Raw genomic sequence first — 144,179 nt, forward strand, 5'->3', positions numbered from 1 at the left:
ATCAGCAACTGTCCCCTTATTGCTTTAGGTGGTTCGGTCAATAAAGGCCAGGTGGGAGATGCAGATGTTAAATGGCTGGAGGTAATATATCGACTTCATTCTGTCCTGAAATGGCATTTTGATGGCACACAGCCACGCCATGGTCCCAGGATGGGAAACGTTGGGAAACACACACACACACACACATTCAGACATACCCAAAGAAAGGTTTTTGGGCCCCATTTCCAGCAGTGAAACTTCTTGTCTGCCAATCCCAGTAGTCCTATGTCAGTAGCTTATTAAAGGGGGGTGACCAGCCCTGTGGGCACAAGAATATATGAATAAATTTATTACACTAATGCAATGACCTTAAAACTGCAAGAGACATTCACACTCTCAACCATCTATTGATGTAATAGTTATAAGTTGAAGAAAACGAAAGAAAAAGAAAATCATTCCAGTAAAAATGCATAGCCTCATAATCACCTGGAGAAACTGTACACCACATTTCTTTCTATCCTACAAAAGATTGGGGGATGTTCTGCGTTAAAATGCAGGAACAAAGAGAGTCATACAATGAGAGTGAACATAAAGGAGAGAGACTGCAAATTACAGTTTGCAACCATTGTTTCTTTTGCATTTATGCTGGAATGTGAAAAACGCTAAACACTATAATTCAGATTTCATTAGAAGATGTTCTATTCTAATAAAATAAGTGTGTGTAATAAAGTGAATAGTTTAATTTGTCACAATTTTTGTAGTTTCCAGCTAAAGCTTATACTTGGTTAGTGTTTTTTTTTAAACCCTATAATCTTAATCGTAATTTTAAACCCCATGTCAATTGTATCATTCTAAACAAATTTCCGGTATTTTTTGTCATCTCCTTACAATTAAATATACAATATCAAACAATACAGAAACACTATCGTTAACATTAGTTTGGGGTTGGTAAGTTTTTTATGTTTATGAAGTTCCTTATGTTTACCAAGGCTCCATTTGGGTCAATGACATGACACATATTTTTTGTGTGCAAATTCATTATTTTCCTAAAAAAATAAAAATAAATACATGTCACAAATCAAATTGATCTACAATATTTCCTTCATAAGATACTCTTTACATTTTTTTGAAATTCAATTGACTTTTTGAGTTGTGGTGTTTCAAAGACTTAAAATGTCAGGTGGTGCGACCTGCAAATTTACATTTAAAAGTATCAAAACCCACTGCAATTGCAAAATGAAGTAAGAAATATAAATGCAAACCATAATGTATACAAATAAAAAAACAAAAAACATAAAAACTCCTTATGTAAAATTGTGTTCTGAACACAGAAAAGTGTCCGTTTATATGAATTGGACTAAAAGGGCAATACATAGAAAAGGGAAAGGGAATTTATCATGTGATATGCATTTTACAATGATTCATATGTATATTGTATATGTATATTATTTTAAATGAATATATGGTCGCACCACCTGACACTTTCTGGGTGGTAAAATCAGAAATCTTGTTTAATAATGAATTAATGCTGTCTTAAAAGCTGTAAAACCAATATGAATCAACACCATACATTTTTTGGACATAAAAAAAAACATTTTAAAACTCTTTTGCTTAAAATTATTATTTTTTTTTTCTTATTTGTCATTGACCCATTTACTTGAACAAAAACACAAAACAGTAAAACTGTGAATCTGTTAAAAACTTCTCAATTATAATAATTTTCTATTTTAATATGTTGTGCTGCTTAATATTTGTGTAAATTGTGATGACTGTATGAAGTTAAATAGCATTTATTTAAAAACTGAAATCTTTTGTAACATTATAAATGTCTTTATTGTCACTTTTGATCAATTTAATGCTGAATAAAAGTATTAATTTCTTACCAAAAAAAAACAACAACAATTCAGATCAACCTGGGATTACCCAAAACGCCCCAGCATGAAGGCGACCCATTTTGCATGGATAAACACAGTAACACCGCTCACATTTTGTTCAGAAAGTATAAAATTCAATCACATCTTAATGCTGATAATGTGATCACCATTACTGAGAACGAGTACTGGTGAAATCAGAAAGAATAATGGACAATGAACTAATGGAACGGCGGGGATTCCTTACCTATCACACACGCACAGACTGAAATGCATCAGCGGCCGATAATGTGCTCAATAGACTGTCTAATACCTATGAATGTTTTTACCATTAAACTCACAGCTACACACACACACACACGGATATGAACCACACAGTCCACTCGATCCGCTCATTAGGGCTTTGCTGAGCCTCCGGCCTTTAAGAATGGCTAGTAGAGTCTCATCAGACAGCAAATTAGACTCATCCATTCGTCTGTGCAAGAGAGACTTCCTGCGGGGACACAAGTCAATTGTCCCATTGCCGTGCGCACACACAACCAAAATGTTCCTGCTCTCTGAATTATTGATGGACGTCAGTCAGTGTGTCTGACCACATTTAAGTGTTTCCACGGGGGGTCCAAAAGCAATCAAAACACACATGCACACACACAAGCACAGCTGGTCGTTTCGCTATCTTCAGTCGTCTTTTGTTATGACCCCACGCCACTCGTTGCTATTGATGTTCGCTAGTAGAAAATTAAACTTGTATTTGACATGTGTTTAAGTATGCCATCTTAATCTAATAAGATAATAATGCATGCGCACATACAGAATCTCTCTGGCTATGAATGGAATCTTTATAGTGCATATTAGTACCTCAAAGGTACTTGGTACCAAAAGTGTACTAGTACCTAGGAAATGATACATTTTAGAACCTTTTGAAGGGGTACCATCCCAGTGACAGATTTTGTACCTTTTTTTCTCAGAGTACATCTAGATCTTGATTTCCAACAGAAAATGTGCACTTTGCTTAGTAGTCAGAGTAGTAGCGTTATGCTATTACGTACTATTTCCAGGGGTTCTCAACTGTCTCTTGAGGTCCACTTTCCTTCCTCATACCCTAATTAAACGCACCTGAACAAGCTAATCTAGTGTTTATATGACAACGATGTACCAAAAACAGATGACAACATTGTCAAAGCAATCCCCCCAAAATGACTAAAAAAGGCTGTAGTATGCATTCCAGGCCAGTAGTTGGCGATGTTACTTCATCAAGAAACACTCCAAAAAAACACTTAATATGCATGCGAGAACCAAGCAGCAACCTCCCGCAGTTTCTCTTGAAGCCAATACGGAAGTGACATATACTGCAATTCATCGACTGGCCACTAGGGACAGGCTCCAGAAGGGAGCAGAATCTCATTGAGCCCCATGTTAAAATGCCCAACTTTACAGCAGAATAAAACATGTTTACAGCCTGGTACAAATTGTGGTTTTGGTCTATACGGCTAATTTTGCCCTTCATGACAACTGTGAGGGGGGTGAAGTTTTTTATAACTCATTAATTTACATTATATAAAGCATTCAAGTTCTGCATAATTAAGGGCGTGGCCACTTCGAGTGACAGGTGGATAGCCATTTATCTGCTATCTGTTAGTCATCACGTCACTTCAGCTCCGCTGACGTCCCGCCTTTTTGCCCATTTTCTGTTATCCGGGAGTGACGCGCGATGACGCGCTTCCAAGATGGCAACGGCCAGCTCGTCCCTACTTTACACTATAAAACAGCTCTTCAGAATCCTATGGGTGACGTCACGGACACTACGTCCATATTTTTTTACAGACTATGGCGAGAACATGTACTACACATGCGCATGAAGTCATTGCTTTCACGTATTCACTTTTTTGTTGTTTACATGGAGACGATAAAGGCATAGTATTCAAAACCTTTGTTGTTTGTAGTTTTCAAAACCTGTTTTCAGGCTACCAAAATGGCGGTCATGTAAATGAACGGCCAAAATGCCTTAACAAGTTTTTGTGTAAACGTACCCTCAGCTCCCTAGGTCATGAACCAGCATTATGTACATGAATTCAGCAAGGACAGAAAGGACCGTCACTCACGACACATTGGGACACTGATGACATGACAATGTCCTCATTGTACATGTCACTACTACAACCCCAAAACAGAAAAAGTTGGGACAGTATGGAAAACGCAAATAAAAAACAAAATAAGTGATTTCTAAATTTACTTTGACTTGTATTCCATTGCAGACAATATGAAGACAAAATATTTCATGTTTTGTCTGGTCAACTTCATGTCATTTGTAAATATGCATCCTTTCCTGACATTCAGACCTGCAACACATTTAAAAAAAAGTTGGGACAGGAGCAATTTAGGGCTAGTAATGAGGTAAAATGGTTAAATAATGATGTGATTTGAAACAGATGATGTCAACAGGTGATTGTATGGCTGTATTTTGAAACCGAAAGTTGAGGTTATCTGTTTCAACGTACCCATGAATGGCACATAACCTGCTTTCTGGAATACCTCCCTTATATTTTTGACATTTTTTTATTTTGTTATTGTTGTTATTTACAGTACATTACGATAAACAAACTTTGTTACATATACCTGCAACATTTCAGCCATAAATGAATCATAATCAATAGCTAAATTATGTTCAGGACCTGTCTACCGATGTATATTTATGATGAAACATCATTAAATAACGATTTGTTTTTTTCAACACGTCTATCACGGCATTATGTTTGGTGAGTTGGCTCGCTTAGTTTGTGTTTCGTGCTTGAGAACTTCTGTTAAGTGAACATACAATAATGAGCATCGATGCTCCCTGGAACAGTAACATCCACCCATTCTTAAACTTTGTTTTCCAAACCCTCTTTTTTTCTTTGTCCATCAGTCCCCACATTCTTACATACCGTGCCATATGTTTATATTTCCTTTCGTCTCTTATGTCTTGAACTAAAACCAACACCACCATATAAAGGACAGTTGCATGATCCAGCATGCTGCCTCCTGCAATAGTTACCTCATCCGCCTCAGTGAGATCCTGCACAGGTAATGTACACTGTTACCTGTCAATCTGTTTGGCCAAATGGTCCTCAATAGCCCCAAATACATGGATTATGAAAGACATTTGATATTTTTATATAAGTAAGAGATGTTTAATCTGGTTGGCAAAAGGACCTGGTGTAGATTTTATCCTCTGGAAGGAAGCACGTAACACATTCTGGGACAGCCAAATCTAAGGAAACACCTGTGAGGGTGTCGAATGTCACATTGAGAAGGAAGTTCCTTTACTTCAAAGTGTGATTCACAACAAACACAAACTTCTAGTGGAATTTCAAAGACATTTAGAGAACATAATCATTTTACTCAATTCTGCAGATTTTGTGCTCACACCCAAAGTTTGTGCACATAAAGCCGCCTCTCAGTAGTCAGTACTAAATTGAGTTCTTTTTCATTTGTTATTGCACTTAAACCGGCCAACGTACATTTAAATCGTACGTATTTGTCTATACTGCAGTGATGGGTAGGTTTAGGGGCGAGGTTTGAGGTTAGGGCATTCGTGCGAAATTATAAGAATTGAGCAACTCGTCAAATACGTACAATTTAGCAAAAATCATACCAATTTGTACGAGTGAGGTTGTACAAATTTGTACGAATTAGCCACCTTGTAAAATATGTACGGATTGCCATTCGATCGCGTTGAACAGTCAAATACGCACAAAATAATGTTGAAATGCTGGTCTTGGCGAGTATTCACGTAAACACAGTCAGTTATGTTTTAAGTGAATGTAAACAGTTGAGAAAGAAAATTCATGTGTAACAAAAACGGATCCAAGCGTCAGGTCTTAAAGTGACAGCAGCCTAATATACCTGCTGCCAAAAGATAATATAAAAAATATCTATATATGGCAGTTTTCCCCATGGTATCAATGTCAAAATTGTGGCCAGTGAAAATGCTGAGTGGTTAGTAACTTTGGAAAGCCACTAGCCACAGTGGCTGGTGAGCAAAAAAGTTAATGTCAAGCCCTGGTTGTAAACGAATTTACAATAAATCTAGCTACGTTGCATGTACAAAATTTAACAGCATTGCATAATTCAGTAGAATATATAACGATTTAGGACCATGGTTTACATAGATTGTAAACCATGCACCATGGATTGGATTAAAACATTAAAAAAAATATGCCTTATGCACATTCTTTATTTCTTAGTGTATTTGTTATAAAAAGGTGAGTAAACACTTCTGCTCTGCCACCGCGTGCAGTGTGAAACCGGCGTTACAGAGCGAACAAAGCAGTTTTATTCGGCTTCTGTTTAAAGTACTCCCACAGTTTTGAATGTCGCGGTCTGGCTTTATATGATAAATGATCATTTTCACTATGCCCGGGAGCAGAAGCCACCATTATTCTAAATCTTCTGTTCTATTCTAGAACGTAAATGATGTGATGGCGATGCGTCAACGCATTTCACGCATGTCAACGTATTTTCGTAGTCGCGTCGTTGCAGCCCTAGTTCGAACCAATCAAATTGTTAGGGCGGGCTTTATACAATGATGGACAGATGAACAGTAACGTAATCCTAAACGGAAAACTTGTTCATATATGCATTCACCTTTACCATTTATCTCAAAAATGATGATCGTGTTGGTTAGTAGGTATCCTTAAATTGTTTTACAACACTGGCAAAGATCGTCTACACTCATCTTCTTCTTCTACTTCTTCCAGCGTGTGTGCAGTCGAGGTCTGTTGACAACTATGCGTCGCTCCATTGCTCTGATTGTTTGTATGTCTATCTAATTGAGTGCAGAGGCATTTTCTTTCCTGGTTTGGTTGAAACAAGCCTCATAATCACAGCCCAATGGAGCAGTATCAAACTGATATTCTGACTAGAATCTAAGTATGACGACGTCAGGCTAGCACAACCCTGCTGTGAACGGACCTTCTGCTCTATCCATGTGCTGTCATCATGGAAAATTTACAGCCAGTTCTCTTTCGTCCATCCTTGACACATGGGTAATAAAATAAAGACAAAGTCAGTTACATTCCCAGCCATAACTTGCCACTCTTATAACATAAAATGTCATGAAAGCGCAAGTGCTTCTGCTGTCCACTACGTACATACCACTCTTTAATCGAAAGCAGCATGATGTAGTTCATGAATTAATGCGGTATCAAGAGGGCTGAGCGGGCTGAATTATTGATTCCTCCTCCATATTTTCCTCTGTGGTGGACCTTCAACAATAGTTTTAGACTGAAGCCAGCCAGATCAAATTTGCTTCAAAGCAAACACAGATATTAAGGGGGGTCTATAAATGAGGCATAGGGGCTTCGCGTGTCAAGAAAGGGCCAGGTGTTTGCACCCATCCAAACCTCGAAAACAACGGCAGTCATACCCACAACAGCCCCGCGGCTGCTGTGACGACAGCAAGTCATCGGTTAAGAGTAAAGCAGCAATTACAGATACCATTCAGTGCCCAAAGCTTAACAGCAGCAGCAGCATAAACACTTCCTCTGAAGGTGTGCTGGCTCTGAGCCCTCATGTCTTAAAGGAAGAGGCCTAATCAGGATCATCATTTATCCGTGTGGGTCATGCCAACAGAATGAGGTTTTGGAGGCAGGCCAGTAAAGTTGGAATGGTGTAAACAGACTAACCGGAATGAAGTCTACACTTCGGCTTACAATGAGCAATTATCAAGTCTCAGACATGCCGGTGTTGTCTGTTATCTTGATGAAAGGAAAACAATTATGGAACAACGCAGAAAAATGGAAAACCGAGACATGTTTTGCTCTTCACGAGGCTAAGTTCATTCCCTCATGGCGTCGTTTTAGGCTCTCTATAAGAGCGAATGTCAATTAGCTAAATACGTGACAAGTTCTAACAGGAATGATTCGAGTTAAATATTCCAAATCATTCCACCTAGCAATTACCGTAACAATAAATGTGTGAGCGGGTTCAGGATTAAATTACAATTGTCGTGGATGCACAAAAACAACATGGAAGTGCTGTCTTGTGGGCCACAGACTCCCTGTTGTTTACAGTAGAGCATATGGCTTTTGTCCTCGTCTCCGTTCCCTAGAATGCTTCGCTCCCGGGAGGACGGAGGAGTCACCCAAGGCTTTGCTCTATTCCAGCCAAGGATCTCTAAGATCGAGTAACACCTCAGCCCCATAGGGGGTCCCCGGGGCCAGCTGTGTTTTCAGTTCATGTCAACCCTACAGAGTGTCAGCCGGGCCTTAGAGTGGAAAAAGAGCTGGAAACACAGACGTTGACAACGGTCACTATGGGAATGGAGTAGTCTTTGATAAAACTAAATAGTTGTTATTTGTTAAAAAAAAAAAGGTCTGTAAACAATTTTAAAATGATTTTTAAAACAAATTATAGCTGTCTCGAAAAGCATTTGGGTATCATAAACTGGGTTTCCATCCACATATTTTTATGCAATTTTTGAGATATCAACAACAAAAAATGATTACTTTGACCTTTATCATCAGAGATGCTATATAAACTATTGAAAATTGCCTAAGATGGAACAATACAGTGAAACTTTTTTTTTTAATTATTGCATATTTTTATTTTAATGGAATCACCAAGACACTAATAAAACGGCCAAAATGCATATAACAAACTATATGCTTGATATGCATAATGCATATGCTAATAGAATATAAGGAAACCCAATTAAAGGGGTTTATTTTGATTTTTTTGACATATAAAAGGTCTTTGTACCGTTAAAACATCCTGAAGTTTTCAGAGCTTAAAACTCCTTATTCAATCGCTTATTCAAAACAAAGATGAAGCCTGGATTTCACTGAGCTTTTATTACGCCTCAAACAAGCGCTTCCGGTCATGTGTATGTGGGTCTATGATGTGGGGTAACGCAGTGCTGTTTTATAATATCAGATACATTATTTGAGTGTGTTGAAAGTTGTGTCATAATGCTATTCTGTTAGTTCGCTCGGTGGCTACTATGAGACACTTGTTGCACACTGCAGTAAGCTAGATCGATCTTAGGCATGGTAAAACGCGGTACTTGCGGTAAATCAAGAAAACAAGATTTAAACTAATTTTGTTAAGCTGTATAACAATGATAACACGGGTATGCTGTCATTGATAGGCGACGCGCAGACACGGTCCATGTCCTGGTTAAAATTGCTTAATTCTCTGGATTTAAAAATTCTTGGAAACGTTTTGGGATAATTTAAGCACACAAGTCAACAAAATATATAACATTGTTCTAGTGTTTTCTGGAATTTTAATCCAAAAATTTTACATGTTGTGCCTTTAATTAACATTATAAGTGAACCTCAAGGAACATTAAAATAATAATTTAAAAGAAAGAAAAAAAATCCTTGTCATGACCACTGATACCTTTCAAAGATATGCATCAAAGATGTAAATGCTGCTTAATTCACAAATTAAATATTCAACTTGGGTGGAAGCGTAGCTTTTGATGGCAAGAGCAGGCCAGTAATATATCCAATAAGGTTTCCCACTGAACTTTTCAATCTGCCTATATAGCACATAAGTTTCCAGGACAAACTTTATTTGGGAAATAAAGTAGTTTGAGGCAACCTGCGCCACCAGCATAACACAAAAGATCCTTCATACATCCTTAGGTGAGGTGACCCATATAGGGCTTTGCAAGGTTTTAGTGTCCATGGCAGATGCTGCTCCACCACACTTCTAACCCAGGTGCAAATCACCTGTCCCCAGAGACTGCATTGCCCGAAAAAGAAAAACTGCAGTCTTGTTTGATAGCCTGGTGGCTCTAACCAGCAATAAACACACAGTGTGCTGGTGGATCTCCACACAGGTACATGGACAGAGATCTCCTTTCATTAGAGGGTCAGTGGGTGGGCAACAGGAATGTATCCACTGACTGTCGTCTCTATTTATGAGGCAATATGGAGAAAGGAGCTGTGCTGCTGAACTAAGATGCTGCCCAAATCCTTCTCTGAATCATTTGGAATGAAAATACAAAAACATACAGGTCCTTTTTAAGTGCAACAGCCTGCTAAAAACAACTTCCCGAGCTTCTTGTTCTTATTAAGAGGTGTGTATTTACGTATTTACATTAACTACATATTAGAAAAACAGAAACAATACTGTATAATATAGTAATAGTCTTGGTTAGATGGATGGATAAATAAATAAATAAATACATAATTCATAGTAATTGATTAGGAAAAATATACAGTTCACGTAGTAGCCTATTAAATGTTTTATAAAACATTTAAGCGACAAAACGAAGTCAAACAATTGATCACAAATCAAGCCATAAAGGAAAAACGGCCTTCAGCGTAAATTAATCTTCAGTGTCACGGTGTAAGAAATCATATCTTACCTGCATTTTGAATGTGAATTCATTCTCTATTGAATGTGGTGCAAAACAATACATATCTTATACCACAAAATAATGGCAAGAAATGAATATTGATTGAGTTTTCCTCGCGGATTAACACAAGAAAAACAAAAACAACACGAGTAGTCAGATTCACGAACACTTATCAGTGAATCAAAAACATTGAGCGACCAGTGTCTGAATCTCAAATGACTCTTAAGAGCCGGTTCTGTTTAGTGAATAAAAAATATAGGGATTGGCCATAGGGGATTGACCCGTGTTGATCGATTCACAAACGCCTGACTCTTATGAGCTGTTTTTTATAAAGACGAGTTACCGGTTTGAATCTTCTAATGAATCTTTTACTGGATTGAATCAGAACGGGTGCTGAATCAATATTTGACTCACTTTCTGAACATATAATTATTTTGATCTATGACAGAATCGAAATGAAGTAATCTAGCCTATGTTTACATAGACCTATATTTATTTTAAATTAGCCTATTTGGATGGGAGCTCAAAAGGATCATAAGGTGACCTCATATGACTTTTCAGTTTTTTTCCCCATAAATATTTGTTGCAATTATACAAGTATGCTATTTACATGTGGTATATAATTATATATATATATAAACATATATATAATTATTTTTTTTAAATAGTCAATAAACCATGTAAATAGCATACTTGTATAATGGCAACATATATGAAGTTTGACTTCATGAAGTTTGAAAAAAAAAAAAACCTCAGTCGTGCCTAAAACAGCTTTTCTTCTTTTTAAAATCATTTTGTTGAGGTTAGAATATCGAACAACGTTGTAAAAAGCTTATCAAAATTTTACAAAATTTGCCTGTCCTTCGATTTTTTTTGTCATCATTGCTATCAATGTTAGAAAAAAAACAGTATTTTGAAAATACAAAAAAGTGCGGTAAAGAGCTTTTAAGGTCAACATGAAGAAGAGGCTATTAACACATGAACATGAGGGTATGCTCACATATGGTTCATTTAAACATGCCATTGGTCATGTGAAATATTCATTTGAAAAAAAAAAAAGACTTTTGAGATGGTATTTACACCATTTTACATATTTGTAAAATGTAAATGTTTTTATGGGAGAGAAAAAAAATAACTGACCAAATTCAAAACTTATTCTTGACTATTCTCATTTATAGTCAATAATTATTTTTCTATCATGTCTCACACGCACCACAACAAGCCATTTATATCCGAGTCAAGACAGAGTCAATTAGTTTGGTAAAATATATATTTTATTTTATTCTTCATACAAAGCAAAAGTATGAATGTTCAGTATTTAATTATCTAGAAACATCTGTTCCATTTTTCTCTTTCATGGTGTAAAATTAATTTTTGATACCACAAAATACTTGGTTTACATGTCTTCCTCATCATTTGTACATAAAGCTCATTTCTAATCTATTTATTTGTGTTATACTCAGAGTAAGACAAACATTTCTAACATCTGGATTTCTCTATGAGGTTGAATAAAACTCAACCGTTAAACAGATGCATCAGCACACACTGCCTGACCATGAGCGAAGATATGAAACTTTGCTCATAACAACTTTTGACAGATCAGAATTCATATGCAGTTCACATGTAATCAGTGACGAACTGTACCCAGGAAATGCCTGAGCAATAAAGCTCCTCTTTGACATCCCGGGTTGTCAGTTGTTTCTGAAACCAATAAAAATAAAAATAACAATTGCACTGGTAAAAATCACAGGAGGCCCCATGCATGGGTGAGCATTTGATGACAATTTGCTTGACCCTATTTCACTTCCATCATCCAACTGATTTGCTTTAAATGCAATGTGAATGCAAGAAACAAGCTTTGATGATTGGATTACTGTTGGAGGAGAGATTTCACATTGTTTCTCTTTTGCCTCCTCAGAACATTTGATTACTTGATGAATTGAATAAAGTAGGGACTATGCCCTGGGAAATTTCCCTGGGCTTCCACCGCTCGATTCAGACTCACAAGGCCAACAAGAATCGTATGGCTGTGCTCTCACAGCTGATAAATATTACAATCTCCTCTCTAAACGAGAGGAAGTTGGCTTAGCATATAGCACAGGACTGGTTCGAGGCACAGCATGTTGTAAAACAAAACAAAAATCAGTGAGCTGATACAGAACGCTTTCATTTTGTTTGTTTTCTTTTCAAATGCATCCATCCAAAAACAAACAATTGTCCCTCTGCATTTCGTTTTCCAGTATATTAAACAGGGGTGAAAAAGGCGAAGTTTCAGTACATTCGTAATGCTATATTCTGCCTTAAAACCTCCCGGTGACCTCACCCCTAGAATCCTGGTCCAGGTACAGCATTTCAGCCTGATGTTAAAGCCGAGGCGTAAAAAGTGAAATGTTGGCTCCATGCACCCTTCAAACCCTACACCTTACCCTGACATCGAGAGCTGATCCCGAATCAGGTGCTCTGAATGAACAGTAACCAGAGCTGCACTAAAGCCCGGTCATTCATCTTGCCTTCGAGACAGCCGCCGTCTCAGCGGTCACGGGATGAATTTCACAGATAGATAGCGACCGACTGTTTCTCCTCCGCTTTCAAGCAGAAAGACAAACAAAAGCACATGAAGGCTTGCATGAGAAAAAGATGAACAATGAGGCATCTCAATGCAAGCTTGTTCAAATTTGGCAAGAAGAGGAGAACTGAGATGTAGTGGAGAACACGGTTCGATGGGATGAATGAGAAACGTTACCCATCACTTTCTTTTTTAGCATGAGTCACATTTAGGTAAAGCTTCTTAATAAAAATACGGGCCTGCCATCTACGAGGCGCATGACATGTCATTTGGCTCTTGCTTTTGAAACAAATCCAGTTCCTTTCAATGCTATCTTGACCTTTGAACCTTTCAGACAGGGCAGCAAGCCATTTCTGAGGCTGGAGGAACCCAATCGATCAGTTCAGATATGTTACGCGATTAACATAATGTCGACATGCTGCTTTGCTGTCGACCAAGATACGATTTAGCCATCGATGGATTGGTCATTCATTACCGGAACCTGCGAGTGAAAGGCCAGCGGTCGACTCTAAACATGAGTGACACTGTAAGTAGCAATTAGGGCTATTGATCGCCATGTTATTGAGTAAAGGGACACATCGAATCAGCTCTCTTGCTTATCAGCCAAACGTAGTAGGACTCGGGCCAATATGGAGTGTAATGTAACACACGAAATGCGGTCAGAGAGTGAAATATAACCCTCTGTCGCAAAGGTATACATGGACATTCAGAATTGAATGAATCGCAAATGTCACTGTTGGTTTGTAAATGCACGATACCCGTAACAAACTGCTTTTTTTGTTTGTCGAACCATTTTCAAATTCGGAAGCACCATTAAATTCATTGTGAATGGAAACACGCACAGCAAATCAAAAACGTGGAATGTCGGTGGTGAGACTAGAGTTGGGCCGGACGTTATGTACAATATGGTTAGGCAGCTTAGTGAATTAATTGCTTAGAAATTAAAAATAAATTATTATAAAATAGATTTCTGTACATTTTACATATATATAGCAATCATCTCAATGTCTTTTTGCCATTTCAAATACACAGAAAACGAAAGAAAACAACGGTCCTCCATTCACGGTTAATCCCAACCAAAGTTATGCCCAGTCATCTGGTAGAACTTCATGTTGAACGGCCTGTAGAAGTCTCGAAGTCTCTGCACGACCTCAGGGTCAATGTTTGGGTGGGTCCGCCCTTTGGTTTTACCCAGGCAATGGGGCTTGCTGCTGCCCTCTGCCTTTTTGAGACAAGGGAAGCCCTTGGTCTGGTTGAAGTAGAAGTGTTTGTCTGTGATGATCCTCTTGAGCCCTAAGAAGTCCTGCACGCGGCCCAGCTCTCCGGCCGGGTCGCTGATCAGCCGCTCTCCGCTCACGAACAGGATCTGGCTCATGGGGAAGAACTGCAGCCAGTTGTCCAGGTGTTTGGCGTAGATGCCGATCTGAATGGCGCTCCACGAGGTGTCGATCAACCCTGTAGTCCTGTTTTTGAACGTCAGGCTCTCAAAAGTAGGAATGTCAGGCTTCTTGGACAGTGTCTGTGTGTAGTCAGAGATGGCTCGTGTGACGGGGTCCCGGACCACCACGATCAGCTTTGTGTCGCGGGACAAGGCGTAGATCCGGGCCGGAGCCTCGCGGGTCACAAAGTAGCTTGGTGTTTTCTCCATGGTGATCTGGCCCTCCAGGGTTTTAGGCATCAGGTCCCTATGGAGAGAGAGAGAGAGAGAGAGAGGGTTAAGATTGAGGTCTAATGAAAACTAAACTTTGCATAACGCGATCAAACAGATGGAGCATGTGCCGCTTCTCAATCAATGAGCCAATTCAAGGCCATGATTCTGGGGCAAATGTGATTAGCATCGGCTGCTAAACAAAACATGCATTCAAACGTCACAGATGCACAAACCATGTTAAATGGCATGGCTCCTTAATAAGCGAAGGCTGCAAGACAAAATCTTTCAGAAGCTTTGGAAAAATGTTATTCAGCAGAATCGTGCATAAAAATTAGTCAAAGCTCCTCATCATGCCTACAGCTATAGATTGCATTTTTAAAACCAATATTGATACAGACTACTACAATAAAAAACAACAACAACAACAACACATCATGTTTGGATTATCCATTAAATCTGTATATCCATTAAAATGCTTTTTCCAACATCATGTTAACTAGTAAGGCACACAAAATCAAGGCTACAGATTGGTACAAATTGGTTAATCCACTCAGTACATTGCCAGCTGTGCTTTAAAGCCCATTCTGAATCTGATTCAGAACAGTGTTCCAATGTATGACCTCAGCGATGGTACTATACTGTTGACCACCCTGATCTAAACAATGATTTTTACTTCAAAGGGGCTAACACAGATGACCATACACTTAGCAAAGTAAAAAGATTCCACATGAAAGTTCTTCAGCCTCATTTAAAGAGAGAAAGCAGCTTTTAAGGCAGTTACAGGGTGAAATGGATAGGGTTCACGCAATCAAGGGACGTTTTTAAATGAAAAGTGAACATGCATGTTAACGCCAAACAGGCTTGGGTTTCACAACCCTACCCGATCAGGAAGAGTGGATTATACTGGAAGAGGTGATAACAGAGGACTTTGATAGACACATGGGGGAATGGATCCTATTTCATTGGCGCACGCTCTCAGAAACGCTGATGTGTTAAAATGTATGGAAACTGAGGAAAGTTTAGCTTCCGCTGACTGAAAATTTCAAGGCATAAAAGATATGTGATGAGAAACAAACCAAAGAAAATAACAGAGCAACAATCTTAATGGGTGGCGATAACTAAGGATAACAAAGTGTGAATTTCAGCCATAATTAGATGTCAACAGACCCAGAATGAGCCTCTTTAGGGTATCAGTGTGCACACAGATAAAGCTCTTGTTGGCCTGTTGTCTCTGGAGTATCGAGCCCTGTTGTTAGCACCAGGGCTAATTTACTGCTGTATTGTGAAGTGCGCTGTCAGCGTCTAGTGTAATCCTGCTTTGCGTGTTTACACCCTGCGGAAACGAGGCTACGGGCGATTCAAGAGTCTGCAAACAATTTGTTGAGGGATATCACACCCACTACAGTGGATCACAGTTTATTCTATCTCTAGGCAGTATTCAGTAAAAGCCTATTTTTAACACTGGTGTTCACTAGTTAGAGGTGAGAACCCCTAAGCACCAGAGCAGAGAGAGGTGTTATGATAAACAAAACCCACGGAGAGCGTTTTAATGCGGACATACATTTCCAAACTATGTGTATGTACCAGGTACTGCTATAGACCTAGATTTTTGCTGCATTCTGCTGTTTTGCACCTGCAAAGCACCAACTCTCTGTACTAAAGGATTTTTCAAGATCACACAACACAAACTATGTGTGAAAAATCCCCATTTTGCTAGTGAAAATCAGGCAGCGCTCAATTCAGAAAGCGAGAACAGCCTAAGGCTGCAGGAGGTAACGTGTTGATTTATTTGATGGAAAACTTGGCAGATTTGTGTGGTTACATGGCTTCTCTAAAGAGCTGGCCACAGATCCAATTATGATAATATCAGTTTGATTACTGCTCTGTCAGAACACTGGAGTGAGAGTTTGAAGGAAAGAACACAGGGGAAAAAAAAACTCATTAATCTCTTTGAAATGAAAACAGATTATGTTAGTGCCTTGCAATGGCGCACTCTCACCCTCATCTGCGCGGTTTAACCGTTTATTTCTTGTGTGGAGGAAATATGAATGTGTTGCCTTACTAATATTTAGCCTCCAAGTGTGTTTTTAAAAAAAGTTTATTTACTAATTATTGCACAATATGAGCAAACCAGCTGTGTGTGTGTGCGTGTGTGTGTGTGCGTGTGTGTGTGTGTGTGTGTGTGTGTGTGTGTGTGTGTGTGTGTGTGTGTGTGTGTGTGTGTGTGTGTGTGTGTGTGTGTGTGCGCGCATGTGTGGTGCTAATGAGGCGAGAGATAATGCAGGCTTTTAATGTTAAATGAACCACCCACAACAACTGTTCTGGGGAGGGGGCAAAAAAAACACAAATACAAAGTGCGCACAAATAAATCAATAAAAATATTACCAAGTAATAAATATATATATATATCAATAAATAAATATTACTATGTATTACTTTTGCCATTTTGGTCCTCCATACACATATAAACATACTTGTTGAAAAAAATCCACAAAAACAAAACAAAAGTAAACATCACAACTAATATTAATCTGCCAAAACATGAGGTCATAAGGTCACGAGGTGCGGTTGAAAAGCATGAGCTTTAAGGCCTGTGCACATCGGAGCGATTATTGTACCAGCGTTTTTTAGAGACGTTTTTCAGTGGGCCTTTGTGTTCACACCGAAGCGATTTTCACTGGCGATGCGCTGAGTGAACATGCAAATTCAGTAGATGCCGCTCCCGGTACACAAGGAGGTGCAGCGCCACTTTACGCTTCTGACACTCGCTTGTCACACAGAAGAAGAAGAGAGCGAGCATGTACATGCTTGCCAAAACTTTTCACACACTTTTTGCTAACTGGCAAGCAGCATTAGCAGCTCATCTTCTTCTTTGTCTACTTACTTCCTCTCCGTCGTATCAATGGGTGCTCGGCAAGACCGTTTTGTGCTTGAGCACCACCAAGTCGTGTTTTAATGTAACTTCAGCAGCTCCAGGCACGTGAACAAAAGCGACCTCATTGGTCGGACAGTTTTTAACGCACCGCGTCAAAACAAAAAAACAAACCCAAGGCGTTTTTCTTTTTTAAATGACGGTTTTATGCCTGCCGTTTTGCAGGTCGGTGTGCACACTCACATTGGCGGCCCTTGTTAGTCACGAGGCGCTAAATGTTGGCGATAAACGCGTGCGAAAATCACCCCGTGTGAACAGGCCTTTAGGATGCGTTCACATTACAGGTGCATTTGATGTTTCACATCAGATTTTGGTTTGTTTGTTGTTCAAACTCAAAGGCGCACTTAAAACATGTGGACTCCAGTATGCTTTGCAATTGGTGTGAAAGCAATCCAGACTTACTTTCTAATGTGAACCGCTACAGATGACGCAAAAGGACAAAACTACCTAGCTACGATGTTAAACAGCTGCCGCTATTGGGGGCAGGGGGAGGGAGGTGGAAACAATCTCGGTTTGGACCAAGAAAAGTGGGAAAAGAAAAAGTTACAAGACACAAAAAACTTAAAAGCCTGCAACGATCCCCTCACCTCACTTCTTTTACTTTGGCGGAGGGAGGGAGGGAGTTAAGGAAGACAAGTAGGCAAGCTCTTGGAAGAACAATAGCCTTTCTTGCCTGTTTTGATTTATGAGGTGCTTCTTTTTAGACATTCCGCCAGCAAACAGGCAATGCTTTGACACCGGGCCCCTCTTTTTTTCCCTTTTCTTTGAAAACCAAGCATTGTCCTTCAATGATCTGAAAGAGCAAGGGCCGTGGAGAGGCCAGAGAGGAAAGGGGGAGGGTGACTATTGAAGGATGAGTGGAAAGCACTTCTCCAGCTCTCTCAGGGCCAGCCGAGAGGAGGCTGTGGAGAGCTCTTGAGCCGAACGTGTGCCTCAAGTGCCTCGCCAACACACGGCGCACGCTGCCACTGGAGCAGGTAAAGATACGCTGCGTATCAATTATTAAAACACGGATTAGAAAGTGGATATGAGTGCTCGAAATGATTCTACTGATAAAAAGGGTCAGTCCTCTCAAGTGATAAGGTCAAAGATTGCTCCTGCCTCTTGGGTTTTCTGTCGTAATTCATTCCTATGACTATTCTGCACATGGCCTGATGGTCATCGCTGTTCTGAATCAATATTGAAAGTGTGCTGTTGAAGACTTGTTTAAGCTGGAGAGAACGATAAGTCAGAAAGTTAGCTTTCTTTTAGGATCAGAATGGCCCTGAGGGCCACGTTGAAAGACTTTTTATCCAGCAGAGATAAATTGACAAAGGGAGAAAATGGCAGATGAAAGCACAAGAGAGAACAAAAGACACAGAAGGGAGTTTTTATAACAATGTTTTTGTCTTCTGTCGATTTTGATTTGTTAAGAAGAGCCTGTTTTGCTTAGGATAGACACAGTAGCCCCCAAAAAGCCCTTAAGCCTGCTTTATCTATGATCTCATTGCTTTCAAGTGAAGGATCGTACAATATCTGTCTTTCAACTCTGGCATTGTTATGGTTATATTCTGGCCAGCGTTTGTGTTCTTTTGCTGTGTGTTTTTTTTCTTTTGTATATGCAAACTGATATAGACTAGAAGCGTGTTTTATATCTAGGGCTTTAAAGTCTGGGAAGGATCAGAGAAACACGGCCATACCTGCATTTTGGTTCTGAAGAGCAAGTCAAAACAGACCCATCTTTGAAACACCTGTGCGTGCATCTTTGATAGACATCTCCTAAGCCTAAGAACTCGCCGCTGTTGCAGTGGCGGTTGAGTTAAAGAGCTGTTTGAGTAAGCTGCAGTGTAATAAAGTCTCAGCAGTCAAATAAACTTAAATTAATTGCCAATGAGTTTAACAGCTCAGCTGCAGTTGGGCTTGGTATACTAGAAAGATAAAGTCCACAGCCGCAAAGCAGTTACAATGATCTAGAATGGCAGTCCTTGTGCCAGAATGGGAGTGTGAGAGTTTGCCAGGGCATGAGAATGAAAGAATGTAATAATCAAATGACTTTCAGTGAGCACAAAGTGATAGAAAAGAAAAGTGATAGTGGATGGATGATTTTGAGCACAAAAAACACCATGGAAGTACCATAAAAAAATGTACTTAGGTAAGTTTAAAATGGGGTGAGTATGTGGGTGAGTAGACAAGGGAGTAGTTCACACACTTGGTTTCATAATCAGACTATTGATTGCAGTGTTCTAACCCCAGACTACCAGTGTCTCAAGGATCTGAGCGTTTGAGTGACACTTCACCCTACCAAAGGCTACAGCGCTAGCTTTCCCCTTGCACTTTAGACTATTAGAAGTGGAGGATGGAAAAAAAACAACAGACGTGTCATTCATGCATGAACAAACGATGGCTAATACTAGAAAAGAAATAGAGGGCTTGTTTAGGAGAAAGACCGCTGAACGAGAGAGACTGAGCCGATAGTGATAAGTGACTGTCTCTCTTTGGGCTGAATCATTTTATGACTCAAGTGTTTTTGACCTTCTCAAAGTTTTGAGGCATTAGTTTGGAGCTTGAAGCAGCTAATTTTGACCTCAAGCGACCACTGAAACATTACTCTGTGAGATCAGGGTCACTTTTTTACAGTGTCTGGAGAGCATGCCGGGAAATAATGGATTCTGTCTTAGATGGAGGCCGTGTGGCTACATCTGGTAAATCCTGGCACCTCCCAGGTCGCTCCATATAGACAATATTTTCTGTGCTTTGTCGTCATAGAGACCTGAGTGAGGCTGTAGTTTTGAAATACACCCCGCGGAGTCTGGAGCCTTGACATTATATTTAACCGCAGAGCAAAACTGCAGCCGTAAATCTATGGAGCAAAGCTGGGTTTTATAGCACACGTACAGAGAGAATGGTAATGGGGAAGCGAGGGGAGAAAAGAAAGAGAAAAATAGCACGAGACAGAGCCAGGATGAGCATGTGTGCAGCAGCTTTAAGTTACCGCTGTATTTTAGAGGTACACAGCCACTTAGAGCCTCCTGACGGTTGGTTTCCTGAGTGAAAATTGCCAGAGATCTCCTCTTAACCTGTAACGCTGAAGCCAAGAGCCTGTAGATAGCCCACGCATGAGTGTTTTATGAATATCTCAGCTTCTAGCAGCTATACTTTACCTTTTCCTCACCTAACCTTTCTCGTTCTCCGTCTAGCTCTTCCTCAGGTTTCTCCTCAGCCTCTGATCTTTGACATGTAACCCTGACATGAACATAAAGAGGTGTAAATGGCCGTCTCGGCCAGTCCTGTCTAAGGTGTTGGTGTGTCTTAGCTTCGGTTTCTGACATTCTCGCTGACGGATCACGTCACTGGATCCACATTCAATGGACGGAGAAAGCCTCTCTCACGTGGAGTGACTGCTCTGATAGATAAATAATGAGGAAACGGTGAGGATTGCAGACACTTCTGACCTGCCTTTCTCAGAGAAGAGACACGCTCTTCCTTTAGAGTCATCTCTAAAGAGGGTTATACCTTAATGCTGATCTAGTTTCTCATTAAATTATTATGCCTGAGCTGGGCTCAGACTTTCTGAAAAGTACTTTATCAGTGCTTAACTGCTTATGGAGGTGAAAACATCTGCATAAAACTGAACAGCTGGCCCCCCCCCCATCACTAAAGAGAAACATTGAGATGTTTAATCTGTATATTTTCTCTCTCAGAGCAGGGGGCTTTGGTTTTGGGAAGACTGGTCTGCTTTAGGGTGTCAAGGGCAGAAAAATATATTTAAGTCTCCCTGTAGTGCTGTATGTATGAAGACATTCGACATAAAGAGAGTATCGTGAGAGAGGGTATCTACTCAGCAATCATACTGAGGTCTAGGCTTGACTTGTGCCAACCGCAATTTCAGGCCCATTTTCTTTCTTCTTTTCTTTCTCTCTCTTGCTCTCGAACTCATTCAAAACCACAGCAGCCTCTGAGAAAGGCAGAACATGCATAAATCACAGAGACCTCGGGCTCTGTACGTTGCAATCTGCCCAGACTCCATTTCAGCGTTATTTGCTGCCATTCAACACCTACCAAAATCTCTTAAAAACAAGGGTAGTGTGTGTTTTCTGCTGTCTGGGCTGCACATTAAGTTACGGCCCTACGGTTCTGCCAGCTGAGTGGAATTATTGTGTGTTAGCGACAAGGCTGTGCAGGAAGAGGCTTCCATCAGCTCTGAATAAAAGATGTAGGGATGAGACGGGGTAATAAAGTGCACTTTTCTCTTTCTCACTAAGGTCTGCATTTTACGTGTTTGTAGGACTGGCTACTTTGACCCTGTTGAACAGGTGTTTCTGTGATATTACAGACATACCTAAAAAAAATTCTGTGATTTTAAGGTCACATCTAAAAATGTAACTAGGATGGATTTTTCACTGCTCACCTGGCCAATGTCAAAAGAGTCCAATCCCAAGTAGGGTTGCGTACCGAAACCCGGTGCACTATATAACCGATATGTAACCGCACCGAATCACTGCCCATTATACAGTTAACTCTATAGTTTACTCAATTCTTCTCTCAGTTCACCGGTCACTTACTTTCATGTATTCAGGAGACGTGGATGAATTTGCGTGATGTAAATCTGACAGATCCAATTCTCTGAAATTTTGCGGCGCAAACTAACAAGGCAGCACCCATCGCATATTATAGATTAACGAACATGATCATCATTACGACAAAACACATTCACTAACACATATTTGAAAATTAGATAATTCATGACATGGTTAACAAGTTTAGGCATCGGTTAAATCAGTATCAGTTTAGCATTGGTATCATAAAAAACCCAAACGATAACCAACCCTAATCGCAAATCTCTATGATATTCTGATCTCTAGATATAGGTCAGGTCCCTTCTACAATGCAAGTCTATGAGATTTCTTTGCCCATTTCAACGTCTTTTCGGATCACATAGAAAGCTAATAATTTACCATACAATGGCCTGCAAAACTGGACAATATTAGCATAATTCCTTATTTTATAAATTAGAAAAATACTAGAACTATTCCTAAACCATCTGATGTTTGCTATAAAGGTGTGCTGACCCCCCCAAAAAATAATTTCTAATACCCAAGTTTATCCAGTAGCCCTCATAGTTTATATTACCATTATTACGAAAAAGAAAATTGTTATTACTGGTCCTCATTGATAATTACAAGCTAATGTATTTACAAGAAATTATAAGGATTTATGCTATTAACCAAGGGTATTTCCAAACTTTTAGGTGATAAGTAGAAATCCTGAAAAATAAAATAATAAATGACAAATAATATAATACGAACATTAGCTATTTAGTATTGAGTGACTCGTAGTACGCTTGCAGTAATTCCACAAACACAAGCCTTTCCATTGAATACCCTTGAGTTATTAGCAGTGATCAAGCTAGTACCACAGTGTTTATCTTGCTCTTGCTAATCCGCAGTGATAAGCTTGTTTACTTTGGGTGTTTGTAGAGGGTGTTAACGGACTCAGTCCCACACTTCATTTACATTCCCACTGAGTGACACAAAGAGTCTCTAGACCGTTAGTGGTGTTTAGTGTAACTAGTCATGATGAGGTTTTAGCTTGTTTACCAAGCTATAAAGGCTATTTGCAAAGCTACAAAGCCAAAGCGCCTGTCTTGAAATAGTAAAGGACAGGGGGTATATATCTGGTGTATTCAAATTCACAAAGTTTAATCATATATCCACCATTTGTTTTAATTAACTGGCAAAACATTGCTGTACGCAAATCTAAAAGTTTCATTGACTCTCTGTGAGTGACGATGAACAATCCTGTTGGCATGCCAAAAAGAACATCTCATCTGACAGTATAGGATATCTCACTGGATTGTTGTAAAATTGGCACGGAGACTTCAAAAAGACCCTTTTCCCCACTTTTCAAAGCCATCATGCTCAGACACAAGAACACACATGCATGCACCTATTACATCCTGTTTTGCTTGGCACACGGTCTCCTCCAGCTGAGGAGCTTTTGAAGACAGGTGAGCTTTAAAGAGCTGGGAATTTCCTCCAAGTCTGTCAAGCCGTTACATCAGAGGCTTACAGCACAGCTGCATTACTTTGACGCTTTTGGGTTAATGGTTTACAAATTCCTCCAGACTAGTATTCTTCATTGCTAACCCACAATTAGCCAAATTATGTGGTGATAGCACCAGAGCTGACAATTAAACTGCCCATATAAGACAAGAAGACTAACAAGAGCGTACAGCTCTCTCCTAAGGCAACTCCGCGGACGTTTTTTGGATGATAGCCTAGTTACAGTACGCTCTGGTATCTCAGCGCCCGCTGAAGACAATAAAACTGGCGTGAAGCACAAAGAGATCACTGTCAAACGCTTCTGCTGAAAGTAATCAGCCGAGTGCGGATGTCACAGGTGTAATTTGATTTCAGGGGTTGCTATTTCAGCAGGCATGTTGATGTATTGCGAGTACGATGACAAATGTTTTTGCTTTCCATTCTCTCCGCTGTCTGTGTTCCAGAAGGCCTACGGTCCAACAAGAAACAAGATCTGGAGTCAATGTGCCAAGAGGACAAGCCATTCAACCACATAAGGCAGATTTGAAAAGACATTTGAGAAATGGGCTATGAAACTAAGAAAAAAAAACAGAATAAGTTTGTTTTCAAATAGTAAAAAATCTTTACATTTACACTTTAAATTTTCATTTCTGATCCTGATTTGACTAATGTTATTCCTATCGGTTGCTGATATAAAAACATACAGTACTATAGAGTAATGATGCAATTAAGGATGCAATGATATTAAAATTAATTAATAAAATTTTAACATTTGTTTTTGTAACCAAGTAACTAAAATATTTTATAGATAAAGATTAAGTCTTATTAAATTATTAGCATTTTTACATAGTAACAGACAAAAAAGATAATCTAAACCTGAAAATAGGGAAAATCATCATAAATAATTGAATATCCAATATCAAGTAACATAAAATACAGATCAATTAAAAACTAATACTGGCAGATATATCAGTATTTTTATCAGTATTAATATAATATAATATAATATAATATAATATAATATAATATAATATAATATAATATAATATAATATAATATAATATAATATAATATAATATAATATAATATAATATATATAATAGCCTGTATGAAGTAGAGAGTGACAGAATAAATCTGTTCATTACTGACAATGTAGACAAGTAAATTTATCACTATAAAAAAAGGATGACATGCAGACTTTTACTGGTTCTTACTTATTCTCTAGCTGGTCCTTTTCCTATAAGAGCGAGAGAGAAAGAAAACAATGCAAAAGGCTAACAAGAGAAAGTGTGAGGACAAAAGTAGTGACAGTTCCTGGGCTACAGGGAGAAACTAGCTTTGTTGCCCTGGAGCTCAGCTCATGCTGTGCTCCTCTGGGCACATCAGCAGAGTGTGTGTGTGTGTGTGTGTGTGTGTGTGTGTGTGTGTGTGTGTGTGTTTGTGTTTGTGTGTGTTCCTTTAATTGTCTGCTCTTTTCTCTCTGAGGTTAATGGAAACCTCAGGGGGTCTCTACTTCTGCCTGATCCTCTTTTCACTTTTTTTCACAGAGAGAGAGACAGACACACACACACAAACAAACATAGTGTCTCATAGTAAATATTCATCCACGATCAGCGTTTATATTATATCCCATAAAGATCCTTTCTACACTTTTCTCACTCCTAATTATCTTTCTTGGTATTATCTATCTTTCTTAACTTTCAGAAAATGAGCTCTGATGATCACACTCTTGGGAGGAGATGGTCCTGGTGGGAGACATGGGCCAACAATTACCGGGCCATACAGACAGCCGTGCGCTGTAGCTCCCAGATTCCTGTAAATGCTGTTGATTTACCAACAATGAATGAGCATTTACTTAAAGGAGGAGAGCTAGCATTATTCTGACAACCGACGTCCAAATGATCAACTTGTTTAAAATGAGTCCAATTCAAGGCAAGCTCAGAGGGTGGGTCTGTACACAACAGGCCACAGCAAAAAAAAAGAACAAAAAAAAAAGGTGAAAGGGTTTTATCATGCATATTTCTCTTTATCCCTTGTTTTTAGCTGTCCAATCCACCAGATAAAGTAACAATTTACCAATACTAGAAAGAAAAAAAAGTCAAATTAATAGTTATAAACAAGCCGCCTTCCCTTATTGGTCACTTGTTGCCTACGCCGGGTGTTTGTATGTGTGTATGAGAGACAATATTTCAGTGGGAGGGTAGAAACACGAGCGCTTGACATCGAGTTCCTGTCTGCCTTTATTTAATCCTTCAGCGGGAGGTTCCTGCTGAGGGCGGCCATGTTATTTTGCTTTTCTCTGGAGGAGACCGTAGCTTCTCAATGGCAGACCACCACAGTGGGCCTCTACTGTCTGCCTCTCCCCAAGCCATCCCTTTCACAATTAGCCAGTGGTAATTTGATGAATGAAAGCCCCTTTCTCCAGACTAAGACCCTCCCTGCTTGGTCTACCCCACTGGTAAAGCCATGCCAGCTCAAGTAGGGGCCCACTTTCTCTCTCTTCCTCCCTTTGCTGACCAGTGTACCCAGTTGGGGGTGGCCTTATGTGGGCACTGAGGCCTACAACAGCCCCGCCTCTGATAGGGGGAACCAGAGCTCGATGAGGGGCCCGGCTCTAATATGGGATACAAGGAGAGAAGACACGTACGAAAAAGTCATTATGTATGCTCTTCTACAATTACACACAATCATATTAGAGACAAGAGAAATGGAAGAGAACAAGAAATGGGAGAGAAGGTAAGTCGGACAGAAATAGGCAATGCCAGTGGTTCACTTCTCTGAAGTGTAAAAGATGAGTTCCAAAGCTGAGGCCGGACACAAAAGCAGAGTAATCCTTTGGTCTAAAGGATGCTGAGCAGTTTAGCCAACACTAAAGCATCATTTGGAGGCAGTCCTTTGAATGTCCTCAGTCAGCTCCACGCAGGCTCTCAATAGAGGATGTCAACCTGCTGACTGCTGAATGGATGACCGGTCAAGGTTCAGATCCAGCTGAGTGGAGGAAGTCTATTCTACCATGAGACTGAACAGCTTTCATGGATGCTGCTCCTTATTATTGGGACCTAGGATCAGTTTATAGTTTTAATTTACAGCAATCCCTGAATTTACTGAAGGCAAAAAAAATTTGTGAATTAATAAAAATAAATTACATCATACACCCTTAAAAATAAAGGTGCCAGGAAGAACCAAACAGGGGTTTTCACAGTGATGCCATAGAAGAACCATTTTTGGTTACCTGAAGAACTGTTTTGTGAAAGGTTCTCTAAAGAACCATTTTTAGTCTAGAGAACCTCTTTTGTGCAGTGGAAAGGTTCTTCATGGAACCATACACCCCGCCAAAGGACCATTTCAGAACCTTTATACAGTTTTTTTTAAGTTGAAAGAAATTTTTAAGTTGTTTTTGCTCTTGCATTTAATTCCCATCAGTTTGGGGGTCTAATAACTAAGTGTGTGTGTGTTCAGGAAGGACGAGGGGTTGATCGGGTCTCACCTGCAGTGCAGATGGTCTTTACAGAGGCAATGTTGCTCAACTGATTCACAGATAACCAGAGCCACAAAGACCTTTAACCCTACACCACACAGTGCCCGCCACAGCGTAAACTAATCAATACATGTAGTCCCACAGGATCTAAGCTGGCTTGAGTCATTATTTTGTGCTTTATCTGAAGGATAAAGGTGTACGTTTCTGCTACAGCAGTCACCAACCATCATACTGCAAAAAAATCATACTGCAACAACAAAACATTTGACAACACAGTCCAACACCAGAATCACAATCTTCATTTGAATGTCAACGTTGATTCCTAAATACTTACAACGATCTTTTACCTCGTGTCAGCATGGCAAGAAAACACATTTGTGACCCTGGACCACAAAACCAGTCATAAGTCGCACAGGTATATTTGTGGCAATAGCCAGCAATGCATTGTATGGGTCAAAATGATCGATTTTTCTTTTATGTCAAAAATCATTAGGATATTAAGAGAAGATCGTGTTCCATGAAGATATTTTTAAACTTTTTAAATATAAAAAAATGCATTATTCGCAGTAATATGCATTGCTAAGGACTTCATTTGGACAACTTTGAAGGTGATTTTCTCGATATTTCGATTATTTTGCACCCTCAGATTTGTATCTCAGCCATGTTGCCCTAACCATGTTATCCTAACAAACCAAACATCAATGGAAATCTTATTTATCCAGCTTTCAGATGATGTATAAATCTCAATATTAAAAAAAAATTACCCTTATGACTGGTTTTGTGGTCCAGGGTCACATTTGTCCTCATGTACTGCACACAATAACATACAAAAGTGTACATATTTCACACAAAAAATACTCTTTTAAACTTACAAGATATGAAGACAATAAAAAAATACAATAGTCAAGTAAAAGCTACCCTGAAGTAAAATGTTTTTAAGATGAGATTTAAAAGTACCTAATTATTGTGCTTCCTAAAGTAATTAGGGGGCAGTCGTGGCCTAATGGTTAGAAAGTCAGACTTGTAACCCAAAGGTTGTGGGTTGGACTCTCAAAGCCGGCAGGACCAACAACTGAGGTGCCCTTGAGCAAGGCACCTAAACCCCAATCGCTCCCTGGGAGCGGCAAAAAAAGGATGCCCACTCCTTTGGGTGTGTGTCCACAATTTGCAGTATGTGTGTGTGAATACTCACTATTCCTAATGTGTGTGCACTAACTTGGATGGGTTAAATGCAGAGGACAAATTCAATAGACTGAAATATGGCAAAATGAATTAAAGTGCTTGTGAATCAAACAAATCTAAACAAATCAGGAAATCTGTATCAATACCCAGCCCTATAGCAGTCACCTACAGCTCACTGTTTATCAACACACCCTGCATGTACAGACAAACTTCGGTTTGATCTCATCCGTCACCACTTAGACAACGCGGTCCCTGCTTTGTACAAGTAGGAAGGAGGGGGTCACTGGCCACAGCGTCCGTATGGGTCACCTACATGGTGGCTTGAACACCCCATGGAGTGTGGGCACAAAAGCAGAGGCATCCATCCAGAACTAGCCATTCCACGGATGGAAGTGCTCATCTGGACAAGGTGGCAGGGGGTCGTAGCCCTCCAAGCACTTCAGAACTTTCAAGTGACATGCTTCCGATAACGTTCCCTGGTCCAATAGCGGAACGGGATTTTCTGCGGAGCATTTCACTCTTACAGGACAATGCTCCACTTGTCCTTTTGTTGGTCGGCAGTTACGGACCATGTTGTTTAATGGCAGCTATTCAGAAAACACACCTTTAATCTCAGGATGGACTCGGGGATTGCACACTAAAGAGTGAACACCAAAGAACTGCATTTTCCTACGACATACCCTTTTAGCAGAGGAAATAAAACCTGACCTTCAAACACAGACTGGAAAAGATGCATAGAGGAAACGCAAACGAAAAGTTACCGGTTGTATTGCGAGTGTTTACTGTAGGTAAAACAAGGAAGCGTCGACTACAAAAAGCTGAAAATTATATAACACAAAGTCAAACGAAGCACCAGGGCCTCCACGCCGTTCCCTGTTCCAGTTGGGACTCTGTCTTTCTGGCTGGGTGGGATTTTTGAGAATCCAACTTAACTTCTTATTAAATCATCAGAGTCTCTGCATTAAAAAAAACTGTAGAAACAGCAGATTGCCAGGTCCCACAAATCAGAAACGTAGGTGAAACTAAAAACTGCGAAAGGAGAATTTCCAAAGTTATTACTCCACAATTCAACCCACTTCGACTTCAGCGATTCATACTGTAACATCTCTTACAAATAAACTGGCAGTTGTTATAAACTCTACATCGACCAGACGTTCTTGGGAGAAGATCATAACAAATATACAGCAGAAAATGTAATGTGCCAGCAGATAATCCTTGAGCGACTATGAATCATACACTATATACTTACAGTATCTAAAACAGCCTGAACAGGTCTAACCAGTATTGAGGAACAAAAGCTCATCTGCCATGTCTTTCTCTGGCTCTCTGTAGCACAGAAAGGTCAATCACGACTTTCTGATGAACAGAGATTTTTAAAAAACACAGTAAAACCACCTTACTAAAAATGACTTACATGCTTTCCATGCACTGGGATTACTTTCAAATGCATGGTTTCTGCACTACGAACTCTCTTTTCCATTACAAAGCAGATCACTTCAAGTATTAGACATGAGAGTCATGTTCAGTCCCTTGAGAGAGACAATTTGAAGAAAGAAACAGTTCTTTAAAATGACAAGAAAGGACCAAACAGACATGTCAGCGCGGAGGGTTTCACTTCAAGCGTTCTGTCTGTCTGCACAAACTCTCCAACACTGTTTTAGATCAGGTCACATGGAGACGTCGGAGACAGAAAAGAGAATGAAAACGTGAGCGAGCACAAGTTAAAAAAGCAAGTCTGCATTTGCTTGTGCCCTGTATCTTCAGCCCAAACAGCAGTGGCCAGATATAGAATTTCGCTGTGGCATCGCATGTCCAACTCAGACCAGCTGCAATGGCATGTGAATCCTGTAAAACTTGAGACAGAAAACTCTCGTATGAGTGGAAAACAAGCATTATACCCTTCAACACCCAGTGTTTATATCTTCTGGGTTATTATATGTAATTTATCGGTTATGTTTACTCAGAGACTTTTGAAAAGTTACTTTCAATCAACGATATAACTTGGTGAAGGCTCTGCTCCTAATTTAGAGCTTTTTTTTTTTTTTTACAAATTTGAAAGGAAAAAAATTAGGATAAAAAAAGCATTTTAGAGGACAATCCTCTAACCATTGACCAGACAACTTCACTTTTTCCAGGTAAAGAAACAAAAAGCTAATAAGTTGGAAAAAAATAATAATTAACAACCGCCCTGGTGCTTTTTTTGGTAAAAATAAATAAAAATTCACTCTTTTCGATTTACTTTCTGTTACATATTTACTAGGGGGGAACAAAAACAAAGTTGCAATTACTTTATTTTCTCTTTCTACATGTGTTTTTAAAAATGTTAATAGCATAATCCACGCAATCAATTAATTGAGTTTGAAAATGAAGGACATGTTTAAAGAATTTCGGGGGCAATCTTTGCTGGACCAGCTTGAATTTGCATTAGACTGAAGTGAGGCTCCGCATTTAAATAATTAATCAAATAAATCTTTTTCTCTCAACATGCATGAATATAATTCCCTTTTCATCTAAGCTGGACTCCGGAGCATTCACTACAACGCCCATTCTTTCATCCGTCCTGTTTTTTTGTTACAGGGGCCCTGAAATGTTGCATATATTTAAAAGCACTGGGCTTTCACCCCCTCAAACCTTTGCAAATCCATTTAGAGAGACAGGCGTGCAGTCCAGGACTGTTTTATCAACTTATTGAGGGTTTCTTTCCGCTCTGCGTTTGGGGTAAACAGGGACAGACTCTGGGGCAATAAATCCCCCTTTCTCTCTTCAGCTATTTATTTCATTACATTTTATTGCGGGACATTAATAATGTTAACAAATAGTTAATCAAACTGTCATCACATTTAAATAACTGCAACATATAAGTAAAAAAAAATGTGATCTGAAACAAATGTGTTCTTGGTGAACTGAATTTATGAGCTCTCACTGCATGTGTTCTGGCAGTTGATAAAATATAATAGGCCAAATAATAACGTCCAAAACACGCTCAAAAGAAACAGCAATGCGTAACTCGTAATAGAAATACATTTTCAAATACAAGCCGAAATGTTTAACATGAAATGTTACGGTTTGTTAGAGCAACACAAAAAGAAACACAGCTGCATGCACGGGATGTGAACACGTTATTAACTAGTAATTATCAAGATATTAATTTGATTGATCCCGCTGTCAAATTACTCTGACATGTATGATTTTTCATTTCTTGATAGACTTGATAGACACTTGCGCAACGAAAAATAAGATAGTCACGCTATTAAAAATGCTCTCATTATTTATCCAAACATTTAAATCGACAGTTCATAATTTTAGTCATTTCCACCCATGGGTTAGGGTTAGGTTATCAAAAGTGATTTGATTTATTTAAAACTGAGGCATCAACTAAACTTCACTATCCAATTTTAGTGGTTTATAGTCTATTATAATTAACTTTAGTTGTGTTGTATCCATATTTGAGACAATTGTAGAGTAAAACAAAGAACTAAAAAAAAAAAAAAAAAGATTTTGAAAAGTTATAAAAGTGAAGGGAAACGAAGAGGTCCGTTAACCTGCAATGATCCCGTGTGTCCGACAGAGACCACTGCGCGTCATCATGCGCTCGGATACGAGTCATCTCTCAGAATTACAATCACAAAAATGTATCTTTACCGAGCTATTGTGTTTATTTGAATAATATCCGTCTGAATTAATGTGTGTTTAAAGGACCCTGTTCAAACGTTCAGCCCTCCAAACTCCGAGTAACAGATCGACAGTAGCAGGAAGAGCGAAACCAAAGTAAATGTTTGAACTGGAATCTGAAAACTACAGCTACTGCAACTCTGCGTTTCTACACGGATACATGCAAACCAAAGGCTACAGACCATCCAATTCACATAATAATTCAATTTGATTTCCTATTAAAACTAGGATGTTTTAACCGATGTTTTAAAAGGAAGGTTTGAGATCATGTCAAAGGGTAAAATTACATAATGAAAGACATACAAAAAAGGCCAATGCATGACGGAGGACAAGATCCATTCTTCAAAAAAGTGAAAAGGCGCCTATATTAAATGAATTATTGTTGCTTATTAATGATAAGCAACATGCCAAACGAACTATTAAAAATCATGATTTGAAAAATAAATAAATTGAATAAATAAATAAATAAATAAATAAATAAAGTCGCGCGTAGGCTACTCCGTTTTCTCATTTTGAATATCTCGGATTTCTTATTTCATATAAATAATTAAAAAGTTGTGTTCCGTTCTTTTAAAGTAGGCTATCATAATATTTTACAAGTTTTAATGAACGATTTCACATTTTTGGGGGTTTCAATTCTGAATTATCGTAGTAATTAAATTCAAAATGATAAAACGGAGGCAAGTTATTAATGCAGATTAGTCGGTATAATTTTATTTAATTGTAGCAATTAAATGCATTAAATTTTAATGGACTTGAAATTTACAGTGCAAGTCTCCATACCGTCTCGCAATGCCAACACAAATATAGCACAAAAAAAAAAAAAAAAAAGCCTTACATTAAAATACATGAAACAGCCTACTGAATAATAAAAAAGCCAAAAGCTATTTGGAACAGGTAGGTTAATCTCCAATGTGTCGTTGTTATGCTCTACTTCACTGAATAACAATACAAGTTAAGGGAAGTATAGGACGTATAAGTGAATGTTTTTATTATTTACGCTCTTACCTGTACCAGTCCAGTCCGTTGTCATAGTTACGGTCGAAGAAGTGCGGCTCCGCTCCGACCGCGCGAATATCTGGATGCACGCGCAGAAACTCCAGCAACGCGCGCGTTCCGCCCTTCTTCACGCCGATGATGATCGCCTGAGGCAGCTTCTTGTTGCCCGAGCCGTTAGAGAAACTTGACAGAGAAGAAACTCTCCGCCCGTCTTCCCAGTCCTCAGCCCGGTCTACGTCCACTTCATCTTTAGAGAAGTCTCTGGGAGCTCTCCTGACCGTAGGCTCATCATAATCTGACTCTACGTCCGTCCACGCGCTCTGCGGTCTGGACAGGAGCTTGGACATCATCAGGTCCGGCCGGCCACTTTCCGCCCCAGCATATTTCCCGAGGAAATCCGTCTCCTTCGCTCGATTATTATTAGTATTGTCCACAACTAAACCCGGTGGCATAGTGGCACAGTAGCCCACGCAGGAGTACAGCATGTAGACCCAGAGGAGCAGCATGATGAAGAGGAGCCCGAGTTTCTTCTTCACGGGACTGACGGAGAGCGCGTAAAAATGGTGACAGAACAGGCTATATTCCATAAGCCCTGTGAATGCAGACCATCACACTCCAGCTGGACATATTGACAGGTAAGCACAGTTCTGTCCAGGTCCAGGAATCCTTCTCAAGAGTCTTTAAACGCCATTGGAGTTCAGAATAAAATCCTCAGACGTGAAAGAAACTAGCCCAAAGTGGACGGGACATCTAGGAATGTGACTTGAGTCAGCTGTTCTCGTTCATACCTGCGAAAGAAAACGAGAAAACTGATGAGAATGACCGGTGCACTTGATTCCCAGCCGCGGAAGCTGCTCCCGGCCGCATCCTCGAGTGTCTGAGCGCTTTAGAGAGAGGGGAGCTTATAGAGCGCTGGTGTTTGTGATTGACAGCAGGGCCAGCCTACCGCCGCGCGCCAATTTGAATAAAGGCGGGGTTGTTTAAAGACGTCTGCCAATCAGAGGGCGGCATAGGCGGGGATTTTAGACAAGACACTTGGTCGCGAGCCGATTAAACGCTCTTATTGGATAGAGAAACATTAGACCGGAATCCTTTTATTCCAGTTTTTGGGAGTTTCCAAAGAGTTAGCCTACACATTTTACGCAGCCGAACGGTTTAGAAAGGAATCAGGAATGCCAAACAAAGTCTACGTACAAACTATAAACCTGCGAGTTTCAAATTTGCATATTAAAAAATGTACATAGCCTATGTAATTCATATATTTAAAATAGCTACACATATATAGGCCTATAAAGGGGCGCACTTTACTACACTGAAAAAAAAACTGGTGTATAAATAATTTTCTGTGAATGAAACGATATAAACTGACATATTTTCTTGTAAAATGTACTCCATTACTAATCATTGTTTTAGTTACAACTTCGATTTTTTTAAAAAGTGTAGGCTACATCTTGTCTACTCAAATGTGATACAAATTAGTTAATCAATTAAGAAAATATTATTCAAATGCATCAAACAAACGTAAAATGGACAAAGTAGTAAAGTTAATGTTTTTTATTAGTTCTACGTTCCTTTAGGTATATTCGAAAGGCTTTAAAAGACAAAGCATCGGGGGTAAATATTCAAATGTACAGTGCAACAAAATACATATGCTATATTTAATCGCGTTTATTTTTAAAATTGGAGTCAGAAGTTTAATATCGCAACTTTAAATATGCACAGAAAAGTAACACTATATTTTCCCCAAATGTCTAAAGAATGCTTTCGGATTTTGCAAAAAAAAAAAAAAGGTCAAACAAGTGTTTGTGATGAAATTTTAAATTAAATAAAAAAAAACGGAATAAAATTTTATTAACCCATCAAATAAGTATGTTATCATCACTTTTTAATGTAATTGTAAGCAGGCCAAGTAATTAGTTCAATAAAATAAATCAAATAAACTCACATTTAATAAATGCTGAAAGTTGTGCTTCCCTATATGTATTTTGGAGTCATGCTGTTATATGATAATTGATCATGATAATTGATATGATAATTTATATCCGTTTTTAAACAACAAAACAAGCGGCGCTTCAGTTCGCTATTAGTTTGTGAACATGCAGCTTGTCATTTACACTCCCTCAAATGTTTGGAGTGTTATAGAAGTTATCGACAGAACGCAGCACTTTCCGCGTTTCCTCACCCTCTGATATGACTTTTTCCCAGTTGCGCATGATTACTGAGAATTCAATATTCCGATCATAACTAGAAACATGTTTAATTGATTACAGAACATTACTACGGAGTTTTTGAGGACTGGAAATCACAGTTTAAAAATGTTCTGATATTTGCAGGTTTTACAAAATCTTGGGAACCTACTTTACTTTCATGAGATATGCGCGCGCGCGTGTGTGTGTGTGTGTGTGTGTGTGTGTGTGTGTGTGTGTGTGTGTGTGTGTGTGTGTGTGTGTATATATATATATATATATATATATATATATATATATATATATATATATATAGAGAGAGAGAGAGAGAGAGAGAGAGAGAGAGAGAGAGAACACAGACCCTTAATTATATAGATGATTATTTAAGCAATATAAATAGTATATAATGTCATGTAATATGTTGTGTTTACTGACTCTAAACAAATACAAACTTCTGCAATTTGAGCCAATCTTTAAACAAAATTGTGTGTGAGGCATCTATTTGAATCAGGCAAAGTCTGTTATGAATTAGGCCCATGGACAAAAATTAATTTAGAAAAAAAATACAATTCAACCTAAATTTATTCAGACACCTTTCTCACATTACCACAGTTTATTCGCTTTAGTTTAAAAAATGGTAATAAAATTCGACAAGAAGTCAGAGTTAAACTGTGTCAGGACAAATTCATTTTGATAATGTCAAATAACTGATAGAAAGATATGTAATGGATTACAATCAACCAATCAGCTGTTAAATTTAAGTGTACAATTAGATAATACCAATTTAGGTCAACCAATTACCAAGAAATGCTTCATTTTGTTCAGTCTGTGGTGTAAAAGTTCGCATTAGCAATTCAAGAAAAAACACTCATGGTTAGGTCAAAGTGTCTGAATAATTTTGGTCCCAAATTTTTAGCAATTTTACTGGGAGTTCACTGTATGAAGAATTTCATCACAGTTTATTTATTCCTCACTTACATAAATGAGCTATAGCGTCCTGCACCCACTAGCAAAAATATATCTGGTATCTGAATAATTTTTGTTTGACTGTATGCATTTGTCAGTATATTCTTAGTAAAAAAGGACAGGGTCAGAAAAGGAAATAAAGTCTGGAACAAAGTCTTTTTCTCTCTGAATAAAGAATCACAACTGAATAGTGCCAACAAAACTGGAAAAAGAAGAATTCTACTTTTTATGTTTGATTTTATGTCTCCAAAAGTTCCTGTAGCTCGTATAGTAGAGCATGGCGCTTGCAATGTCAAGGTCATGGGGTTGTTTTCCAGGGAATGCATGAACCGACACAATGCATACCTTTGAATGCAATGTAAGTCGCTTTGGATATAAGGCACAAATGTGAATGTATATCAGATGAATAAGTTCCATCCAACTGATATTGAATGATAAAACAAATATATATATATATATATATATATATATATATATATATATATATATATATATATATATATATATATATATATATATTTTATAGCACATGCCTTAGACTCTTCTGTCGCCTTTCACAAATATAACGCATGAACTAGACCGCATTTCTGAGATTGATGTCACTGTACGAGCTCGAGACTGAGCGACTCCCTTAAGACAAATATATCTGTGCAAGTTTAAAGAAGCTTGGGGAGTATTTTGCCCAAGAAACATTCGTCCACCCCATGACTGATTTCAAGCAAGTGGCGAGAAGGTATAAATCACTTTCAAAAGCCTTTCGCTATACTGTTTTCCTTGCTCGCTTCGTGCCAGGAATACTCGATGCACTGCTGCCCAACGTCTGCCAAAAATGTTTGTCATTCTGCCTAACATGCTTAAACGGCAGTTAAAGAGCATTTTAGAAAAATACTGTTTATAGCCGTCGCTCAAGAGTTGAGGGTTCAGAAAGACACAATTTGAAACGTTCATTTATAAACTAAACCATATCTCTTCTTGAACAACTCGAAATGAAACCGTCCCGCATTTCAGGGTACGATTTCAAAGCATTTTGTTGCCTGTAAATGAAAAGAGAGGAGAAATCCACCTGTTGCTGTTGTAACAAATGAAGGTCTGGGAGGCTGTTAAAACTGTAATGAGAATCCAAGCTGGACGAGAAAAGCCACAGAGAGCCAAAGATCATTATGGGAAATGTGCTCACCTCCTCAGGGTTCACAGAGCTCATAATGAATGAACGCACTGTGAGAAACTCGAACAATATTTTTCTTGAGAAGAGGATTACTCCATGTATGATGCATTCGTCAAGCCTGGCCTGATAAAGGAAGGACGGAAGAAAGTATTTTAACAGCTACATTTCATATGTACTTATAAGCTGATGCAAATGACCTATAAAAGTGTGAAGACCGTCCAGTCCATTCTGATGCTTGGAAAGTCTGTGCACTTCGTCCCACACAGGGTGTCCATCACGCCAACCCTATAGAGCGGAAGCTGTAAAATCATGGTGGGAGAGTCCACGGACCCCAGGAGGGCTGGAGCTGCTATTTAATCTATTGACATGTTGGGAACAGCTGTTTCACTCTCTTTTTCTCCCCCCACCCCTCCATCCCTTCACTGCCTCTCTGATGTGAAACGCACTGGCTGCATCCAGACCAGATCTTTACGAGGGGAGGAATGCCTCGCCCTGCCTAAATCTCAGCAGTGTATGTGGGCATCTAATGGAGGTGGTGAGAGAAGTGGAATCATAGAGGACAACTGGGAAGGAAACAGCGGAGTAGTATCGAGTGTTGTAGCCGGACAGGTGCAGAGGTTGATGCTTAGCAGATTATATAGGCTGATATCTAAGCCAAATGTGTCCAGAGCAGCCAGACATTGTTTCCAGGCCCGTCTGGAGATGCAGATTCTTCTAATTCAACTCAGCCGTGCATCCCTTTGCATGGTGAACTAAAGTCTACCACACACACATTTACAATATAAATGTTATACATATAAACACAAATATTATTTGTATATCAAATACATATACGACAAAAGTAGGGGTCAGCAAGATTTGTTCCCCTTTGTTTTGAGACAAATCAATAACTTTTACTCAGCAAAGACAAATTGATCAAAAGTGACACTTATATATTATACATTATTTTATTTTAAATAAACGCTGTTCTTTTTAACTTTATTCTATCAAAGGTTCCTGAATAAATTATCATGGTTTTCAAAAAAATAAAAATAAATATTAAGCAGCACAACTGTAGTGTAGTTTCTTGAACACCAAATCAGCATATTAGAATGATTTCTGAAGGATCGCTGACACTGAAGACTGGAGCGTTGCAGTAAGATACATTTTATAATTACATTATATACATTAAATGGTTGATGTGTTAGAAGCAGGAAAAATGGGCAAGCGTAAGGATTTGACAGAGTTTGACCAGGCCCAAATTGTGATGGCTAGACGACTGGGTCAGAGCATCTCCAAAACTGCAGCTCTTGTGGGGTGTTCCCGGTCTGCAGTGGTCAGTGTCTATCAAAAGTGATCCAAGGAAGGAACAGTGGGTGAACCGGCGACAGGGTCATGGGCGGCCAAGGCTCATTGATACACGTGGGGAGCGAAGACTGGCCCGTGTGGTCCGATAAAAGAGACGAGCTACTGCAGCTCAAACTGCTCAAGAAGTTAAAGCTGGTTCTGATAGAAAGGTGTCAGAATACACAGTGCTTCGCAGTTTGTTGAGTATGACCAGTCATAGCCGCAGACCAGTCAGGGTGCCCATGCTGACCTCTGTCCACAGCTGAAAGCACCAACGGTGGGCATGTGAGCATCAGAACTGGACCACTGAGCAATGGAAGAAGGAGGCCTGGTCTGATGAATCACATTTTCTTTTAAATCACGTGGATGGCCGGGTGTGTGTGCGCGTCGCTTACCTGGGGAACACATGGCACCAGGATGCACTATGTGAAGAAGGCAAGCCGGCGGAGGCAGTGTGATGCTTTGGGCAATGTTCTGCTGGGAAACCTTGGGTCCTGCCATCCATGTGGATGTTACTTGACATACCACCTACCTAAACATTGTTGCAGACCATGTACACCCTTTCATGGAAATTTCCTGGTGGCTGTGGCCTCTTTCAGCAGATAATGCGCCTGCCACAAAGCAAAAATGGTTCAGGAATGGTTTGAGGAGCACAAGTTTGTCTTGGCCACCAAATTCCACAGATCTCAATCAATCGAGTATCTGTGGGATGTGCTGAACAAACAAGTCCGATCCATGGAGGCCCCACCTTGCAACTTACAGGACTTAAAGGAACTGCTGCAAACATCTTGGTGCCAGATACCACAGCACACCTTCAGGAGTCTAGTGGAGTCCATGCCTATATAGGTCAGGGCTGTTTGGCAGCAAAGGACCAACACAATATTAGGATATAATATTAGGTATATTTGGATTAGGATACAATATTAGGTCATAATGTTATGCCTGATCGGTGTAATATGTAATGTAATATATATATACATACACATATATAAACATTCACATACAGTGAACAAGTACTGTTCAAAACTAAAACAGCAATATACGATTTTAAATAAACATTTTCTATTTTAATATATAAAAATGTATTTCTTTGATGCAAAGCTGAATTTTCATCAGCCATTCCTCCAGTCTTCAATGTCACATGATCCTTCAGAAATCATTCTAATATGGCAATTTATTACCATTATGGTGCTGCAATATTTTTTTTTTTAATAACCTGTGAGACATCTTTGAGAGAGAGAGAGAGAGAGAGAGAGATGAGAGAGAGAGAGAGAGAGAGAGAGAGAGAGAGAGAGAGAGAGAGAGAGAGAGAGAGAGAGAGAGAGAGAGAGAGAGAGAGAGAGAGAGAGAGAGAGAGAGAGAGGAGAGAGAGAGAGAGGAGAGAGAGAGAGAGAGAGAGAGAGAGAGAGAGAGAGAGAGAGAGAGAGAGAGAGAGAAAACATGCAAGTTATTCTACTGGCAGCATTGAAGTACATTGTGACTTGTGCATTTCAATGATTTCAAATCAAACAAGCTTGATCGCAACACATTTTATTAATAAGAGCCTTCATTCTTTTGTGTCTTACACAAGTCATTGGTACAGTGAGGTCAGATGTGCTGAACTGAAGGTGCTGAATTTAGTTTTTTGGAGCAAGCAAACGTAGTAAGGAACAATGCATGGCTGCAGTCAATGATATTCTGAACTGTTACGTTCAGTAATGAATCAACAGTAATTCAGTTCTGGTGGGCTCAACTGAGTTGACAGAGTTTATTTGACTAATTCTGAAATAATGAAGGATCTTTGATGGAGCCGATACCCGAGAACTCTACAAAACGATCAGCCTTTCAACATCTAAACTCAGAGAGAGTTTCTTGTAGAATAAAGACTTCTGGGCTAGCAGGGAAACTCAGCGGTTTCTTTACCTGAATCATTTATTGCCGATATGAAATATTAACAGACTTAGAAAGTGAAAATGTAATTTAGCAAGTAATTAGATGAGGCCCAACTTGAAATGACTTGCTAGGTGCATTAAAAACAAACCGTTCCCCATTATCCACATCAAACCAAAAGATCCACAGTAATGGTGACGTTAATTGCAAATTCTAGGCAAAATGTGTTTGTGGTTCTTTAATTTCAGTTAAATCCACTTTGCACATAGACACAAATCAGTCTACAGAAACGTACAGTCTTATAGTCTTATCTTTTATAGACAACAGGGGAGCTGCGCCAAATAAATACCATGTATTTACACACAAATAACATTGATTTGTGTCCAAGTTACCTGAGTGAATTCAGGTAACTTTGAAATCACTGCTGTGCATTTACATATACCTCAAGTTATTTTTCCCTGAAGGAGACTTGATAACAATTGAAAGAGGCTATGACTTCCCTCTCCAAGGTACACAACTTGTTGTGTCTTTTTAGCTCCAAGATAATTCATGTTGGGGCTGACAGCCATTATCTAGCCAGTATGAATATGGCAGAGGATTGTGTTTGCTCTAGAGAGCCAGAGACGCCGTGCTGGGAGCTACAGCTGCCTCCTCCTGTGACACACGGCTCTTCTTGCAGGTGAGGGCCAGCAGCAGCAGCATGGGCAGATGCCAAAGACTACAGAAAAACAGCTTGCGGGCGTTCTGCCTGTCGCCATGGCGATAGAACCTGAAGGCCAGGAAGCTGATGTAAAGGTTAATCGGCAGGGAGACTAAGGGGAACGTCCATGTGGTGACATCCAGCACAGGGGCCAAGGCTGAGAGGCCAATCAGGCCTACGCTGTGGCGGAGGGCCACGCGTTTACAAAGGCCGGGATGGGTGACGGACATCATTCGGTACCCACCGCGCGAGTAGTCCTCTCTCAGGTTCCAGCTCAATGCATTAAAATGAGGAAACTGCCAAGAGAACAGGAGACCTCCCAGCAAGAGTGCTCCTGGAGAGACAGAGAGAGGAAGAGAAGGAGTGAATAAACAAACAAGATCACTCAGATCATTTAAACACCATTGGTGGAGGAAGTCCATGTGTGCAAGGTGGAAATAAGAGTGCGGGGAGAAACTACACAAGTCAAAGTTCTATCACTGAAAACACGTCCGAGTTCCTTCACATCCTGCTATGGAGGAAACGAACACCATTCACCTGCATTCAGAACCTGGCAGAGTGGAAAGGTGACACCGCACAAACAGCGGCCCGTGCAGAGGTAGTGGAGCATGACACGTAGGGCTGCCTTTGTGTGTGTGATCTTAGAAAACACACTTGTAGCTAAATCCTCTGGGAAACAGCGCAGGGCAGCATGACAGAGACCTCAAACACTTAGGTCATCTTCTTAAGCTTTTGGGGATTTTAAGGAAGAAACTGGTCAGGAAAACCTGACAAATTGCTTGAGAAAAACGTAATGACACCAGAGACTCCAAAAGTAAGATCAGTGTGTGGTTGACGGGTAATTAAAATGTAATTTTGTCAATGTTAAAACACTTTTTCCAATTCTCTTTGGAGCCGCTAATAGAGCAGAAATTACAATAATTAAATAAATAAACTGCTGCTATTCAGGCTATAACTTTGAGGTAAAAAACGGTTACGCTCCTGGCCCGAAATTAAGTTCCGGTGTGTGTTTGTTTATCGGTCTGGCTAGTGGATAGTATGGCGCACTACTCAGTAGAAACACATTTTTGACGTACTATTCTTGGAGAACATGATATAAATATTAACGATCATGCAGAGAGCATAAGACAACAGCGCAAAAACAGTGTGATGCATTCATATACAATCAATCTCAAATGGGGTACTTTATCTACAAGTTTAAGCTTCCCAACCTTAATCTTATATTATGAAACAAAGAAACATGTTATTCCGATGCACTGCATAATTGAAAGGCGAGCGTGCAAGCATTTATATAGGCCACTGTACAGAAAATGGCATTACACTGTCCTGAAAGGGATAGTTCACCCCAAAATTGAAATTTTCATTATTACAAACCCTCATGTCGTTCCAAACCCGTAAGACCTTCGTTCAACTTCGGAAAGCATTAAGATAGTTTTCTTCTCTAAGGTCTTACGGGTTGGAATCGACACAAGGGTGAGTAATTAATGACAGAATTTTCAGTTTTGGGTGAACTAACACTTCAAGGGGGGCGTTTCGCCCACTCTATATTGCAGACAGAAATGGGAGATTATTTATAATAAACATGTTGAAACAATAAAAACAAATTAAGATAATATTGCCCAATTAAATTGAAAGATGAGAAAGATAACGCAGCCTCTGTTGTTATTGATTCTTTGCGGACGCCTAACGGAAGTTAAGTTTGGGCCACAAAAGCACGAATGCGCAGTAACGTTTGTTTATGTTGTTGCCATTGAAAGCGTCTATAATTTCAGAGATGCAAAAAAAATGGGGATAGAATCGCAATTAAATTTTATTTTAAATGTATTGTATAATGCAGAATGTCAGAATTTGATGAATAAATCAAAAGTAGGGCTGTACAATTAATCTTTAATACAATTTGATAAAACTACAGTCAGATACAAACAGAAAAACAAAGGTCTTCACTATAACCTGCCAAAATAAAAGTTTGGTTTAACTTATGAAATTATGCCAGAAATAACACTATTGTACAGTATAATGTACTTCTCCCAACTAATAATAACAATAATACAGTTTATTAAAACATTTTTAAGCAAGATCTCACAAGATCTTTGTTCAAATTTAATTTCACTCCATTTTAAAAGATTAATTAAATTATTAAAGTTGTATGCATTAATTTGGTTACCATGATTGTTGATACAATACTTTTGTATATAAAAAAAGAGAATTCATTATTAATTAAAAAGATAAAACAATTTTAGGGGGGGAGGGGGCGACACATTTGATAGGGCCCTTTTATTGATAAAAGCCAGTTGCTTTATAAGCCTTATTGAGCATAATTTTTGATTATGTAAAATGTAATTAAAAGGGCACTTCAGCGCTGGGAAGATGAATGTGTATTTAAACTGGGTCATTTATGTTGCAGAAATGTGAAATTATTTTTGAATGTGGTGCCTTCTAGACTGTGAAAAGACAGAAAATGTATTTCTGTCTCATGTGGATGAAAGACAACAACTCCCAGAATGCACTTGCTTCGCTGCCCTCCGAGGCCACTCCCAAAGTCACGGCTACTGGTTATCACTTGCCCACCATGACACCGCCCCAACGTCGTTTTGATGTCTCTAGCCTCTGGCCAAAAATCCTCCGATGACACAAAATGACGATATTTGCGTCATCTGAGGATTTTTTACAGAAATAAAATGCAAAATTCTCTCGTCTCAGGGGGATATGAGGGGGGAAAGTACCATAATTCGAATATACTACCGGATTTCTACTGATACAAAGCTTAATGCTAAATCACTGAAGTTAAAGCCTTTGCACACTCCGAAATTCGCAAGCAAACTTTTCGCACGTCAAAAAATAAATTCGACCTCACGTTATGTCAATCACACTTGCACACTGCCTCCGAAACTTTCGTCCGTCAAAAAAAAATTCGGAACAGGTTCGATTCTCTGCGTTTTTCGCATCCGTTTTTCCCATCAGTGCTGATGCCCAACCTAAAACAGCTGGCAATGCTGGTGAATGAATCGCCAGTGCTCAGATACCCTTATATATTTATAAATAATATTGTATCAAAATACTACTAATGTTATTATATCACAGCTATAATTATAGCTCACCAAGTCCCTGAAACCGTGTGTGTGTGTGTGTGTGTGTGTGTGTGTGTGTGTGTGTGTGTGTGTGTGTGTGTGTGCGCGTGTGTGCGTGCGTGTGCGTGCGGAGACATACTGCCAGTCTTTGTTCAGGATGAATTGATTCACGAAGATTGCTGGTCTTCTTTTTAATGTGGCTCCAGTATCGCTAGCAAAGCATCAAACTGAGCCACTGACAGTCTAAAGGTAACTTCGGATCGGTCTGGATAATCCCGCAGCTCCTTGATAAGGAGGTGGAACTCTCCTTCCTCTCTACGCGATCGCAGGAGTGGATGATGGACCCATTATTTTCTCTTTCTTTTTCTCTTTTTAAGAAGAGAGAGGACAAAAAAATCCTCCTCACAACTTGAAGACGCCATTTTGTATTTGTGCGTTTTTCCCCGTAACGCATTCATTAATACGCATCGGACTCAGTGTGCAAGGTCTCTGTGCGTGACGAATTTTTCGGTTCACGAATACGAAAAAAAGCATGCAAAAATTTCGGACTCAGTGTGCAAAAGCCTTTACTCTTTAAACGTTTTAATGAACCAAAATTTTGAAAAATTAAAACAGAATTTGGGAAAAAATGTAACGTATTTCATAGGGCCCTAACACAGTCAGGATGGTTGACACGTTCTCCAGTTGATTAAAGGTCAACTAGTCAAGTTTTTTTTTACTTTATTAACTTTAAATGTACACCTTTTTAACACTACCACTGAATATATTAAAGATATAGTTTTCAGAGAGAAGTTGATAAATAAATGAAGAAAATATTGAAAGAAGTCAGTTGTTTCGATCCATTCACACTGCAGCCCTAACCCTAGATGGGGTCAGAACAATATTTAGGTTTGTACATCCTAATATACACAGGCTTGAAAAGGGCACTGAAACGGCACTAAATAAATATGCACACAAACACTTCAGTCGTTCACTCCTGAGAAAACAGATCTCATGGTTGCCACAACAGCACACTTTTAATAGTTAGCAAAACAGGCCAAAGACCCCCTGCTGTCTTCCGCAAACACTTGATTCAAGCGTGAGACTTCTTCGAAAAAAAAAAAAAAACAGGATGCTGGATGTATATGTACTGTAACTACAACACTCATAAGTGGACAGGGAACTTGGGTCTGGGAGAGGAGTCAGTAAAATTCAGAAGTGCCATCTGGAACATGAAGTTTCACTTCTCTGGAATGGCTACACAACCCTGAACTGTGGGATAAACCGTGATAGCACTGAAACGATCACAAGGAGGGCTTTTATGACCAAGGGCACATCTCAATGTGAGCCGGATAATAAATTCCAGTTGAAACACTAACGTTTAGCTCTGTGGCAATAGAGAAGATATCACATGATAGGGTATACAATAACACTCACAATGTTGTCCATGCCCACAGTACCTATGGTGACATGAAGAGCTTTCAATAGCTCTAGAGGTCAAAAAAGTTCTATGAGAATCAGAGAGTAGTTCAGCCAAAAATGAGTTTGGTTGCACTGGAACTGTGGCGTGATTTGTGTGAATGTGAAAGCAACTCGAACCATGGCACGTGTTCAGAAAAAGTAAAAAAGTAACCTGCACATGCATTTTAGCCAATGACGACGTCATTAGTTAAAAAAAACACATGTAAGGGATGTCAGTGGTGATGATTTACCTTGGATACTAGTGAGAGTGTTCAAACAGTGTAATCATGCATAGTGAGAGCAATTAGAGCGGCAAAATCAGCGGTCTCCTAAAAAGAGTCTGTTTGCAAGCAGTACAAAGCCACCTTCATGTGACGAGCATACAATGAACCCAAGTGTCGTTCACTCTGCTGCACACAATAGCACCAAATTAATAAAAAAAACACATTATATTGACCTGCGTCCTGTTTTCTATCATGTGCCATGCACTTTGTAATTACGTAAGATGAACGCAAATGCACACGGGTTCGATAGAATCAAATCAAGTGTGAAACCAGACCAACGCCTCGGGGGCCACCGGGAATCAAACCAGTGTGAAAGCCCCCTAAGACTATTTAAATAGAGTATATTTGCTTTATCCAAGTCATTCCAGCAGGAACTGTAGCCACTACTGTATGCATGCAAGAGGATTTTGTACCTAGATCAAGAGAGCCGGTGGCTGCTGTCCAGCCCATTATAGGTGGGATGGCACCCACCACGGCGCCCACCCAGGTGTTGGCGATGCTGAGGCGTTTCAGAGGAGTGTAGCAGCACGTGTACAGGAAGATGTTCAGGGCGCCCAGGAAGCCCGTCAGGGGATTCACGCCCAGGGTCAACAGGGTTATACCTGGGATCCCACACGCCAGGGCGAATGACACGGCATGCAGAGGGCTGAGAGAAACAGAGAGATGGAGAACAAATTCAGAACAACCAAAATCCAATTCCTTTGAGGGGTTTAAAGAGACCATACTTTTTATTTCCCCTAAGGTCCACCAAAGTGTTTTTCATGCGGCTGGCAGGCATATCCAATAGTTTTCAATGGGAGCGTATTTTTAAAACACCACACGGCGCTGAACGTTTATTTCACGCTCAAGCGTTGAGTGCTCGTCATTTTTTACAGGTCACTGAGAGTGGAAGAATGTTGGAGTAAAACGCAGCGCTCATTGTCACTTTTTACCCAGCCAACCAATCACAGTTGAGGAGAGGCGGGACAAATACACCACTGACCAACCGCTACATTCTGTGTGTACGTCAAAATAATTTAAAACAAGAGCCAGAGCAAATACTTTACATTGTATCAGCATTTTTATTTAGAAACAATCTGTGAAATGAGATACTAGTAACACTTCCGCGGATATTCCATATCATAGCAAGCAAAGCGTCTCTACTGAAAAAAACGCTGCACTGCCAAAACACCCGCAAGTGCTGACAGCTAGGCGTTTTCAGCAGAGCGCCTAGGGTTCTTCAGCTGGCCAAAAACGCTTTGGTGGACACGTTGCCTTATTGAAAGCTGTGGCGTCAAATACTGTCAATTTATTTTTCATAACCAAAAAATAGGGATGAATATTTAGGCATTGTTTTAGCAAACCAGAATTCAATCTGGCTCAAATTATGTCTCCTACGTCTTGTTGAATATCCTGTTTCTCTTGAAAATATGGCAGATTACAAAGTAAAATGGCTTGTGAACAGCAAAATCGAAGGCCCTGCGTTAATATTGTCTGATGTCATTCCTTTTCAATAGAATTTTGAAACTTTTATTTCAAAAGATCAAGGAATGATTTGATTCCTCATGTATGACCCTTTAAAACAAACCGGCACGCACTTGTCAAGAAAACAATGTTAGCTTGCAGATCTCTAAAAGAAAATAAATAATAAATCAAATGGAAAAAAATGTGATTCATAAAAAGACATTGAGGGTTGAAGAAGAAGCAGGGACAAAGCGCATGTATAACATCAGTTTCTGAGATAAGCTTTAGTGTGGTTCTATGAGTCACATCAAAACAAAGGCTTGTGGGTCTCTGCTACAGATTAAACCCCTCCTGGCCACAGACGCTATTCTCTGTGCTCCATTGGACAACCACTTCCTCTAAGGTTTATTAAAAGCAGTCAGTTTCAATCCTGCAGAGGCGTCTGGTTCAAATTCACAGCTAACTGCTCCATAAATTAGAGGAGTATTGAGACAGAGACCAAAGCAGAGGAAAAGAGGGCAAATTTTCCGCCCAACAGCAGGAGATTCCATTTTAATGTTATTATCATTGTTATGGCTGTTTTATGTGGTGGAGGGGTTTTAGAGTCTATGAGTCCCATAAGTTAACGGTTGAGATCAGTTGTTTGAGGGATAAGGCTGACTAACGTTAGGAGCAAAGCCACTGGCATTTCCTACACTACATGAATAAAAGTGCTATTCTAATGCACCATAATAAAGTAGATATTCCAAGTTTGTCTATTATTGAATTTATCTAGTGTTACAAAAGTTGTTCATCAGATGGGCCACTTAAAAAAAAAAAAGTTATTGAAATGGCCCTCAGGCCTTGATAATTCAATGTACTGTATTTGACGTCATGATCTCATATCCCAAGAAGAATGCAAAAAGAATCCCAGACAAGACCTAAATCATGACGCCGACAATAACAAAAATCTGTCACTTTAGTCTAGCACTTCATCAGTCACTTTAGTGGTTACACAGAATTGTTTACTTAAACATAAGCTGTGATTATTTACTCACCCTCATGATGTTCCAAACGGCATAATTTCCTTTATTATGTATAACAAGCATTTAAGTAAAAAATGGGTAGCGCTTTGCACAAAACACACCATTACAGTTCCATAAAAGTGTGACTGAATCATTATTGACTGAAACATTCTATGGGGGAATTTGAAGCGAGCAAGTCAATTATGGTCTGTTCATCAAGCAAGTTATTTTATGGCTTCAGAAAACTTGGAATAAAGCACATTAGTTTCATTATGTGTTTTTTGTTCATTTTGTTGCTTCACAGTGTGAATCATTTTCCATTTTCGTTTTGTGGAAATAAATTGTGCAAGCATTCAGCATAGCTGCTTGTGTCAAAGGCAGAAAAGTCACGCAGGTTTGGAGCGCAGACACACAATTCAAATGTTTGGGGTAAGATTTCAAAAGGTTCAAATTTATTTGAAATGGATCAAAAGTGATAGTAAAGACTGTTAGTAACAAAAATTCTAAATTATATTTCAAATAAATGCTGTTCTTTTGAAATATCTATTCATCAATGAATCCTGAAAAATATAAATCATGGTTTTCACAAAATATATATATATTTTTTTACTTCGATAATAATAAGAAATCTGCATTAGAATGATTTCTGAATGGTCATGTGACTCTGAAGTAATGGCTGCTGAAAATTCAGCCTTGCCATCACAGGAAATATATTAAAATAGTAAAATCAACTAAAACTCCTAAAAAAAAAATCGCGTAAACCTGTAAAAATATATACATACACACACCGATTAGACATAACATTATGACCACTGACAGGTAAAGTGAATAAAACTGATTATCTCCATCACGGCACCTGTTAGTGGGTGGGATATATTAGGCAGCGAGTTAACATTTTGTCCTCAAAATTGATATGTTAGAAACAGGAAAAATGGGCAAGCGTAAGGATTTGTGCGAGTTTGACAAGGGCCAAATTGTGATGGCTAGACGACAGGGTCAGAGCATCTCCAAAACTGCAGCTCTTGTGGGGTGTTCTGGGTCTGCAGTGGTCAGTGTCTATCAAAAGTGGTCCAAGGAAGGGACAGCGGTGAACCGGCGACAGGGTCATGGGCGGCCAAGGCTCATTGATACACGTGGGGAGCGAAGGCTGGCCGGTGTGAGCCGATCAGCTACTGTACAGACGAGCTACTGTAGCTCAAATTGCTCAAGAAGTTAATGCTGATTCTGATAGAAAGATGTCAGAATACACAGTGCATCGCAGTTTTTTGCGTATAGGGCTGTATAGCCGCAGACCAGTCAGGGTGCCCATGCTGACCCCTGTCCACCGTCAAAAGCGCCAACAGTGGGCATCAGAACTAGACCATGGAGAAATGGAAGAAGGTGGCCTGGTCTGATGAATCACATTTTCTTGTACATCACATGGATGGCCAGGTGCGTGTCTGTTGCTTACCTCGGGAACACATGGCACCAGGATGCACTATGGGAAGCCAGTGGAGGCAGTGAGATGCTTTGGGCAATGTTCTTCTGGGAAACCTTGGGTCCTGCCATCCATGTGGATGATACTTTGTTGCAGACCATTTACACCCTTTCATGTAAAACGGTATTCCCTGGTGGCTGTGGCCTCTTTCAGCAGGATAATGCGTCCTGCCACAAAGCAAAAATGGTTCAGGAAGGGTTTGAGGAGCACAACAACGAGTTTGAGGTGTTGACTTGGCCACCAAATTCCCCTAAACAAACAAGTCCGATCCATGGAGACCCCACCTCACGACTTACAGGACTTAAAAGATCTTCTGCTAACATCTTGGTGCCAGATACCACAGCACGCCTTCAAGGGTCTAGTGGAGTCCATGCCTCGACGGGTCAGGGCTGTTTTGGAAGCAAAAGGGGGACCAACAAAATATTAGGAAGGTGATCATAATGTTATGCCTGATCAGTGCATTTGAAACAATGACAAAGCCTTCTGATAAATAATAAAAAAAATAACATACAAAAACTCCACACAGTGATCTTGAGAAAGAAAGAATTCCCAGCTGTGAGATTCTGCTTTTCCTTCTCTGCCTTCAGGCTTACATCATAAGAATGTGACAGTCACACGCACGCAAACATCAAAGAGGGCCGTGTCATCTCAAGACTGCGTAATAACATACTGAGAGACGTACGTGTGTGTGTGTGTGTGTGTGGGCATAAACAGGTTGCGCTAGGACATGTCTAATGCATATAATGACAGGTTTTGGTAGGTGACTCTACTGTTGGCATGCTGTGCATTTGTGTACGGGTCTAGAGTGTCTACAAGGATGTCAGGTGATGATAAGTAGTTACGATGCACAAAAGATGAATTCCTCCTGTCACTGGCTGTCAGTCTGGCTCGGAGACATATGGTAAACATTCATGAAAGCAATTTCATTGTTGGAGTGACAGAAATAGAGTGCATATGATTGCTGTCAAATCACATTCATCTGCTTTCATATAAATGCTGCTCTTTAATTCACCTGTATAGACCTCCTACAGTGCAGCTGAATTAGTGCTGTGCTACTGCGAGGTTAAATCATACAGTAATTAAGCAGGTCTGGGGGGGGGATGTTTCCAGAAGTTGGAAATAGAGCACCATTTATCTGCTCACCTCTTTATCTTCTGCTCCAAGTTCGCTTTTAGAAAACGAGCCTGGATTTAGGCAGTGAGGAATGTTGTGTTTGAAAGGGAGTCAACTGCACAGCTATACGTTTTCAAAATCAAGATAAATGCACGACACAACAATGGTCTGCAAACATAAGCTTAAAAAAAATTATTTAGAGACGTGGCCTGGCGAGTAGGGTGCACACTATTCCACTCGACTACCTATTCTGTCACAATCGTCAATAATAAAAAAATAATTGCCAATAAACATTTTTATTTTTATATTATTTTTGATTGTTTTATTCATTCCTGGTCTTATTGTGCTTACTGAGGTTTATTGGTGCACATTCATAAATTAAATATTTAAAATGTATAAAAATGAAATAAATAAATACATTATTTATACAAATATATTTTGTTTATCTGCTCTGCCTCAGACACAGCTTTTGTTTAAGTTGTTTATATGATCCAATCAAATCTTGATTAATAAAAAGTAATTGTCCCAATACAAAGAAATGTCCAATTCTACTTTTTTCCTACATTTTGTTCAAAAATGTCATATTATAGTATTTAAAATAAAATGAGATCAACATTTTACTATTGCATTAAACATTTACCATGCATATATACGTTTGAAACAAACTGTTTGTCTTCACGATACCATAACATTACTTTTCGCAATCTAAAATAAAAGCAATGGGTTGACATTACGAAACCTCTTTCCTATTTCAGCGTCACTTAAGATGTCTCCGTTTGCGAGTGTGTGTTTGAGATGCACACACCACAATGGGATAAGCCGGGGTGTTTGGTTCAGGCTGTTTGGATTACTGTGACTGCTCGAGTCATTCCTTATACCCTCACGTCAACAGATCTGCCCCTTTTGTTGTTGGAAAGTGACCCTCGAGGGAGTGAGAGAGGGCAGGGGTCCTGCTCAGTTAAATTCCACTAACACACCCAATTAGTAAGACGTAATGGCTGTCAAAAGTGTTATCACGCGCAAAAACGACGTGTGTAAAAATGCCTGAGACTTGATAATTGACTATTTTAATCAGAGCTATAGTGTAGCTTTTCCAGATGTTGGGCTATGGTGCTTTGCAGGTTCGAGTCCAGTCTGCAACATGCCCATTGAGTGAGTCCTGCAGGGATGACACATTTGTGTAGGCCAAACCCTGGAAATTAGCATTTTAGCAAGACCCCGGTTCCATTTCCAAGATTTTTTATTACGTTTTTGCTTAAATGTCTGAAAAATGGTCTGTGGTGAACACAAGCTCAAGATATTTTCATATTTTACTCAACGACATTCATCTGTGATGCCCTCTGGATTTTATAAAGCTTTTACTTGATAAAGGTGGCTGCTAACAAGTGGCAAAATGGGACTAAAGAGGTTATTAAATGTCACCCGATGTTATTGTAATGTTATTACGCCAAAGAGGTAAACTCATCCACTTACAAGTCTGCTTTCATATCCTCATTAATCACGCTCCTGCAACCAATTCTAACTCAAACTTTCAGGAAAAATGTTTTTAGATGAAGACTGAGAGAGTTGTCAGAAACTCAGTCATGCAATCACCGTGCAGTTTGTTTATAGCCTACATTTATTATTTTAATTTCTGCTGATTGCATTTAGGCTTCAAAATTCATTACGTTTGTTCGTTTATAAATATTATCATGATGAACAAAACGTGTAAGATCATAAACTTTTGTTAGTCACAGAGCTTATTTACTGCATAATCCAAAAGCCAATGAAAGAAACCAGGGTGATGCTAATCTGAGGATTGGCCTACAAAAATGTCATTACTGCAGAACTCTATTCCTTGTCTTATAGCCTGATAACATCCTATCACTCACAAAGATCTGTCTAATGATGGAAAAAAAGAAAGAACTTCTCTAAAACTAATCTAACAGCATGAAGAAGTTACAACTGTAAATGCCTCCACTTTGCACCCAAAGCTAAAAACCAAAATAAATGAGCCCCACTAATCATCTAGTCTGTTGGTGGATGGATGACCATGCTGGACCATCCTTTGTCAGCAGTGGAGTGAGACGGGAGGAACAGAGAGAGGCACACCTACACACACTTGGATCAGGTTACACAGGACAGGTGCGTGAGCGGCTGGCCAGCGCTACAGATATTAGACAATGGCGTATAGTTTCTGATATGGCAGGCTCAGCTATACACAAACACTGGGCTATGAGAACAATGTAGAGAGTAAATGATGTACATAATGAGAGTAAAGAAGCCATTTTATCCTGCAGTGGCTCTTTACACATGTAGGATGTGTTTTAAAACTGAGTGAGCTGCCTACCAATACAACATTTTTAGAACAGCACAAGCATGTTTGAATTTACATACAATGCCCAAAAATGCAGTCTAGGTCTCACTAATTTTTAAAACGGTCCTAGAGTGAGACAGAGGTTTTGAAGGGTCTTACCTTATCTGTCCTCTGACCAGAGGTCTGTTTTTGGTACGATTCATGTTCGAGTCAAAGGGCACCTCGAAGTACTGTTGGGGAAAAAAAGATGAACATTAAAACACAAGATAAATTAACAGCACAAAAAGCCTCTTTAAAACATGCAAACAATAGTAAATGTAAATGTGCATATTCCTATCTTTTACAATCCAGATTGTTTCCAGTCTAAGTAAAAAAACTAAGGAGGGGGGGGGGGGGGGGGGCTAATGCTATTTCATGCATTCTAACTGTTAAAGAGTTGGATTCACATGCCAAACATGGCCAAAATAAAAAAAAAAACAAGTTGGACATATGTCTGTTTTTCTGTGCCAAATACACTCCTTCAGGATTCAAATAAGTTTCTGAAAGTTTTTTTCGAGTATGGTCCTGTATGAAGTCATAAAGGGGAGAATTCCTTGTAGGTGCACTTCTCCCGGGATGGGTGCGTGCGCACATAAACCAAAGCGAGAGCAAGAGCGTCAACAACAAGCTTTGTTCGGGTTAGTCATTTTGTTTTGTGACTATGAAATCAATAATGTCACTAAAGAAGTGTGTTTTTGGTTGTGAGGGAAAGATAACCTCCAGCTTCCCAAATAACCCAGCAATAAGGAAACAGGATGTAGATTTTCCAGAGCAACAACAAAGTTCTGCAAGTGTGTTTGTTTGTTCCCGGTCATGAGTCAAAACTGCAGGCGATGAGTGAAACTGCATCAAATGTCTGTTTTGTTGGCAATCGGCGCTTAAGTGCATATAATGTAAACAACACGAACGTACAGTGAATCAAAGTTATCCAGGGAGTGTGTGTTTGTGCTTGAGATTATACAGCTCCGCCCACTGCATGCCTTCACGAGTTCGGCTATTTTCGGAAAGAATCGGTATCGCGTATCTGTCTTTTAAAAATATGATAAAACTAAAGACTCTTCGGACACATAAAGGATGCAATACTACTCTATAGGTGCTCAAGATTAACATGAGATTGGCAGAAACTGTGTTATTATTCCCCTTTTAAACACTGTCATTCTAAAATACCTTAAGCAGAAGAAACCATATTTTAAGTATTTTTGTTTTCACACATTAATATTTTTATGATATGGTAAAATGTACTGTGGCATTACAACAACACAGACTTGATTATTTCTATTTTAACACGATCCAAATTCAGAATGACCTCAAAATATAAAATTACACAACACATTGAAGTCCAATACAGAAAAAAGTAACAACAAAAAAAAAACAGCAATCCCACTACATTAATGAATAAATTGCAAAATTGTATTGTGACCCAGATATCAAATATTACATCGTGATAGTTGATTACACCAACATGCCCGAGGACACTGCCTCCTAGCGTCTGCATGTGGAATTGCACATTGACGCAGACAACAGCGCAGAAGTATAAATGCTCACGACGGCGTCGGCTACGCGCGTAGCCTACGGCGTACACTACGGCGTACACTCGACGCAGAAGTATAAATGGGCCTTTAATGCTCACGACGGCGTCGGCTACGCGCGTAGCCTACGGCGTACACTACGGCGTACACTCGACGCAGAAGTATAAATGGGCCTTTACACTTATTTTAAGCTTTGCCGGAGGTCTTTTTTTTTTTTTTTAAAGAACTTTATGCTCACTAAGGCTGCATTAATAAAACAATTAATAATAGTTTCATTAATAATAACTGCATTAATTAAAACCGTAAAACTGTAATATTGTGAAATATTACAATTTAAAAGAACAATTTTCAGTTTGCTGAATTTTCAGCATCATAACTCCAGTCTTCAGTGCCACAAGATCTTTCAGAAATCATTCTAAAATGCTGATTTGGTGCTCAAGAAAAAAAAAAATATTTATTTTTTTCCAAATTTAACACTTTTGTGCTGCTTCATCATTTTTTGATGAATCTTTGATGAAAAGAAAGTTCAAAAGAACCTTTATCTGAATATATATTTTTGTAACAACGAAAAAACTCTTTAGATTTTGATCAATAAAAAAAAAATCCTTGCTGAATAAAAGTATTAATATCTTTTTTTTTTTAAATCTTACTGACCTCTCACTTTTGAAAAGGAATAGGCGATATAATCTTGGTTATTGGGGTATTGTAAAAAATAAATAAATATTATGTATACACACACACACACATTATATATATACATACATATACACATACATACACACACACACACACACACACACACACACACACACACACACACACACACACACACACACACACACACACACACACACACACACATATATATATATATATATATATATATACACATACACATACATATACACATATACACATATACACACATATATAAATAATAGCTAATAATTGTTTGCACTTTTCTCTTTGTAGCATTCAAAAAACTTTAAACACATTTCTGAAGGATTTTCTCTCAAACATCTGCTTAAGATATCCAACAAAATGCATGAAATTCAAACCCTTAAATGGATCGATATGAATGCATGTGTCTGAGACAGAACGACAGAGGTTGCTTAGGTGCAACTGGGACGATTAAGGTAAAAAAAAAGAAAAAAGTTTTTGTGTTTTATGGCCTTCTGCAGGGGAGTCTGCACAAAATTCACCTCGGGGAATCTACAATGTGAGACTAAAACACAAACACATGGGGCGTTTAAACTCAGGAACTGGTTATTCAGTCTGTGAGAGACAGCACATGCACCTAATGAAGAAAACAGATAGCTCACTTTTCAACTGAAGAATTTCAGGACCCATTTCTCCTAAAATATGGCCCCCATAAAATAACTAATAAACAGATAATCCATTTCTCTTTTCCTCTCTTAATTTACTGTCCATTTGACATCGGAAAAGAGTCCACGCTTAAAAATGTTCTTGTGGTAGGTAATACATTTCACGCAGAATACATTTATATTTTGTTAGATACCTCAGAGAACGGGACCGTACCACTGCGGAGGACAACGGGGGGAAATACATATTATCTGTGACGGTGCGTGTCTGTTTGGCCTTTCTTAGCGTCCCCTCGAGTTTAAAGAGGAACCCTGCTAGTGCTATTTGCAACAAATAATAATATCCATCAATTACATGATACGTCCCGTAATGCATTTTTACATAAGGACAAAAAAAAAAGACTAGACTAATATACGACAAATGGACAGGTCAATAAAACATCTCAAGGAGGTAAAAAAAAACTAACTCTGTGACAAACGTGTCTAAAAGCCATCACGGAAGATTGATGCTTTTTCATTTTGTTTCAGCTATTTTTGGCAGCGTTTTCAAACTCGGACCAATGTCATCCAAAGTGATAAAGTAGCCTGATACAGTGCAGAGGAAGTTGAAGCCCAAAGTGTGTTGTATAAAGTTGAGTGGAGGGTCTGCTGAGTCTCAAATTTATTCTCTCTGCATTTAGTGTTATTGCACTCGAGATCCCGGACGGGGCAGGGCACAGATGTGGCCGTAGCTGAGGTCCCTGCAGTTTTAGGGCCGAGGTGTTAATTCTATTTCCTGGGTCAGGAAGTGCGTCAGATGGACGCCACAGAGAGAACTGGAGTGAATTTCTAGTGCTTGAATAGTCTCCGAAGTATCAGCCGGATGCTAACACGATTGTTGCGGAGTGTATCTTGGCTACGACTGCGCGTTTTAGACCTGTGAGATTTCTTAAGTCTTGTTAACCTGCAAAAGGACAAAGTTTACATTAAAAGACTCCCAATAGTCAGTATAAATGCAGTCTGGGATAAAACACTAGCTTTAGAGCAACCATAAGAGTAAGCAAACGGACAAAACACGTATTCTGCGATGCTCAAAAAGCTACCAGGGTTTTGAGTTTTTCGTTTCTGTCAGAATCACTTAGTTCTCAGGCATTGTCTTACTTCAGCCTATCTTTATATATTTTCCCCCCTCTCAGACTGGTACATCATCTGGTTCATATCAACACCACAAGAACCCTGCCGCTTCGGTATGCTTATTGCTGGTGAAAATCATGCTTTTCAAAAAAGGAAAGTGAGAACAAGTGGAAATGAATATGAAGTGCATGAGATTGAGCTGTCACATCTACATAACTAAGGTCCTTTAAGATTCTTTTATTGTTTCTTCTGTGGATCTGCACTCATCAGAATCTTAACATTGTTTCTTCAACAATGAAGGCTTCATATTATGTAAAATACACTGCAAGAGTAGATCTGTTAATATTATTACAATGTTAAATAAAATAGCTAATGCTGTCAATCGATTAAAAAAATAACTAGATTAATCACAACAACAACAAAAAACATTAAATCATATTAAAAACACTTACGTTTTTATATGCTTTTAATACATTTTAAAATGTATTAATTTCACAGTTAATCTCCAAAATAATTTCCAAAAAACACAAAGACAGTATATTTTAAATGGCATATTTTTATGAATGAAGGCCAGTATCAATGATACTAATATTGGTACTGATGCTTCTATGAAAATTATGGAGGGGTCTAATGCCATCTCATGCATTCTGACTTATTTACACCGTTAAAGAGTTGGATTCTCATGCTGAACATGGCCAAAATTTCGAAAAACGAGTTGGACGTATGACAGTTTTTCTGTGCCAAGTAAACTCCTTCAGGATTCGCATAAGTTTCGGAAAGTGCGGAATTGCTTGTATGGGCACTTCTCCTGGATGAGCGTGCGCACATCAACCAGAGCGAGAGCTAGAGCGTCAACAACAAGCTCCTTCCGGGTTACGGTAGCTGCCTGCGGAGCTGTCATTTTGCTTTTAGACGATGAAATCAACAAATGTTACTAAAGAAGTGCGTTTCAGGTTGTGAGGGAAAGATAACCTTGTTCAGCTTCCCAAATAACCCAGCGTTAAGGAAACAGTGGATGCAGTTTGTTTTCCCTGAGCAGCAATGGAGTTCTGCAAGTGTGTTTGTTTGTTCCCGGTCATGAGTCGAAACTGCAGCCGATGAGTGAAATTGCATCAAAGGTCTGTGTTTTGTTGGCAATGACCGCATAAGTGCATATAATGTAAACAACACGAACGTATAGTGAATGCTGCGTTAATTGCGTTAAATATTTTATTTCATTGCATGCGTTAACGTTGACAGCATTAAAATAACTAAACTAAAAATGTGAAATAACTGTTCTCTTAATTGCATATATTTTAAAATGTAAATTATTCCTGTGATGCAAAGCTGAATTTTCAGCATCAGTCACAAGATCCTTCAGAATTCATTCTATATGTTGATATAGTGCTCAAGAAACAGTTCTTATTATCAAAGTTGAAAACAGTTGTGCTGCTTAATATTTATGAAAACCATGTTTTTTCAAGACTATTTGATAAATAGAAAGATCAAAAGAACAGCATTTCTTTGAAATAGCAATCATTTGAAACATTTGAAATAGCTTTATCAATTTAATGTGCCCTTGTGAACAAAAATATTAGTTTTAGTTTTATTTTTAAATCATCTACAGTCCTCGGACTTTTGAAGGGTAGTATATATTTGGGTTGCATATAAAAAGAATAATAAAAATATGCAAATGTATACAAAGCACATTATAAAATGTGAAAAATGTACAAAAGTTAAATAAATAAAAGTGCACAAGTAAGAATTTGCAGTGTCGGCACAGAGCAGATAGACTGCCAGAAAGAGCACCACCAATCAATGATTCTTTGGACAAGAAGGCCATCTGAGAGGTCAAAGAAGTGGACATAAGAGGGAGGAAGGCAGAGGGCAGAGAACTAAAGTCAAAGTCCAGGCAATTTTTTTTCTGACCATGTGATCAGAGGCCTGATCATGGCAGAGGCTGCCAAATTCTGGCATCAGAAGTCAAATGTCAATTTAGTCATTCAGTTCTTCAAGAAAAGTTTATGAGCATTAGGGCATTCAAGTACAGAAATATTTCCGTATCATTTACAGTATTCACAGTACCACAGGTATCTTATCTTGATTCAAAATAAGAGTTAATTTGACTGCATAGTTTTAAACTTAGGGATGTATAGACCAAATAGTTAGTCTTTACTGCAAAGCGATGTGTTACAGCAAGGTTCCAGTGCATTGCGCGAGTGTATAAAGGAACCGTTGCATTTAATCCTCATTCCGTTCTTATCGACACCACAGAGTCTCAGGATATTTATAAAATTGCTACATCAGCACAAGAGTGATACTGCGGAGTTCACTGTACTCCCCGTGACAGGGCTCTGGGTTCACTCACAGTGACTGCAGCAGCGTGGCAGGACAAAGTGACACGCACAGCAAACAAACGCTGCCTGGACTATGAGACCGTACTAACTAATGCTGATGAGAAACTTACTGTAATGTAACAGTGACAAGTGTTTACTGAAGGAAAGTGCATCCGAGGGCAAACGCACTTACATAAGCATGCAAACAAACACACACAATTCAGCCTACTTATTCTCACGGAAAGAAACGCACGTGCATGGAGCCCGAGTAAATACATTTCCAACGCAGCTGCTGTATAGGAGAAAGACGTCGGCGTTGATCAGTAGAACTTGGTCAAAGTAAACACCACCTGCTCAAACACCTACTCAACAACTTCAACTTTTTTCCTCCACCTTTGCAAACAAAAAGTACAATCCAAATTCTCAATCAGCGCTGTGTACATTGTAAGTACATGCATTCAAAGATAATTCCTCATGCTGTCAAAGTCCAGGTGCAGAACCAGAGTTCAGGAGTTGAAGATGTAATACTCTAGAAATTTGTCAGGTAATTTTGTTAAATCGATAAAGAACAGCAGCAGAAAACTTCAGCTGCAAATCATCTCAAGTGCTTATGAAAGAGAAATTCCTCTTAAGTGACAGCGACCGTTGAATCATTGCGGTCCAAGTTCAACTTGAGCTACGTGAGTTTTGCCGGGACCTTGCAGAAACTGTTCGCCAGACCACTATGTTCGGCCATGTAGTAATTATACAGAGCGCCTCTGAAAGGAACTCAGAGTTCTTCAACAAATCAGCTGCATGGACTTGGTTGAATATTTACCTTACAGACACATCTGAAGAAATTATGTAAATAGATGAATCCTACATACAGGGATGTTAATGATGCCTTGATGTCAGCTATTAGGCATATTTGTGTGTTAATCTATAGCAAGGAGAAGAATGCCTTCACTACAAACCTCTGAACAATGGCTTCACTACACATGAACTACAAAGCTAATGGAAACACATTTTGACAATCTTAAATTGCGTTTCATATCCAAATCAGGACAAGTTCAATATTTATGTTAATATTCACCGTTTAAATTCAAGCAATAGTGGGCTTTTGCGTAGTTGAGCTATTTATATTCAGATCTTTGTATCTGGCGGTAGCACTTTTAGCATAGCTTAGCATACATCATTGATTCTGGTCAGTCCATTAGCATCTCATTCAAAAAATTACCAAAGACACTTTCAATATTTTTCCTATTTAAAACTTTACTCTTCTACAGTTACATTGTGTGCTAAGACCAACTGAAAAAGGAAAAGTTGCGGAAAAAGTCCAATATGGCTTGGAACTACCTTCTCATTCCTGCGTAATAGTCGCGGATCTTCGCGGCCGTACCATGGCTGCAGCAGCGCAATGATATTACGCAGCGTCTGAAAGTAGCCCCCAGCTAGGTAACTTTCAATGAGACCGGCACTAAGTTCGTGTAGTTGCAGAGAAAGTTTCAGGCTTGCAGCCGACAAATTGTGTTGTGGATTTACCTGTGTGATTAGCCATGGTTCTGTGTGTTGTAAAGGGCTGTGATAGTAAGTCAAAGGTGTATACTACCACCATCTTTCACAGAATACCAACGAATCATTGCGCCGCTGCAGCCATGGTACAGCCGCGAAGATCCGCGACTATTACGCAGGAATGAGAAAGTAGTTCCAAGCCATATAGGTGTAGAAAATCGCAACTTTTCATTTTCAGTTGGTCTTAGCACACGATGTAACTGTAGAAGAGTCAAGTTTTAAATAGGAAAAATATTGAAAGAGTCTTTGGTCGTTTTTTTAATGAGATGCTAATGGCCTGACCAGAATCAATGATGTATGCTAAGCTATGCTAAAAGTACTACCGCCAGATACAAAGATCGGCTGAATGGATTAAAAAAAACGGTAAAACTCAACTATATAACCTATAATCTAGGGGACTTGTAAAATGAGCCTATTTTCAAAAAAAGTGGAGTGTTCCTTTAATAAAGTAAATATGACCAATTTAAAAATTAAAATGACAAAAGTCTGAACCAAAAAGGTGTTGGATGCATGCATCCTGATTTAATGGATTTGACAATCATCTAGATTCCGATCTCTCAACATGACATCATGACGTTGCGTAAACATACACGCCACTTTCTAAAGCCAAATGGCGTGTTATCTGTACGCATTTTGAGCTATCCGCGTGTATGTCTACGCCATGTGATTCCGCGTGTATGTGTACGCCGAAACGAACCATCATCTCCGCGTGTATGTCTACGCCGTGTGATTCCGCGTGTATGTCTACGCCGTGTGATTCCGCGGCAATGTAAATGGATTTATAAACATACTAAATTATGTTTTTTTGAAAATGTAAAAATGCAGAATGTTTCTTGTGATGGGTAGGTTTAGGGGTAGGGGCAGTGTAGGGGGGTAGAATGAAACGGGGTTGATAAACACGCTAAAAAGTGATTATGCGTCTTGGTAGCACGCCAAATTGGCATAGCGAATTGGGGTGTCATACATACGCCATTTCATGAGACCAGTCTGGATATCTAGCAATGCAACTTTGAAGTCCATTGACTTATCCTGAGCCCTATTTAATATCCCTACTCCCTGCTATCTCCACACAAGAGCAAGGACGCAGGTCCTTCTCTCCCAGCCTGGTATCCGAGCTGTGATCATTTGGCCTCTCCAGCTTGGAGCACTGTGCCAGCTGACTTACTGCCAGTTTTCCTGCAGAGACGGGCTTGATTAATGGCCCGTGCAAAGCAGAGTTGAGTGCTAAACTGTCCACATGCTAATCAGCCAATTATGAATGTTCTGCCCTACTCTAGCGCTGCCTCAAATCAATGTATTTAGTTCTTTTGCCAGCAGGCAAAATAGGATAGGGAGGCTGAGAATGCTTAGGGATGCTATCCTGAAGAAGAAAGGATAAAATAGCATACAGAAATCTATGCATCATCAGTTTAATCAGACTATAAAGACTTGTGTTTTGGTCATGTCAGCCACTCACACCCAGGAAAAGGTGCAATTATCTGCATCGTAGCCCTTCTTTTTCCATTTTGGTTTGGTTCCAGCACTACCAGTCGCAGATGTTTTTGCAACATTCCTTCCAGTTATAGCGACAACATTAAAAGGTATTTAAGGGCGATGACATAAGATGGATGAGTGCTGTCTAGGTCAGTTGGGAGTTGGAGACGGAGGCTAAGCCGGTGGTACTAGCAGCCGAGAACCTCCTGTGGGAATGACGAGCTAGTTCATCATCTTTGGCACGGTGTCAGTTCACATAACCCAGACCATCACGGTGAGCCTATAGTTCGCTGTCACGATCCCACACCACAGCGCCTCCTACTGCGATAGGGCTTCAAGTTACAGAGCAAGAGCCCGAATGGCTTATGATACTGGTTGCGGTGAAACTGTGATGGATTGAAATTTAAACAATTTCATTATTGGTCATGCATTTTGTGCTACAACAAAAACAAGACCTCCCTGAAAAAAAATGAGGCAATTGTAAGTTAATCATGTCATTTAAAATCAAGCCAAAACAAGCCTTTCTTCAAAAGATCTGGCACATAAGGAACAATCAAAATAAGTTTAACTGGCCTAAAAGTTTTAGGCAGCCTTTTTAAATTTGGTGATTTGAGCAATTTTTGTGAGTTGCGCCAAGTTCTTGTTCATGATGTTAAATGAAGAAACTTCCCTGAAGTAACAGCCATCCGTAGGCATGTTTATGAACATAGCTTTCTACTAAGAACCCTCATTTATCATGACCCCGATAATCAAAGCTCAATTTAAGTCTCTGGCAAACTAAACAAAGACACATTTGAGTCATACAATTTTTTTTGCTGAGGACGCAAACATACTCAATTTGCCACGTTTCGCTTTGATAGGACCGGCTAGACACATGTGTGATTTACTTGTGATATATTGGTAAAGATTAAATGTTGACATTCCCAGATTACCATTAAGACCATGAACTGTTTGTGCAACCGAGTCGTTTAATATCAGCATCTGTGTGGACGTCAAGTAAGCATGTGTTTATACAAGAACGCATGAGTGTGTGTTTAGATTATATCTGGTGCCTCCAGCTGTGTGTGACAGCAGAAGGCACATGAGAAAAGCGGTCTTGCAAATGCACGACCCTAAAATGCTCACTTACCAAGTGTTTACATACAGACCTACAGTTTATGTCTTTATAGAGGTTGGACTCCATTTCCTACCACCCCAATTCCATTGTGTTGAATTTGTCGCCATCAACAACCTGTGGCAAAAATGCACTTTTCTCTAAACACTCTTGCCAACAGACATCGAAGTTTACTTCTCAAGAGGCTGCCTCACTTCAGATGGACATGGTTTGCTTGAACTTTTAACATTCCATCTCAACACAAGTTGAAAATATGTGACAAGGCTAAACATTCTTCATTAAGCCATCTCAACATTGGACATCTGAAAGAAGTGGTTTTCTTATCAAAATGTTCATGTCAGCACCCTCTCCCATCTACATGATCCATGAGTCAGGGATGTTAGATTTTGAGCACAAGAGATTGTGCGAGACAAATATTCAGGGATAACACAGAAAGCATACACACATTCCTAGTGCCATTTCACCTATAGAAACTCTTTTCAATGTCTAATCTGCCTGTTTTATTCTCTTTTCTTTATCCGCAGTTTGCGGTAAGCGCTTAGACACGTCTGGACATGGGTCATAAGATCTGTTTTCTCTGCTGCAACTGCATCTATCTTTCTGTGAAACCACAGGCTGCCGTTAACACCAAGACCACAAACAGTGTTTGCATTCTTTAATTAGGACTCCTTTTCACACCCCTACACTTCTGTCTGTCTGCAAACTTAGAAAGGACACCAAGAAGGAAGATGAAGGAACGAGTTGTTTTAAACTTCTAAAATAGTCGCTGGCGAAGGTATCTAATGAGGATGCACTGATATTAAAATTCTGGTCAAAACTGATAAAAGATTAAGATTTTAAAATGCTATCCTATCTTGCTTAAAAAATAACTAACTGTAAAATATAAAAATCATACAAAAACTAAAATTAATCATGTTAAATGCAAAAAGTGAGGTCCAATTAAAAAATAATAATAAATTAAATGACAATTTATACATAATTATTCAAATTAATTAATTAGAAGATGCACCAATATTAACATGTTAAGTAATAAATAAAAATAAAATTATATAAATAAAAATTGTATTTATAAAGTATATCTGACCAATACATTGTAAATCACTAGTATCCAAAATATCCAGCACCCTGAATTGACCATTTACACTATAATTTGCTGGGAGAGGATGACAGCTGAGCTGCTCAGGACTGCCATTCCAATCTGATTTAATGCATGTAGACAGTCAAGAAGACAAGAACATGTTGAAGACCAAATAATGAGAAAAGAACATATGTATTCTGTCAAAACTGGTCTGTACCAAGAAAATATCCAAGAAACTGGAGGTCTAGACATGGAGAATTGTCTGAAGGGCTCTAGCTGCAACAAACTTGGATTTGATCACCATCCTCCCCAGCATTAAAGTTGGTAATTACAAAGCAGACACTAATTGTGGTTTTTCAAACCAATATGACAGGGTGCCGAGCAGCAGCATCCATTGAAACCAACCCTGTTATTACCCCGAAGGCTTCTGACAGATGGGGCATGGATTGAGTTAAAGATGCAAGTCTTGTTTTAATGGGGGCCTCAGATTAACCTCTGCATATAAAACATTCAGATTCTGACCAATTCTGAAACCATCAAGGCACCAGTGGAGAAGCTTTTGAATTATTCATGCCTGAAGAACATTGCTTTCTATACTAACAGATGGAAGCAGAATGGTTTTGAAGAGCTTGACTACGTGCTAAGTTCCTGTCAACCTCTGTCCACTCTCGCTTCATGCCTTCGGCCCTCGAGACCCTTTCCGCTCTTCTCATCCCCTAGTCAGTCTTGTCGAAAGCAATGTCAGGCTGTTAGCTCGGCTGTCAAGTCCTCTGAGTAAGTCGTCAACCATCTGTCGCCATTAAAAGAAGCAAAATGGTTCCTGTCAGAGAGAAAAAAGATTAGCAGGGATGACAGAATGACGCTTCGCTATGGAACGATGGAAGGAAATGGGACCAGCCATAGGACAGTGGAGAGTAAGAATCAAAGAAAGATGTGAAAATGGTCAATATGGCATATGAAAGAAATCAGCTGCCAGGATGCTTGGTGGCATTGTGCATCTCCCACACGTTCTGAGGTTAGCCACCTTTGGGCTTATTTTGGGACTCAATTAATAGGTCTGGTGGTTAAGGGTTTGGAATTTATGTTCCATAAACCTCAAAAGCTCAGCCACACACAGGATATGGTTAATCTGCAAATCATAAGCAGAACAGGCGTCATAATCTCAAGGACTCAATTAGGCGTGTTGCAGAACATGCCAAAAGAGAGACTTCATACCCGATTGATATGCAAACTACAAACCTGGACTTTGATTCCAGTGTTGTGGTCCCTGCCTTTTTTTCTGTAATCTGATGTAATGATCTAATATTCATCAAACAGGCTTTTTTTACAAGTACCACCACTGCCATGAAATAAATGAGAAACGCGTTGAAGCGCCAGTGGGAAGATTCCAGAGATGTGAGGAAAAGCACAGCATGGCCGATGGATGGATGGAGAAACCCGAAAACGCTTTCATCACCTGTCTGTAACAAGAGCAGCGTCCTGAAACCAATGACAGCTGGCTGTTTAGTGCTTTTGTGTTCTCCGGATTAAGTGAAACAACAGATAAAAGACAGAAAACCCTTCAAAACGAGCAAATAAAAGAAATGGCTTGGCACTTTAAAGCCTCTCGGCTTTGGAACGAAAAAAGTGGTGGAAGGATTTCAAAGAATGAAACTCAAAGAAACAGTTGCCAAATTAATTCTTAGATATAAAACATGAAAAAGGAAAATATGGTTAAAGCTAAGTTAAGTTCTTAAGTGTCATCTGTGAATAAGAGGCAGAAAGATGATAAATACAAGAACACTGCATTTACTTCGTATAAAAGACACGAGAAACCAAAAATGCAACAGCCAATGCATCACACTAAAGAGGGTGAATACATCTGGATGACATGTAGTTGGAAAAAAACCCGCTCTCCAAACACAGTGAGATGAAGCCGATCCTGCTCACTGTCATGCTTTAATCCCAAAGAAGCTTCATGAAGTCACATCTGCAAAGATCACAGGAAGGAATTAGCATATGCACAAGTTAGCGAAGAGCTAAAAAAAAGAGAGCAAGAGATGAGGACATTTTCTTGAGGAGATTTCCTTTCAAATCTCTAGATAAGAGAACAGTCTAGTTGCATACAAGTCCACAAAGAATGAAGAAAAAAAACAAGAAAAAAAAGAAAATGCTCGTAAATTACAATTCTTATTTTAAATCTAGAACAACAATTTGAAAAGGAGGAAGAGATGGTCTAATTGCAGAAACATTTATTGAAGAGTTGTAACACTCAATATGCCAGCTGTAGGAATAAGCTGAACCAGCCTGAAAAATATGTAATTTGTGGCATGACTGACAATTGGACATTGTAAATATTGGAACACATTTAAGACTTCAGACTTTAAAACTCTGCAACCTAATAACCCTTTACATTTCTTTTAAGATGGTCAAGAAGGAATATTGAGTAGTAAATACCTAGCTATCATAGTATAGTATATTGAATGGGACATATTTCCTTGTTTCTTATAAAAAGCTTTTCCCTTAGCTAATAATAGTTCAGAATGGCATGTGAGAAACAGACATTGACTCAGAGCTTGTCTGGAGTCACAACGCATCACCACAAAGACAGGCCAGCAGGTGAGTCATGCTCTAAAAACATAGTTTACCAATGGCTTCTTCTGCTGAAAAATCACTACAAACCTTTTAAGCCACTTACACAGACAGTAATCAACAATTATACCACTCAAGTCAGTCAAAAGAGACAGTTTCGTGACAAAACATTGCATGTCAACAAACCACCTGCACAAAAAAGCAAAGTGAGCTTTAACAGCGGATGTCAAGCTGATGAGGGAGACCGAAACGCATACAGGTGGCTTTTGATCAATTCAATCCCTAAGAGTGTGCATTTGCACATTCTTTAAATGGGCTAAAAGGATGCACCACCGTTAAAATGAGTCAAGTGTTGTTTGAAGCAGGATAATTCAGTGGTTTGACACCAAGAAAGAGTCAAGATGATAAGCAGGAACTCTACTCCTTTAAAGTTGAGAGCCACAATTATTCATAAAAGCTTGCTTTTGTAAAAGTGTGCAAAACAACAAACCAGTAACTGTAACTGACAACAAAGTCTGCAATTATAACCAAATGTAAGCTGCCACCACTTCAAGAGCAGAATCATTTTTAACAGCTCATCACAAAATCCTGCTGATCCAGGACACTTGCCTAGTGCAAAAAGTGCAATAAAAGAAAGCCATTAACAATGAACAAATGTAATATTTTTACAGGTAATTGTTTATAATCAAGTTTAGACCAAACTAATCTACTCCTGCTATGCACACTAATGCCACAGTGACATTTGGACTGTTATATATCAAGACGAATATTACAAAATGTAAACTTACTTTTGGCAGTTCAAATAAAATCTAAGGAATGTGTGCCTAACAGTCCCTTTAACAGTTCTGTTGACATCAATCCTAGGTTTTGCTAACGGGGTTAGGTGCAATCTCAACGCAACACTTTAGAGATGCCTAGTCGTCATGATTACATTGTAATGTTGTGGCATTTTGGCAGTTCTCTGTATGCAACCAATTCTTGCAAGTTAAAATTAGCATTCAACACTAGCATGTGAGCATGGTGCTAACAGGGCTGCTTTTGTTAATTAGTTACGCTTCCCAGTACTAAAACAAAGTGTTTCTATTGCTGTTGGCTGCTACATCCATCTGGGTTCAAATAAAAGTAGACTTAGTAAACATCTAGTTAAACAGCTAACAGTGGAGAACTCCTTTGAAATGGGTAAAAAAAAAATCTGAAGGTTACTAGTTTTGTCAGACGATACTGCCAATAAGTACTATGTACAATACATAGGAACACAGTAAATATGTAAACTTAACAACCTTATATCCCCTGTTGAGACGAAGAAACAGTTACATTTAAGCCAAATACTGAAGCGTCAAATGCATGCACCCTAAAAAGTCTACATCGCCTGCTTCGCCTCACCACTGATCATCTTACATCAATTTAAAGAATGTTCATCGGAAAAAGAAAGGTAACAATTTCATTAATAAATCTCTCACACCAAGAACACTAACATACTCAAATCATATAAATGATGTAAACAAGAAAATTACTGCCAAGATTACTTATTCCTCAAATGACAAACGTCACTACCCTTCATTTCAATTTCCTCCGATCTTTTTGCTGCCCACTATTACATTAAATTATAGTGTTGTTTAGGTGCTCGGACCAGCAAACAGACTACAAATGAAACACCTAAATTTTCTAATCATTTTGTTCCAAGCAAGAACATTGGATCCAAATGGAAATCACGAAAATAGCAGCAGCTAATTTAGACATATCCACTATCTGCTCTTCTGCTAGTACACAAGGAAGATGAAGTTCATACAGGCACAGATGGGTTTTGAGTGGTTTTCAACATCCAAAACTTGTCAACCATGCATACAAAGACGCAGAGGGGACTGATGGCTGTATCTTTTTACCCAATTGAGAAAAAAAGAATATTTAAAAGTCTTCATTATCCAACATGAGTGTGAATTATTAATACTAAGTTTTTGCACTGAATTATTCACCCGAAAATGTCAATTTAAGGGGAGCTATTAATGGTACAAAATGGTTACCAGCCTATAAATGGTAAAAATCCAACCAATACTTTTTTTTAATAATCCCCATTAGGGCTGTGCAATTAATTGGATTTCGATTTCGGCTCCCAACGATCACCAAAATAGTACAATCGAGAAAAAACGATTATTTTGCCATGTTCTGTTTTGCAAGAACACTCTTATTTTGTCTTGCGTTCTGAATGAAACGCGCACGTTTTTCAGTAACGATTAACTTAATCAAACGAATTACTGTTTCTCCCGTTACAACGGCGTTAGCGTTACTGAGAGAAAAAATTTAGCTCATTGAAGCGGTTTTCATCCAAACAGGCTCTCTGTCAGTCGGACCTGCAACGTGTGTGTGTGTGTGCGCGCGTGCATGCCATGCGTGTTGGGGGGTGGGTGGGGTGGTACAGATACACGCTTCTAAATGCAGCACGTCGGAAGTGTGGAAGCATTAAGCCTTGTTTTTACTTTCGTCTGGCGCCGCAGCGCGAGCCTCCGCTGACTGCGCGCGCGCCTCGTCCGCTTGGCACTCTGCGATGACATCATTTTTGCCATGCACCCACAAGCAAGTAAGGCTGCACTCCTGTTTTTTTCTGACATTTTGGCTGAGTGAGATTCATTTTGTTGTTGACGTTGTATCCGAAGCTTATGTTAAGGAGCTGCTGGAAGGGGGCGGGGAGCAGCAGCTCATTTGCATTTAAAGGGAAACACACAAAAAAAAGTATTTTACAGCAGCGCGTTTTTCCTCACCCCCCAATTGGGGCAAAATTGACTAGCTATAATAAATTATCTGTGGGGTGTTTTGAGCTGAATCTTCACAGACACATTCTGGGGACACCAGAGATTTATATTGCATCTTGTGAAAAGGGGCATACTGTGTCCCCTTTAAGGAAGAGGGAACTGAACTGAAATGTTACGATGACATATAGCATTAATGCACTTTAGTAGGGCTGTAATCAACCAAAGAAAATCTTGGTCGACTGAAGTCCAGAAATTTTCGACAAAAAAATCGACTAAAATGACGTTAGGAAAAAAAGCGTTAAATGAATAAGCTGCGCATTGTGCGCAGTACTTGGTAGCCTTGTTGTCTGCCTAAATTAATTATAAATAAACATAAAAAACTAGTAGGCTATTTGCAGAATATTAAATCGTTTTTGAGCTGATTATTTTGCACTGAAATGAGTCTGACACACGAGTCTATCAGCTCTGATAGCGTTGCATCACGTGCACCTGCGCAATATCATAGCCTATGACTTCCGAAAATATAGTACTATGTGTTGTCAACTAGATATTATCCCAAGAACTTTTGAGGAATATTTAACAATTTAGACATTTGTTTTTGTCATTATAATAACTGACAGACACGATCATTTCAGCCGCTCTGTGAACATAGGATCAGCTCAGCTTCACGGCTGAGACACGAATAGACTATTAACTTAAAGCTTTTACTCTTAAACACAAAAGGCACGTCCACTTTAATAAAAAAGGAATATGTATTAAACAAGCCAGATCAAGAGCAGAAAAAACGCTCACAATTAAATAAATAATATACAAGAAAACTAGCCTTCTTCAATCTGTCTCTCTTCTCCAGTGGGTTGGGCTAATCCAAAAGAAGTGGAAACAATGGGGGTGTTCTGAAGACAGACTGTTACCTGTGAAACAGGGGTGCTCTGAAAACACCCCCATTAGCAATTAGTGCTTTCCACCTGATGAAATTAATGCGGCGCGGCAAAACTGATTAAATGAACGCAGCAAAACTAATTAAATGAACGTGGCTCGGCAAAACTGATGAAATGAACGCGGCAAAACTAACAGTACAGATCCACTTAGCGCGGCGTTGTGACGCTTCCCCTCATGTGTATGTTGATGGGCGTTCCTCAAGTTTACCGCTATGGGTGTGCGTTTGAGCCAGCGGGAATGAAAAACAAAGGACCAGCGAGAGACTTCTCTTCGCCAGTTGGCTGGGCTAATCCAAAAGAAGTGAAAACAATGGGGGTGTTCTGAAGGCAGACTGATACCTGTGAAACAGGGGTGATCTCAAACCACCCCCATTAGCAATTAGTGCTTTCCACCTGATGAAATGAACGCGGCGCAGCAAAACTGATTAAATGAACGCAGCAAAACTAATTAAATGAACACGGCAAAAAAATCGACCAATCAGAATTTTGGTGGAGCCAGAACGTATCGACTAATTATCGACTAGGAGATTACAGCCCTACACTTTAGTCTCAAAAGTGTAGAACACAATACTCTGGTTGATCAAGAATGGAAAAAACTCGCCTTATACTCTTAAAAAAAAAAACATTTTTATAGGCATCTATGGTTGCATGAAGAACCTTTAACATCCATGGAGCTGTTCACCGAAATGTTCTTTGGGGAACCAAAAATGTTTCTTATATGGCACTGCCACGAAAAACACTCTTTTGGAACATTTATTTTTGAGTGTAGCATCAAGAATTGCATAATGGACAAATTTGCCCAAGGATCTGCCTCCGTATCTACCTCCGCATTTGTGGTATTCTTAACCACCAGAGACTGACTTACGTGGGAGTTTTCCCTGAATTTACGGAGATCTACAGAATGTTGATTAATCAGTCAACAAAAACCATGCAATAGCAGCACCATGTCTAGACCTGCAACCTCTGCTAATATGTACATGAACCGCCTGCCAAGCTCTCCTCTGTATTGATGTGTACTCTTCTGAGAGGATTGTGGTAAATAAAAGGATGATAAAGCGATGAGAGCGAGGTGAGACATCTCGCGTGCGAGGGTGCCGGCACTGTGTGAAAACCCCTTTGATCAAACGCGCCGACAATGCACGGCTCCATCTCAAGAAGCGAACACCCCTGGGACGGTTTGTTGTCTTTCCTTTGTCAAGAACCCGTCTGGTTTTGACTCTACCTGTGTGGCTGGTGACATGTGAAGTCAGTGAAGCCGCAGACATGCAAACAAGTCTTGCAAGGGTGAATGCCTAAACCACAAACACAAGGACCATGAGAAAAGACATAAACCACAAGAGCACCAGCGAACCCACAAACGGTTGGAAGTCTGAATAAATACACAGTAGCCCAAGGCTGACCGAAAGAAACACACAAAATTGTCCATTGCTCAAGACAACAAAACCCACTATGACTAGCACTCCATCAGAATGCAAGACAAACCCTGTATAAATGTAACATGCCTGAAGGTGAAAGGCAATGGTTATTGCACAATACAAGCCAAAGGGAAAAAAAATATCATTTTTTTGGCCTGAGCCTGACCACAACTTCAGACTTCAAATAAGGTCAAAGAATATCAAAACTGACAGCAGTGGAGCAGATTATTCTTTCCAAAAAGAAAAACTGTGATTCTGAAGATGTAAACTAATTTGTATCTCCGTGACATGATATTCATTTGGCATCTGAGAGACCTTTAAGCAACCCCTAACCCACAAAGAACTTTCATCAAGCCACGATAAACAGACTGCATGCATGACGTGCAATGTTGATATTGCCAAGGCGTGATCTGTAACATTACATGATATTCTATTCATGTGCTTTTTGAGAAAAGTTATTCTTGGAAAGCTACAGGGGTTTCTGGAGGGTTATCATAGGTTATTAAGTGCCTGACAGTAATGTATAGTGATGCAGACCAGTATATTAGTGAAAATAATATCAGTGGATCCTTACTAATGGATGCATATTCAATAAAAAATAAAAAAAATAAAAAGAGATTCAAAAGGTCAAAAATGATGTGCAAAATCTTCATCACATAGTCTCTTCAGTAAACAGCCTAGATGCCGCTAGTCTCGCACAGCCAGACCTGGACTCTATCGTAGCTTTCAATGGCTAAGGACCGCCCAAGAGGACGTTTGACTGACATGTAACTCAACCAATCACAGTTCGTTTTTATTCTGCGTCAAATTTAAGGGCGTGAAAATGTAAAGTCGATGTCCCTACAATAACAGACCGGCGTACATCTTTGAATTTTTCATTCAAGAATGTTGTACAAGTTTACGGCAACAATGGAGTCGCGTGTTCCACGTATTTTTGAAAATTCAGTGTTTAGTTGATCCTGGCAAGCGCTTACTGTCACAGCTGTAAACACGACGGCATTCTTCTTCCATGAGGGAATTTGGTGTCAGGGCATTTCTTTCTAGGCGGACCGTTAAAGAACGAGACATCTCCCGGACATCCTGTAGAATTTAACCTATCAGATGATGACTTCGAAACTCCTGAAATGTTTCCAGAAAAGTGTGCCATGTGCATCAGACTTTCAGCCAACGGTCCGTGGGTGTGACGTCAGAGGTTGATCCTAGGTTGCCGCTAACAACACAAAATGAATGGAATATCCTTCTCTAATTTCAATATGCAAAAGAAAATGAAACCCAACCTAACTGGAGTTGAAATTAAGGTATCAAATTCCATGTGACGATACCATTTTTTGTAGCTGACATTTACTAGAACAATGCCATATCTCAAGCACTTGTGTCCATATGGAGCCTGTGGCGAAATATCCCATAGTGTAGTTTGACATAGATTGACACCCTGTGGATCGCAGAGACTGGGGAAATTAACTATTAAACGACTGCCTCTGTTTAAATATTCATTCTTATCCTGAACACCGTGAAATAGGCCATTGAACAGCCTGTGTGCCACCGTGCCATCTGATCAGAGATCACCCACTGATTAAGAGTCTGCCTTTTCACGCTACCCTCCCCAATGGATTCATAGCTTACGGCAGAAATGAAAGCGGAGGTGACTCATCCCTATTGTTAAAGAAGAAGTGTTAAAAAAGGCTCCTAATTTAAGCATCTATTAAATGGAGGGATCACCTTGGTGTTAATTCCTTCCTCAGACACTCTCGCTTTTAGCGCTCATTCACCAGGATGGCAAAAATGCACTTTCAAGGAGCTGGTCACATTGTACGGTGGAACTAATGTGATTACCGAAGGAAATAAAAGATTCATAAATAATTGATAAAGTACAGCATGAACCCCTAAGCGAACACCATCGGCACTTTTTGGGCACTCTTAACAGAGTTGTCATTGACGTTTTGGAGTCCTACCATGCAAAAAAAAAAAAAAACTAAAACATTAAAAAAGAAAAAGGACTGAACAGGACGTCTTTAAGGAGCCGCTCTAATGCCAGCCGGTCTTGCTTTGAGGATGCAGTGGCAGTAAAACAACAGACCACAATGTCGTCATGCCGGTGGAATTTGCAACCCGTTTGAAAATGTATCATCTGTCACTGCATCTCATGGGGCAACAGATAAAACTGCAGGATGGGGCTCTTCAAAATGAGACGGGCTGGTGTGATGTCTTAGGGGGCATCTGGTTACAACTTATGGTTCCTCCAGAGGTTCTGAAAAGCAGCCCAAGAAGAACTAATGTGAAGAACGATGGTAACACAGGTCCTGAGGGACAGAAAGAGCTGTCAAGAATGCCAGAGCTTTAACAGATGGGTCCAGAGAAGGAGGGATTTCGACTCACAGATATCCCAAAACTTTAGACATGTGGCCCAAATTAAGATTTGAAAGATGCTGTCAGCTAACATGAAATAGAATTACATTTTTATTGCTAAAATTGCATAGATTAATATTACATTTCTTAAATCACCTAAACCAGGGGTCGACTACCGAGTGATTGCTGGAACGTGAGCAAAAGGAGAGATGTGTTTATTTAATTCAGATAAAGTACACCGCACATACAGATCTACATTTTGAGGTAATCATTCATCATAGTAACATAGTATCTTGTTTTATTAAGTTAGGAGCTATAAATATGATTTAAATGTGTGATTTAAATTACTCAAATCAATGAAAGCATCACTACTCCGAGTCCTTACACAAAATGTCTCAGCATATTTTTCTGCAACATGACCGTGTAGGAGCTTTCGTCTGTTAGTTTAAATTAGTTTAAGCAAGTGAGATTACTTGGTTAAATGGACTGAACGAAGCTTTGAGGCAAATCATTTTTCCTCGATGATTTTTTTGTATTCGAGTTACTCAAGGAATCGTTTCAGCCCTACATTCAACTGATGAAAAGTAACAGTAAAAACAATGCTGCTTTGCTGAGTAAGTGTTTGTTGACGACCAAATGCATACAGATATGCAAGATGCGTTTCTGAAAGAGCAATTTCAATATGCAAAACATATTTCAGACTAAATGTTAGATTTTAATGATTGTTATTAATTCCTCTCAAAGATCATGTTTTACATCCCAGTATCCCCTTCCAATTTTCTCTCGTGCTCTCACTCGTTTACATTACATTGCTTTTGAAGCAGCCACCCTACGCATGCAAATATGCATTTTAAAAATGCATGGAAACTACAAGCAGGCGACAATCACTGTACAGTCTATGCCACACAAGATTAAGGGTGAGATGCCTGCAGTAAGAACAAGAAGCCTCATGGGATAGTGGTTCCCCTATCTACAGGAACCCCTATGCAGGAGAATATTCTGTGCCGTCAGATATGGAGATGTGATTACTTGGTGTTCTTGTGATGAGTCCTGTTCTTGTTGATCCGTTGATGTTAGGTCTTCTTTATAGATTAGGCATTAAAAATTCATAGCAGGCATCCTTAGAGGAGACACAATCAGTCTGAATAGTTACAAAAACATAACACAATGACAAGCCAATTCAAATAATTTTTTATGAAAAACCAGTAACTATTACAATTAACATTATTAAGGGAAGCAGAAACAGGGACGTTGAGCACTTGTACAACCCTGATCAAACGCAGAACACAACAGGAATTAATGTTTTACAGAGCCATAAATTACTTCAAAGGGTGATTTGATATGCTGCTTCTCAGAGTTACGCATTTAAATTTGCATCTGAATATCTCTTGAGAGCTTGCCAATTGAAGTAGAAGGTGCAAAACCTCCTGAAGGTTCAGATCATTTTATAATCAGCAGGGAATTTCCAAGATCATTTCAACATGGAACTCCCAGAATTAACTATGAATGCATGTTTAACGTTTTTGAGATGAGCAACATCATTGAACAAAAGGGCCAAATCAAAATATAAGCTACTGTGATGGGATGGGGCAATTAAAATTATTAAATAATCAAGTATAATTACACTCAGGTTTCATTCTGCTCAGGTCTTCTAATTCAACAAAGAGATGAGATCATTAACTGTAGAGTGTCAGGATAATTCTTAACCATACAAATCACAACTATTTGTAATTAGGCTTGCTGCGATAGTCGGTGTTGTTGGTGTTCAGGCACAAAACCGGTTACATCACTTGTCCACCCCCCACCGTTGTTTAGATTTTTTTTATAGTAATAAAATAATTGAGTTCAGTTAGAGAACAGACACTACAAATAAAAACTGAACATGTCTGCTTAATAGAGCATGAGCCGAACGAGAGTCGCAGCACAGACCAGCAGCAGGAGTCACATTTCATTTATCGCCAAAGAGTGAGGAGCTGAATGACAAGATGACAGCAGAAGATTTGGTTTCAAAGTGAAATGTAAAAGAGCCTATTTAAGTGAGTTTGTCATTGTACGGTTTTGTTTTTAGGTTTTTTATTAAGAATAATAGGCTAATGAACCCACCATTCAAGCAAGCCGCCCCCGAATTGGCGCTACTTCTAAAACTAAAGTAAAATGCGCACGACTGCACTGTCATTCATTCACGGCCGCATAGTGCGAACGCATTTACGGCCACATTCACGGTGCGTGTCCACTGGCTTGTTTTCAGTTAATTTCAGTTGAGCTTCCATAGGAATTCGTTGAAAACACTTGCTTTGCTCCACTCTGTTATGAAAGCCCGAATGGCCGTGCTCATTTTACTTTCGGTTTGGAATTAGAATTGAAAAGCCCTCGCTGATGATACCGGTATTACCGGTGTTATCACACGTCGATTAACCTGTGGGAAAATTTCCTCACAGTCACATCCCTATTTGTAATCCTAAAAGCATACACAAGTGTTTTTTTATTTTTTTTATTGCTATACCAGAATCTATGGCTATTTTCGTGGCAAGATCTATGCATTTCAAAAGAAACAAATAGTGGTAACATACACTACTCAATAGTATTGAAAATCATGATATTTGATTAAAAAATAGGATTATTACAGGTGAAACAAAATATATTTTCAACAAAATGTGTTTTATAGACAGAGAAGACTGACAAAAATTAGTTAGTGGTACATCAATTCAAATAAATATAACGATAAAACTTAAATAACAAGAATAATAATAATATATTATTATTATAATAATTAAAAAGTAATTTCATAATTCATATATAACCTATATAATAAAAATGATAAATAAAAAATAAATAAATAATACTGCATTATTTTCAACTGTATTATTAATGTTATAACTTTAAGAACATAAATATTTGCAATTATACTGCGTTTAAGATTGTCTTGTTGGCTAGTCTTTCAAACAACCCACCCACTCTGTAATAGGTGGTTTTGCACATACCTACAAGACGACAGGCAACACAAGTGAGGTGAAGCATAGAGAAGGGGGTCAGGGAACTAGATGTGTTTTTCTTTGGCTTGTCAGAAGCTGTTGATGCTCTTGTGTGCATGCCATCCTCTGGCGACCCACCACTCACACCCGTCTATCTCAACAGGGGATATGACACAAAACCACCCCTCAAATACCAGGACAGGATTTACAAAAACAACACTGAGTTGACACCTCACAAAAAAGGTGGTGGGAAAAATGTGATTGTGTCCTCGTTGGCAAGAGGCTGCAAAGAAAAGTATTTTCTTTGCTGTGGCCCCTTCACCCGACTGCTGATTTGCAACCTTTAGCTTGGGAAAAAAGCCTCTTTGGACCCAATTATCAAATTAAGTGGAATTCAGGGTAAAGCTTTTACAGCAATCAACAGAACACCCATGAAGCTCCGTTTAGGCTGACCCCAAAGCTACATCATCACAATAGCAAATTGAGAGTGTGCTGTGTTAAAGGGATAGTTCACCCAAAAGTGAAAATTACCCCATGACTTACTCACCCTCAAAGTGTGTACCTCTAGGTATTTATGACATTCTTCTTTCACACTGTTTGGGGATTCAAAATTTGGGCTGCAATTTAATGCCATTATAATGCTTGGATTAGCCAGGACATTTTTTAATATAACTCCGATTGTATTCGTCTGAAAGAAGAATGTCATATACACCTACGATGGCTTGAGGGTGAGTAAATTATGGGATAATTTTTGGGTGAACTATCCCTTTTACATAATTCCACAAAAATATTAAGCAGAACACACGGTTTCAACAATGATAGAATTTGAAAAATATTTATTGAGTAGCAAATCAACATTTTAGAATGATTTACGAAGGATCATGTGAGTATTTAGCTTTTCCATCACAGGAATACATTTAATTTTAAAATATTAAAATAAAAAAACATTTTAAATTGCAATAGTATTTCACAATATTACTATTTTTACTGTATTTTTAAAATCAAATAAACGTGGCCTTAGTAAGCATAAAGCCGGATGCACACGGTGTGATTTTGGCCACGATTTGGCCGTCTGAGACAAATTTTGCACATCCTTAAAGATTCCTCAAAGATTCCAGATTAGGCTAAAATCTGAAATCTTTTATTGGTAGTTTGACATGTTCACCGACAGCCGATTAATGACCGTTGCGATCAAATTTTACCTCAGACGAAATTCTGGCAGTGTCAGAAGATTTGGCGCACAGTCCTGCAAAGTTACTTCTCCTATGATGACCGTCAAATTGTCTTAATTTTATTTTCAAGACAAACCACGACCAAAAGGAGTGCTAGAGATGTCTTTGTAGCCACCATTTCAATCCCGTGTGTAATGCAGCTCACCTGTCCTGTCTTGAAAATAAAATGAAGACAATTTATATCATAGGAGAAGTCACATTGCAGGACCGCAAATCTTCTGACACTACCGGAATTTCGCCTGAGGTAAAATTTCATCGCAACGGTCATTAACCTGTTAAACTGCAACCCCACTTTGGGGCTCACAGCTGAAAACGACCTACCTGAATTAAAACAATTATAGCTCCTGAGAACAGTGTGCTACAGGCACAATTAAGGTATCTTTGGAAAGAAGACACTTGGGACTCTACTAAAAAGCAATCAGAGTTGATAATTCTCAAACAGATAAAAAATTATAATAGTTGAAATGCCTCAAAAATTATTTGCACTACACAGAATGTTGTATTATTTCATGTAAAAATATATGAAAATAGACCTGGAGGAATCCAGTTCAGTTATGGATTGAAAGCCACACGACTTATCAGTTTATATTTCAAGTTTGAGGAAGATATAATGAAAAATGTGGTTCCTGCAAGCTTTTTTCCAAGACTATGTCTGTTCCATTTCTCCCTCCGCCTGCTTGAGGCACATCCCCAGAAATGACATCTCCCAACTAAAACAATTGCAGTTGCTGAACAATTTGCACTACATGCACAATTTAGACATCTTTAAAAAGAAGACACTTTAGAGTTTATTACCCAAACATTAAAGTAGAAAAAACTTAGAAAGACAAACAGTTATAGAAGTTGAAGTGTCTTGAAGATGATTTGTGCTACAATGAACACTTTATTATTTGATGTAAAAATATATGAAAATAAGCCTGGAGGAATCCAGTTAGTTAATGAATTGAAAGGCACAAGTCTCATCAGTTTATATTTAAAATTTGACGAAGATATCATGAAAAATGGGGTTCCTGCATGCTTTTTTCTAAGAATATGTCCAGGTGCCAAGAAACCTAAAGGAGACTTGATAACCTAATGTTATGAAGTGTACTGCAAGCTGTTTTAGCCATCATATATGATGCTTGAATGCTTTTTCAACTATAAAATAATAGGCAGAACCATAAGACTTTGTATTAGTGATTTATTTGTACAACAGAACTTATAAAAATATAATAAAAATGAAATATTAATAAAAAAAGAGCTAAACTTCTTTGCATCTGAAAATACAACAAGTAATATAAGTATAATAACTATAAATATAACTAGTAATATAAATAACAATATAATATAAATATATAGCTATAAAAACACACACAATTTGCAAATGTAAAAAAAAAAACATTTACTGGCCTTTTACTGGCGGATTCAGGTCTACAACAGCAAGTGCAGATCTTGAAGAATCTGAAAGCGTTCTTCTCTTTTCTGCTGGTTGGCTGGTGCTTGGATGCCATAGCTCATCTGAAGACTCAACCTGATGCCTGTAGAATGGCAAGGAAAGGAAAGAGAATTAGCACTGCATGTCCTATTTCTGTATAGTTTGCCCATTCAATCAACAATCACACTGTCATCATTCACTCTAATTACAGGCCATCCCATGAACAATGAAACTGATGGGCAGTCGGTTAGACAGCAGTCATATTGACGGCCACCTATACATTCTCACACAGCCCAAGCATCAATCTAACGGCCGGCTATACAGTGAGCATTCATATTGACGGCGGCCCATACATTCGCACACAGTCCTACAATCAATATAATGGCCGGTGATACAGTGAGCATTCAACAATCACACAGATGGTCGGCCGTCTGTGTGTGCTAGAAAAAATGCTAAATATCAGTATATGTATAATCTATACTGGTATATTGTAATTTTTCTAGCACACAGGAAAAACATAAAATAAATACAGTCTCAATATATATATATATATATATATATATATATATATATATATATATATATATATATATATATATATATATATATATATATATATATATATATATATATATATATAAACAATTACTGGTGTTATATATATATATGTTTTATTTACACACACACGGGGAAAAATTATATATACTTTTTCCCCATGTGTGCTAGGAAAAATACAAAATATCAGCATATGTATAATGCATACTGGTATATTGTAATTTTTCTAGCACACAGGAAAAACATAAAATAAATACAGTCTCAATATATATATATATATATATATATATATATATATATATATATATATATAAACAATTACATGTGTTATATATATATATGTTTTATTTACATACACATGGGGAAAAATTATATATACTTTTTCCCCATGTGTGCTAGGAAAAATGCAAAATATCAGCATATGTATAATGCATACTGGTATATTGCATTTTTTCTAACACACAGAAACAATAAAATAAATACATTCTCACACACATTCTCAATATACATAAACAACTACACATAGCAACTCACCGGTATGTTATTGGATCAGCTCTGTCAACAAGCACCGTCATCGCTGTCTTGACTCTTCTCAATGGTTTTCCACACCGCTGCTTCGAGTGAGCTCAAATAAAGCATCTTCAACACAATAAAAACTTCTTTTGACGATCCATTGGATAATACATTCCGTCCAGTTAGTAAGATTAGCAAACAGTTACTACAAAGAGACCGTCTGTTTGTTTACTAGCCCGTTAGCTTTATGCTGTCAGTGGGGGGTGTCAAACTCGCTGCATCTCGTGGGGAGATTGCGCCACATTGGCACATTCAAATGAATAAATATTCACGCCCATGTGACAAATATACACATGCAAGATCTCGTTGGAATCGTGTGCTCATTGGCTACATTTTCTGTCAGTCATGACGATTCAATGCTTTTATTGGCTCCAGATAAACAGACATTATCATTGGATGAGCACGTCATGACATCAGATAAAACGAGTGCCATGGTTGGATATTTTTGACTATATCGCGGCTATCTTTGCATGTTTTTGAGTGGGGTTAGTTGTATTTTGTTCGTAACATTCTAAGGTATAAACCCATGCCACTTTATGCTACCGGGAGACTGTTTTTGGTGCATTATTTTATTGCATAACAGTCTAGTATGATACTTCGCTCCGCGGAAATGCGATGTAAACAAAGGATTAACCATCAATATTACACCGTTATTGTTTCGTTGGATTAAAATGCTCTATGGGATGTTATTCAGTGGACCTTCACCTTTCCATTCATTCTGGAATGTTTAGCAGAGGATGCGTGTGTGGCTCGTAATTAGGACATTAAAGGTAGGTGCTCTGTTTTTAATTATGCTTGATTTGATGTGTATTGCTTACATTCATGCAAAAATACAGCCGTTATAAGCTTTTCATTGAAAAACAGTGGTCTGTCCTCGATGCTTGAGGTTTAGACCTTTAGAATGATATATAGTTTGTCAAGATTAATGATGTTTTTTTGCGTTAAATCTATTAACAAACATTACACTCGTGCTAAAAATAGCGCTTCAACCCGTGCACGTGCTCATGAACGTTAAGGAGTTAATCGGCTGTCGGTGAACATGACAAACTAACGATTGATTGATGATATATAACTCAGGACGAGTTTTCTTGCGTGCGTCCGTTTTTAACAAGCCTTGACTATCGTTGTGTTGTCTGACATTAATGACCACTTAGATCTTACAGTGTGACATGGTTTACAGCGGGGATCATGTTCATGCAATCATAAAGGACTATTATAAATCGCACCCGGCTTGAGACACATTAAAAAAAATGACAGACCCCAAAATGTATATAATGGAAATATAAAAGGGAATGACAAACTGTTTGACCATACATTAAAGGACAGGGAATGCAGGGAATGTTTATTTAAAAAAATAAACACTTCTAAAATGTTCTTCCTAATTATTACTGCATTTCTGTTTTGCGCCACTAGTGCTGCAGAAATAACTGTACCTTTAAAAATTAAACATTGAAAGGTCCAAATCCAAAATCACAAAAGACTAGGGATGCACCGAAATAAATTCTTGGCCGAAACCGAAAAAGAGGAAACCAAGGGCGAAAACCGAAACACCGAAAGAAATTATGGCAATTATTTGTACTATTGCATTTATGGCTATGACTGTGTACTAACTTTACTAAATTCGAGGCATTGCAATTGCATAAATTAATATTAAAGTTTCAAAGTAGGGCTGCTCGATTATGGAAAAAATCATAATCACGATTATTTTGGTCAATATTGAAATCACGATTATGTAACACGATTATTTCACATGACTTTGGGAATGTGTTGCATTTATTAAAAATACACCTTTCAACAATTCAATTGAAATTGTAACATTTGTTGTACTTTTTGAACTATTAAAATAAATAATATAACATATATTCAAATCAAAGTATAAAAGTATTCACGTAAAAATGATAATCACAAATAAATAAGATCAACAATATGGTTCGGCTATGCTTTTCATGTACGTCTAACATTAGTTTTCAGGTACAGAAATGTATCAAATGTAAAATAACATTGCATATTTGAGTGCATAAATTAAAGATGAATCCTATTAAACTTACAAAAGCTATTCAATCCGGATCGGATATGCGTCGTCTTTATCGACTGTATAAAGTTTACTTAAGGCATATTGAGACAATGTCTGCTAGAATACTCATCATGATGGACATGTTGACATACGTTTTGTGTGAGTTTGTCCGTTCAAGAGCAAGACTTGAAAGAGAACTCAATATTTGCGCGCTGAGAGACGTGTGCGCGCTCTCGGATGAGTGCACAGAGATACATTTCCTCACAGCGCGCGCGGCTTCTCATTCGCGTCTTCTGGCACTAAACCCGGGTGACGACGGTGAAAACGACTGGTCATATTCAAACATACGGCAGCACTCGCATGCATTGAACAAAGTTTACAAAGAGAGAATTATTTGAGAAATATGAGGGAAAAAAGGACGTTTACACGGCACCCCTGCTCTCGTCAGTTTTTGTTTCTTTATTAGATTGTCATAGGTCACTCTGTGTTTAATTTTCAAGTGGTTAAACAAATTCGTGGTGTTCCCTTGCGTTGCAGCCACTGCATGTAGCAAATCTTGCACGTAGCATGTTTCTGCTCGTCGTCTGATTCCTCAAAGCCAAACTGTTCCCAGACAACGGAGTTGGTTTTGCCTTTTTTGCTCACCAAACGCTGCTGTAACTGCCCTCCTTCTGCCATCTTTACTCGCGCCGAGTTTTTAAATTCCAGCGGATGATATGCACACGAGACTCCCGATCTGAGAGAGTTTGTGGCTTCGGGAGGGGCGGATGAGCGCGTGCGCGTTTCATTCAGAACGCAAGACAAAATAAGAGTGTTCTTGCAAAACTGAACATGGCAAAATAATCGTTTTTTCTCGATTGTACTATTTTGGTGATCGTTGGGAGGCAAAATCGAAATCGAAATTCGATTAATTGCACAGCCCTATTTCAAAGAATAAATCAATTACAAATTACGCCAATATTTATTTAGCACATTGCAACAATGCACAGTATAAAATAAAATTCAAACTAAAATGTTTAACTTGACCCCACTCATTTGTACATTAAATAATAATGTACAGGCCTACAGAAAGGTTTTAAAATTAAATGTTCTCTCATAAAAACAAAGTGCATTTAGGTCTATTTTATTTTTTCTCTGTAGGACTACTACAAGAAAGTGCATTCAGAACAGGTGCATTAGGTCTAATAATCAACACTCAAATAACAATACGCAAAAATGTAAACTTCACATAAGGCAGTTTTTGCAATAACTTCTAAATCTGATTATAAAATAGTTTATCCAATTCGTTGTTGAAATATAATCATTTATACACAGTGTCTGTCATTTTCATGACAGGTTTATTTAAACATGCATGAAATAATCAAGATATCATAAACAGGTTAAGTAGAATATAATAAATATAACGGCTAATATAGGTCATATATTTAGTGAAAGAGTTGATTTACTCTAGTGAATAAAATTCTGTGGACACTGAATGACTGCCTGAGGTAAATGTGATGCTAAAGTTATAACTTACAATGTTTAGTTTAAAGCAGTTATATTGACGTCTTTTCGCCATTGAAACACTGATTGAGCGATTACACCACATGTGATACGTGACAGTAAGTTGTAATGCATCCTCAACACACCTTAGATGTTCATTCATGTTTATTCTTAAGGAAGAGATGATCGATCGCGCTCACAGATGATCGTGTTCACGCGCGTGCGCGCCGCCGCTTGAACTGTGATGTGATCAGTGATGCCACATTAAAGAGCGTCAAAACCGCATTTATCGTTTGAATTTCGTGATACATGTTGATCAATGTTGGTGTGGGAACTCGGATTGAAGTGTGCTCCACGCTTAAAACATGCCCACTGTTAAAGATTGCATTCGGAAACCGTTTGGTTTCATAGTGAAGTCTGGTCCTCTTCTCATCGAGAACATGAGCTCTCGCTGTCAGTGCTTGTGCATGGAGCAGACGTGGGTGTTTCTCAGATATACTGAAATACGTACACACCGCAGACATGTTGCTTCAGACAAGCACGTGCAGGTCGCGGTTTCTGTTTGCGTCATCACAACATTTCGGCCATATTGTTTCGGTGATAAAAGTCTTTCGGTGGCCGAATATTCGGTGCATCCCTACAAAAGACGTAACCGTATGTGACATAGAGATACAACTGAACACTGCATCCCTAGGTGAAATGCAGTATCAACTTTGGCTGGCCATTGTTAGGGGTTTGTGTTTTTACAGCATTCCTGACAGTTTCCAAACAAGGTTACACTGAAATAAGAAACCACAAAATTGCAATGTGACTTCAGGAAATACTCCAAGGAACCAAAGGCTAAAAGCTACAGCCACTAATTCCCAGGCCTGTCTTTCCCGTCTCAAAGTAAATCTCATCACGATCACAAGTAAACACAAACAGAGACGAACTCCACTGGCTCCTGAGATACCAAAAATCAGCTGCTTGGTGTTTGATGTTCAATCCACAGACACCAAAGCTTAACAGGATCCACCTTAACTTTGATTTGTTTGTCGTATGTTTAGTGGACTCTACAAGCTTGAAAAGGATCATCTTTGATCACGGAAAACCGCACGGGGGTGGCAGTGATGTTTTATAATGGGGGGGGGAAAAACTGGCACCACATCTAAGGACGTCATTCTTCCTTTATTTTCCTCTCTGGGAGTTATAAAAACCAAAAGGATGAGTTAAGAGCGGGGATCAGTTACCGCCAGGTATGGGTGTGCCCAAGACCTGTCACATTACACAAGATGAGTCAGGACTAGGAGAATGAGATCAGAGAGTTACTACAATGACCACATGGCACTGATTTGTGGCATTCAACCAGTTACTCGGTTGGTTTCACAAAGCCACAGAGAAAGAACAGTGTTCATCGCATAGACGGCACCCCAAATAAATAAATCATCCCAATTAAATCAGAACGACTTTCATTAGCCAAGTGTGATGCAAAACTGTGTCAGTAGGGTATACACACCAGGAATTTGTCTCTGTACGAGCTGCTACCAGATATGATGACAATCACGTCACAGTTTCTGCATGCACACAGATCTCGAAGACTTCAAAAAGAGCTTGAGGCTTCAGGAACAAAGAGACAGACTGTATACTATAACTTGTTCTGTTGCACTGTATTTGAACAGCGTAAACAAATCTGGTACCCGGTGTGATTTACATCCAACTTCCAATTTAATCCACACTTACAAATAAAACCATACACTCCGCCTTACCTTTATTTCTAGTGATTTTATCCAATGCAACTTCAACATGACGTTTTACCAGTGTTTTCTCTGGGATTAAAACCCATGACCTTGGTGTCGCTAGGGCCGTTTTCAACAGGGTCTGATTTACAAAATTCGTGCAAATGATTTTTTGGGTGGTATAACCCAATGAATCTGTCAGCTAGTAAAGGTGTTGCTAAACTGGACTGCTTTAAACATTATTTATATGCAAAGGTAACAATGAAACAATAATAATGTGAAAATACAAAGCAAGATGCATCAAAGAAAAGACAAGAACGAGTCACGGAATTATTATGTACAATGGAAAGTGGAGTTTGTTTGTGCACATTTGGCAAACAAAACCTGCAACATTGTATCAACATAGAATTCAAATGACTTATAGGCTATTTTAGTGCCTTTTTTGTTGAAAAAGCCAGTCATCCAATCAGAATTCAGAGTCAAATTGTTAAAATATTGATTTTACGGTTTTGTCTTTCATATTTAACTTTTTTTCTATGTAATTATAATTATATTATTAACATGATGAAGTGATGTATGATTTCACCCTTAAAGGCTACTGACGCACTACTATGGTTGCAATTAAATTTCTATGCATGTACACGTCAGCGGATGTGAAACCAAATGACAGCTTTGAGTAGGAGGTGAGACAGAGAGGCCAGACATAGTCTCTTTCCATACTGTAACGTGTGGAGTGAAGACTTTGTGCAGATGCAAACCGCTTGCCACAAGAAAGCCTGCTCCACGGCCTATGGATTAAATGTCCTCTGAAGCCACAGAAAGCCTATTAGTCTCCGACTGAACCTTCAGAAACACTTGCGGAAGTCACAAGGCCATCTAGACAGTACCAGAGCAAACCAAAGTGTGCATCAGAAATACCCATGTTCCACTTAAATTATAAAACTAACATCTGATACCTGTGTTCCAACATGTTTTTTTGGCATATAAAAGCACACGTGATTGATGGACCTGTTCTAAGTACTCCATCCCTCCTCACTGTTCCTGCTCAATTAGAACTTCAAAGACGGCACATCAAACGCTACAAATTTACAGAGCGCCCATCTGTCCGCCTTCACTCGCGCCATATTCGTCCATTACCTCAGCCCTTTCAGCCTCCTGGACCTTGTATCAGTTTCATTGTTAAATGCACTTAATGACCAGGTGAGCCCTGATTTTGAACTGCGCAAAAACGTCAATTATACCAAATCAACCTTTTCCCTGCCATTATAACTTCATTATATTACTTGAAAAATTAGTTGGCTTCTTCGCTGTAAGATTTCTTTAAACCTTTCATGCCTATCCAAGTTTTCCCCACATGTTTTTAACTCATCTATGAATGACTAATTTAGCATCAATTCAAATGTGCAGTGTTATTCAGCATACTAAATCAACAGGGTTCCGACACCTTTTAATCAACTGTTAAAACTTAGAAACTCCGGATTATTAGATAAGGATTAAAAAAAATTATAAGTGAAGACAATTTTGGCACAAAACGACAATTTCTGTAAAATAAAAATATAATAAAATATTAAGTTCATATTTAAATAGGCTTCATTTTCTTATTCTTTTTAAAGAATAGTTTATTCAGCAAAGATGCATTAAATTGATCAAAAGTGACAGTAAAGACTTTTAAATAACAAAAAAAAATAGTAACTCCACAAAAATATTGTTTTCAACACTGCTAACAACAAAAGTTTCTAGAGCTACAAATCTGCATATCAGAATGATTTTTAAAGAATAATTTAATCATGTGACTGAAGACTGGAGTTATCGCAAGGGTTGGGTACCGAAACCCGGTGCCAATATGGCAATATAGCATGTAATCGGGACCGAATCAGAACGCAGATTTCGGTGCCACTTAAATTCAAACGTGCTTTTGTGCCTTGGCTGGCGGCGAGCCAGAGACGGACACATTCAGCGCTCGTCACATATCACAACTACCGGTATTCAATGTTTTCAACCACATAATGTTTATTTTAGGTTCCAGACATTTAAATGCTCATAAGTACTAGCAAAAAATACACACAGATATCTATAGCCGCAATGACAATCCTTTCAGACAGTTATAATTTGACTATGTGTTTTATTCATATCAGATACACAGTATATAGTAACTATGTAGTTTACTCTATTCTTCTCCCAGTTCACCGGTCACTTACTTTCATGTATTTCATAAGACGTGGATAACATTACGTGTTGTAAATCCGACAGATCCGATTCTCTGAGGCGCAAACTAACATGGCGGCGCCCGAACACATATTTGAAAATCAGAATATCAGATAGTTTGTGACATAGTTAATAAGTTTGTGAATATTTTGAATAAAAACAAAATAAACCCGATACAGCTGAGCTGTCATAAAGCACTATTGTGGCTGCTGTGTATCATGTGAAAAGCATGATATGTCGCCATGGAAACAATAAGGCGATGCATTCTAAAATATATAGCCAGAGAATATGGTCATATTTCTGCAAAATAAAGCTGAACCTTGAAGCTGGTTTGTGGCATACCATGAATAGTGACTACTTTGCTGTTATTACTGTAACTGTTATTTAGTGTTAAATTAGGCCTGGGTTAGGTGGCTTAGGTTTTACTGTGAATTTGTTAAGTTAACTGTGTTTTGTATTTATTTATATTTATATATTTAAGTATACTTAAACTTTTAATACATTTTTAAATAAAAAAAAGGTTTTCAATAAAAAGCCATTATTTAATGTCATCCACCTCGTTTTGTGGCTCTTTTTTTTTTTTTTTTTTTTAAGTATCGGATCAGGCAGCGTTTTGGCACCGGTACGGTTTTAAAAGTATCGGTTTGTTACCGGTATCGTAAAAAACACAAACGATACCCAACCCTAGTTATCGCTGCTGAATATTCAGCTTCGCCATCACAGGAATAAAATGATTTAATATATTAAAATAGAAAACAGTTACTTTAAATTATAATAATATTTCACTACAATTGCAATTATATTGTATTACTGCTTTTACAGTCTGATCAAATAAAAGTAGGCTTGGGGAGACTTCTTACAGAAAATGTTTTTAAAAATCTTACCAACCCTTTTAAGACTAATCAGGTAGAAGTGCATAATCTAAACATGTCAACCAAACACACACCTATGCGATGCAGACATATCACAGAAAAAGGTTAGCAATCAGTCATTAAACAAAACCCAACCCATGAATGCCCAACCTGAGGAGCAAATATTTGCTTGTTCGTTTCTGCACCATCTAGTCCACAGGTATGAAAGGCCACCAGCATATGACACAATGAGGTCAGGCTAATCTAACGCCACGGTAATGGGTAAACACACTGCAGAGACACCACTAAAAAGTAAAAAGGCCAAGTGTAGGATCTTCCTGTTGAAAACAGGTCAGCAGGTGAACGAGCCAGTGGTGTGATCGTGACCTTCTGACAAAATACAGGTCACACCTGTGTTTTGGTCAAGGAGCTGCAGGTGTTGAAAGAGGTTGATGTAACAGCCTTCAATTTGGCTAATACTCTTGAGTCATGAAGACCTTACTGCACAGAACGTGCTCAGATTTGAGCAGAAAGCTGATTACGGATGGAGCAAACCAGAGCGTATACAACGTGCGTCTCTCGCTCTCTGTTTCTTCTCATTCTAGCTCTGCAAATGCTTTCATCTGAAAAAAAAAAGAGTAACACAGCTAATCTTGCTTAATGTATTTTTTTTTTTTTAGATACACAGCAGGAGTGGAATGCAAAAGACTCTTCAATTGGCTCACTTAAACACTGATTTCTTTTCTCCCTCTCGCTCTAAATGAACGACAAACTGCACTGTGAGAGCCCATATCGAGTGTTTGTGTCCTGTGTTTGTGTAACACACAATGAAACTCTGCTGGGTATTGCGGGACTCCCTGAAGTCAAGCCAACGCTGCAATGAGACTTCATCCATCTAGCTGTACACAAGCAAAACAATAGAAAAATCAACAGACCGCCAAGTAGGCAATTACTCCGGCTGGAATGCTTGTGCAGAGTCGAGGTTAAGTACCAAAACTAGCGGGTAATACATTTCTAACCATCTACAACAGGATTTGTGGGGTCTGCCATGGGCTTGCATTATCACATCCCATTTTTACATGTCACATGGATAATAAACCAATGTAAAAGCCACAATGAAAGTACATTTGTTAACTGTGAAAGTAAAGGCCTCTGCTAGAAGTAAACAGATATATCTAGAGTACAGAGAAGTTCTTGAATTCAGAAATGACTGATCCATTGACAAAGCTGTCAGTACACCAGCAACTGAAAACGGAATCTGAAAGAAATGTCCAGGTCACATTTCACTAAAAGCAATGATAATAATAATAAACATATTTTGCATAAGGTATTTTTACTATTAGGACCTATAAATGCATTATAATGCACAGAACAATTATTCAAATTAAGCAGATTTTACCTCCAAATTCTCATTACTATAATGTGTCTGTTAGTGTAAAAAAATATTTTTTATAATGATTCATTATGGCATTATTTTTTTATCTATATAAAAAGATCTATGTTATTGTTTTAATTAAAAGGAAGGAGTAGAAGGAGAAGCAGTGAAATGTAACCTGAACAACCCTTCGTGAGATTGACCCAGGTAACATTTGTTAAAGGCACACTATGTAGTTTTTTGCCGCTAGAGGTCGCCTATTCAAAACAAAGGAATCTTGGGAGTTGTAGTCTTCACCTCACAGCCGGTGGAAAAGAATCAAACGGGACGCGGACAGAAATCATGTTCATGGATGAGATTATTAACGGTACTGTAGTATGAAGCAGAGCAGGGCCGAGTCCTGTGGGAGCTGAACGAGGTCGATGATTCCCGTTTGATTCTAATGAGAGACGAGCGTGACACGGCTCGACAGCAGCGAAACTATTATTATTCCATGGTCGCCGCTTCTTCCGGTCAAGTGTATGTGGGGTAATGTAGCGCTGTTTTATCATATTTGATACATTTGAGTGTGTTGAACATTATGTTATAAATGTGCATTCGCTCTGCGGCTGCAATGAGACACTTGTTGCACACTCCAGTAAGCTACATCGATATTAGAATATCATATTAATATATGCCGGATGGCTTGTGTTGCTTAATTTTAAAACATATTGTATGATGGAGAATATGCTGTATATTACTGCAACATAATACGCTTTCCATCTATAAATGTCTCCATACAGTTGTTCCCTTGTCTGATAAAACACATAATATATTAAAGCATTTGGTGTTTCCATGGTTTCTACACAAAACGGGAAATCGAGGGTAACGCGGGTGTGATGTCATTGATAGGCGACGCACAGACACGGTCCGTGTCCTGGTTAAAATAGCTTATTTCTCTGGATTGAAACATTCGTGGAAAAATTTGGGATAATGTAAGTACACAATTCAACAAAATATAAAACATTGTTCTAGTGGTTTTTGTATATTTTAATCCAAAAATCTTACATATTGTGCCTTTAAAATGCCTTAGCAGGTACCAGTAATCTAAAAATGCCCAAGTACATGGTGATTAATCATTCTGGCTTGATTAATTAATCACAGTATCCACATGTATCAGGCATTTTGGATATAAAAGTACACAAGATCAGATGCACGTGAGTTGAATACACATATGCGCACACACACACACACACACACACACACACACACACACACACACACACACAATGAAATAGTCTATCAATTGCTAGCATATTCCAGATGGATGTCAGGTCGCTAGGCTTCATATGTTGTGTTTGGTCCTGTCACGTTCTGCTGAGTGTGCAGTTATTTCATGAATGTGCATGGGGTGACTGACCTGATTGATGGAATTGGCTGTACAGGATGCGAGACCTGTTCCGATTGAAGCCATCAAAAAAGTGACAGGGTCAAAGGGCACTGGAGCCATGGCATAGCCAGCAGCTGCGGTAGTAACCACAAGAGCTACGGACAAAAAAAGAACGAGTGAGTTTACAAGATCTATTCAGATGAAACTGTTTCTACAAAACAGAAAATGATTAAATAAATAAAACTTTTGGCAGCATTTCATTGAACTTTCCAGTTGTTTGGCCTTATAGACACTTAAAAAAAAATCAAATTCAACAACAACAAAAAGAATAGTGTCTGCGATTCATCCTCTAACTAATAACTAAAGAATCAGGTCAAAAACAGGTAGTACAAGGTTGGCTAGATGCAATTAGGCTATACATCGGTATATGTTCAGCTCTCTCTAAAAATTGTCAGAAATACAAGTCACGGCATATTAATTTAGCTGAGTATATAAGTGGGCATCACACCACAAATATAATATAATTTTGAAATATTAGGACATTTAAAAGGATGAAAACTACTTAATGTACTTAATGGGCTAAGACAGATTTTAAATGATTACATGATTAACCATGGGAAAGTAATTAAGCTTAAAAAAATAATTACTAGTCAGGTCAGCGCTGACTGCTTTTTTTAGATTAAGTATCATATATTGAACTTTCCCTGAAATTAAAGATCAGCAGATTAGCTTTGATTACTGCAAAAGTCCTATGCTCAACTAACAGTTCATTACTTGTATTGCAATATGACCATATATCATGCAAACTAGTGTTGTAAAAAATATCCATATTTCGATATGTACCGATACTGAAATATCTGAAAGGATACGATATTCCTTTTCTACAGTATCGATACCAGCTGCGCTCTCCTCTCCGACCGACAGCGAGTTGACACACACCCGCCTCCCCTCATTCAGTCCGGTTAACCCTCTGAACACAGCAGATTTTTCCTCATGACAGCATGTTACTATTGGTGTGACCGGTCTGAATTTCGCGTAGGATTGCACGTCATTAATTCTAATTCCCGCAGATTTCACGCTCGCATCTGAAGCGCACAAACACATAGGCCTACCGTAATAAAGCCGCCTCTGACATTACAAGGGCAAAAATTAGCTCCTTTTTCCAGCTTATTAATGGTCAAATACACTAAAAAAAATGTCTCAATGTCCATCTTGGTGAGTATTAACGTAAACACAGTAGTAACCAGTTCAGGAAGAATGTGTAACAGGAAAAGTGTTTGGGATCCATGCGTGCGTCAGGTCTTAAAGGGACAGCAGTTATTTATTTTTCAAACTACAAAAAGACAAATGACCACGTACTGCTCTTGACTGATTAACTTGTGTAACTTTAATGGATTCATCTGTATTTAATCTTTTACAATGAAGATTGACCAATGTTATTTTAAATTTGATTACTTTGTTTTTTTTTTTATATTCAGTTTCTTACCTGCATACTGTTAGACCTACCTGAAAAAATAAAGCAGTATAATTTCATTTGTATCTTTATTCTATTGTATTTATTTGTGCTATTGTTTGTAATTTGTTTATTGGTTCTTATTTTATTACTGTTTACTCTGTTGAAATCAAGCTTCCTTGTGCTGTATGTAAGCTATCGCAACACAATTAGTTAGCAAATATTTGTGAGATAATTGTAATGGTAATTGATCAACGTTTATATATGAGAAAAAGCTTAAAAGCTCTATCATATAAAGTGATCTCTTCAGAAGAAATTTTTAATTGCCTAGACTTTCAATAGACGGACAAAAAAAGAAATTATATTAAAAATATCTATTTCACAGTATATGCAGCATTTTTTCCCCGTGGTATCGAATATAAATATTTTTTTTAGGTATCGTATCGAAGTTAGAAATTCCAGTATCATGACAACACTAATGCAAACAAAATATAAAGACATATTATACCTGTTAATTTAATTTTGGAGAGCCGTGCGTAAATCCCTGGTAAATCACTGTATTCAATCCTCGACTCCTTCCACTGCCGAGCTTCCAAGCGGGCTGCTCTGGTCGCCTCTGGTTCAGCCTGGATGTTCTTTGAGTCACATGGCGGCACCACAGTACCTGGCTCAGGCTTTAAGGCTGGGATCTGCTGAACCCGTCTGACCACCGAATCATCTCGATCATCCAGTGCAACGGTCTCCTGCCTGGGTTTTGCTCTCTGGCAGAGACCACCACTCTTCACATACTAAGGGAAGAGGGAAGAAATATGGCTAAAAATCAGAATACTCAAATTTGATGGATCTCAATTTAATTGGTTAATGCTCTTAAAACGTGATTTGAATATCACTAATTTGATTTGCAATCAGTTAAAAGGAAAGTAAACAATATTACAAAGAAATAATAATCCTCCTGAACTAGTATTAAGGAAGAGCTGCCTCAAAAAATAATGAGATAATATTTTTGAATGTCTTTAAAGTATAGAAATCATATTTGAGCAGGATTGTCTTGTTCAGTGTATTTCTGATTATGCATACACAAGGACAGCACTTCATAGCGTACCTGTCTCTTTAGAAAGCAGAGACGCTGGAACGTGAACCATTCTGCTTGATTCTTCCTGCAGAGCTGAACCAGACTCCTGGCACTCATGTGACTCCTAGATGCATTTGCAATGAGCTTCTGCTGTACGTTGACACCTATCAAACCTTCAACAAGGGAAAACATAAGGTAATATTAATCTTTTTTTTATTTTATGAACACCTATATGAATGTATATTCCGACATGTAATGTATATACAAGAACAGTATAAATACAATGAGAAACATTCTTTCAAAAGCTTGCCTTGTTCAAAATAACAGAACGAGGAGGAAAAGGATGCACTTTGTGCAACAATATCATACTTGCAAAGAATGTTGTAAGCTCTAACTGCCTTTTTATCTTTATAAAAATAAAACATAATATAGTTAAGCCATTTTTAAAGTGAGAAAAAATTGGTTTGGAATCGGACCAATTCATTTTATTATGAAATTTTCCCATTAAAATTAACATTAAAATTGATTATGCTTTATCAATCCAAGTGGTCATTAAACCGTATCATTGTCTTAATCATTAACTTAATTTTCATCTACATATATCTGACATCTCCCCGTGACGTCATGACAAACAACAAATATCATCCTCACATCAAATGACTCCTGTAGCACTCAAGACACAATACATCAGTTCTTCATATATAATTAATATATAAACAATTTGTATTGACAATATACAGATGCGCGCGCACACACACATACACACTTGAATATATTAAAATATGTCATATAACAGGCAATGTAAGTCAAATAATAATTTGCAGCAAGCAAAATATACTGCAGAAAACGTACTTATACATCAAAGTCAGAGCGTTTAATTAATGGACTTTCTTGAAAAACGGGTTCATGTCATGTAAACTGTGATGTTATTTTAAGGTCATGCTGCTGCATTAGCGCTTCCGTGGCTAGGCTAACCGGCTAGCACTCTTTTAAAACGTCACCCCGGAACGAACGAAAGATAACATATAATTAATTAACATAGCATAGTTATTAATACCACATGGAAGGCATTTCCAGACTCCCGCCAGTCTACTACATGGTGTTTTGTACATGTTCTTCAGGCGAACGACCGGCTACCGCTGAGTCCCCTTCACATGCTGCGGCGCGCCATCTTGACCTCGCTTTCGTAAGCGAAGTGTTTCCTCTGACGTGTGTCCTGTCCTGCTGTAGAAAAGCATGAGCACGAGCACGCGCACGCGCACGGAGCAGTGTACAGTACAGTGTGAGGCAACTGTTACATGCTTTTGACAATCCTAGAAAACTATTTGAACGGTTATTAATAATTAAAATTAACTAAATGAAGTAAAAGACGTAAATTAATGCTTACATTTGGTTTTAGCTGCATAAATGACAACATTAAGGGAATTATTCTGCCTTGTATTATTGTAAATGACCGTAACTTCATTTTTTTTATTATTATTTTTGTGCAATTAACGAGGGGAAAGTTATAAACGGTACAGTATGTATCTATAGCCTAAACAAAAAAATAAATTAAGCCCTGAAAAACATTCTCTAAAGTAAAATGTGTTACAATAAGCCTAGCCTAGCTCAGGTCTGTTTTTTTATTCACTCAGATATATGAGCAGCAGCTTCTATGCCTGCTCCATTATTTTTTTATGTTTGCGATTACACTATAGTGGCCAGAACTGCAATAGACTTATCTTATTGCACGTCTCATGTGTGATTCATAATTCCCCAATACCAATACAGTAGTTTGCAATATCTGACATGAATCAGCATCCTTTGTAGAAGAGATACTGCTCATAATGTCTATCAAAGATCTACTAAGAAGATCAATTTCCATTGTATCAGTAAATACACTCAGACGTTCCTTGATTATCTTGGATATCTTCCTCCAGTATTAAAGGCCTGATGGTTGAAACATCGCATCCAACCCCATTTCCTTGATTCATCTCATTCATTATGGCCGCTTCCTGGCCAGCCCTCCCATCCTCTCTATAGCAGATTACATGATCTAATCTCACCCCCCTATCCAGATGCAGCTCTGATGAATGTCAGCAATGCCCAGCGGTATGTTCTAACAGCCACAGATCATGAGCTCTATTCTGCTCCCACAGACAGGAGTTGTGCAATAAGACGGGATTGCAGCTTTGACCCTGTGAACTTTTTGAGACTTGCTTGATTTGAGATGCACGCTATTGTGTTGCTAGGTTTTGTTTATATGAAAAGACTATATGAGCCTGGAGCACTTTACAAGAGTACAGTCTGTGTGTGTGTGTGTGCGTGCGTGCGTGCGTGTGTGTGTGTGTGTGTGTGTCAAAATGTCCCCACAAAGATGGCAATATCCAAAATCATTGTCCGTGTGGGAACGTTTTTTGGTCCCTATGAGGAAAACAGCTTATAAATCAGACTAAATTATGTTTTTTGAAAAATGTAAAAATTCAGAGTTTTCTGTGATGAGTAGGTTAACAGTTAGTGGATAGAATACACCGTTTGTACATTATAAAAATCATTATGTCTATGGAAAGTCCCCATAAAACATCAAAACTCCATGTGTTTTAGCATTGTAATCATATAATGTTATTTTATATGTGATTTAGATCTTGTGCACGTGTGAATCATATCTTGAACTTATATTCAAACCAGTCCCTTGAAAATAAAAGTTGCGCAATATCACACAATCACAGCCAATCAGAACCACTTTCATGTTTAATAATTTGTAGTTATTAATTGGATTTTTCTTTTTTAATGTAAAGTTTGTATTAACCAGCCACAGTTTATTTTATTACAAATGATAAAAACACATGTAAACTATTATCAGCTCACTAAGTGTCTCTGTGCTAAACTTATTTGACCTTTCCTGAGGAATACAAAAAAGTCATTCAGCCGAGTTCATTGTTTTTTTTGCTCCACGATTTGCAGCAATTCATGTAATCTGATTCCCCAAGAATAACATGATTTGTGTGCTTGTTGACAATGCATTGAATGGAAGAATGAGGATGAGAAAATAAGATCAGGAAATTGTTTGTTTATTATAATAGATGTCCATAGTGACCTATCTGATAGGACACTTGCACATTATCAGCAAGAAATATTAATCATTTATAAAGGAGACTGGAATTTATGTTTAATTAAAAAAAAATATATTCGCCTATGCGTTAAACCAGAGCTGACTGTGAATTGCCTTCACAGGACAAGTATGGTAAACATGTGGTAATGATTCTCACTGTGTCCTCGAGTGCCGTTTGTAACCAAGGATGCTAATCAAGTATGCTTACACCCTTTGTTCTTTTAGACTTCTTCAAAGTGCTGCCCTCAGCCTTCAGAATAGACACCTACAATGACTATTGTCATAGAGGTGTGTGATAATTGAATTAGATGCTCCACATGGTGAAGACTAAAGATATAGAGAGGTCATAAAGCTAGACATGCCTCCACATCCTGCTCACCACAAGGTTTTCAGCATTGACTAACCTGAGAGGCAGATGGCCTGAAGGGCTTCAGAACAATGCAGCCTGATTGGATGGATCTGCTTAACACACGGCGCTTTTCAGGACACACAAACAGAGGTCTCATCCACTGTGGTGGTCTTTTATCATGGCAGAATGTAGCATCTTGAGATAGACTGTTTTATTTTAAGGCAAGGAGAAAGAAAAGACAGATGAACAAAGGGACTGTGACTGAAATATATTGACGGGTTTCTGTCGGGGTCATGCCCTGATGAAATAGATATACAATATGATGTAAAACACTGCAAAAAACACTGTCCATGTTGGAACAAATAAATATGCTACTACTACTATTTGATATTTCACAGCATGAATTGGAGAAAAAAAACCCATTAGGAACCTGAAATGGAGATTAGCATGAGCTGTATATATTTTGTAGACAACATTTTTGTATTGTCCCTGTACAAATAAACATTTTTAGGTGTTTTTTATATAATTATGAACTTTTAATTATTTATGTTTCAAAGTCAACACATGCTTTTGCAGAACGCAAAATGAGACATTAAAAAAAAAAATCCCATAAAATAAATGTGGACATAGAAATATCAATAATAATATATTTATTATTATTATGAATTGTTATATTTTTAGTTTTCATTTAAATTCTTTTTTTCTTTCATTTGTTTACATTTGAGTAAATTTGTGCATTTATAATTTTTGTATATTTCTATTTAGTTATTTTTTTTAAATGTATTTAATTTTAGAACTTCAACTTTTATTTCAGTTTTTTGCCAAGACAGTATTTCTGATTTTCAGTTAAGTTTCCTAAGTACATTTTTTTTTCCAGTGTGTAGTATTTATGAGGATATATTGACAGATATGCAATATACTATACAAAACTATGTTTTCAGTGGTGTATAAAGACCTTACATAATGAACAGTTATGTTTTTATTACCTTAGAATGAGCCATTTCTCTCTACATACATTTCTCTCTACATAAAACGTACATTTACACACAAACTGACCAGCAAATGCAACTTTCGGATGCCATCTTATTTTTCCAGCTCAACTGTCACAGAATGGAAAGCACAGGATTGTGGGATATCATACGAAAAATACGCTGCCATCAAAAATCGATCAGATGAAGGGATCTCAGGAGACTGGAAGTGAAGCTAACAGATTTTGGACGTGCCTTGGTGCCTTCCTGCCTTGAAATGTGTTCTCCAAAGGCAGCATTTCCAGGTTTCGGATGCAGCTATCCTGTGCTCTCTCCAACGACAACATTTTTGTCCTGTGTCGGCTACCGTAATGCTGGTCGATTGCAGTTCACAACCTCACCTCTAGATACCGCTAAAAATCACACACTGCACCTTTAAATCTAAAATCTTTATTTTATTTCAACTTTAAGTTTTAGTTAACAATAACATTCCTGCATAAAACCATCATAAAATAGTCAGTGACAGACCCAAATATAGCACATCAAGACTGCATTACAACTTACATTATTCCTTTTGTTTTCCATAGACCTAAAAATAGTCATATGGGTTTGGAAGACAGATGGCAGATCCATTTTTAATCAATTACTGTAGAAAGAAATTAGGTAGACTGATGCAGGATTAAATCTCTAGGTTACTTTAAAATTTCAGTTGTAAATATTTGAACCAAACTCACTCTTTTTTGTTAAAATCAGCACATGACTTGGTGTTTGTTGATGCAATGGAATGGTGACATGCTGAAACAATTGAGAGCAACCATGGGCCCCAGGTTGTGTAAGCCGAGCCCTGAAGGGCCATTAGAGGACCTTAAAGAGTGGGAACCCATAAGTCCTCTTCGCAAACTTGTCTGCACCCCTTTTTAACCAGTCAAAGTCATTTTTTATGATTGTTTACTTGTTGGGAACAGGAGGCCGGGCAAAGCAGATGGAGTGAAATACACCCCAACTGCTCCCATAAACTGCTCATCCCAATAAGCAGTGGATGCCATGACCTGTCATCACTCTAGCTCACCCGTCCGTGATTTACACTCTCTGTCCCTGTGGGTTTAAAAAACTCGCAGTAATCCTTCAGAGATGGCCGTTTGAACCACAGTAGAAAGCTGCCCAAAGAGAGGGAGGATAAAACCGAAATCCAAGACAGACAGCCCCACAAAACTACGAGCTGAAACAGATGCAGGGAAGCTCCTGTGTTTATAATTGATTTTCAAGGGCAGCGTCTTGTTGTCAGAGTTTGTCTAACAAGCTTTTGCCTGGCGCCCTGGTGCTCGTCAACCACGGGGCGTCAGATAGACACCCGCCCCTCCTTTCTTCACTCGGGATGGCACCATCCAGAAATACCAGGATCAGGCAGTGGAATGAGATCATTTTAAGAGATACTCTTGAAGTCTCATCTATAGATAAAAATAAGTTTTAAAGGGATAGTTCACCCAAAAATAAAGCCCAAAACTTTATTTTTTTAACAGTGTGAGGTCGGCATTTTTAAAAAAAATATTTTTTTAATGTATACTGTTGTCTGAGGTCTACTTGTGACGTTCGCGGGGTTTTTACATTCAAAAACATCATAATGAATAAGTAAAAGGCTATTTTCTGCCCTGGTTTTTAGCCTCTCTCAAGAAACGCTCGGTTTTTATGGGCGTGCCGCACTGAAGACTTGTAAGTAAACGCTCACTGCTATGATTGGATAAGCTTTGCATATTTAATGAGCTTCGGCTCCCCCATGAGTATGCGTGAGGCATTGTTTTGAAAGCGTGTGGGGAAACATCAACCGGAATAATTCGTCCCTCAGGGCTCGCAAAATGTCTTTATCAAACAAACACAATGATTTATCGCTCATCCACCCGCAATTAATATGAATGTTATTTTATATTACTTGGCCCACCTGATCGGTGGATATACGCATGCGCCAAGTACATTGCAGACTGCATGATCAAAACTTCTGCAATTGTATTTTTCCTTCAAATATCAAGTCAAGAGAGTGAACAACGCACATCAAGAAAGGAATGTTATTTCACTATTTAAGATGATACGTATTGGTAGCCCGTCTGGAAAACACATAGCCCCGGGACGTTGGGCTTTGCGAGGCCTGTGACATTGGTAAGTTATGTTTAGTTAGACATGTACACAATGTAACGTTGTATTTGATCTGTAACAATGCAATACTATCACATATAAAAAAAAAAATTTTATACTCACATTAGTGTGTTGCTTGACTTGCTTCATTCATTCATGTAATCTCATCCTGTCTGCAAATCCAGTCTCTTGTTTACAAACGAATCCGTGGTGAAATGAACGTGCAATGTCTTCCCCACGTGAGCTGGATATTCATTAAAAATAAAGTTCAACCACACATTTCCAATATTAGAATCCGAAGGAAGCTTATGCAGCGACTGTGTTCTTCCACAACCAGGTACAGTGAAATATCTTGCTATCTTCGGCATGTTTATTGCTCGGTAGCGCGATCAGTTTAGCTTCACGAGTCGATGGGCGGGGCTACAGAATCAGCCATACATATTTATCTGTTGAGGCGGCGTTTCAGCATACGATGACGTCAAGGGTCGACATATTCTGTCAATAAAAGCATTTCATGGACTAACAAGGAAGTTTTCAGCTCCGAAACTTACAGGAAATTCTTATATCCCAATTAACTTTTATTTATCAAAGGCTCAAGGGAAAGTTAATTTCTCAATTCATAATTTTTTTTTGTGGAAGCCATGGTAAAACATATTTCAAGATTTGATGAGTAAAAAGATAAAAAAGAGCTGCATTTTAAAAAAATATTTTGTAACATTATAAATGTCGTTATTGTCACTATTGATCAATTTAATGCATCCTTTCTGAATAAAAGAAAAAAAACAAAATTGTATAGACTGATATAGATCAGGAATTAAACTCTTATTCACTCACAAATCAAATCAAAATATCGATCAACGCATGCATGCAGGATACATCAAATATGGCATCAGGTTTCTGTCACTATATATGAAATAGCCTGAATATTTTTATTTTATGTGAGAGTGATGATACTCTAGTCCAGACAGATTTTTTAGTAAGAACACTTCCATATTGTCGAGACATAGGTATTCCCAGCCCCTGTGTCTTTGTCCTGTGTTTACGTCCGAATGCTTTTTCCCTATGCTTTCTTTGTGAGATTGAGGGGCTAAGCCAGTAATTGGCCATGGATCATCAATCTTACAAAGCTTCCCAAAAGCTTTTCACCCAAAGTTGTGAGAAGACGAATGAAAGTGAGTCGCCTCCCAGTTGCCAGTGAGCAGGCCCTGGGTGGAGCGATCAAGTAAGCCTGTGGTCTTTGAGAAATCACAATGTCGGGTCCTACTGAAGAGTCCATCTGGTTTATGTCACATAACCCGTTCTTTGTGTCAAATGTATATGAGACACTTCATGTCCCTTTGAGGATGCATGGCAGGCAGACAGACAGGCAGGCACATTGTTTGCGTAGGGCTGGGTGGAACGCAGACCTGTCGCGATCATCAAAAGACTTTCTCCCTGCTTATATTACACAAATGTCTTTAGTAGGGTTTCTAGGCTGTGCAAGAAATTGAAAATGTCTTGAGAATTTCCATGTGAAGAAAAATGACTTCAATCCAGTCTGCATTTATGTTTCCGCTTATTGTTTCTGCCTGATTTATTGACTGAGTTAGAGTGTTAGGCAGCGTTGTCTTTCATTTAGCGTTTTTCTTGCTTAATGGATTTGAGGCTCTTGTTGTTGGTAAATGAAAAAGAAGGCATTTCATTTGTCAGAAGTCATATAATACAAAGCTATCAAGCCATTTAGTCCAGTGTGAGGTCAGATGAACCCTAGCATTTGCTTTCAGACAGTATTGGGTTTGGCTGAACTTTGAATGTCCACGGTTTGGCCTCCTCGGAACGCACAGGAAGACTCACAAATTTGTCAAAACGAGAGAGATGGAGTCAAGCAATTCCTAGAGCAAGTGTGGTTTCTGGGGTCATGACAATGTCTCTGCATTTCTCGTCGACGGAGATTCAGTATGGGTTTCCCATCAGTCTGTGTATGTTATTTATCGACTTGAGCTTGTCCAAGTTAGCCTGTGTGTGTCCATAAGCGAACCCCGGTGCCTCTGCTCGACCCAAAGGTTTGACAAAGACCCAAATCTAGGCCCAGGGACTCAACCATGCTCAGTCCAGGTCTTAAAGATGGAAAGGGGTGAAAAACAAACTCTGTTCATTTCTCCTCGGCGTCCGAAAGTAATCAGTGGTGTCATTGCACCCGTAAATCTCCTGTCCGGCAGTGGCTGGAGTCCCAGATGGGAACACATCCCTCTACGTCATAAATCATAGCATCCTTGCAGAATCAGACTTCAGCTGTATATTTCTCAAAGTGAGGGGCGGGTGGGTGCAGAAATACTGCAGAACTGTGGCCTTCGAAGTCAATTTGCAAAGTGGACCGCATATATATTCCTAGGCAGAGATAAAAGTACATTTCTCCCTCTTATTCTTTCAATCTCTCTCTCGCTCTCCCTCCCTCCCTCTGCCTTTCAAAGCTGAGCTTTCTTGCAGCTCTGTTTCAGAATGCTGTGAAATTTGATTTAAAATAATCCTGTTTATGTTATAGCAAAGTGGCTTCCTCCTGCGCCTTGGCCAGGGAAATGACCTGTTGTTGAGCCTAGGACGCAGGCACGCACAGAATGACAGACATAGTAGTAAGTGAATGAAAACAGAAAAATATAGTACAAAAACATAGGCAGGAAAAAGTATGCTGCTAGTCATGAAAGCACATTGTAAAAACATTCAAACACAACGCCAAACCTCTCTGACATTTATTGCTGTTTTAAAAATGTAAGGCAATTTTCAAATTTCCTATCAATAAAAACAGACAAGAAACAAATTCTTATCTGAATCTGGTTGACGGAGACATCTATTTTCATCTCCATGACTGTATATATTCCACAGTCAGCCATTGATTTGGGATGTGAAACTTAACTCGATTGAGTAGACGTGCAGCCTTTTTTTTTTGCTAAAGAATTTCAATATCTAAAAAACAAGCAGATGTTTCAAGCCTGTGTGCCAGATTAAAAACAGCACAATTTATGTGGTAAATAATATCGTTTTTCCAAAATCACTAACATGACATCTTTGAAAAAAAAAATCCCATCAACGCTATAGAGAAATGCTATAGAGCTGCCCAAACTTTTTACTACTAAGGGCCAAAAATCAAACATGAATGATTGAGAACGATGGGTCCAAAGTAAAATGATGCATTCTACTTTATCCAACTGTATTAAAATGATATACTGTATATATACATATATATATATATATATTATATATATATATATATATATATATATATATATATATATATATATATATATATATATATATATATATATATATATATACACATAATCCGAAAATTGAATCCGCTTCTGTTTTATTTATGACAGCTAATGGCCGTGCATTTGCTCTCTCGCTCTAGTCGCGCGTGCGCCCTCCCGGAAGAAGAGCCCGTACGGCCCGTACAAGGATATTCCGCCCTTGTTGACATCAATTGAAAAAAAAATTCCGAAAATTATGAGTAACCAGAAGGAGTATTTTTGGCACAGAAATACTCCATCAAACGTTCAACTTTGTCCATGTTTAGCACTGGAATCCAAGTCTTTAACAGTGTAAAAAGCTCACTATGCATGAAACAGCATTTCACCCCCCTTTAAATCAAATGAACATACAGTATTCTCTGTTTCATTGCAAACATAAAAATATCAGACCTCAGAGTCAGACCTCACATCAAACACACATCTCACCAAGCAATTTTGTGTTTAAAAGACTTATAGCCATCCAAACACAGCCCTGATGTCTAGGCTAAAACAAGGCAAAATTTGGGCTGTCAGTGAAAATTTAATAGACATAACCATAGCCCAAGAATAGACTAGTCATCTAGAATATATACATGTCAACCAAACAATGAAACCAAACACCTTGCATTCACTGTTGACTTTGCTTACATGATGGTATATCTTACATCTCAAGTTATTTTGGCAAAAACGACATGTAACCAATTTCAAGGTTATTTTGGCTAGAAGGGGGTTACTCATAGCCGAACTATATCGGGTCTAACCGAGATGGTGAACTGACAGCTATTGCTAGCTGTGAACAGCACAAACCACATGGAATCTGATCTGTTCAATTCCCATTTGTGTCACTTCCATATGTGGTACTAAATCCAATACAGGTCAGATGTTTTGCAATGCGACCGGTGTCTGAACAGTCATATCGAAACTTTTTATGTCACTCTAGAGCAACATTGGTCACAATTCTGCGCTAATGGGAGTCACTTCAACAATTTTACATAGCCAATGTTATCAAGATAGTTGCGAAAGTTAGTCAATGAAGGACAGTGATGTGTCAGAGCTCATAAGTATAACACCGTGTCTACACCGGACATGACCGTTGACATGTCACATCGCGCCGCAGCTAGAAGATGTCTACACTGGACGCGACAAAGCGACCGTTGCAATTCCATTTGAGGTACGTCATAATATAATGAGGTATCAGTGGGTTACTCATAGCCGAACTATATCGGGTCTAACCGTCCTGTCGCATCGATAGATTTTTTTTCATATCTCCCAGAGATCTACTAAGAGCTACTCTTCAGGTTCATAATTAATGTGATTAATGCAGAATTGTATAATTAAATTTTAAGTGAAGATGATAGTAACCCACACGCAATGACTCAAGTATTACTAAATCTTTCAGAAGGACTTATTAATTATTTGGATCAGTAAATCAATGGGAGGTATGAAAAAATAGTAGTTACTGATTATCTAATAGTGAACTACCACGTTTAACTAAGCATTATTACTTACTAATTTCTTAATCAGATTTTCTTAGTTAATAGTAGCTACCAGTGTAAATAATGTGTTACTCATTTTGTAGTTATTATTAATAACGGAACAGTATTCTAAATTGTTACCAAACTCTGCTCTCTTTGTTCACATCCCCGTCTTTGTTTGTTTTATATTGCCTATGCATACTGAATATTTGCTGGCTTCCAAGGCAGATCACACTATAAATAAACATGTAATCACTTATTCTAATGTGTTTACCTCCTTATGACAGTATGCTGCGTGATGTCTTTTTATGTTTGTTTTTTTTGCGCATACAGGTCAGTTCAGGACCATGAGCTGTTTGCACTGGTATATTGGATATTGGCCACATGTGAAGAGTTATACAAAAAGTTCTGAGCAATAAATCAGAATTGAGCACTGAGGCTCGCAGTGTGAACGTAGCCTAAGGTCTTCACAGGCCAACTTTGACCCACGGACCCGGGTTTGGGCATCGAGGATCCAATGGTTGCTTAAATTAAAGACATAGTTCACCCAAAATGAAAATTCTGTTAACATTTACTCACCCTCATGTCGTTCCAAACCTGTATGACTTTGTTTATTCTGTGGAACACAAAAGGAGAGATGTGTAAATAATATCCTTGCCACTTGAAAAAGGACTGAGGCTGTCAAGCTCCAAAATGACAAAAAGCACAATGAAGTTTCATAAAAGTAACTTTTACTCTATATACACTCTAAAAAAAATGGTGCTATATGGCACTAAAAGTTGTTGGTTGTAATCATAGGGGAACCACTTTTGGTGCTATAAAGCACCATATCTTAAACGGTTAGTTCACCCAAAAATGAAAATTCTGTCATTAATTACTCACCCTCATGTCGTTCGACACCCATAAGACCTCCGTTCATCTTCGGAACACAAATTAAGATATTTTAGTTGAAATCCGATGGCTCAGAAAGGCCTCCATTGGCACAATGCACTTTACACTATCAAGACCCATTGACTTACATTTCAAAACACTGCATCATGAAGCTTCGAAGCGTTATGAATCAGCGAGTCGAATCATGATTCGCATCGCGTGTCAAACCGCCAAACTGCTGAAATCACGTGACTTTGGCGATTCAAACTGTTGAATCGACTCACTGATTCATAACACTTCGAAGCTTCATGATGCAGTGTTTTGAAATCGGTCATCACTATATAAGTCGTTATTAAGGGTTTTTTTGCGCACAAAAACTATTCTCGTCGCTTCATAAAGTTATTGTAGAACCACTGTAGTAAGATGGACTTTGTAACGACGTCTTTAGTACCTTTTATGGGTCTTGAGAGTGTATCCATTGTGCCAATGGAGGCCTTTCTGAGCCACTGGATTTCAACTAAAATATCTTAATTTGTGTTCAACATGAGGGTAAGTAATTAATGACAGAATTTTCATTTTTGGGTGAACTAACCCTTTAACATGTTCTGTATATGGAAGTGGTGCTATATAGCACCTCAGCCAAAGAACCGGTGAAGAACCGCTGAAGCACCAAGATTGGTGCTATACAGCACTTAAAGAGGTTTCTCTATGATTACGAGCCTAGAACCACTTTTAGTGCCATATAGCACCATTTTTAAGTGTAGTCCAAATCTATATAGTCAAACAACCCGAAATTCAAAGTACAAAATCTGTCCTTTATGTCATACAAGTTTGGAACGAACTTAGGGTGTAGTAAATAATAGCATAATTTTATTCTAATTCTATTTAATAAAACATTCGCTAATTTCAAGTGTGTCAGTGTCACATTGGGATGGTTCATCTCACTGTCCCTGGTGTTTTTGAGATCCCTCAGGCAGTTTGGCTGCTGGACACAATGGACAGGAGGGCCCCAGCAGGACTGTTAATCATCACACACACTGAACAAGAACACTGAACGAACGTACTAATGAGACACCAAGGTCACTGTCTGTCGTGTGTGAGGAGTGATTCCCAGCAGCTGCGATACATTAAAGAGGTGGTGTCTTACTCTGATGGTTTGCAGGCATATTAAATAGACCTTTCTAGCTAACATCTCTTGTTATGGCCTACATGTTTAACTGTAACCTTTTATAATGACACTAGCTTGAAATAACATGATTTATCTACGCTGTACATGTTCAACCTAGAATAACAGTCAGTTATCAATGAATCAATCAGATCACTTTTTCAGTTTTTAAGTTTTGGTTATTCTCAGGATTATAGATAGGGTTGCTCAAGGAACAACAAATGATGTTCATCCAGGAACAAATCATGTGAAGATTCAAGCTACTTGTCTGTTAACAAAGAAAGTGAAAGTTCAGCATGATGCCAAAAAAATCTCAGTCACATATCAGAACATATTTTATGTTTTATGTAGAATGGAGAGAGATTTAAGACCAATGAAATTTCAGTAGGAGTGGGACTGCCAAGAAATAGAAAACAAGTCGCCTACTGTCACGGTTGGTTTTGGGATTTGTTTCACGTTTATGTTTTCATGTTTTTTATTTTGTAATTTCATGTTTCAGTTTCTGGTCTTGTCATCCCTTCCCATCATGTGATCATGTCATGTGCTTCCTTAGTCTCATGTGTTATGTTCCTATTGGTTGGTTTAGTTATGTGTCAATAGGTGTGTTCGACATCGCCTGCGGCTGGATGCAACCGATCGGCAAGAGTAGCCGCATACAGGCGGGGTGGAGCTGCAAACGTCGGACACTTTCTGCTTCCCGTAGTGACGCTTGCGCTGTGTTTGCATACTTTATCACAGCTGAAGTGAAATAAATTGAATATTTGTCAAATACACAGATGTTTCAAAAGACATTTTCATTCAATACTTTATGTGGGCTACTGCTTAATACAGCGTGTGTTTGCACAAGAATAAAGTTCAACATATAAGCCTACACTATCAATGAAGTGGGGTCTACGTTTATTTTGATAAACATGACAATATAACATCGCGTCTACATGAAAAGAGGTTTTACCGTTATAAAAAACTGATTTGTGAGCATTAGTGGAACAGAAGGTTTTAGAATAAACACAAAACACCCATGATCGCTGTCATGCAGTGAATCCGGCCAATCATGGAACAGCTGTGTCATCATCAGAGCTCAGGCAGTCGCTCTGGAGAAGCTGCACAAAATGCACCGGCCGGCTGTTGAGAAAACCCAAGATGTAGTAAATTTTTTACCATTAATGGATTTGCTATTCTGGGTTATTCTTGCTGGGTTATTCTTATTCAAGCGCTGGGTAGAATCAACCAAGCGTTGCGACCCAGCAGGTTTAACCCAACAACTGGAAATTTGAAACTACCCAATGGTGTTTAAAATGTGATTACCCAACAGTCTCAACCCAGCATTTTGGGTTTAAAAACAACCCAGCATTATTTAGAGTTTGTTTGTGTGTCATGTTACTTTGTGGGTTATTGAAGTATGCTGTTCCATGTGTCCATTATCAAGGTTTGTTCGTAGTCAAGTTTTGTTCATGGTTTGTTTCATGTTTTGGATTTTGTTTATACTTTGTTTCATGTTTTGGATCTTTTGACACTGTACACTCTAAAAAATGCTGTGTTAAAAATAACCCAAGTTGGGTTGAAAATGGACTAACCCAGCAATTGGGTTGTTTTAACCCAGTGGTTGGGTTAAATGTTTGCTTAAAACAACCCAATTGCTGGGTTAAAACAACCCAATCGCTGGGTTAAAACAACCCAATTGCTGGGTTAGTCCATTTTCAATCCAACTTGGGTTATTTTTAACCCAGCATTTTTTAGAGTGTAAATAAACTGCACTTGGGTTCTCTTGACCATCGTCTTCGTCTGCTTCCACGTCAACTGCGTTACACCTACTAACTGCAGTCGAGGACAAAAAACATGGAAAACATTTTAGCACTCACTGGTTCATCTTATCTGGCCTTGTTCAGACACTATGTAACACACACAAAACAAACATGCCTCTATCCTATAATATCAACTTTCCAAAGATCTAAAATCACAGACAAGGTTCTGCCTGAACCAAGAGTAGAGCAATCCCCATTTATCAAGAAACCCACCAGCAATGGTGGCCTATATTATTTACTGCCCTCTATTTCGTTAGACCTATGCTCATTTTTCCAGTCTCCTTCCACAACCCCCTTCCTGTCTCAAATGTGCCAAAATGACAGAGTGCAATAAAGGAGCACGGTGGCACAGAACGCACCAATCCCATCAGTGCATGACTTTAATTACCAGGCCAACGGTTTGGCATAATGGGGAAAAGGTGGATATGCAAAAGACTTTAATAATTCATCCAACTTTTTCTCATTTAAACTTCTCTACATTCTCCTCTCCTTCATTTTGTTCTTCAGCTCATTTCTCTAAAGCATGCCCAATAATTTCCATTTAACAAAAAAACATTTGCATAAGCGAAATTATCTGTGCACAGCGTGTCACACAAAGAATGAGCTGAGCAAAGGAGCACAGGTGGCTGAAATCAGACTTTATGGCTCTCTGTTGCTTTCTCACTCTCCCTTTCCGTTTCTCCCATGTGCTAACTATCTCTCTCTTAACTATAATGGATATCAGTGTGGCAGCATGGTTACTCCCCGGTGTTCATGACTAGAGGACTAAAGCTGGTGTTGCTGCAGTCTCTTTGAAGAATGAAAAATGCTGTGGGACAGATTTCATCCATCTAGAACAGACCCTTGAGTCAATGCCTCTATAAAGACTTGGCTACAGCTACCCATTACATTAAGTTCTAATGTGATGTACACCTGTCGCCCATATGTTTGCATGACAAGGTGGACATGTTGTTTTTCGAGATTCGTATCACTAGATATGACCTTTTAAACACACATAGGAAATGATCTGAATCAATCAAATGACACATTAAATTACTAAGGTATTGTTAATCGAGAATTAATTTAATTTAAAGTACCCCTTTTATGCTATTTTAAGGTTTTCTAATTTAGTTTTGGAGGTCTCCAACAACAGGTTTACATGCATCAAAGGTCAAAAAACAGTTTAATTTTCTCATAATATACATTGTACATCACCACAATGTTCAATTATTCTCAAACAACTCAATGAATGAATCAGTCTCTCTAAATCACTCCTTTCCGCGAGCCTACTCTGCTCTGATTGGTCAGGTGGCCCAGTCTGTTGTGATTGGTCTACCGCGTACAGCGCGTATTTCAGAAACAAATGGCTATTACCATAACTGAACTCCTCTCCGTCCGGCATCCGGAGCTCAGCAATTGTACACACTGTAAAGACAGTAAATTACTTCAATTTTACACCAATCCCAGCACGAGTCCCAATCGATGAAACACTGGAAGAACTGGTTATTCAACCCGATTCTTGAGAAGGACGTTTTTCAGTGATGCTACTCAGTTTGAGGTGAATTATGAGATGTTTCAACTGTAATTAACCGCTTTACCAAGTGTGTGTCCATTAACTAGAGTTTAGATTCCCTGCCCGAGCCCGAGCTGCCGGGTCGGGCCGGGCCCTTGATCGTTTGTGTTTTTTTTTAATCATTACTTTATTAGCCTAATTGGGTGGGCAGAAAGCTATGCCATAATCAGAAATAATATATATTTTTAGCAAAGTAATACAACAACTAAGAAACAAATTTGTACAAAGTTGCACAAGTCAGGATTAGTCTAAAAATGCGTGTTAAACTCACAGCACACGCATTGATGAAGCCTAGCATTCAGAAACGCTCCGAGACGCCAGTCATGAGCTGCTCGCGTTAACACTGCTCATTGCTTAAATAGTCTATTTCTTTTCTTAACTAGAAGTTTAAGAAAAGTAGACATTTCAAGCTTTCTATACACATATTTCTCATGTCTGTGAGGCAAGTAGCCTTCTGAGTTTCATTTATTTATGAGACGCGCTCCAGTTCATGTGCAATGCATGTGATCGCTCCCGCGTGACTTCATCTCACCCTTATAATCTGCTATTACTCTATTTGCTTGTTATTTATTAAATCCAAGCAATTGGCTGACCTTGATTAAAATTAAGATACACATTCATTTTAAAGAAGGGCTTCATACAATTCAATTCAATTCAATTCAAATTTATTTGTATAGCGCTTTTCACAATACACATTGTTTCAAAGCAGCTTCACAGAAAGTGCATTTCATAAATGTACATTGAAAAATGTTAGAAAGAGAATGTTAAAGAAAAATGTTAGGATAAGTTAATCAATCATGTATTATTTTAGGCCATAACAACGCTGGCGTTTAGTCGTCTCTTCACAGGCGTCGAGTCGTCTCATCACAGGTGTTGGAGCATCTGAAGTCTCCATGAGAGGCTGGATACAAACTGGAGCTGACGAACTATTTACCTCGGGACTAGTGTCCCGAGATAACAACAGAAAAGCAGATGGGAAATAATTAGCATAGCTGCTGTTCAGAATATTAATGCTGTTGGTGCGATTTAACTGTAGTATAAAACTTAATTAAAATGTGAATGCTTGGCTAAAGAGATGCGTCTTTAATCTAGTTTTAAACTGGGACAGCGAGTCTGAACCTCGAACAATATCAGGAAGACTATTCCAGAGTTTAGGAGCTAAATTTGAAAATGCCCTCCCTCCTTTAGTGGACTTAGATATCCTAGGAATGACCAGAAGCCTCGAGTTTAGTGATCTTAAAGAGCGCGATGGATTGTAGGGTGATAGAAGATCCGTTAAATACACTGGAGCTAAATCATTTAGGGCTTTATAGGTCAGTAGCAATACTTTGTAATTGATACAGAACTTAATAGGTAGCCAGTGTAGAGATGATAAAATTGGTGTTATATGATCATATTTTCTTGACCTAGTAAGAACTCTAGCAGCTGCGTTTTGGACTAACTGTAGCTTGTTTATTGATGATGCAGGACAACCAGCTAATAAAGCATTACAGTAATCTAGTCTCGAGGTCATGAATGCATGAACTAACTTTTCTGCATCAGAGATAGATAGCATGTTACGTAGCTTAGCAATGTTTCTAAGGTGGAAAAATGCCGTTCTTGTAACATATGAAATATGATTTTCGAAAGACAAGTTGCGGTCTAATATAACACCCAGGTCTTTTACTGTAGTGGATAAAGTGACAGGATATCCTTCCAAGTTAAAGTTGTATTGTGAGAGGTTTTGTGGGCAGTTTTTTGGACCAATAAGTAATACCTCAGTTTTATCTGAATTCAATAGCAGAAAATTACACGTCATCCAGTGTTTAATACAAAACAAAACTTAATATTAAACAAAAAATAATAACCACCAAAAGAATTTCTGACCTTTGCACTTTTCATAATCAGATGAAATTGAAAAATAACATTATAATATTTAAACATAAATATTAAACAAAATACATTGTTTAATAGCTACAACAAGTAGGCCTATAGTAGGGTACAGTACAGATGCATGTCATGTCTGAGCGGGATTTGAGCAAGGGTTGTTTTACCAGTGAATGGTTCATGCGCCTGCATAGCGGATTATTGAGCTGAGCGTCACACCCGCCCGCTTCGCTCATTACAGGCTCGTTCTCAGAACACCCACGTATTAAAAAATGGTTGGGTTTAAATTGGGCTCGGGCTCATAATTACAGTTAATGTGTCGGGCCGGGCTCGGACACAACGTGCACGGGCTCGGGTAGGGCCGGGCTTGATTTTTTGAGCCCGATCTAAGCTCTACCATCAACAAACCTGTGTGTATGTGTTTCTAATTTATTGCAGTGCACATGCGGGAACTGTATCAATAACAGCGCATGAATGACTGATGTAACATTAAAGTTTGCAAAACAAATCTTACTCCATCCTTTATCTTCTTTTACTGTCCTTACCAGTGCCCGAACTTGTGTACACGATATACTGATTCACGAGCTTGGGAGCTAGGAAACTGAATGAGACTCACCCATTGGGTTGGTCCTCCTTTTGCTGCCAAAACAGCCCTGACCCGTCAAGGCATGGACTCCAATAGACCCCTGAAGGTGTGCTGTGGTATCTGGCACCAAGATGTTATCAGCATATCCTTTGAGTCCTGTAAGTTGCGAGGTGGGGCCTCCATGGATCGGACTTGTCTGTTCAGCACATCCCACAGATTCTCGATTGGATTGAGATCTGGGAAATTTGGAGGCCTAGTCAACACCTCAAACTTCTTGTCGTGCTCCTCAAACCATTTTTGCTGTGTGGCAGGGCACATTATACTGCTGAAAGAGGCCACAGCCACCAGGGAATACCGTTTCCATGAAAGGGTGAACATGGTCTGCAACAATGCTTAGGTAGTTGGTACGTGTCAAAGTAACATCCACATAGATGGCAAGACCCAAGGTTTCCCAGCAGAACATTACTCAAAGCGTCACACTGCCTCCTCCAGCTTGCCATCTTCCCATAGTGCATCCTGGTGCGATGTGTTCCCCAGGTAAGCGATGCACACGCACTCAGCCATCCACGTGATGTAAAAGAAAACGTGATTCATCAGACTACTGTAAATATATATATATATATATAGTGGGACAAAATGTCATGCCTCGCAGGACCATATGCAACATATTTAAATATACAGTATAAAAGTAAGTATAAACATATAAACAAGTGTAAACCTACACACTTACTGGAAGAAGTAACCTAACTATACAAATAATATATTGTCTAGTACATATAAAAATACTATCTATATGGATACTTAATTAACTATACATATAAAGAATCTAAAACTATACATATACTATATACAGTGCATAAATACTGCATATGTAACCTGGATATATACGAACACACATCATTTATAACTGTCTTTGTTATAAAATTGTCAAAATCCTAAAACTGAATTAGACTTCGAAAGCCAGATTTCCAGACTTTTATATAGAAAAAAAGACAGCTGTATACATGTCTCTGTATTTAGTTGATTAGGATAATGTCTGTGACTTAATGTTTAAAGCACCATTCATGGTGATATGAACTTCCAAACAATGTGTCATGCAAACATATGGACAACAGCTGATGAATCAAATTACTTGTCAAAAATCTATTCCCAATCACACTTTATGATAAGCTACAAGTAAACTGTGAGAGAAGACTGTCATCTTACCGTCACTTTGAGACGTTAGAACAACAGTCAGAAGTGCCAGCAGCTCGTGTCAATCTTTTGCTGGTCGTTCCTTCTCTTAAATGCTCCACTCATTGCGCTTTGGCTTCAGTTGAGTCCTTATTATAGATAATAAAAACCTTCATTAGACTGAATTCCAGCACTTGTCATAATAAACACAAGCTGTCAGAAAACTAGCCTTTCAGAGGAGTCGAACAGCCCATGTGTGGCAACGCGGCTCAGTCGGCTTGTACGTTAGAGAGAGTGTGAGAGGTCAAAGGTCAGCATTTGAAGCAACCTGGGAGCACACGTCTGTCTGTTTGTTCGGAATTAGGCACTACTTTCTCAAGCAAAGTGAAAAGCTTCCTTATGCCAAGTGTTTATCTAAAACTTAAAAATATTAAACAAGCCTGAGTAAAATGTGTGAACACAGACGGTGTAAGAGATATTTGAATGAATAGGTGCTCTTACTTATAAGGTCTCTGGCCATAAACTAGCTTGTACTGGTTGGAATAACCATTATCTCATGTTAAGGAGGAACATTTCGATGGCATTTTAAAATGTTCAAACTATACAAGAGTAGTTTAGAGTCAAATAAAACAGTATGATGTGAAAAGTCAAAATATTGTTTCATATCCTCCAAAGCAGTTTGCCATTAAAGCAGCTTTGCTATGCTGGCCCAGATGTTCCTGGCAGACTTTGATCAGTAGTAAAATCATTCATCCACAAAAACCATTGCATTCCAAGACTGCGCTTGAATAACAATGATGACACCAAAAGATAGACATTGAGCGAGAGGGATAATTGTTGGAGAAAGCACTTCTGTACAAGTCTTTGAAGTGATATAGCACATTCTGGCATCAGTAGCAGGCTTGAGGATTGAGGTCAACATTAGCATCTTTCATTCTTTCTATGTCTCTGTCTAAATCTGCATGCCATCTACCATCATACTTCTCATTTTCCCTCTTAGACCTTCCCAGAGGAACATTTTATCACTCAAAGGCTGGTCTTTCATTGCTCAGGAGACATAATGGAGTTCCCAGTTATGTTTCATTTAAGCATTGACTTAATTTCTGATGCCTCTCTTAAAATTCCTAAGGAGAGAAAAATTGAAATAAATGAGACCGTTGTTGGCATAGAGAAGTAGTAGAATTATTATAATATTGTGGCATTGGAAGAATTTGGCAAGAAATGTTTGAGCTTATATCGAGAGTTTTGACACAAGCATTAAAGGGGGGGCTAACACACACCGTTTCAGCTAATCTCATGTTAATCTTGAGTACTTACAGAGTAGCATTGCATATCTCAAAAGAGTCTGTAGTTTTATTAGATTTATAAAATCTGTTATCTTTCCGAAAACAGCCGAACTTGTGGAGGAGTGCAGTGGGCGGAGCTAAAGAGACACACACACATACACCTATGACAAACACACGCACACACAATACATTCGTGGCATTATCCCATCCTGGATAACTTTCGATTCACTATACGTTCGTGTTGTTTACATTATATGCATTTACGCGTCAATTGCCAACAAAACACAGACATTTGATGCAGTTTCACTCACTGCCTGCAGTTTCGACTCATGACCGAGAACAAACACACACTTGCAGAACTCTGTTGCTGCTCTGGAAAAACTACTTGCATCCAATGTTTCCTTAACGCTGGGTTATTTGGGAAGTTGAACAAAGTTATCTTTCCCCCACAACCAGAAACACACTTCTTTAGTGACATTGTTGATGTCGTGGTCTAAAAACAAAGCGCTGCCGACGGCTCCCATAACCCGGACGAAGCGCGATGAAGGGTGCGCTCTTGCATGCGCTCTTCCTGGACAAGTGCCCATACAAGGAAATCCACCCATTTTGACGTCATACACGGCCATACTCGGAAAAAACTTTCCGAAACTCGTTCAAATCCGGTAGGAGTGTATATGCCACAGAAATACGATGTCATATGTCCAGGTTAATTGAACCACTAGCATAAAGGGAGGCTATAAAGATGTTGGGTTAATTTGATTTAAACAGAAATGGAAACATGCTGTGACCCTTAAATTGCAAACGGCTGCCAGCCAGGCATGGTAGACACCTGTGGGCATCTGCATGCTTAAATGTCCTATCCATGTTGTATTTTAATTGTCTGAATACTGTAATGCAATCATTCTCTGTAAGGGTAAATTGTGACATGCTCTGAAGCAGTGGAGGTGGTTTCACTTAAACATCAACTACTCCCTCCACCCCAGGATAACTTTTTTTAAAGAAATTAATATTTTTATTCAGCGAGGACGCATGAATTTGATCAAAAGTGACATTTATAATGATACAACATTTCTATTTTAATTAAATGCTGTTATCAATGAATCCTGGGTATACTTAATGTTTTCAACATTGCTAAGAAATGTTTCTTAAGCAGAAAATCAGCATATCTGAATGATTTCTGAAAGGTTATGTGACACTGAAGACTGGAGTAATGGCTAAAATAAAAATGGTTTATCATGGAACTGTATATGCTATATATTATATGCAACACTGTATGTTTTTCTAAGCATAATACTTATTTTCAGTATAATTTGCATTTACAAAGCCCACTCATACTGCATGTGGATGATCTGCAAGGGTATCTGAACATATTGATAGAACATTTTATAATATAATACTGGTATTTCCTGTGAACCTGTTTCCCCCCCTAAATTTTCACCTATGCTACGAAGTCAGTGATCTACAATGAAATAGGCCCAAGCTTTTTATCTGTCTGTGTGGTCCACATGGACACACATCACTGGTGTGTATGGGAAATCACTCTCCAAGGGCCGTGTCTACTCTTGTCTCTCTGGTCCCATGGGACAGAGCTCCACACAAGATGGAGTCAAGAGCAGTTTTATGCATTTTTCATGCTCTGATTCAGCTTCTGCCTGCTGGAGAAGGTCTGTCTGTCATCTGCATGTCTCTGTGTGATTTATCCAGCTCTAGGAATGCTGTTCTCATGCTACCAAAGTTTGTATTTTTTTGCTTTTGCCCTGAGTGATGGTATCAATCATTCCCGGAGACGTACTCACCAGTTTAAAGTGACTGAAAAAGCCTCAGACATCTTCACAGAGGCGGCATTTTTCCAGTTCCTCCAAATGCTGATCGAAATCTAAACATAAACTATTCAAAATAAAGGTTTTCACAGTGATGCCATAGAAGAACCATTTTTGGGTTCCCCAAAGAACCTTTCAGTAAACAGTTCTTAAAGGATTAGTTCACTTTAAAATGAAAATGATCCCATGATTTACTCACCCTCAAGCCATTCTAGGTGTATATGACTTTCTTCTCTCTGATGAACACAATATCGATGGGGTTTTTTAAGAAAAATATCCATATTTAAAACTTTATAAAGTAAAACATCTAGCATCCACCAGACCGCCTTTCATATTCAACTTATGAAAAAAGCTCAACTGGCACGATGTATGACATCAGACGTAGCATTAGCGTTTTGAACTTTCTTAGTTACACTTAGTTTCACTCTTCATAAGTTGAACACGGAAGGCGGTCTGGTGGAAGCTAGATATTTTACTTTATAAAGTTTTAAATATGGATATTTTTCTTACAAAAACCCATCAGTTTGCTTCAGATGGCCTTTAACCCCTAATTCTGATTGTGTTCATCAGAAAGAAGAAAGTCATCTACACCTAGGATGGCTTGAGGGCGGGTAAATGAGCACATTTTTATATCAAATTTAACTAATCCTTTAAAAGAATCATGTTTTTCTTAGTGTGAAGAATATTTCAATAATCTAAAGAAGCTTTTTTAACTACAGGTATAAAGACATTTTTGTAGGTTCCATGGCTGTTAGAAGTTTTTCATGGAACCATAGATGCCAAGAACCTTTATTTTTAAGAGTGTACTATATGTATTTTTGACATTGTATTAGAAATCATATTGATTCAATTCTCTTACTTGTCCAAGTATTGACAAAGTACTTTATTCTACTTCTCTTCTAAATAGCCTGAGCCTGTTATGTAACCACTTATGGGCCCCCTTGAGAAATCCTGCCGACTTCATTGAATTGATCCAAGTGAGTTTACAACGGTCCAATCAGAGAGCTAATTAAAAGGTTAACGTGGTGCTGGTGAAAAGGAAACAGGGAACCTTACATTGCTGTGGTTGAAAATCGTAGCGGAAGCCTCCACACTGGCCCCTGAACCCTTCCTCCAAAGACGAGCTGGAATCTTCCAAGCATTGTGCGGGTAGGCTGTCTTCCAAACTGGCTTCCTTTCTTAAAAGCTTTTCAAGAGGATGGGAGAATGAATGAATAACATTGATAGCGTGCACTGCTTTTTAAGACAGAGACTGAGAACGTGGCACAGTGCCTAAGCAAACCCTAAAGCGGTATGCCCCATTTCAACATACACTGACACAATGCATCATGTAACAGAATGCCTTGTCTGAAGTCTAGAAAACAATAGCTTTCTTTGAGTATTATCAAACTCATTGTTGAAGAGCTTTCATTCCCAATCGTATCGCCATGGCTGAAGGTGTACAGAGAGGTGATTCCCTCCTCATGTCGAGACTCTTTGCAGTGAAACTGGAGACCGCAAGCATCTGGCACAGAGCTTTGGGTGTTCAAAAAAGAGTGCATGAGAGGTCTATGCCTGTGTGACACGAGTGAATTGTATTTTCAAAGTATTCAGCCGATATCAGAGAAAGCCCTAGTTCGCTAGGGCTATGGGGAAGATATTGTGAAGAGTGAGGGTGGATTTCTGTTGACAGCACCATGTGAGAATCTCATCTGTGGCTCCGAGACACTTCATACTTAGGGTTCTGACAACTAGAGTTCCCATGGAAATCCAAGAGAGGCCTCAGGGAAGACCTGTGTCAGATTCTCCACAGGAGATTCACTGCTTCTTACATCAGTCTCCTATTCAAAGAGAGCACCTCAACCACTCTCAGAATCAATACTATCTCTGCTACATGATACCTTTTGAAGACTAAACAGTGTATATATTGGGGTCAGTATATTTGAAGAAAAAAATAATAATAATAATATATTCCTATAGGCCTTTATCACAGTCCGCATGTTGTCACATCCTGCTCTAATTAGTAGCGTAAAGGGATTTCCACCTGCATTATTGTCAATGGACGAGCGCCAGTTTTGAGAAGAAAATCAAACTAATTTAGTTGAATTTAAAGAGCACCTATCATGGTATTTAAAATGTTCCAAATATTGTTTTAGAAGTCCCCAACAACAGTTTTGCATGCATGCAATGACAAAAAAGACTTTAGTTTTCTTATAATATGCATTTATTTTTACCTGTTTTGACAGCGATTCTCAAATGATTCCTTTAGTGATTCACTTTTCAAAACCCCGCCTTTACGTGACGCTAATCTGCAGTGATTGGTCCGATGACCCAGTCAGTTGTGATTGGTATAGTCTGTGCAGATATTTTCGGAAACGGAAGTCTTATAGTGACAGTAATTTGTTAATATGTGTCAGGAGTTATGAATATGAAAACCGCGTCGGAACCGTTTGATTGTAATATGAGCCTCAGCTGATCTCATTCATAAAAAAACTCCTCTATTCTCCTCACGAAGACTCGCGACAAATCAACATCCCTCAGGGCTTTTAGTTCAAAAGTGTGCAGATGAGGAGACATATTGATAGATTCTCATATGTCTGTGTCAAATTTCTAAACAGAGGAGTATTTTTTATTCAATACTTCCTCAAAATGCGCAGATATAGCCTAATCGTGAGCGATTGAGTCTCTTATGTGTTGTTTTCAATTCATCCTGGCAGCCGGAGGGCGCTCTGTGCACATGTAGTCCATGTACAGACAGACGAAGAAGAACCATGTGCCATAATAGAAGTCCATAATAAAAGCTTCCTGAGATCGCGAAACATGCAAATAGAGACATTTGACGATTAAATAAACACACAATCGCCAAATGTATGGTTTGTCTTCAAGCCACTTAGTCTTCAAATGCTCATCCTTGGGCAGATGAAAAAAGTTTGCTTTTGAGTCGCACTTCAGAACACAGCGTCTCGTCGCCATGATGTTTTCTAGTTTTCACTGGCGTCTTGGAGCGCAATAAGTGGGCGTATCGTATTCAAATAACTTGACAAGTTGACGTCATCTAGTCAGAGAAAAAGCTTCGGTCTTCTAACGATTCTTAAAAATGACTCAGAGTCGACTCTTACTTTTGAAAGAAAATAACTTTATATACGGTGTACTGTCATATTTCAAAACTTTGCAGGATGTTTTTGTTCACTTAGATCTATGTTACACACTACATGAAAGGTAAATTTCAAAATTCCATGATAGGTGCTCTTTAACAGTAAACTTCAATATTTAAAACTATACATAATAGACTTACATAATACCCTGCTATGTATGTCATCTTTCATTTTATTGTGTTATTAACATGATCTGAGAGACGCGATCATCCATTAACAAGCAGCGCGCAGCTCAAGTTACTGCCAGAGCACTGAATTAATTAAATTTTTAATGTTATTTTGTTAATTTTTGTTATATTTGCATTATATTACCACCCGTTATTGTCTACTGTACAATGCTATCCAATCATTGAACTCAAAACACTGAGGATATAACTCGCTTACGATGATCAAATCAGATATTTTTGAATAATCGAATTTGCGATTGCACGTACTCTATGTGTGGGGAGCAGCGGTGCTGTGTGCGAATTCTACAAGATAAGACATTTATCTAACGCTTAGGCTCTGTTGCACAACGAATCCTCCACTATGGTCTTGTCAGTCATCTCGCCTTACTCTCGTCATGTGATCAATGAACTGTGATTCCTGCTGCACTGTGTGCGACTCTGTGGCTTGTGCTGGATGAGCAGAGCAGACATTTACAATAGTTTACAATTGAAGCGGCCGTTATCCAACTGATTTAAATGGTTTTTATTTCTATATATAAAAGCTAATTTCACCATCATGGTCCATCATGGCGATATCGTGAGACAGCTTTTCACCACGACGAAACATCTTGTCACATTTTAATATTGTGGCACGAGATCTTATCACACCCCTATGTAAAACCAAGCCTGCAGCACTCCTCTCAGAAACTGAAGCCTCAGCGCCTCGATCGCCCCCCGGTGGTTGGTCCCAGTATAGCTCATAAACCTCTCCACAATGGACGGCGAGTCAAAGTAAAAAATGTTTCCTAAAGATAGTTTCTGTCATTTTAGGCAGTTTTTATCACAATGATTTAAATTCAAGTGTTCGTTTTTTAAATAAGTTTAGTTTTAGTTAGTTATTTGATGCTATAAAAACGGGGGGTGTGATGTCATGATTGACATCTGAGATTGACGGCTTCTCTAAGTGAAGTTGTCACTGAGGCACTAACAGACTTTTTTCGAGGAGATTGGAGCTTTAGCTTTAATTTCTACATTTCCATAACTGTTTTTGTCACACCAACATAATTAATTGTTCTGCATCTGTTACCCCTTTTCCACCAGAATGAACCGGATGCTAGTTCAGAGCCAGTGCTAGTCCCAGTTCATAGTTGGTTCGACTGAGGAGCCTTCTAAGAACCGTTTGCTTTTCCACATGCTGAGAGCCACAACAGAGCCAGGTCTTACGTCACTGTATACGTCTCATCTTTCTCAGCAACGCTAGCGAGGCAGCTGCAGTGTTGCCAAGTCCGCGGGGCTACTTCAACACTGTTGCCGCGGGCTGTTTTTCATGTCCGCGGGTTGAAGCGACCCCAATTATGTGATATTTAGCCCCGGGAATGCGAATTTTAGTAGGGAACCATGCCAAAAAAACACATATTTTACCCCCAAATGTGATTTTTACCGGGGAAGTCCCCCTGAAACGCGATTGGGCTTGTTTTGGGCTAGTTTTGAGTAGCAATTGGGCAGGTTTTGTTGTGAAAACCTGGCAACCCTGGGCAGCGGGAAATACAAACACACCAGGCTTGTTCGAGATGCATCAGCACTGCGCAGACCGATCCACGTATGATATAAAAAAACGCATGAGTGAATCAAAAGCATAAGGTGTCATATGCTCTCGCTGGACTCGTTATCATACGGCGATTGGTCTGCACAGCACCGCTGCAAACAAGCCTTCCATCAACAATGCAAACGTTGCGTTACTATTGATTCACATGGCTTTACGATCCTACATCGGCATCAAAACACAACGAAAACACAGCGAATCCAACGCATTCATGCAGTTCGCCGTAATTTGTATAGACGGAGATTACAAACGAGCAGCAGCTGTTAGCTCCATTAGCTGCTATTTCAAAAATGGCGGATCTCAAGATTGTGTTCGTCTTGTTGACCCCGCCCCCAGCGCCTGACGTAATCGGTTCTTACTTCTAGCCCAGCAATGTTTTGGTGCTACTTAAGAACCACTTTTACTGGCTCGGAGCTGGTGCTTTGAGTGTGGAAACACAAAGAACCGATTTGAAACTAGGCTCTGGCTCCGAACTAGCACCAGCACTGCCTTGGTGGAAAAGGGCAATGTGAGAGTGTGGGCGGGCTTTTGATAATCGCGCCTCTACTTTCTGCTCTCTATTGCGCAACTCCGGTCCCGAGATCCCTACTGCGCAGACTCGGTCCCAAATCTGCACAAGATGTCAGTGCAGTGTGCGGGCCTCCGAAAGCTTCAACTCTCGTCTGCGGAAGTCAATGAAGTCGCGTTACAAAATCTGAAGTAAGGACCACCAGATGAGCCCAAAACCAACACAAACCAGTCTGGACAAGCAAAACCAGCAAAGCCATCAATTCTTCATTTTTAAACTCAGCATCAAATGGCATTTTCAAAGCATTTAAGTTCAGTGCTCTGAAAAACTCAATGAAATTAAATTAAATGAAAAAAAAAATGCAGGACGAGAATTGATTGACTTGTGTAAAAATGGCCGTTCCATACCAAAATGGAGTCAGGTGCTACAAAACCTGCAAAAGAACAAAAACATAAATATTTAAAAAATGTACTGTTGACTAAACAATACAGAATATTAATTCATTTCTAAAACCAACACTGCCCTGACTATAAAATACTAAATCATTTTTAGGTTCCTATTGTAGGAGAACATCTCTTGAGGGTCGTTGTTCTTCTTTGTTTTTGTTAATAATTGTTGCTGGATGGTCAGAGTTTAGGTTGGACTGAAAGATGTGACTAATGTGCAGATATTGTTCTGCGTGGGTGGGCTTGAACCTCAAGGTAAGCTCTGCCTCACATCTGCTATAAACAACAACAGGGAATAAACTGAAATGTGGTTAAACTTTGGCTAAACGTCACCATGGAGGACTACTCATTCAGCACAGGTGTCATGTTTAATACCTTTCATATATCAAGAAGTGAACAGGCAAATAAAATAGGAGCGCCATATGGGTTGGTGTGGAGGGAGGGGGGGGGGCGTTCAGTTTTAAAAGCCTCTGTTTCTCCTCTATGGGTCTTGACGCCATAAAGTGGATACGATTACTATGGTGCCATAAGGTTCTTTGGACACATCAGAAGGTCAGTGAGCATTTTTTATTACAATCTGACCTTTGGCCAGAGAAAAATGTCAGCACATGGGTAAAGGAATGGAGACAAGAAGGAATCTTTGTTTTTTTTTTTTATACAGATTTCTCTCATCTCTCTCACTGTAATTATTCAATCATGCTTAATTGTTTTTTGCTCTGGTGTGCGGCTAGGTGAGAGAGAAACAATAAGCCCTCCATTTTTTTTTGTGAGGCCAAATTGCTTATTTTTCTTCAGTAAACAGAGAGATAGAGATACAAGACGACCTCTTGGAGGACGTTGGAAAACCACAATGTCTAATTAATCTCAACACTTGGTAAGCCTGTTCTCCTTGGGATTGCATGCAAACAATCGGAATACACACACATATATGTATGCATGCACACGCTAACATAATGATTCACCAAAACACTAAAGAGATGGCCATTATAAAAGACGCTTTCTGAAACAAATGACAATTGAATAGTGCAGGAAATGTGGTGTAGTTCATTAAAAGGTGATTGATGATTAGCGGACTGCGTGACATATGCTAAATGGGTGGATGATTATCAGCTGAAAAATTAAACACCTCTTGTCCTTGAAACCGTGAAGCTCTCCTCCCGTGCTTGTCTGTTTAAATCCTCCCTGGCGATAAAGCCGTGTTTATTCTCTCTCACTATGGACCTCAGAGGCTGGGGAACGGACAAAGGGATTCAAGTGCCTGTGAAGTTTCTCATTTAAGCACATACACACACACACACACACACACACACACACACACATACAGAATAGTACAGATTTAAGATTATGGCTGTCTCAAAACCTAAAAAGATGCCTTCCTAGACAAAATTTTTTGAATAAACATTGAGAACACAACCTATGTATGCATCTGTATTGTAACTAAACTAAACTAACCTAAAATATCAGCAACAGATACAGCTAACACTACTTCTTAAACAGCTAACATCTTAAATCTTAAATTGTTTTTGGTCATGAAGATATCATTAGTTAATTTTTTTTTTCTCTTGTCGAAATGATATTGCTGTATCAATGTAATTATATATACATACACCTCTAAGGTGGGACAAGCCAAAATGTTAACCCATTTTGGGTTTAAAACTTTTTATTCTAGGATAATTGTAAGTTCAGTACATTTTTCTAACATATCTTAGAACAAAGGATTTGTGCCTTTATTCAGTAAATCCCAGCAAAGACAATCAACATTGTCTTTCACTTTCATTGCTCATAATACAAGTTGCCTGGCTGTTATACAACATACCTTCATTTACAGTATATTGAAACTTCTTGAAATCCCTCTTTGGATTTTGGAGGAGACTGAAACTCCACGTCTTTGTCTGGGCTTTTCGTTCTGCCTGTGAAGAGGATGAAAGGATTAATCAGAGTGCCACTTGTCTTTTTAATGTTAATGATTTATTGTCGACTTGCCCTTCAGCTGACTGTAACTGACAGACAGATTTTGACAGGAAATTGCTTTTAGCTGACTGTCTCTCCTGTGTCCTCTCTGTGTCTGACCATCATTTTTCATTCTGTCCCCTCTGCAAATGAAAGTGGAAGACAAAGAGAAAAGGAAAAAAGGGAAATACTTCAGAAAATTATGGAATGAAGGAGAGCTTGAAATATGAAATATGAGCAGTTGAGGAAGCAAGAGGAAAAATCATCAAGAGTTTCTGCTAAAGACCTAATAATACAAACAACCCTCGTTTTGAGATTTAGTTGTGCATCGTAACTTATTGATGCGCATTTTTTTTCTTAAAAAATAATACACCGATCAGGCATAACATTATGACCGGTGAAGTGAATAACACTGATTACCACTTAATCACGGCATCTGTTAGTGGGTGGGATATATTAGGCAGCAAGTGAACATTTTTTCCTAAAAGTTGATGTTTTAGAAGCAGGAAAAATGGGCAAGCGTAAGGATTTGAGCGAGTTTGACAAGGGCCAAATTGTGATGGCTAGACGACTGGGTCAGAGCATCTCCAAAACTGCAGCTCTTGTGGGGTGTTCCCGGTCTGCAGTGGTCAGTGTCTATCAAAAGGGTCCAAGGAAGGAACAGTGGTGAACCGACGACCGGGTCATGGGCGGCCAAGGCTCATTGATGCACTTGGGGAGCGAAGGCTGGCCCGTGTGGTCCGATCAAACAGACGAGCTACTGTAGCTCAAATTGCTCAAGAAGTTAATGCTGGTTCTGATAGAAAGGTGTCAGAATACACAGTGCATCACAGTTTGCATATGGGGCTGCATAGCTGCAGACCAGTAAGGGTGCCCATGCTGACCCCTGTCCACCACCAAAAGTGCCAACAGTGGACACGTGAGCATCAGAACTGGACCACGGAGCAATGGAAGAAGGAGGCCTGGTCTGATGAATGGTCTGACATTTTCTTTTACATCACCTGGATGGCCGGATGCGTGTGCATCGCTTGGGGAACACATGACACGTTCCACCTACTTTGACACATACCACCTACCTAAACATTGTTGAAGACCATGTACACCCTTTCATGGAAACGGTATTCCCTGGTGGCTGTGGCCTCTTTCAGCAGGATAATGCGCCCTGCCAGAAAGCAAAAATGGTTCAGGAATGGTTTGAGGAGCACAACAACGATCCAGTCTGGCAATATTAGGAAGGTGGTCATAATGTTATTCCTGATTGGTGTAAATTACAATTACTTTTATGATGCCACCGGCCTATTTCAAGTTTGAATCATTATAAAGGAATTATGCTGTGTTTGCTAATAAATCAAATAGAGCAAATGAGGGGGCTGAAAAAATCATGTCCTGAGGTTTAGGTTACAGCATTGATTGTATTCCTATTGTTTTTCTGGGGGAAAATTCTAAATATTTCAATGGTCTACTTTAGACCACAAGTAATTTTGAGCAACTGCTAACTATTTTATTGTTTACGACTATTTTGAACTCTCAGACTGCCTGCTTATCTGCTAACATTTTATTTTGATGGTCGCCCAACACATTCTACTACTGACTACAACTTACTAACTGCAGCCGGAACCCTAACACCTAACCCTAAATTAACAGTCTAACAGTCAACTAAGTTAGTTGACATGTAGTTGCAAAGTTACTTGTAGTAAGTAAAATATCTAAAGTGGACTATCAAAATAAAGTGTAAACTCCCAAAAAAAAAAAAAAAAAAAAAAGTTGCATTTGCAGACATAAACAATCCAGAACACTCCTGATATCTTCAATATTCTCTCCCATCATACAGTAACACTATTCTGACAAAATGACCAATATAAAGCAGCATTACTGTCTGAGATTTCTTTTTATCTTGAAGTAAATATCTTAATGCGACACTTTAAGCTTCAGTTGTTTGAAATAAAACTAGGACTGAGAAAGTAACAGGAGTGATGTATGTAGTTATTATCATGAACTAAAACAAAACATTGAAATAAATAAAGCTGAAATAAGAGAGAAATATTGCCTTGTGAAAGTACTGAAATTAATGACCTAGAACTGATAAAAAAAAACCTAAATAGTAATATTAAAAAAAGCACAAGACAAGATTATTAAAAAGTAAACTATTAAAATGAAAACTGAAAAGATAAAAATAAGATAATAGCCAATTCAAAATATTAATGAAAACTATAATAGTATGTAAATAATACTAAAATAATACTGCTCTAGTGATTATCGTTTGGTGGTCCGCATGGATGAGGCAGGTATATATCACTCATCGCAAACACAAATAAATCCTCCAGTTTCCTCAATGTTACAGTGAGTCTGGGTGAAAAATGAAAATGATCCAGAAGAGAAATATTTGTTCAACGAATTTCATATTATGATCTGATAAGATTCACATTTAGCATAACAAATACCGACTCTGATATTCTCTTTGGACACAGACTGTCACCAATCACAGGACAGACAAAGTTCAAAGTCAAATTCTTTTTGGATCGCTTAATCAACGTGACTCTCCCCAGAAAGCCAATCAAAACAATGAGTCATTCATCCTGCAACACACTTCTTGGTGTCCGTCCTTTAAAAAAGTGCAAAACATTCTCCAAAAAACCCCATCAGATTGCCGGAAACGGTCACAGATACTCCCGATGCCACATCGTGATCTCAGAAGGACATGGACTGGCGTTTTTATGCGGCCCTCTGGTTACGGCATCATTACAGCACTCTCCAGGGTTCAAAAGCAGTCAAGCCCAACTACAGATTCTCAAATTAGTTTTTCACAAAGCCTATGGAAATTTGAGAGTAAGTGTAAAGACTCCATTTTTAAATAAAGTGCTGATATTGGCAGACTTCCCTCATACAGTACATTTCTCTACCCATCTCTTTGCATACAGTAATGACTTTACCCATTTCTGTCCACCGCCCTATGAATCATTCATTGTGCATGCTCGGTTATATGTTTATAGGTCTGATATGGGTGTAGTAGGGTCCGTCTGCAGGAAACCTGATGTAATCCTGTGGAGTATAAGCATGAAAGTTACTGTGAATGAGAAATGTCAAACAATGTGAGTGCAATTTTGACAAACCAAGAGTCACTGAGACATGCCTGAAGGTCGTACATCATATCTGTCAAAGATGAACTGAGAAGTACCGGTGTTGCAAGAAGTCATACAAAATCTGAAATATCTTTGCCGAAAAATACAATTGCTCAGACGTTGCTCTTACACAGCTCAGAAGACTAAATGTATGTTTCTTTAATGTATAAATTTTGCATCAAAGATGTGTCCCATGATATACTACATGAGAAACAAAAATATAGACTATAGACAAAATATAGAGCTATAAAAATATGTGGATTTTGGCAAAACTATCATTCAAAACCTGTATGACTTTTTTCATTTGTGGAACAATAAAACATTAAGACATGATTCAAAATATGGCAGTGGCTATTTGCAAAAAGTTAAACTATAGATAGATGTTATTCACACTAAGTGAAAATAGCAGTATTTTCTTTGTTAGATGCTATTTGTACTTAGTGCAAAGAGTGGCAGATATTGTAGCATATTATAAAACACCAAAATAACACCATGTTCGGTGTATATGATTATATTTTTCAAAATCATAAATGGATGCTGCCTAATTGGGACATTATTTGTCCCTGTCCCAAAAAACCCACCCCTACACCAAACCCTAAACACTTAAAGGAACACGCCAACTTTTTGGGACTTTAGCTTATTCGCCGTATCCCCCAGAGTTAGATAAGTAAATACCAACCATTCTCATCTCCGTGCATGCCATAACTCTGTCTGACGCACCCACCGTTAGCCTAGCTTAGCACAAAGACTGGAGGTAAATGGCTCCAGCTAGCCTACTGCTCAATAAGTGACAAAATAACGCCAACATTTTCCTATTTACATGTTGTGATGTGTATAGTTACATCGTGTACTAAGACAGACGGAAAATTAAAAGTTGTGATATCCTAGACCGAAATGACTAGGAACTATACTATCATTCCAGTGTAATGATCAAGGAACTTTGAGCCATACCATGAGTGCAGCGGCGCAATGATATTATGCATCACCTGATAATAGTCCCCAGCGCTCTCTGTGCAAGCAGATTGTCACGTTCTGTAGCGGACCCTGTCCAAATGATGGCCAGACTTTACTGATGTTTCATGGAGTTTATTGAAACCGTTTGATCTCCAAAAAATCACTGTAAGAGCTGAACAAATAAAGCAAAGAAGTGCGCATTAACACCTCGTACGCAAACTCTCTATCTCTTCATATCATTATCATTAACATACAGCGAAATACACAAAAATACTCATTACAGATGACAGTAAACAAGAACATACACACCTTATGACTTTTCGGGGGGTGCTTAACAAACTGCAAACTTTAAATCTGCCAAACCACTCCGATGAACCGCGAGCTCTCACTATCTTTCCGTAGACTACCACATCCGTCAAAATAAAAGTCCCTACTTATTAAGACAGATAATGCAGACCTTAAACCTATTTAAACTAAATTTACACAAATCACAATGAAGTCTGTTACACGTTGGTTATGTTGATGGAAGTTAGCCTATTTCCGGTGCTGCATAATATCATTGCGCCGCTGCACTCATAGTACGGCAGTAAAATTCCTTGATCATTACATTGGAATGATAGTATAGTTCCTAGTCATTTCGGTCTAGAAAATCACAACTTTTAATTTTCCGTCGGTCTTAGTACACAATGTAACTATACACATCACAACATGTAAATAGGAAAATGTTGGCATTATTTTGACAATTATTGAGCAGTAGGCTAGCTGGAGCCATTTACCTCCAGTCTTTGTGCTAAGCTAGGCTAGTGGTGGGTGCGTCAGACAGAGTTATGGCACGCACGGAGATGAGAATGGTATGTATGGACTTATCTAACTCTGGGGGCTATGGGGAATAAGATAAAGTCCCAAAAAGTCGCCGTGTTCCTTTAAACCCTAAGCACTTTATTTTCACTTTTTGAATATTTTCTTCATTTTTATTTTAAATGATCTCCTCTCTCAACTGATATGCAATGGGAAAAGGGTCGGAAAAGGCGGATTCGAATTTGGGTCGGTCGTGTCAAAAGTTAGTGCCACCCGCATTACGCTCCACACCACTGATCCTGTTATCAATGGGATTTCTTTTTTTGATTTTGTCTGGCACGATCATACTATTGTTAGGTGGAGTTAGTGTAAATAGCATCTGCCAACAAGGCAGGCTTTTATATCGCATTCCATAGAAGATAAAGGCATACAGGTTTAGATCAAAATGATGAAAGACAGTTTTGGGTGAACTATCCCTTTAAGAGTCTGTTGTATGTCCAGAAAGTCTTTATAGAACACAAATGTCTTTGAACGTCCTTCTAGAGTTTAATCTCCATCCAAGAACATCTGACTAATACTGGCTTATTTCAAACAACACTTCTCACTGTCATTCATGGATGGACTCCTGGTGCGTTCCAAACATCATTACAGCTAATAACCTTCATTTCCTGAGCAGGATTCATTATTTATTTGGATGTTTATCCATAGCTTACTTTATTTTTACAGGTTGATAATTGGACCTAATTGGACAATTTCTATGATTTTGCTCAGGTGAAAGACGCCTGCCAGTACACAGCTGGGAACGCAAACACTCAGAAGAGACCTTTGAATGCTTTCACACAAGCTGTCAGCATGTCACTGTTGATGACTGAGAAATTGCTTGTGAAACTGGAGGAATTTGTGCAAAATATAAGAATAATTTGCTTGAGTTTGGTGTGGCTTGGAGAATTGTCACTTGGCCTGACTGCGTTGTTGTAAAATGCATGAGACCAAAACAGACATGCATACTATGAGCTCTGGAGATGAACGCTATTTAATTACTGTTTGATGAACTGAAACAAAGAACTTTCTGGAGAAACTGGTATTTTTCCCATGTTTAGCCAGAAGCAAAGGATAGAAGGGCCTATTTGAGGTCTGGCAGATGCTTCCAGTCCTGTCCAGTCCAACACAACTACAAAAAGTTATTTCAAAAATGAGAAATAGACTGAATCCCAATTTGCATAACAACCATCTAATTTAGAATATGGAAATGACTCCCCGACAGCACTTCCCTTTTATATATATATATATATGTGAAGACTTCAGATGCAAAAGCCTCTAAGTCCGTCTGACGTTTTTCTTTAAAATAAGCATTTTTGTCAGGCTTCTATGTATAGGTTTCTACTACCGGTACTTCTGAATGGGCTGAGGCTGGGATTTAGTGGGTTTGAAGTGAAAGTATTTTATGAACGTATACTATATGCGGAGAGCATTCACTCAGTATTGTTATCTCATTTTTGACCGAAGAGGCTTTTAGAGGCTTTTGCATCTGAACTATATATCCTGCTCAGAAATCCCCAAAACAAAAGTATCACAGCACAGTTTACACAAATATAGTAAGCAGTATAACCATTTCCAAATGTGATGATAAGAAATGTGCACCAAATCAGCATAGTATAATGATTTCTGAAGGATCATATGCCATCAGGGGAATGAAACATATATTCCAATTTTAATACATTTAAATATATAAACAGTTCGTAACAAATTGTAATAATATTTCTGTTTGTACAGTAAACAGAACTGTACAGCCTTAGTGAGCATAAGAGATTTCTTTTGAAATCTCATCCACACTGTATATACATATTTATTATGTTTTATAATAAAAGTATACATTATTAAATTATAAATGACATCAAACACTAGATTAGGATTAGTACATCCTAAAACATAATTGAAGGTGCCTGGATGGAGTACTTTTTCTGATGCTTTTTCAAAAACTTTAAAGGACTTGTATCCTTGTGTGTAAAGTATGACTTTACCATAATACCTTAGATCAGGGTTCCTCAAATCTTACCCTGGAGGGCAAATGCGCTGCAGAGTTTAGCTCCAACCCTAATCAAACTCACAATTGGGATTCAGTCATATATTTTTTGAGAATTGATTTAAAGTTCTACTACACTATTTTTTGGAAAATTATGTCTGCATCCGAAACCGCATACTTCCCTACTATATAGTAGGCGAAAAACAGAATGACAAAAGAAGTATGACCGAACCCACAGTCCTCATGAAAGAGTAGGCAAAAAGTGTCTGGATGACCTACTTTTTCCGGCAAGATTCTAAAGTGTGCATACGATGGACACTTTACTATCCCATGAGGTCACGGGAGAGGATTTTGTGAATGGCAGTAACGTGACGTGACGCAACTGACACTGGTAGGTCACATGATAAGGGCAACATGCCAAATGTAGTATGTCCAAATTACATTCATACTATATAGAACATACTTTTTAGCGTTGTTAAAGGATTAGTTCACTTTTAACTAAACTTTTGCTGATCATTTACTCACCCTCATGTCATCCAAGATGTCCATGTCTTTCTTTCTGCAGTCTAAAAGAAATTAAGGTTATTGATGAAAACATTCCAGGATTTTTCTCCATATAATGGACTTCAATGGGCTCCAAACAGTTCAAGGTCCAAATGACAGTTTCAGTACGGCTTCAAAGGGCTTTAAACGATACCAGACGATGAATAAGGGTCTTATCTAGTGATACGATCAGTTTCTGCAAGAAACCGAGCAGTATTTATGCTATTATTTTACCTCTTATCAGACGAACGTGATCATCTCTGAGCTCCACCATAACTTCCGCTAAGTGAGGTCAAAATATGAGCGTGGTCATAGATAAATCGATCGTAGATGCCTCATTCTACTGATCCGTGCAAGCGCTAATGAGGCATCTACGTATACTGTTATGACCACACTCGTGTATTAAATATTCAAAATAAGTACCTACTCATGAGAGTATGCGATTTCGGATGCAGCCTATATATGATTCTTTTCCTCATAGCTCCTCCAATCACTACGTGGCATCAGATGGTACCTACAGCGGCTCCGGTTCAACATTGGCACAACATGGGTGCGGTTCTCCTGGCAATGACATGTGGCTCAGAGCCTAATAGAGACATCTCAGAGGCTATTAGCACAGATGGTTGTCTGCAAGTGTATGCAAATAAGGTGCACACTGAATCAGGCATCGCCATCAACACCACCTGTCTGCCTCAAACACACACACACACACACACACACACACACGTGCCCCTTGCCTTCCATCAGAACCCCAGCTAAAGAACAAGACTGTACCTCCCTGTTCCTAATCAGATAGTGCATATTAATTAAAGCAAACACATTAATCTTCATTCTCTGTGTTTGAGGAGCAGAATATCAGAGTAGATGAAGAGAGAATGGGAGACACAGATAAATTCAGAGAGGAAACAAGAATCACACTGTTTTTGAAGATGTGTCCTTGGGAAGATGTGTTAAAGAGGTTGGTGTGGTCAAGGAGGACAGCTCTGTCTTTGTGTGTGACATTTCTGGCAAACGTCCCAGCAACAGAGGGGGGTTTAAAATGTCCCCAGTGGGTATTTGCATGTATGCTACACCACATTTACCTCTAGGATGAAGAACAGTTGACTGCAATCTTAAATGGACAGTGTTAATGCCTGTCACAAACACATCCGTTTGCTTACCCAAAGGAAAACTGTATTGATCAGAAGTTGCTCAGATATAGCTTATGAGATTTCTGAGTTTTAAAATATCAACGTTGTCTCAGATGTCTCTTAAAATTTCTTAGGGCAAATAATACACGCATGTTGACATACTGTAGACATATAGAGTAAGAGTACACAGCTATTAAATGAAAGTAGAGAGCATCGTGCACATCAGTGTTGTTATTGTTAAAAACATTTCCATTTACTGGAAAAAGCTGAATATATAAGATGGAAATCCTGCCATGGGAACTAACTGAAATAAAATAAGTTAAAGTTGAAGTAGTAAAAAATGCTGCCATGGGAACTACAAAAAATAAAATAAACTAAAAGTAAAAAAATTAAAATAAATAAACTACAGCGCTTGCGGGGTGACCATGTTCCCGGCGACAGGGTCATGGGCGGCCAAGGCTCATTGATGCACATGGGGAGCGAAGGCTGGCCCGTGTGGTCCGATCAAACAGACGAGCTACTGGAGCTCAAATTGCTCAAGAAGTTAATGCTGGTTCTGATAGAAAGGTGTCAGAATACACAGTGCATCGCAGTTTGTTGCGTATGGGGCTGCATAGCCGCAGACCAGTCAGGGTGCCCATGCTGACCCCTGTCCACCGCCGAAAGCGCCAACAGTCCAGCATCAAAATTGGACCACTGAGCAATGGAAGAATCCTACTGGAAACTAAAACTACAATAAAATAAAAAAAATAAAAGCTAATTCAAAATATTAACGAATGCTATTATAGTACATGAATAATACTAAAATAGCACTGGCCCATATTAATTTAGTTTTTTCCTGTAAGATGAATATTTGGAGGAGCAGGAAGCTTCATCAAACATCTCTCTGTAGGATAATACAGACATCTCATTAGGGATTTTTCTTTACTATGGTTAAACAAATTCCCTCTCGCTCTCTTATATAAAGCAATGGATTTAGTTAATGCGATAAGGGATCATTGTTTTCATACCATCATTTAACTGTTGAAAAAAGCTGTCAGTTATTATAAACAGAGACTTGAGTATAGCATTTTAAGTGCAGTCGCCGTACCTTTTACTTTGCAGCAAAATGAGTCTCTATTTAGGCACATCAAAATGCATTGTTACCACAGGGTTTTGTCATTTTTGTGTCTGACCTCTCTCTTGTGCTCCAGACTGGCATCTGTGGTAAAGTTCAGAGAGGAGGAATTCTGTTTTGACCAAACAGAAATGGCACTGCCTAAAAATAAAGCATAAGGAGACTCAAATTTTACTGGTGTTGTGTTTAATTTCCTGTTGTTGCCGTGGATAGACTGTCACAATAGGAGTTAATTAAGTTTGAGGTGGCTGGAATTCACCGTGTCATCAAAAATAACAGCAATAAAACAAAAGTGTTGAGTGCACAAAATATAATTCTTACTTCAGGGCTGATATGTCATGCACAATTTATATTTTTGCATTTTATAAACATTGGAAAGGCTTTTCAAACTTACGTAATTTAGCCAGGAGCATTCCTTGATAGACGTGACACAGCTGTGCTATAAAGTCTGCAGTTTAAACCAAAATGCCTGTTTAATCCTCAGAGGGGGAAAAGATGTTGCAGAGATACTCATCTGGCTTATTAGAGGCCAATTACTCCTTGACCCCAGATTTGCATTATTGACGAGTGCATAAACACTTTTGTTCTGTATTGCTGTAAACACAAAGCCATGTCACAGAGGAGGCCTGGTAACAGATGGCATCCTTGAACAATATAGTGTGCTGTCACTTTCTTTCCTATTGAGTCCACTTAAAGCCTATTCTTTGAATTTTACTGTATTTCTTATCACTAGTATAAATGGTTAAACGTTTGGGGTTGATATATCTTTTAAATATTTGAAATAATATTCAAAGTAATATGTCTTCATATTAAGTTGTGCTGCTTAATATTTATGTGGAAATGTTGATATTATTTTTGGATTCTAAGAATAGAGCTCAAAAGAAAAATGTCTATTATAATTTTTTTATTTTTTTTTAATTGTCTTTGTCACTTGATAAATGTAATCAACCTAGCTAAAAAGAAGAAATGTATATATATATATATATATATATATATATATATATATATATATATATATATATATATATATATATATATATATATATATACAGTATATACACACACACATACAGTATATTCTTTTAAATGATATGGATGGTATATTACTTTTCATTTACATTTTATATATATACAAAATGTCATATATACATATGAAAAGAAATATACCATCTGCATTATTTAAAAAACATGCATTCTCTAAATGTGAAAAGTTTCCCACCATTTTTTTTATTTATTTTTTGTTTTAGATGATTTAATTTTGCATGCAACCCATTTATGGTAAAATAATAATTATCAGTTTTATTCTGAATATCTGGAAAAACCTTTATACCCCATCATTCTTGCCCACATCAAACTACCAGCATTACTGCCTTGACTGCCTCTATGCTTTGCCTCATATCACCACACCATAAAACTGCACAGCGCTGCAGGGTCGTTACAGCCCATAACGACAGGCGAACGTAATGTGTTGTGCCCAGCGTCTCCACCCACCGAGGGCCATAGCTATGTTTAATATCCCATAATGCCGACAACAGAGGAAAAGCACCCGCTAATGACACATCGCTCCAACACGATTTACTAAAGAGCCTTGCCACCCAGCAGGTAAGGGGCCACAGCTGAGGAACGAATCATGATGTCCCAGGAGGCCTCAGTGACTAGAGGCATATGTGTTGAATGAGAGAGCCTGCAGAAAGCTCTGGTGATTTATGTTTCTGCATTATCAGCCTTGTTCCTGTTGGGTTCAGGGCTGACCTCCGCTTATTTTTTTACTGTTCTAAGATCAGAAAAATGTTACTTAATAGCTTTTGCAGGGGAAATATGTCTCTGAATCAATGAACACATGTTGATGCTCATTTTTAATCTTGAGCAATCCCTTTGGATCACTTTTATTCTCCTTTTTTTCAAGGAATTATAACAGGTTAGGGTTAATAGACAGAATTGTGTCATACTGTTGATTGTATAATCAACAATGTTCCACTTGTCCATCCTTTTCTTTAAAACAAAAAAATGCTAAATTTTAGGCTATAGTGAGGCACTTACAATTGAAAATACTTTCAATAGTATATCCACAAGACATAAAGAATAAGCACAATTGTAGTGTGAAAAGATGTACTGTGCTTTTATGAAATTATGAACTTTACACTTCTTCTGTTAAACCTCCCAATGAAAGTGTCTCAACCTTAAGTGGAAATTATTCTTTGTGGTAATCAACATTATGCCACAAATCCTATCAATTGAGCTTAACTTGTAATAAACCCAGAATAATCCTTAAATGTGCATTCAGTAAGTTTTTGTTTATGTTTATCTTGCTAATCTCCACCATATTGACATTTAATCAAAGAGAGAACTGTAAAAAAGGAAAACTATGTATTTAAATTTAATTAATTAAAGTGCCCCTTTTATGCTATTTTAAGGTTTTCTAATTTTGTTTTGGAGGTCTCCAACAACAGGTTTACATGCATCAAAGGTCAAAAAACACTTTCATTTTCTCATAATAGCCTATACATTGTACATCACCACAATGTTCAATTATTCTCAAAGACTCGATGGATGAATCAGTCTCTCTAAGGTCCTGTCCCAAATGGCACCCTAAACCCTCATGTTCTTCCGCTGGGTCCGCACAACGTAACGCCGCTTTGACTGCCGGGAAGAAGTCCGCTGCGTAACCCGCACCAGTGCGGGCTCGGCAGAAGTGCACCGACCTCAAAGGGGGCGCTTGCGAGCACCTTTCTGAGACCTAAAATGACAAATGGGACTCCCTGCGGTCTCGTGGACTTAACGGACGCAGCGGCCATTGTAAGTCCACAAGACCAAAAGTGCACATGAAGTGCCATGAAGGGCTTCAATCTCGCCTTTCCGCAAGCCTACTCTGCTCTGATTGGCCAGATGGCCCAGTCTTTACGATTGGTCAACAGTGCGAGTTTCGGAAGCTAAACGGCCATTATTATAACTGAACTTCAACTCCGGAGGCTCCTTGAACTGTAAAAAAAATTCAGGTCTCCAATTGAACATTTTCAAGTGACCGATCTTTGTTGGCCAAATTGAATTTCTGTGAATTAAATTGCATCAATTCACAGAAATTCAATTTGGCCAACTGAAAAATTTAGATGTGATCGGTCACTTGAAAATTTTCAAATGGAGACCTGAATTTTTTTTACAGTGTGGTCCTCAGTGATTTTACACACTGTAAAGACGATAATGATGACGTCGATTTTACCACATCAATCCGAGCACGACTCCGATGATGAAACATGGGAAGAGCTAGTTCTTCAACTCGAACCTTCATTGCAAGGACAACTGGAGCAGGACGTTTCTCAGTGATACACTACTCAGTTTGAGGTTCAGTTTGAGAATTGCAAATGTAATTTCTCCCCATCAGCATTAACAAGTGTACGTTCACTAACAAACCCATGTGTGTGTATATTTCTAATTTTCTTGCGGTGCACATGCAGGAACTGTATCGATAACAGCGCATGAATGACTGATGTAAAATTAAACATTTGTAAAACAAATCTTGCTCCATCCTTTATCTTTACTCAAAGTGGTGAAAAAGATAGACAATCTGCATTAATAGACACAGTTTAAGGTTATAGTGGCCCACAGCTGCTTAGTAGAAGTATTTCAATAAGACGGTAATAATGCGAGTTAGCCGGAGACATAAACAATATAAAACACAAAACAACATATTTTGAACACCCGTTAGAAAATATACACAGCAATAATTTTTCATACTTACAGGTTTTGATTTTGAGGAGCAAGCTGGTCCACATAAACTGGGTACTGACCCAACTTTCAAAAGTAAATGTTTTGCGAATCCCGCATTGAACTTTTAGAAGCAGTCGTCAGTAACATGACGTGTTTGTGGGCGGGTCAAGTTGTTTGCGGACGGACAACGTACAACATAGGCGGGCATTATGCGAATGTCTTTTCTAGTGACGTAGAACAGTCACAGAGTAGGATTCAAAATACAAACGACTCGTACAGGTGGTTCTGAGTAGATTCTTTCTTTTGGGCGACAATAACTTTATTTATCGTGCACTTTCGACTTTACAACTTTGCAGAGCGTTTACATTCACAACAGCTATATTACACACTGCATTAAAGTGAATATTTGAAAAACCATAATAGGGGCACTTTAATAATTTAAGTGTAATCATTTGTCAAAAGCGCTATTCATTTCTTTAGGTGTAAAAGTTTTAAATGAGGGGGGCAAAAAATTATTCCGTTCACCCTTTAAAACATATTTGACAACAACAGCTTTTGACACTGCAACCAAGAATCAAATATAGTAGAGAATAGACCAGCTGTTAAACTCAGATTGAACACCTACCCACAATACCACAGGTGCAAGCTCACTGCGGTGTGTCTGCCATCTAAAACTCTCCACCGAAACCACAGCTGCGTCAACATGTCACAAGTACGCAGCACGCAGGTGTAGAGATCTCTCTGCTGCAGAGCTATGGTCAGACAGGAGCGCTTCAGAGCTCAAGACTGAGGAATGCGGAGTCATATTCAGACCAAGAGGTCATGGAGACAGACTGCTTTAAATTCTACTCCGTCCCTAATCACAGTCGTCATTATTTGTCCGTGAAATCAGCTCACCTGGTGTGCCAAGTGCAAATTGTTGCTTGATTGAGGCCTAAGCCATGGTGTGCAAAAAACAATGTTATTCTTCCCGTTCCCAAGAGACCTCAATCAATCGTTGTCCACTTAAGTCAGAAATAACAGTGATCAAATTTGCCGATCTCAGAGCTTTACGTGTAAGACCTGATGGTTATACTTAGCTTCAGTCTGTGAAAGACATTAAATCAAGAGTTAAATTAAGACAAGCAAATGCCAGAACTGTGGCGCAGTCAGAATGCTACTCACGTAAAGTATTAAGACGATGGTATTACACAGAAAATAGACAAGAAAAAAAATCTTTCCATTGTGAATGCCATTATATGTGATGTTTAGCAGCCTCCAAATGTTATATCATAAGCACATTAATCGCTACTAGTCACGTCACTTATTGCAAAATGCCCAACTAAGCAACAACATAGTGACAAAACTAAGCTGATTTGATATCTTAGGCCTGTGCATATCATTCGCCAAGGCTCAAAGCAGTTTCTTGGCTTAGTAAGTTGGACTGAAGGGCTGCCTTTCCTCATTACTCCATCAGTAAGGCTTCTAATGACATGACAAAGACCAAGAACAAAAAGTGCTGCAAGGTTTTATTCATTGGGGTCTGAAGACAAACACTCAGGGCAGAATGACTGCGCTGGCCTAATTTCTCTCAAATGTCTCTTAGAGGCATATTGACTTTGTCGCACTGTCTATCCGAGGTGTTCCTCGCATTTGTCACGAACAGCATATTGCCAGATGCGTATTCATAATGGGTGTTTGTGCATATGAGTGTGTGTATGACAAGCAAAAGATTAATGGCCACATGAAAATAAGCAAATTTCAGTTGAATATGTTGTCTTTTTGTATAAAAGACAGTGTGCCCAAACAGACTTCAAGCTATTTAAATTCCACCCTCTGTTTCTGTTATATAAACTGAGCAATTAAGTGAATGCCAGGAAGAAATTGTCATTTCAAAAGCTTTAATGCACATCACGCCTCTTCTTAAAATGAAATGAGTTTCATTTTGGCTTTTATAAATAAAAAAAGAGAATTTAAATCATGCAGTCAGTGCGCTAGGTGTCACAGAGTTATTGATATGCCATTAGAGAAAATTTCTGACTAATAGCCGCGAGCCTGCATTGACCTGTTGTTGCGCTAATGAAAAATGACAATCGCCTGTAACAGCTTTGATTTATTACAGCAGGCAATTACTGTCTTAGCGACGGATGTTGTGTAAAAAACAACTGCCATACAGCAAGATGGTTTAATCTACCAGCGGATGTGTGCTGGAGGAAACTGTATATCAGTAAGCCACAGTATTCCTGCCTGTTGAATCCCACATGACGAGGCTGATAGAGATTCCTGTCCAGGTCTTGCCCCGAATAGGATTTGATTATGTAGCCAAAAGCTTGGAAAAATATTGCTCTACCAGTCTCCAGTTATACTGTAGTTGAAGCACTGCTCCAAGAGAAAAGGATAAATGTTGGGAAATGTACACTAACGTTCAAAAGTTTGGCATTACATTTGTTTTTGAAAGACGTGTCTTATGCTCATCAAGGCTGGATTTATTCAATCAAAAATGCAGTAAAAATAGTCATATTGTGAAATATATTTACAATTTAAAATAACTTTTCTATTTTACTATAATTTAAAATAGAACTTATTTCATGCAATGGCAAAGCTGAATTTTCAGCAGCCATTACTCCAGTCTTCAGTGTCACATGATGCTTCAGAAATCATTCTATATGTAACATTTGCACAAATGAGTTATTGTTATTTGCACATTCTCTATTAAAAATCCTTCAAAATGATGTATGGTTTGTTTGAATCTGACATAAATCGAATGATCTGTTTGAAGTCGATAGAGTCAGCAAAGTTAATTTTGAGAAAAATCGAGTTTAAGATTTCTGCATGTTCCAAAATAAAAAAACCTAGCATTAGCAACCACACCTTAAAATTCCTGGTAATAACACCAAATTTGGCACACATCAAGTCAAAACCAAATATCTATAGGAAAAATATATATTCAACATATTTTTCCACAATTGTTTGATTAATATAAATGAAACAGACATTAAAGGGTTAGTTCACCCAAAAATGAAAATTCTGTCATTAATTACTTACCCTCATGTCGTTCGACACCCGTAAGACCTCCGTTCATCTTCAGAACACAACTGAAGATATTTTAGTTGAAATCTGATGGCTCTGAAAGGCCTCCATTGGCACAATGCACGGTTCACTCTCAAGACCCTTAAAAGGTACTAAAGACATCATTCTCACTACAGTGGTTCTACAATAACTTTATGGAGTGACGAGAATAGTTTTTGTGCGCAAAAAAACCCTAAATAACGACTTATATAGTGATGACGATTTCAAAACAAGGCATCATGAAGCTTCGAAGCGTTATGAATCAGTGAGTTGAATCATGATTCGGATCGCGTGTCAAACCGCCAAACTGCTGAAATTTGGCGATCCAAACTGCTGAATCGACTCACTGATTCATAACGCTTCGAAGCTTCATGATGCCGTGTTTTGAAATTGTCATCACTATGTAAGTCGTTATTTAGGGTTTTTTTGCGCACAAAAACTATTCTCACCGATTCATAAAGTTATTGTAGAACCACTGTAGTGAGAATGACGTCTTTAGTACCTTTTAAGGGTATTGAGAGTGTACCGTGCATTGTGCCAATGGAGGCCTTTCAGAGCCATCAGATTTCAACTAAAATATCTTCATTTGTGTTCCGAAGATGAACGGAGGTCTTATGGGTGTCAAACGACATGAGGGTAAGTAATTAATGACAGAATTTTCATTTTTGGGTGAACTAACCCTTTAAGACCTACTGATGTTTTGCACATCAGATGCATCAGTTAACCAAACGTTCACATAAGATATAACAGATAATGTTTGCGAGAATCCTCGCCAAAATAGATATTTTGAAGTACTGTAATGTAAAGTAAAGTATGTGTGTATATCGGGATTGCGCGCAGTCCGAGGCGTCTTTGTGTGCATGCATCGGGATCTGTCAGTCAACGCTAGTAAGATCATTTTCATGGGCAAGAGAAAGTTACTCCTCTCCAAAAACCCACGCATAAAGATCCTTTTAGATGTTTTAATAAACTCATTTTTGTTAAAACCTCAAAATCGACCAAAATTCAAATTTTTCACTTGTTTTGCCTGTAGCTCGAAATTATCCTGTGCGCATTCCGACTCATTTTGCCAGCACAGGTCACATATGTTGATTTGCTCAATGATCTCAATGTTGAAAACATTTTTTATGGAAACTGTGATATATTTTTGTCAGGATTATTTTATAAATAGAAAGTTCAAAAGAACAGCCGTTATTTGAAATAGAACATTTTGTAAGAAATTATCATACGGTAATATTTAAAATGACCTTTACAGCTACAGATATTGCTAATAACATTTTTAGATCTAGCCGAAAGCACACAGACTCATCCAGGATTTAGTGCTGAAGACAGAGTTCTAGTCTCCATGGACTAGAGCCACGCAGCCACTTGCTAGCCATCACAGCTTTGTGATTTAGGAACCTCAAGGGTGGCATCCTTGGCTGCCCTGTAAACGCCCTCATCAGTCCTGCCTCTATTCTCAGCCCTGTTGCTTTTATAAGCTGTCCTGATATTGGTTCACAGCCTTCGGGGATACTAAATTCTGCTGTAGGTGCTAAGCGAAAGGAGGGGAAAAAAGGAAAAGAGAATGAAGGAGAAAAGGCTCTACTGCCCCACTGATTTACAGCTCGACTTTAATTGGGTTGTAAAATCAAATCCAGTGTTGTTTCAGGAATGCCAAGATGTGATTCCTGCGCTGTTTACAGGAGGAGT

The 144,179-nt window shown here is 38.7% G+C and overlaps 2 protein-coding genes across 2 annotated transcripts; both read right to left on the bottom strand.

Moving 5' to 3' along the window:
• Positions 1–11,458: 11,458 nt before the first annotated feature.
• On the bottom strand, positions 11,459–33,579 carry hs3st3b1b (heparan sulfate (glucosamine) 3-O-sulfotransferase 3B1b). Its single transcript, XM_079846127.1, has 2 exons — positions 32,710–33,579; positions 11,459–14,451 (listed from the first exon to the last, which is right to left on the bottom strand). Exons 1-2 carry the CDS (start codon positions 33,285–33,287, stop codon positions 13,833–13,835), a joined length of 1,197 nt encoding a protein of 398 aa, XP_079702253.1. The 5' UTR covers positions 33,288–33,579; the 3' UTR covers positions 11,459–13,832.
• Positions 33,580–39,753: 6,174 nt separating this feature from the next.
• cox10 (cytochrome c oxidase assembly factor heme A:farnesyltransferase COX10) lies at positions 39,754–96,112 on the bottom strand. Its single transcript, XM_079801221.1, has 7 exons — positions 95,928–96,112; positions 94,901–95,043; positions 94,307–94,586; positions 92,376–92,500; positions 53,197–53,267; positions 46,118–46,350; positions 39,754–41,246 (listed from the first exon to the last, which is right to left on the bottom strand). Exons 1-7 carry the CDS (start codon positions 95,980–95,982, stop codon positions 40,822–40,824), a joined length of 1,332 nt encoding a protein of 443 aa, XP_079657347.1. The 5' UTR covers positions 95,983–96,112; the 3' UTR covers positions 39,754–40,821.
• Positions 96,113–144,179: the final 48,067 nt, after the last annotated feature.

The sequence above is a fragment of the Gobio gobio genome (assembly GCF_949357685.1).
Source record: "Gobio gobio genome assembly, chromosome: 20".
Lineage (NCBI taxonomy): Eukaryota > Metazoa > Chordata > Actinopteri > Cypriniformes > Gobionidae > Gobio > Gobio gobio.

Excerpts from the sequence above, each read along its gene's own strand:
- hs3st3b1b (XM_079846127.1), bottom strand. The coding sequence starts at position 33,287 with ATGGAATATAGCCTGTTCTGTCACCATTTTTACGCGCTCTCCGTCAGT. Across the intron at positions 14,452-32,709 it reads AACGGACTGGACTGGTACAG|GGACCTGATGCCTAAAACCC; the intron begins GTAAGAGCGTAA and ends CTCTCTCCATAG.
- cox10 (XM_079801221.1), bottom strand. The coding sequence starts at position 95,982 with ATGTACAAAACACCATGTAGTAGACTGGCGGGAGTCTGGAAATGCCTT. Across the intron at positions 53,268-92,375 it reads CAGCCAATTCCATCAATCAG|TACTTCGAGGTGCCCTTTGA; the intron begins GTCAGTCACCCC and ends TTTCCCCAACAG. Across the intron at positions 46,351-53,196 it reads CTGGTCAGAGGACAGATAAG|CCCTCTGCATGCCGTGTCAT; the intron begins GTAAGACCCTTC and ends TGTTTCTCTCAG.